The sequence below is a fragment of the Heterocephalus glaber genome, unplaced genomic scaffold (assembly GCF_053883595.1).
Source record: "Heterocephalus glaber isolate CG9 unplaced genomic scaffold, H.glaber_assembly_v1.0 deba00001623, whole genome shotgun sequence".
In the NCBI taxonomy this organism is placed as follows: domain Eukaryota; kingdom Metazoa; phylum Chordata; class Mammalia; order Rodentia; family Bathyergidae; genus Heterocephalus; species Heterocephalus glaber.
This window is the reverse complement of record NW_028258390.1, coordinates 1-108,269: the sequence shown is the minus strand read 5'-3', so window position 1 is coordinate 108,269 and position 108,269 is coordinate 1. Positions and strand designations below refer to the sequence as shown.

At 37.8% G+C, this 108,269-nt stretch overlaps 1 protein-coding gene across 12 annotated transcripts; it reads right to left on the bottom strand.

Annotated features, from left to right (window-relative positions):
• Window positions 1–17,100: 17,100 nt before the first annotated feature.
• Window positions 17,101–104,805, bottom strand: LOC147822412 (protein CBFA2T1-like). 12 transcript variants are annotated; one of them, XM_087196845.1, is made up of 6 exons: window positions 99,586–104,805; window positions 59,588–59,725; window positions 57,351–57,592; window positions 55,571–55,658; window positions 42,087–42,238; window positions 37,031–37,232 (listed from the first exon to the last, which is right to left on the bottom strand). In XM_087196845.1, the coding sequence occupies exons 1-4, from the start codon at window positions 99,590–99,592 to the stop codon at window positions 55,593–55,595; spliced, it is 453 nt and encodes a 150-aa protein (XP_087052971.1). In that variant the 5' UTR covers window positions 99,593–104,805; the 3' UTR covers window positions 37,031–37,232; window positions 42,087–42,238; window positions 55,571–55,592. The 12 variants fall into 12 exon arrangements, with proteins under 12 accessions (XP_087052979.1, XP_087052971.1, XP_087052972.1 ...); XM_087196846.1 differs by having other exon boundaries at window positions 37,031–37,129; XM_087196847.1 differs by having other exon boundaries at window positions 37,031–37,121.
• Window positions 104,806–108,269: the final 3,464 nt, after the last annotated feature.

Sequence of the window (108,269 nt, the reverse complement as noted above, 5' to 3'; positions counted from 1 at the left end):
AAAATCTTTGTAAATAGGGAAGAATGGAGGGGTTGAAGGGAGGGCTGGGCAAGGGTGGAAAAATAAGAACCAAGAAAGAGTAGTAAAGGTGCAAATTTCCAATGATGAATGTCATTATACTGTATACCTAAAATGTACCAAGGATTAGAATGAATAATCAATAATGTAAAATAGGAAGAAAAGTTCCAAAGGTGTAGGGGTAGTGGGAGGGGCAGGGGAAAAGGAAGAAGGGAAAGGATAAATGCTGAGAAATGGAAAAAATGGAAATAAAGTCTTTGTGAATAGGGAAGGGTGGGGGGGGGTGCAGGGGGGCCTAGGAATGGTGAAAAAATAAGAACCAAGATGCAAAGGTACAATTCCCAATGAGAAATGTAATTGTGTTGTATACCTACAATGTACCAATAAAAGAATTTAATTTTAAAAAAGCTTTTAATTTTTAAAAAAAAGAAGAAGAAATTGGCCACAACACTGGGTGAAAGCCTATGGTAAAACAAAGAGAAGGGATTTCTGAGAAGAGAAGGCTGTTATAGACAGAATCCATTGTCAACCTTACAGTGGGTAAGACAAAGGTTATAGTAGAAGGTGGCTCAGAAGTCAGAGAGCAGGGCAGAGAAATTAGTGAAGGATGAATCATTAAAGATTTATTTTCCATGTCAAGAATCATGGACTCTACCTGGGAAGCTTGTGTGTGCAATGAGGCTTTAAGTAGAAAGCAAAAATCTCAAGGTTGTACTTTAAATCACCATGTAGGATATTTTTGAAATATAGTATAGATTGAAACAAGCAAGATTGGGAATTGTTTGACTATTCTTGGAGCAATTTAGTTTATTATTTCTGCAGATTCATTATTCTGTTTTAGTATTCTCTCATATCCCTGTGACTTTAAAAATCAGACACATACCTTACTCTTTGGGAAAAAAGGTTGCACACTTTCTTACACACAATCTTTACTGACAGTCCAGTTGTTTTTAAAAAGTTTTTTTGTGTGTATTTATTAAGTTGCTAAGAAAGTATTGTTTTGAAACTGTAAAACCAGAGTCTTTGATTAGGTACTACTAGAATCTAAATGATGTTAAAAATTACTTTTCTTTTTGTTATTTACAAAATCCCTTCGGATGTCTTTGATGGAGACTAAGGATTATAGTATTTGCTTTATATATTTGATGTTTCGAACACTAAAAATTAAAGTTTCTTTAAAGTGACAAATTGACCTAGAGAATGATATAATTGAAGGAGTTATTTTCAAGTTTAGAGTGATTTATGCAAGGGCACCATTATTTCAGATATAACAAAAGATCCAAAATAACAACAATAACAAAAAAATGTAGTAAACCCACAACTTGTGATGAAAATAAATGCTACACAGCAATTTGTTTTGTAGTTTCACTCATAGAATTGATGAAGTCCTGGCAGTTCATTAATTTTTCCCCTTCCAAAGACTATAAACTGGAAGCTTGACTTTAAAGTTGTATTGATTTGGTTTCACATTGCTTCAGATTGTGTGTGTGGACCTCCTTGTTAACAAGATCAGCTGCCATCATTTTGGAGCCTACTCTATTCTTCCAATGCCAGTCCCTGACTTCTCACTCACTGGATCTGAGGGGTCAAGGGGATAGGAAGTCCTCTAAGAGAAAATTCTTAGGCCTGGTTGTTTATGATAAATAACTGAGAGCTTTAAGAAAGTCCAGATACCTGGGGGTCAGTCTTGGAAATTTTGATATATTTTGTCTAGGCTAGGACTTGGTCATTGCAATTTTAAAAATGTCTCTAGATGAATCTAATGCACAGCAGAGTTAAGAGCTCCCATGCTGGAAGGTATTTATCCTTGCTTCTCAGGGGGAAGTATTTGTGTCCACAGTGGTATCAGCAGGTTTGAGATATGGGTCACAATTTTGTACAATCTTCAGTTTTGATAATAGTAGCAAATATACTTCAGAGTTATGCAATCCTTTTTCAACTTAACCTTTTAGTTTTTTCAATTTCAAAATACAAAATAGGAAAAGATAGGCTGCCTAGAAAAACTTCTGTTCTTACTTAAAAAAGGATATTATTAGTTTAAATTTAATAAACTTAATGTTAAATTTATTAAATTTAATATTGTGTAAAAATATTTAATTTGTTTAATATTAAAATGCTAGAGTATATGTGTGTTCTTGTATGTTTGTATATATGATAAATATATATATTTATATAAAGTATATATATAAAGTATATATTTATATATAAATATATATAAAGTATATATATAAATATACTTTATATATATATTTACCCCTTACATTTTGATGCATATTTTCCTGGTACTGTTTTTGCAAGAGGAATTTGGTAAGTGAATTGGATACTAAGGGATAGGCATTAATTCAGTTTGTTCTTGTTATTGTTGTTTTAGGAATAAAATATCCAGGTTTTAAAAAATTTCATTCAAGATAATACAATTGCAAAAGAAGTCAATAAAAAAATTCAGTTGAGTTTGGCTTGTATCCTTTTGAAAGAAATGATTGGGAAACAGCTATTTTCTTTTTTTGGTTTTTCCTCATCTGAGCAGGAAGAGTTTTGATCATCTCAAAACTTTCTCATACAAGGAATGGATGAAATTTACTTCTGGAGTGGCAAGGACAGCTTCTCTAGGCATATCAGCCAATAACTCATCTGGAAGTCAGGTAAGAAAACATTTTCTTTGTCTTTTTCAGTGTTAACCAAAGCATCAGAATGTCCCAACTTCTCATTTTGGGGGCTGAGTTCCACATGTTTCAAGAACCCTTCGGGGCTCCAGTGTAAGGAAACATTTTGCACAGTAAAAACATCTGTAATGCAGACATCTACCTGTTAACCTAAGAGTAATAATTTGTTGGGCTAGATGTATGTTTGCTTTGCAGATGTGTACATGGGGCAGACATTTGTGCATGAAAATCAGTTCACTGTGATGTTTCCTAGAAAAAAAAAACCCACATTTTCTCTGACAATGAGGAGATAGATGCTAGCTTTTATGTGCACACTGCTTTAGGCTTCAGAGCAGTCTGGGGGTTCACAGTATCTGTGAAATCCTTTTGTCTTCACTCCTTATTCATGGGGAATAACTTATTGAGGCCTCACCTGATAGCCTCTCTTTCAGAGGGGGTATTAAAACCAATGGTGTTTAATGATGGGACTCATTGCCTTGAGCTAGAGTATTTTAATCATGTAGGCAGACCAATATTTATCATTCATTTCCTTCTAGTTCACTTTCAAGAAAAGTTAAGGAAAGTAAAGTCAGAGATTTTCCCATGCATACCTCAATCTAAAATTTCTGGATTTTTTAAGAAAGACACATATAAAGACTTATAAAGACCCATGTAAACTTGTCCCAGATAAGTTATGATTCAATCTCAATTTGGTGAGACATTAGATAAACAATAGGATTTCTATGACTAGGGTGGCCATGTTCTTTTTCTTTCTTTTCATCTTCAGTATGAACATGGCTCCCCATAAGAGCATGTTTCAAGAAAAGTTTTGTTGATTTAATCTCCTGATTAAATTATATCAAATATTTTTAGATTTCATGAAATGTACCCATAGCATGATTCAGGTTGGGTTTGAAAGAAAAGTCATGTAAATAAAAATCAATATAAGCTCTTGAGCTATTATACATGTCAGAATTTCCCCTGGGTGAGGGAAATGGGTTTGAATGAGTTAGCACCCACTCAAATCCCCGGTATATGAAGCATGACTCTTTAAGATCCATGTTTGTTTACAAATGAAAAAACGAAATACTCTTTCAGAGGAAAAATCACAACCATCAGAAAGCTTTTAGACATCAAATAGATCTCAAAAATCAACAATTTGATGAGTTAACTCAAAATGAATCAGAAACATATGGATTAAATTTCTCTTACCAAACACATGGGTTTTAAAGAAAGAGAGAATTTAGAAAATGTGTTTTGAGTTTCCTCAAACCCAAAATGTTTGGAAAATAATTTGAAGCAGTCAGTGGAATCAGAATATGTTTGACTTCTCCCAGTCCAGTAGATCTACTTACTGTGTGGACAGTAAAAACATTTCATTTCTTAAATGAACAAATAAAAAGAGATGGGACTACATTTGTCCACACATATGAACAATGTGGTTGGAAAGCCAAGTATTTTTCTATAATGACCAGGCATTGTTTGAAAGGTCCATAGGATGTGACTCACAATTGTTCTTGTGAATACATTTTATTTTCTAATAGTAATTAGCATAAAAGAAGGAGTAAGACTTTACTAATGGTGCATAGGCTTCTTACTGTTCTGTGGGATGGTAATCAACTAGCTTTTAAACAGGTCTTGTGCTCAGATTGTTTGCATAAGTACTCAAAGTGATAAACATACTTTTGCATGCTAGGAAATGCTATGAATTGCATTAAACATGAAATTCTTGGATTATAACAACAGGGTTTTTTTTGTCATATTGAGAATTATTTGGTTTTTGAACAAGTACTAACCTCACAAGGTTATTTAAATTATATTTGGTGTGTGCTTATAGCTGATATTTGGACACTGTGACAGTACTGAACCAAATAGAGACGGACTTTTTTGTCTTCTTACAACACTACTGAAATCTTTGACACACTGACTATTTCACATTGTTTACCTTTATAATGATTATGGCTGCTATTCCTAGGTTTATAAGAGTCAAAGTGAAATCTTGTATTCAGATTATATGTCTTTACCCCAAAGGCAAATACCATCATATTTCTTTTTAAAACTTCCCATTAACTGTGACAGAATCTATATACCCACATGGACTGTGATGACACAAAGCTGCACAGGTGGCCTGCAGGATAACAGAGGAAGCTCATCGAATATAAATGTTGGTTCTATCACTTACTAGTTGTGTGACTTGCATCGACATCTTTAACCTTTCAAGTTTTGTTTATTTTTGCATCTGTTAAATGGGGAAAATGATTAGATTTATTGCATGGTGGTTTTATCCAATGAGGTAGCACATAAAAAGTGCTTAAAATAGTGCTTAGTAGTAGCTATGAAGCGAAGAGATTAACTTTTAATACCATCAATAATGAACAGAGCCAGGGTTGTAAAAATTAAATGAGTTAATACATTTAAAAAGCAGATTTAAATTTAAATTACTATACAAAAAATAAGAATAAATATTTCCCTACAATTATCTAGAAGCATAGTCTGATGCTTGAGGAACAAGGGAGAATGAATATAAGAAAAAATAACAGAGATTTCTGGTGTTATTGAACCTGTTCACACATCTCTTCTAGACCACTTAATACAAAACACTTATCTGTAGAAAGGGTAATAGAATTCTGGTGTAAATTTTAATAATTGCAGCAGTGATTACCTTTAGATCCTGTAAGTTCATTATTGACTGAACAATTCCAGAGGCTCTCATTAAATGGCCCATGGAATGAATCAGGCATGGAATTAACCTATCTTTAGTTCCCCAAAGCTTATGTCCCATGAAGGAGTACCATATTACTTTGTGCCTATACCTTGATCTTTTAAAAAATTATTTAAAGGAGTTAAACCCAGAATTCTAGGTGAACTGACCCTTAAGTAATTAAAAGTGAAAAGGGAAAAATTCCAGGGGCAGAAATTATTTTAAATCACTACCATCTTCCCCTTGCAGCTACTTTAACTGCAAGTTATTATTGGCTATGCCCTGTGGTTTGGATGCCAATTGAAAGGCAGCTGCCCTGTCCCAGTCTGGGAATTCTCTGCAGGGGATTCTTCAGGAAAAGAGGCATTTTGTGCAATGGAAGGATAAGTACTAGGTTAATAACCACTAAATATATCTTTTTCCAAAGCTCTAGTGAAATTCAAATAGTGTTTTAATTGCTTAAAGTGTTGCTCTCTAAATGGGGACACTGAATTGGACTTGCTGAATTTGTGAGAATATTCTTTTGCCCTATAAATTTTTTCACCATGGAAAAAGTGAGCATTACTACTTTAGAAGTGTTGTCTTGGAAACCTCTTTGTATAATTTCTCTTTTAGAAACTTTTCATTTGTGAGTTCTGGAATATCCTTTTTCTTAATCCTTCTTTAGGGTCTTTAAGAAATTGTAGATTCATTGAATTTGAAGGATTGCAAGTTATCCCATCCATGCTTATTCCATATGTGGATTTTTCTTCAAACCAAATCATTTTACAATCTATACTTCCAATGGTAGAGGATTCACTATATCCTGAGGCAGCCTATTAATTGCCAGGTATTGTTACTTGTTATTAAACTTTTCTACAGATTTTGGTGTAATCAACTTCTTTATAATATGTACCCAGCAAGTAGCCTCATGGTATTAACTGGTACCACACAGTTCAGATCTAATCCCCTTTCCAACTCCAGTACCCAGTATTCCTAATCCAGTTTTAATTCACTTACTGAGCATTTACTATGTGCTGCCTGCCATTGATCATCTGAGATCATTTCAGCTCTCTTACCATCTGGCTTCCTCTTGAGAGGCTTCAATTTAGCTCCATCATTTCCAAAGGACAGTAGACTGTATAGATAAACAAGAATATCAAGGAATAGTGTGACTAATGCGTTTTATAGGCCAGATTCTCATCTACCATGGGCTAACTTCTATGTGGACCAATGAAAAATAAGATTACATTAGCTTTTATTGGCAGTCTTTGTGGAGTTGGTTCATAATAAGCTTGAAGCCAATTAAAATCTGTTTATTTTACTCATGATAGAACTAAGTCCAGTTTCATCTTTTGTGTATTATTGGAATTGTTTATTCAACAGTCTATTGACTCTCAATTCTGTGGTGTAACTGTGGTTTCAAAATACAGAAATACTTAGTAGCTAGAGTTAAAAAAGGATTTGTGTCATCTATGTCTGCCCTGGATAGACTGACATAGTTATAGAAGTTTGTACAAGCCAAGGGGATTAATTTCTTTCATTACTTGCTAGATTACAGAGCCCTTCTGCTTGTTTTAATTTTATCCCATCAAAGCACAGACCTGCTGCCACCTCCCTGCATCTTACATGCACATTTTAGCATTAACCTTTCTCACAGACTAAAGAACATGCAAAGGCTGCAGTGAACTAATTGATCTCCAAACTTCTTTGAGAAATGTATTCTGCCCTTTACTTTTTGTATTTTTCTAATGCTATTTTCCTATATAATTTTCCCCCAAAGAATAAAATGTAGGATTTTGCATTTATTGCCATTTTCATCTTATTAGATTTAGGCCATTGTTCTATGTATCAAATCTTTTGGGATTTTTATACTGCTAGCTAATATATGCATTATATTTCCCTGGGTTTTCACCAGTTTGATCCACGTTTTATCAATTAGCAACCATAGATGTATGTGTCTAACACTGAGCAGTACTAAAGGATTCATTTCTACTTAAGATACTGGGTCTGCCACCTGTTTGATAATTTCAGAAAGAATAATAAATTTCTTAAGAAAATTAGTCCAGTTCTTCCAATTCACAATCTTGAAACTACTGATTTTTTGTTTCTTTCTTTCTCTTTCTTTCTTTTTCTTTTTCTTTTTCTTTTTTTTTTTTTTTTTTTTTTGGTACTGGGTATCGAACTTGGGACCTTGTGCTTGCAGAAACTACCATTTTTAAGAGATGTCAAAACTTGGCTTTATCGATATTCCTTATAAGTCATGCAAGAACTTTCAAATCAAGTTAAGTTGATGTAAAATAAACGCACTCATAATTCATGGATAATTTACCACCAGCAAACTAAAAACATCTCTGCTTCACATGGAAGATTTGGCAAAGACATCTTTTATCTTATTTGTCATGGCTTTTTCTTATATCCCTCAAGTAGATCAAAATGGGACAACAAATTAGCTCAAAGTTTGAAGGACCTCATGTATAATCTCATATTAGATTGATTTTATGGAGGATAAGTAAATACCATGCTATCAACATATCTTCTTTGAGAACCAGGAACAAATAAGTAGCAATGGAATTAGAAATTTAAAAGCTTCAGAGAATTGACTAAAATTCCCCCATATATGGTGGAAGAGCTATTCAACTCAAAAAGACTCATATATCCCCCACCACTAATCTTCTCCAGGCATTGATTTATTGGATTCTTACTACCAGCTGTTTAGAGGTTACAGAAAACACATCAGGCTTTGCCAGTGACCCCAAGTGCTTTAATTCCTATGCATGCATATTTTAACATTATTACAGAAAGGTTTCATTTGCAATTTACAGGCTGAGTAGCAATGAGTCCGTTTCAAAGAGGTCAGTGCTTTCACCATGCCTCCTAGTGATGGAATTATAGTTTAAACAGCTGGAGCTCGGTCCCAGGAGGGACACTGGGGTATGGCTCCTTAACGGCAGAATAAATCCATCAGACATATTTCATGTGTCTGATAACATTAATAGATACCAGGGCTGTTTAAATATTTAATGAACTCACTCAGAGGCTGTTTACAAAGGGGGGAGAAAGAGCTAAGAAAGGATGAGCACATCCTTTTGATCTCTAATGACAACAACAAAACTCAAATCTCAGCCAATGATTTTTCTTTCTTGCTGCAAACTCCATCAGGGGAACCCGTTTGCCACATGACATGTTTCATTTCCACAGTGTGCAAGAGAGTGTTTTCAGTTTTGCAGTTCAAAAGTTAATCATTTCCATGCGGCTCACTACTTAATAGAGATGCCAGAAGTCATAGAAGAGCTTTCAGTTGGGATCAAGAAAACAGGAGAGGAAAGACAATCAGAGACACATAGAGCAAACAAATGGTGTGCAGGGCACACAGCCACAGAGGCCCTGGGTGTGTTAATGAGTGGGCCACCGACTAGAAAAACAGGAGCCAGAAGCTGTGGCTCCTGGCTACCTTTGCTAAGGGTCTTTAGGGGCACTGCTTGCTAGAATTCTTTCTTCCTGAGGATGGATGATGATCATTAAAAGATAATAAAAGAAATCAAAATCCAATATTTGGAATAAGTTTATGTTAATAGGAGAATAATTTTGTTTTGATTTACAAAATTTCACTAAAAGCAGTTTGGCTAGGCAGAAGAAAATGGTTTTATTCTGCAGTTTCAGATGCCTGTTTGGTCATGCAAAAATGAAACAATAGCTAAATTTCAAATGGTGGGAAATTGCTGGCACAAACTCTTTACTGTTTGTTGGCGCCAACAATCATTCTTGTTGGAAAATGTTCTACTGCACATTTTCCAGAGCATTTTTTTCTCAATTATATTGACTATAATCCTAATCTAGTTCCCTTTAGGGGATTAAGGTACACCCAGGCCTGGCGTGCACCATCTTGGTCTGTCCTAACACCTGATAGAGTCAGTCTCGATTAAAAGGAATTAAGGTGGCTCCTAGACCAGGTTGAAAATGTCTGGCCGTTTGGTAATTTAACCTAAAAGTGGAGTGTAGCTAACAATAAAATAGTGCAATTTTCTTTGGGGACTAAGAGACTATCTTAGCTTAATTAAAAATGGATACATTTTGAACATCTCAAATGAATACCATTAGCATTATTTATACTCTGTTTTCCCTTAATTCTGTTTTGCTATAGGTTTGTAATTTGTTATAAGAGCAGAAGAAAGCAGATGGTGAATTTCCTGCATGCATAGTGTTGCTCTACTTTGTGAAGGGCTGTCATTCTCAGAAATGAAAGACTTACACTAGACCATACCTTTCCAAACAAATCATTTTCAAGTATATAAATAGCATAATTAATCACAATGGAAATATAAAATGTTTAATCAGTAACAGATGGACTGAAACAAAGAAATCTTAGTATAAGGCTATTGGAAATGTTCAATGTTGTATACTTTTGATATGTTTATAAAAATGGATTTTGGAGCCATGGTTTTATTAGACTTAATTGCTAATATTTTGTCCTGTATCTTTTTGACCAAATAAATAAATAAATAAATAAAAATAAAAACAAAAGAAAAACACAAAACGATTAAGCAGCCCATCTAGCTGGTGTTCTAGAAAGTAACTGAGTCATTACCTGGCATAAGAGAAAAATTGACTAAAATATACATCTAGAAGAGAACAGAAAACTTCTCCAAATTCCTCTTTTGGTAGTAACTGATGGTAGAATTTCTTCATGTCCATAAAGAAAAGCAACCAGGGGGAAATACTATATGGGAAAATGTACTTGGTGTAAAACAGATCTTTGATTCTCATTATCATTTAAATCTTTTAAATAAGTGCACTTTAGAAAAGAGAAACTTCTGACCGTAAAGGAGCAGGGACCTCCTTTTGGAAATTTGGCTTGCTTTGGACTAAATTCTGCAGCAATAAAAGCTGAAACTAATTTCCAGATGGAATAAATTGGTTCCAGGGTTTCTGAAATTTTGGCCAGCACGTTGCACAGCTGAAGTTGATCCTTTCTCAGAACTGTTACCAAGACGGGTGGGGAGGAGCGGAAAATGCTCAATGGGGACGTGTTTCACTAGAGATCACAGGGTGGGGTGTCCGGTGTGGTTCCGCGGGCTTGGCTTTCCATCTCTCTGAGTTTCAAAGGTCAGCAGTTCAGATCTCGTCTCTGAATGTTTGTGGCTTCTACCTCTGTCTCGGCAGTGGAGCATAAGTTGGTAAGAGAATTCTCCTAGTGGGTGAAACCTTATGTTTTAGATATACACTACCGCCCTGCATTTTGTCATATTCTGAATCCGGTATGGTGTATGGAGGCCTGAGAACGGACAGATTTTTTCTTTCTTTAAGAACAAAACAAACCAAAAAGGCAGAAGGTTATATTGCTGGACACATTAGGATGTAATTTTTAGAAACCCTCAAGGAGGCATAAACTGTACTTCCTAGTCTTTGCCTTTCCTCACAATGTCACTGTGATCTCTGTCACAACTGGGCCACTAGGGAGAGGGGACATGAACTTCTGATAGTGCCACAACCACAGGGAAAGACTTCAGGAAAGAGTCTTTTACATTCTGCCCAAATAAGGCCCCCCCAAATAAAATTCATGAAGTGTAAGTATGTTTCTATTTAGAAAATTCTTAGCAACTAGATTACCTGAGGATGTTTCTGAACATTTTAAATGTTCTTTCATGGTTTTCCTGGGTTTAATCCTCTACTTTTCCTGCCAACCTGAAAGGTTTTGGGTGGTCGAAATCTAGTGCATTTCTGCTTTTCATGTCCTTTCTATCCATTGTGAAAACTTCCAAAATCTGGACTTCTTTTTCACAATTCTATGTAATATCTTAACCTAGAATTTTGTACCATTTACTCCAGACACATTGCCAAACATGGCAGAGCATGTTACTCAGCTGACTTTCACATTCTTGGGTTGGAATCTCGCTCCTCTATCTCATCATGCCTCTTTCTGCAAAGTCCTTGATATCCCTTTGGCCTAACCCACCAAACCAGAGCTAGGTACCTCTCCAGTGTTTTTCAGATTTTCTTTTTTCTTATCTGTCTCTCCCTGAAAAGATACCATATTTTGTGGAGTTGGTGGGTATCTTGTTTTTGTTTGTTTTTTATGAGTTGCTTCCATAGTTCCTAGCTAATTGCTGCATAAATAGTAGCTGCCCAAGTAAATATTTATCGAATAAATGAATTCCAAGTTCTTTGGCATCTATCTTTATCCGGCCATATTCTCTTGGCATGACTTCTATTGTTAGTCTCCTTTCTATTCCTCAACTGCATGTTGTTCATTCTTGTCTCTCTGCCTTGTACTTTCCCTAAATGAGGAATACGTATCTCTTCTCCCCCACCAACCATCAGCACACAGCTATAGTACTGGCCAGAAGTCAGGAAGTGCTCAAATTCTCCATTGTGTAGCCATCTCTAATTGAGACTCTTGTGGTGAATTTCTCACAGTGTTTCTTGTTACCCAGTGCCACTTTTTCAAATTATGTCTCTCAGTGTGTTTTAACTTTGTTGGTGGGGGGGAGGATGAGGAAGGATCTCAGGTACAGAAGGTTGAATTAATTATAATGTTATAACTTTACATGAATTTACTATTTATCTCTCAACAACATTGCTAGTTTCTTGAAGGTTAGAATCCCATGTATATTTCTAACATTCACATCCCCTAGCACAACATTAGGCATATAAGAAACAAATATTTTTATATGAATGAAGTAATTTTGGTTATAAATCTATCAAAAATATAGTCTATAGTAGGAAAGGCATGACAAAATATCCTCATAAAATAAACAAAAGTAATTAAACTCTTGCCAGTTCATAGCAAGATGCTCAATCTAGGTTTAAATTAATGGCCGCGTTGTGGTTGAGATCAAATAACCTATGAGTCTGGGTCTCCCAGTGAAAAACCTTCTTCCCACTTAAAGAGGACATTAAAGCCTTTCACACCACTGAGGCACCAGGGCCAAGAATGTGCTACCCAATGTTATAACACCCTGAGTTGTACACAAGTAACCTTAAATAATTCATATTCTTCAATGTGGTTTGTTTAAAACAAACATGTAAATTATTCCCCTGAAAGATGCCTAATGATCTACTTCCCTCTTCTCCCTCTTTTCTCTATCTTTCAAGCATTTATAAATTACTGCATTGGGAAAAGAGGTATGCATGTCCATATAGTTGTCCAGTGGTTTCTTCCTGACAAAGTTTCATTTCTATGCCACGAATAAAAAGAATAAGAGTAATTTGAAGAAATAAATTACCTAACATTAATGATGTTTTCCAGTTGATCAATGAATTTTTCCATTTGCAGTTGTATTAAAATAGAAACACATTCTAAATTCAGTAAGTATGATTCTATAGGAAATACAATAGCTCAGTGAGGGTCTATCATTTTTACTCTCCATCTTCCAATTGTGTTCAAAGAAGGTGATGATTTCCCTCTAAATTAAATGTTATAAATACATAGCATCTGAATTCTATATAGTCACTTACAAATACATTTTTCATTTTTAACAAATCTGACCTATTGTATCTAGGTCACTTTTATTATGCAACCCTGATTCTCCCTGCTCAGAAACTGCTTCTTAGTATACACATTTCAAGTGGTCTCTATGTAAGTAGTCAAAGGAGCAAGAACACTAGCTTTAACTCATTGACTTGAACTACAGTTTTAGACAAAGCTATATCATATGTTTGAAACTGTCATATTAGGGTTCTAAATAATAACAATAAACTTGTTATGCCACTTGGTGTAATAAAGTAATGCTATTATTATATATAAGGTTGAGTTAGTAAAATTATAGCTGTTAATTCTATTTATATGTTTTTATTTTTGATGCTGAAAGTGGGAGCAACGGTGTGAAGAAAATGTGTTTATTTTATTTATTATTCTTTTTGAAGCCAAGTTTTATTTTCTTATCTCTAACGCTGAATCTATATGATTTACGAGGTCATCTGATTTAAATCCCCCCCAAAAACTAACAAAAGTAAAATTTTTTAGGAATGAATGTTTTGGAGAGATAAAACTCATGATTTTAGTTTTCTCCACAATTCTTTTTTCTTCTCAATTATGTCCTCATCCCGTAATCCAATCTCTTATCATGTTTCCAATTTGTGAAATCAATATACAGTGATAATAGATTGTATCATACCGCTAAATCATTTCTGATGCGGAACTTATTTAGAATTTGAGGACAGGGCTTACCCTAAGAAGACATCACATGGGGTTTCTTTAACTTTCAGTTTAACTGGGAGAGGAACAGGAGAGCTGTGGGGGCATATTTTAATAATCTTGGTGACAAAATCATTTAGGCAGGAGAATAAAACACCCAGTCAAGAGACACTGTCCTTTGAGAGCTGGTAAAGCCTCGAGGTTAAGGGCACAGGCTTTGTAATTACTTTGCCTAGCTTTGAATCTATCACCTAGTGACTGCTGACCCTGAATAAGCGACTTGATTTTCATTTGTATCACACTGTATTTATAAAATGGTTGTAATGTAATACTTAACTCACAGATTTGTTGTGATGTTTGAATGAATTTATACTTTATCTTATAGATTATGCCTCATTAAATCTTATGAACAAAATAAAGGATGCCAAGTAAAGGATTACTTTCTATAGATTTTCAGACACATTCCAATTTCAGAGATATGGACAATGTCTTTGACCAATTTCCTGTACACATTAAATGTTAGCAGTTATTATTTATAAAGTTCAGGTAATAAATATATATTCAGCAAACATCATATACATATGTTAAATGTTAGCAGTTATTATTTGTAATGTTCAGGCAATAAATATAGTAAGAATTATCAGTAAGATGTGCTTATATATCCCCATTTTTCATCTTCTGCAGAAGGAATATGTGTTCTTCCCCAAAACAGAATAATTGGAAAGAGAGATGTTTTATCTGGTGCTGAGGGTGGGCATCTCACTGATTGATAAGTAGGGTGCCTGTAGGGAAGTGCCAGTTTGGAAGGGCCCTGCTCTTTTGGTGTCCTCATTTACCCCTCCCAAAGCACTCAGGCTGAGGACAGAAGTGTTCCTGGTGGGGGAAGTACTGGTCCTCAGTTAAAGCAAGATGAGGCTCTGTCCTTGGTAGATGATGCAATTGAAATCAGAAGAGTAACAGATTAGAACTTGAAAGTTACAAAAAAAAAAAAAAGGTTGGCTTGCTGATGCAAGCAATTTAATCTTATTAATGAAATCTGGACTCTGTGTGTGTGTGTCTGTGTGTGTGTATACTCTCATATCATGTATGTATCTTCATTCATATATACTCAGAATAAAATTTAGGTGACACTGATACTTTAATAAACAATAAATAAACACGTGAATACAGTAGGTTCTTAAATCCTTCTTTTAATCCGGAAAGAATATGTATTGTTTACTGGATGAATTAATTAATTAATTAACAAATTATGTGTATGAATTAAATGAGACTGTAATCTCCAATGGAACAGAAGATTTAACAAGTCAACCAAAGTGCTAACCTTGTCATCTCATCCAGAATCACGGTCACAGCTCTTATGGACAGGAAAGCATATTGCCTAACAGATTAACCCAGAAAAAAAGTTACTAAGACATAAAGCAAAGGGAAAACAGTAAAATGGAGAGATTTGTTTCTGTGGCTCATGGCAGCAAGGTCAGGTGTTTCCTTTGCTAATAGCCAGCAAACCAGAGTGGCAGACCATTAATGGATGTCTTAAGTTATGGGAAAGAATAAGGTTTCCCAAATGAATGTTCTTTCAATGTACTCAAAGAAAATGATCAGCAACCTAGAACTAGAAGGACTCTTACATTAAAGGGCTTCCTTTACATCTGAAATGTGCACCCTAGTTTAGTTAAAAGGAAAAGAAATATCGCTAAAGTCCCAAAGGACAAGGAAGTTGCATGTCCTTGGTGACAAGTTGGGACAAATCCTTCATCCCAACTGACGGCCAAGTTTCCAGCTGTGGAAACAAATAGAATTCCAAACTCTAAAAAAATTAAAATAAAAATGTTATTGCTGTAAAGAATCATAAGTGTGAATTGCTGGAATTCACTTGTGTAAACTCAGTTATATCAGGTCTTGTATCTATAGTGAAATTTACTAATATGTGTCTAAAGGGAAAGGTAAGAATTTGGTTTTCTGGGCTTCTGCATGTGTGGTATTATCATAATACGGCTAAACAACAAGGGTAAAGCTATAGAAGCTCCCAGGGGTTAGAAAGGAATTTCTGACCTTCATATAGGATTTCTTGGTTCACTGGATATGTGATATTATTGTGGGATTTTCTCTTAACCCTTAAGTACCTATCTGTATTGTGAGCACAATAAAACTTACATGAGCTGTAACTGGGTGCACAAAGCCAAATTTGTCATACCATTTAATCCCAACAGGCTTCCCATTGTGGAGCATCAAGTCCCAATCCCTTTGTCAATTCCCTCAGCTGATAGAAAATGAAAAATATCTTTAAGGAAGTTATTTATTACATTATAGGTTAATGCTATTTGGCTGTCTTTGATAATGAAACAACTTAACTTTCTGGGGTCATTGTTTCATCTTCCTCTGTGTCCTGTACTGCTTATTCAAGCACAGGAACACTTAATAACTTCAAAGGGGATTTAGTAGCACATGGATAAAGATAGGAAACATTGCAGGAATATTTCAGCGAGGACTTTACAAGGTCAGAATTCCTTTTCACAATTCTCTCATGTACATCTCGAACAATTTTGTTTTTCTCTTGTCAGGAACCAGTGGATGTTTGGCCCCCTTTCTATCCTAACCCCATTAAAGTCATTAAAATGTTTCATTTGAATTCTAAAGACAATACTGTTAATAGATGGGCTCATCAATTTCTGTGTGCAATTCATATTGTCTTGCTTGGAAGCTCTCTCACCAGTGCGCCATGGATGGAATTAGAATTTTGGTATCAATTTATAGTATCTTCCTCAAACGTAAGTACATTTGTGAAGATCATGAAAGATAGAAATTAAAATGTTGCTTTTCTTGATATAGCATCAAATTCAGAGGCACCCATGAGGCTTCCTGTAGTCATCCCGTCTCTTCCTGTAGTCATCCCCTCTCTGAATTCCCTAATGCGATCATGTTGGTAATGCTAGCGAGTGAATGGATTTCTTTATTTTCCTTTGAGCCTTAGAATAAAGTGCTTCTAAAAACATATTCCTTTTATAAAAAATGAATATGCATGCACATGCAATGTCTACCTATGCCAGAGCATTTTCTTTATTATAATGAGAAGTATCTTTCTGGATTTTCTGCACAATCAGACTGTAATTAAGCATAGCAAGATGCAGGTAAGTGCATGAGATGCATGTTTAATTAAAAGAGAAAATGCTGGTTAAGTATCAATTTGTATGACATTCAATTTACAAGGAGAATTCAGAAAGCTACCCTCTCCCTCTCCTATATTTCCTTTTATCTGTGTGTATTTGCACACATGTATGTTTTCACACTGAAATCATATTCTCATTTCATATGCTAGAGTTGCTGCCACATGTCCTGCCCCCGTCCAAGAAAATGTTGATATATGTTGAAAATCTCCATGAAAAATAAAATGCTTGCATAAATTCATGTAAGGCAAATAAAAAAAGCAGCCAGGACCCAGCAGGCTGAGTCAATGTATAGCTTACATATGGAAACAATGACATGATTGTTTACTCACTGCTTTAATGATATTCACTTTCTCCTAATGGCAACGTGGAAAATGTGAGTACCAGATGCTGTGCCCAGAGCAGAGAAGAGAGAACAGGGAAAGTCTAGAGGAAGGAATTTATCCTGACACCAGAATGTAGTGTAAACTCTTCAGTTTATTAACGCCGTGCTTTTTAGAAAAAATACTTTGATGTCTGCAGCTTAAATTTCCATATTTTTATAACAGTTCAGCAACAAATTTACATATTTCCTGGAATCTGCAGATATAAAAGCGGTAAAACACTCCAGGCATTATTAGACAGTAGATTATAACCCATTACTATTGTTTCAATTAGCAATGTAAAAGTGACCTGCAGTGTTCAGATGACCCACTAATGGATTTAAATGCTTTCAAATATTAATGCAGGTTTTCTAAAGATGAATCCCAAACCCATTATTCCTGGAACAACTATGAGCCGAAAAGCTGGCAATGATTGTGCATTATGTGGAAAGGCTCATGGTTAATTAAATGAATACCTAGCATTACACTATTCACTTTAGTGCTACAAAATTATTTCTCATTGATTTTTACATTCTGAGTCCATGATTCAGTTTACTTCTGCAATTTGTGTTGCCATGTCAATAAAATAGAATTGCTTAGAGATGGAAGCATTAGAGACTGATAAATACATTAAAATCAAGTGAAAACTGCAGTTTTCCTATTGTTTTCCTCTATTGAAATATCATTTGTAGCAGCACTTTGTTATGTATTATTAATACAATTTTTGTTTGCTTCCATCTGCTCTCTTCTCCCCTTTTCTATTCAGGAACTGGAATGTTAGCAATTGCTTCAGGGTGAGTAGCTAATTTTTCAGTAACAAGTTCTCTCACTATCAAGAACAAAAGCACCATCAACACAAATCTGTTATTTCATGTTAAATGAACTAGAAGGCCATATTCTTCATCAAAGGCAATGTGGGGAGTTGCTGCATGTGTGTGTGTTTTAATTTCAAGGAGCAAATGACACTCTTGTTTGCTGAGCCATGAAAGCTAAAAAATAACAAACAGGTCTAACCTTATTGTCCAATTTATGGAATACAGATATAACCTGATACATTACAGAAGTGCACATTTCATTAAAATTCATATTACATAGCTCACAATTGAGTTTTCATGTGCCTTTTTTCTTTACAAACTCCTTTGGCTCTTTTCTGTTAAAGTATAAGGCTGTAAGTTGTGATTTGCTTAACACCTCTCCTTTCTTCAAAATGTTGCAAACTTCAGCTATCTAGCTTTTGGTATATAAGAAATCTTAGATGTGTTATTTTCATGTGATTTAGGCTAATAATCTAGGAAGTGTTATGGTATATACTGTAAATTTAACCTTTCCTTAGAAAACTAGGCTTACTACTCAAATGTAACCATCAGTATTTTTTATCAGGGATTACCTCATTGGCACTGATCATGCCCAGATTGTCCTCATGAACATTATCAACCTGTGGCATCTCATCATGTATTTGCATTTTCACTCTACTTTAGACATAATGAATGATAGACTCTCACCAAGGTGTGGGCCTATCCTTGAAGGGGTCAGCTTTCCATGTGTACACTCTTTATATAAAATCTTTCTTCAAGTGGTCACTTTTCAGATTGAGCTGAGTTTCTTATGAGTATGAATATAATATATAATGTATATGTATGTGAATACTATGAATATATATAATGAATATATATAATGAATATATATAATGAATATATATGAACTATGAATATAATATATAATGTATAAAAACATAAAATGGTTCATATTGAAAATCATTTCACAATAGTCTTAAGAAAAGATCATTCTTTAGACCAAAGATAATTACCAAAAGAATACAAGTGACCACTATGTACATGTTTATATGTAACTTCCTTGTTAATATATTACTTCCTACTTCTTTATTAACTGATGAATGCTGATTGAAAGGAATCAACTATTTATACCTATTAAATTGTCAAAAATGACAGGAAAGTCTAATGGTGAAAGAAAATGAAGTATGTTTAAGTTTAAAATTTCATGTTTGTATGTTTAAATTTTAAAAATTTATTACGTAAAGTCACATTGCTATTAATTCCCTCTCAGGATTCCCCCTCTTGCTTCAAATACACTTATCCCATCATTCTTGGCATTTTCTGAAGAAGATCTGGAAGCCGTCTTTTAAAATGTCTTTTCATGGCTACACTGATGTTATAAATCTATTCAAAACATTTACAATAATTTCTGTCAAATAAAGACATTCTGATGCATCATCATCCACCTTATTCACTGAATCTGGAACTGTGTGAACACTAGCTCTTCTCTAAAGTCAAAATGACCACTAAAGGTCATTGATTGGCCTTTGAATTAATTGATTAAAAACATGGAAGCAGCCATGACATCTGAAATAGACATTCATGAAAGAGAGAACTTCCAGAACTGCTTCACAAAGTGGCAAGAACCATGAGGTAAGTGTTTTCTAAGCAAGGAGGAGTGTCTTGAAGAAGATAAATGGCAATGTATCTTTTACTGTAATAATTTTTAAAATTTAAGCATTAACTGCTTTTTTGATCACACCTTGATGCAACCTGTCTAAATGTGGTTTGAATATATATGTTTTAAATTTTGAAAGTTTTATGTACCTTCGCACAAGACTGAAATTCTACTTTTGGAGAGCTTAAGAAATAATTATGAATATGTGCAAAGATTTAGCTATATAAACTGTTCATCTATATGGTATTATTCAGGACAATAAAAAATTGGAAGTATTTTAAATGTCTAAAATGAGGATTTGGGTAATAGTTTTGATGTATTCATATAATTAAATATTACTTAATCATTTAAAATAATATACAACAACATTTAATGATATGGAGAGACATTTATAATATATCTTAGATGGATAAAATTCATCACAGACACCCCCCTGTCCCCCACAAGGGACTAAACTATGACTGTGTGAATCTGACTTATTTAGTGTTTAATGACAGAATAATTTTGAAGCTATCTCAAGGGATTAAAATTATAGTTTAGACAGAGGAGGTGAACCTTCCGGGCCACTGTACCTCCATCCCGAGTGCAGAGGAGCAGAGCTACCCCCAGCACAGAGTAGATGAACCTTCTAGGCTGCCATACCACTGCCCCAAGTGCTGAGGAGGTGAGCCATGCTGGTGCAAGCAGCACACATCCTCCAGACAGCCGTATCACCTAAAACAACCCCAAAGGGAAATGAGAAGGAAGAATATGATACTCAAACACCTTGACTCCTTGAACTGGCAACAAAAGAGGACCTGGGAAAAATGAAATCAGAAATAATTTCTCAGATATAATCAGAGATTGGGTCCATAGTGCAACAAATGATTAATAAATCTAGAGAGGACACAGAAAAAAATAGAGAAGCTGAAGAACATGATGGAATCCCAACATAGGAAACAAATGGAATCCATAATACAGATGTAAACAGATATCCAGGAGATTAAAAACTCCATTGAAAGTTTATGCAACAGAATGAGCCAATGTGAGGACAGAATTTCAGATACAGAAGACAAGATTGCAATTAGTGACCAGGAAAAGAAAAATTGCTTTAAAATAGTAAGGGACCATGAGAAATCAATCCAGCAGCTGCTAGATGATGCAAAGAAGAATAAGACTGATCAGAGGCAATGAAGAAACAGCAGAGAGTGCAGATGACATAAAAAACTGTTTACAGAAGTGATGGCAGAAAACTTCCCAAGCAGGGGAAAAGAATTTCAATACAGATAAGTGAGGCATATAGGACTCCAACCAGCCTCAATCAAAAAATATCTACACATAGGCATATAATTGTTAAGATTCCAGAAACCCAACAGAAGAACAAAATTCTACAAGTAGTTAGAGAAAAGAAACAAATCACATACAAAGGAAAGCCCATCAGAATAAAAGCAGACTTCTCAGTGCAAATCCTCAAGGCAAGAAGAGCTTGAAGTTATGTGTTTCAAGCCCTAAAGGAAAACAACCTCCAACCCAGATTGATGTCCCCTGCAAAACTATCTTTCAAAATGGATAGAGAAATAAGATACTTTCATGGCAAAGAGCACCTTAGGAACTTCATGAATACCAACCAGGACTCCAAAAACTTTTAGACAATATCCTAGGAAAAGACAATGAGGATCACAACCCCAGGAAGAAAAGCAGAATGAATCCACTGGGCACGACAAGAAATTAAAAGAAAAGGGGGAGGATCAAACAAAAAGAAAAAGTCATGACAATGATAACTCAATACATATCAGTTATAACCATCAATGTTAATAGTCTCAACTCAACAATCAAAAGAAATAGACTGGCAGAGTGGGTCAAGAAGCAAGATCCAAAAAGATGCTGCATACAAGAAACACACAATTCAAACAGAAACTCATAGACTGAAAGTTAAAGGGTGGAAAACAATACTCCATGAAAGAGGAACCCCCCAAAAAAGCAGGAGTAGCTATCTTCTTTGCAGACCAAGTGGATTTAAAACCCACACTGATTAAGAGAGACAAAGAAGGACACTACATCCTTGTAAAGGGAACAATCCAACAGGAAGAGATGACAATCATAAATATCTATGCACCAAACACTAGTGCACCCAACTATATAAAACAAATACTAATGGACATGAAAAACCATATAAGCACTAATGCAATAGTAGTGGGGGACCTCAGGACCCCATTGTTACAAATAGATCAACTAGACAAAAAACAAGCAATGAAATACTGGAACTCAATCAAACTCTTGAACATATGAACTTAGCAGATGTTTACAGAGTGTTCCACCTCACAAAATCAGAATACACATTCTTTTCAGCTGCAGATAGGTCATTCTCCAAAATAGACCACATACTTGCTCATAGAACATATTTATGTAAGTGCAAAGGAATTGAAGTTATCCCCTGTATATTATCAGACTATAGTGCGATGAAATTGGAGATCCATAGCAAAAGAAACTGCAAAAACTTCATAAACACATGGAAATTGAACAACACACTTCTGAATACCCAATGGGTCACAGAGGAAATTAAAGAAGAAATGAGGCAGTTCCTTGAAATAAATGACAATGCAATATATTGGAATCTATGGGACACAACGAAAGCAGTTTTATGAGGGGAATTCATAGCAGTAAATAATCAAATTAGGAAAACAGAATGACCTGAAATAAACAACCTGATACTGATCTTCAACCTTCTAGAAAGAGAAGAGCAGGACAAACCCAAAGCTCATACAAGGGAGGAAATTATAAAGATCAGAGGAGAAATCAATGCAATGGAGGTGAAGAAAACAATATAAAAAATCAATGAGGCCAAGAGTTGGTTCTTCAAATGAATAAACAAAATTGACAAACCCATAGCCAACCTTATCAGAAAAAGGAAAGAAAAGGCCCAAATCCATGCAATTAAAAATGAAAAGGGTGAAATTACTACAGACTCAGCAGAAATCCAGAGAATCATCAATACCTACTTCCAGAACCTATATGCCAATAAGATGGAAAACACAGAAGAAATGGACAGATTCCTAGACATGTATGAATTACCAAAGTTGAATGAAGAAGACCTAAAAATTTTAAACAACCCAATATCAAGCAATGAGATTGAAAACATAATTAAAAACTTACCAACCAAGAAAAGCCCCAGTCCTGATGGCTTCACTGCTGAATACTATAAGACATTTAGAGAGGAACTACTGCCACTACTGTTAAAACTCTTCCAAAAATTGAAAGGGAAGCAATACTCCCAAATTCATTCCTGGAAGCAAACATCACTTTGATCCCCAAAGCAGAGAAAGACCCAACCGAAAAAGAGAACTATAGGCCAATATCATTAATGAATATAGATGCAAAAATCCTTAATAAGATACTGGCAAATAGAATGGAGAAGATCATACACCCTGACCAAGTGAGATTCATCCCAGGGATGCAAGGATGGTTCAACATATGCAAATCAATCAACGTAATACACTATATCAACAGAGCCAAGGACAAAAATTATATGATTTTCTCAATAGATGCAGAAAAAGCATTTGGCAAAAATCCAACACGCATTTATGATAAAACCCTACAAAATATTGCAACAGACAGTCTCTACCTCAATTTGATAAAAGCCATCTATGAAAAACCAGCAGCCAATATCATACTAAATGGTCAAAAACTGAGATCCTTTACACTAAATTCAGGAACAAGACAAGGATGTCCACTATCACCACTCTTGTTCAATATAATAGTGGAAGCATTAGCCACAACAATTAGACAAGAGAAAGAAATAAAAGGAAAAAAGATAAGAAATGAAGAAGTCAAATTGTCATTATCTGCAGATGGCATGATTCTCTACATAGAAGACTCCAAGAATGCCACCAAAAGTCTTCTAGACTTAATAACCAAATTCAGTAGAGCAGCTGATACAAGGTCAACATACAAAAATCAATAGCTTTTCTGTACATGAACAAGAGGCTCACTGAGACAGAAATAGGGCAAACAATTCCTTTAACAATAGCATCCAAAAAACCTGAAATATCTAGGAATCCACCTAACCAAAGAAATCAAAGACCTCTTCTCTGAAAACTATAGCACTTTGAAAAGAAAGATCAAAGAAGATATCCGAAAATTGAAAGACATCACGTGCTCCTGGGTAGGAAGGATCAACATAGTGAAAATGTCCCTATTTCCAAACTGCTTTATAGATTCAATGCAATCCCAATTGAAATCCCAGCAGCATACTTCATGGAACTTGAGAAAACAATCCAAAAAGTCATTTGGAACAAAAAGAGACCCAGAATAGCAAAAGCAATTCTAGGCAACAGAGACATGGCCGGGAGTATCACAACACCCAACCTGAAACTATATTACAAAGCTACTGTGATAAAACAGCATGGTACTGGCAATGAAGCAGACCTGAGGGCCAGTGGAATACATTAGAAGATGCAGAAACACCTCCAGACACACGTTGCCATCTCATCTTCAACAAAGGAACCAAACACCCTCACTGGAGGAAAGATATACTCTTTAATAAATGGTGCTGGAAATACCTTGAAGACATTGGCATAGGAAAAGATTTTATAAACAAAACCTCAGTTGCCCATGAACTAGCACAAACAATCAACAAGTGGGATCTCTTCTTATTAAAAAGCTTCTGCACAGCAAGAGAAACCACCAGCAGTGTGAAGAGACAACTCACAATGTGGGAAAATATCTTCACCAGTGGTCCCTCAGACAAAAGTCTACTATCTCAAATCTACAAAGAACTGAAAAAGATCAGACCTCCCAAATTTGAAGACCCAATCCTAAAATGGGCATCTGAAATGAACAGACATTTCTCAGACAAAGAAGTAGAAATAGCAAATAAATACATGAAAAATTGTTCAACATCACTGATCATTCAAAAGATGCAAATGAAAACAATGCTGAGATTTCACCTCACTCAAGAAAGAATGGCTACTATCATGAAATCAACCAATAACAAATGTTGGAGGGGCTGTGGGGAAAGAGGAACCCTGCTCCACTGCTGGTGGGAGTGTAGACTGGTGCAAGTACTGTGGAAATCAGTATGGAGATACCTCAAAGAACTAGGAGTGGAAGTCCCATTTGACCCAGCTATTCGCCTGCTGGGTATCTTCCCCAAAGAATTAAAATAATCATACCACAGTGATATATGTGCACTCATATTCATAGCAGCACAATTTGTAATAGCTAAAACTTGAAAGCGGCCCAAATGCCTTTCAACTGGAGACTGGATAAAGAAAATGTACTTTTTAAATAAAATATAGTACTACTTAGGCCTAAAATATGAGAAAATAGAGACATTTATACCTAAATGGATGCACATTGAGGCTACACTCATAAGTGAAATAAATAGGACACACATGTGTAAATACTGAATAGTTTCTCTAGCGTGAGAAACTAAAAGTGTAAATAAGGACGAAATGGTATAATACATAATGTGAAATAGGAAGAAAAGGGACAAAGGGAAGGGGAAGTGTGAAGGGTAGGGGAAAGGGAAGAAGAGAATGGAATAAATATGAGAAAATGAAAAAATGGAAAGACTTTGCAAATAGGGAGATATGGAGGGCTTGAAGGGAGGATGGGAAGGGGGAAAAGCAAGAACCAAAAGAGATTATATAAAGGTGCAAATTTCCAATGATGAATGTCATTATATTGTATACATAAATTGTACCAGTAAAATAAAATTTAAAAAAAAAAAAAAAAAAAGAAGAGATCCCACTTGATTGTTTATGCTAGTTCATGGGCAACTGTGGTTTTGTTCATAAAATCTTTTCTTACACCAATGTCTTCAAGAGTTCTCCCTAACCTCTGTTCTAGCCGGTTCAGTATTTGTTTTAATCTTTAGATCTTTAATCCATTTCAATTTTAGTTTAGTGCATGGTGAGAGATATAGCTCTAGTTTTAATCTGTGGGAAGCTGAAACCCAAGTTTTCCAGCACCATTTATTAAAGAATTTATCTTTCCTCCAGTGAGAGGGTTTGGTTCCTTTTTCAAAGATGAGATGGCTGAGTGTGTCTGGTGTTGTTTCTGCATCTTCTAATCTGTTCCACTGGTCCTCAGGTCTGTTTCTTTGCCAGTACCATGCTGTTTTTATCACAGTAGCTTTGTAGTAGAGTTGCAGGTTGGGGGTTGTGATACCCTTTGCCATGTCTCTGTTGCCTAGAATTGCTTTTGCTATTCTGGGTCTCTTCTTGTTCCAAATGAATTTTTGGATTGTTTTCTCAAGGTCCATGAAGGATGCTGCTGGGATCTCAATTGGAATTGCATTCAATCTATATAGTAGTTTTGGAAGTATGGCCATTTTCACTATATTGATTCTTCCTACCCAGGAGCAGAAGATGTCTGTCCATTTTCTGATATCATCTTCAATCTCTCTTTTCAGAGTGCCATAGTTTTCAGAGAAGAGCTCTTTGATTTCTTTTTTTAGGTTGATTCCTAGGTATTTCAGTTTTTTGGATGCTATTGTGAAAGGAATTATTTGCCATATTTCTCTCTCATTGAGTCTGTCATTTGTGTAGAGGAAAGCTATTGATGTTTGTGTGGTGACCTTGTATCCAGCTACTTTACTGAATTTGGTTATTAAGTCTAGAAGACTTTTGGTGGAGTTCTTGAGGTCTTCTGTATACAGTATCATGTCATCTGCAAATAATGACAACTTGACTTCTTCATTTCCTATCTTAATTGCTTTTATTTTTCTCTTGTCTCATTGTAATCGCTGTTTCCAAAACTATATTGAACAGGAGTCATGATAGTGGACATCCTTGTCTTGTTCCTGATTTTAATGTGAAGGATTTCAGTTTTTGACTATTTGGTATGATACTGGCTATTGTTTTTTCATAGATAGATTTTATCAGATTGAGATAAAGATTGTTCCATTTTTTTTGTAGGATTTTTATCATAAATGTGTGTTGGATTTTGTCAAATGGTTTTTCTGCATCTATTGTGATGATCATATGGTTTTTGTCCTTGACTCTATTGATATATGTATTACATTGATTGATTTGTGTATGTTGAACCATCCCTGCATCCCCAGGATGAATCCCACTTGATCAGGGTGATCTTCTTGATGATCTTCTGCCTTCTATTTGTCAGTATCTTATTAATGGTTTTTTGCATCTATGCTCATTAGTGAGATTGGCCTATAGTTCTCTTTTTCAGTTGGGTCTTTCTCTGCTTTCGGGATCAAGGTGATGCTTGCTTCCAGGAATGAATTTGGGAGTATTGCTTCCCTTTCAATTTCATTGAAGAATTTAAACAGCAGTGGCAGTAATTCCTCTCTAAATGTCTTGTAGAATTCAGCAGTGAAGCCATCAGGGCCTTGGCTTTTCTAAGTGGCTAAGTTTTTAAATATGTTTTCAATTTCATTGGTTGATATTGGGTTGTTTAAAATTTTTAGGTCTTCTTAATTCAACTTTGGTAATTCATATGTATCTAGGAATCTGTCCATTTCTTCTGTGTTTTCCGTCTTATTGGCATATAGGTTCTGGAAGTAGGTATTGATGATCCTCTGGATTTCTGCTGGGTCTGTTGTAATTTCACCCTTTTCATTCCTAATTGCATGGATTTGGGCCTTTTCTTTCCTTTTTCTGATAAGGTTGGCTAAGGGTTTGTCAATTTTGTTGATTCTTTCAAAGAACCAACTCTTGGCTTCATTGATTTTTTTGCATCATCCTCCTAATCTCCATTGCATTGATTTCTCCTCTGATCTTTATAATTTCCTCCCTTGTATGAGCTTTGGGGTTGTCCTGCTCTTCTTTTTCTAGAAGCTTGAAGTTCAGCATCAGGTTGTTTAATTGGGCTCATTCTGTTTTCCTAATATGCGTATTCACCGCTATGAATTTCCCCCATAAGACTGCTTTCATTGTGTCCCATAGATCCCAATATGTTGTATTGTCATTGTCATTTAATTGAAGGAACTGTCTGATTTCTTCTTTAATTTCTTCCATGACCCACTGCTTATTCAGAAGTGTGTTGTCCAATTTCCATGTGTTTATGAAATTTTTCCAGTTTCTTTTGCTATGGATCTCCAATTTCATTGCACTATAGTCTGATAATATACAGGGGATAACTTCAATTCCTTTGCACTTACCTAAACATGTTCTATGTGTGAGTATGTGTTCTATTTTTGAGAAAAAACCATGTGCAGCTGAGAAGAATGTGTATTCTGATTTTGTGGGGTGGAAGACTCTGTGAACATCTGTTAAGTTCATTTGTTCAAGAGTTTGACTGAGTTCTAGTATTTCATGACTTATTTTTTGTTTAGTTGATCTATCTATTTGTGACAGTGGGGTATTGAGGTCCCCCAGTACAATTGCATTAGTGCATATATGACTTTTCATGTCTGTTAGTATTTGTTTTATATAGTTGGGTGCACTAGTGTTTGGTGCATAGATATTTATGATTGTCATCTCTTCCTGTTGGATTGTTCCCTTTACAAGGATGTAGTGTCCTTTGTTGTCTCTCTTAATCAGTGTTGGTGTGAAATCTACCTGATCTGCAATTGAATAGCTACTCCTGCTTTTTTTCGGGTTCCTCTTTCATGGAGTATTTTTTCCACCCTTTAACTTTCACTCTATGAGTTTCATTTTGAATTAAGTGTGTTTCTTGTATTCAGCTTATTGTTTGATTTTGCTTTTTGACCCATTTTGCCAGTCTATTTCTTTTGATTGGTGAATTGAGACCATTAATGTTGATGGTTATAACTGAAACATACTGACTTATCATTGCCATGACTTTTTCTTTTTGTTGGGTTCTCCCCCTTTACATTTAATTTCTTGTCATGCCAGATGGGTTCATTCTGCTTTGCTTCCTGGGGTTGTGATCCTCAATGTCTCTTCCTAGGATATTGTCTAAAAGTTTTTTGAGTGCTGGTTTGGTATTCACAAAGTTCCTAAGGTGCTCTTTGTCATGAAAGTATCTTATTTCTCCATCCATTTTGAAAGATAGTTTTTCAGGGTACATCAATCTGGGTTGGAGGCTGTTTCCTTTTAGGGCTTGGAATATGTCATTCCAAGCTCTTCTTGCCTTGATGGTTTGTGTTGAGAAGTCTGCTGTGATTCTGATGGGTTTTCCTTTGCATGTGATTTGTTTCTTTTCTCTGACTGCTTGGAGAACTTTGTTCTTCTGTTGTGTTTCTGGAATCTTAACAATTATATGCCTATGTGTAGATTTCTTTTTTGATCAAGGCTATTTGGAGTCCTATATGCCTCACTTATCTGTATGTCAAGCTCTTTTCCCCTGCTTGGGAAGTTTTCTGCCATTATTTCTCTGAAGAGATTTTTTATGTCATCTGCACTCTCTCCTGTTTCTTCATTGAGCCCAATCAGTCTTATGTTATTCTTCTTTGCATCATCTAGCAGCTGCTGGATTGATTTCTCATGTTCCCTTATAATTTTGAAGCAATTTTTCTTTTCCTGGTCATTAATTGGAATCTTATCTTCTATATCTGAAATTCTGTCCTCACATTAGCTCATTCTGCTGTGTAGACTTTCAATGGAGTTTTTCATGTCCTGGAAATCTATTTGCATCTGTTTTATGGATTCCATTTGTTTCCCATGTTGGGATTCCATCATGTTCCTGAGCTCCTCTCTAGATTTATTAATCATGTCTTGCACTAGGGGGACAATTTCTCCTGTTATCTGAGAAATTATTTCTGATTTCATTTTTTCCAGATCCCCTTTTGTTGCCAGTTCAGTGGGTCCAGGTGGTTGAGTATCAGAGTGTTCCATCTCATTTCCCTTTGGGGTTGCTGTAGGTGATCTGGAAGCCTGGTTTTGATACTTATTTACATGTCTTCTCATTTCAACGGGGGGATGCTGTTGGTGCCTGCACAGCTCACCTCCTCTGGGCTGGGAATCATGGAATGTTGGCCTGGAAGCCCCTTCCTCTGTGCTGGGAGCAGTGAAATGGCAGTCCAGAAGCCCCTTCTTCTATCACAGGTGTTGATTCTTTGAGAGATGTCCTTCGAACTGGGGCAGACTGTCAGGCTGGCTTGTGGCATCTGACTCCATGCTGCAGATGGATATCAAGGGGTGGCAGCGACTAATCCAGAAGGCAGTGGGCTCCACTGGGGCTGAGCGTGTTCATGGCTGAGTGTGGGGAGCCCGAGCACAGAAGAAGAGCCAAGGTGGAACCAGAACCCAGAACACGTCCCTGATAGCTGAGGCCAGACCCAGACTGTCAGGCTCTCTTCTTATTAAAAAAACTTCTGCACTGCAAGAGAAACCACCAACAGTGTGAAGAGACAACCCACAATGTGGGAAAAAATCTTCACCTGCTGTTCCTCAAAGATCTACTATCTCGAATCTATAAAGAACTTTAAAAAATCAGAGCTCCCAAATTTAAAGACGCAATCCAAAAATGGCCATCTGTAATGAACAGACATTTCTCAGACAAAGAATTAGAAATAGCAAATAAACATATGAAAAAATGTTCAACATCACTGGTCATTCAAGAGATGCAAATGAAAACAACACTGAGATTCCACCTCACCCCAGAAAGAATGGCTGGTACCATGAAATCAACCAATAACAAATGCTGGTGGGGCTGTGGGGAAAGAGGAACCCTACTCCATTGCTGGTGGAAGTGTAGACTGGTGTAACCAATGTGAAAATCACTATGGAGATACTTCAAAGAACTAGGACTGGAAGTTCCATTTGACCCAGCTATTTCCATGCTGGGTATCTTCCCCAAAGAATTAAAAGAATCATATCACAGTGTTTTATGTGTACCCATGTTCATAGCAGTACAATTTGTAATAGCTAAAACTTGGAAACAGCCCAGTTGCTCATCAACCGGAGACTGGATCAAGAAAATGTGGTTTAATAAATGGAGCACTACTCAGCCATAAAAAATGAGAAATTAGAGACATTTAGAGCTAAATAGATGCATATTGAGGCGGTACTCTTAAGTGAAATAAATAAGACACACGTGTAAATACTGAATAGTTTCTCTAATGTGAGAAACTGAAAGTGTAAATAGGGACTAAAAGATCTTATAGATAATGTGAAAAAGGAATGAAAGGGTCAAAGGGGAAGGGGAATTGGGAAGGGTAGGGGAAAGGACGGAAGGGAATGGAATTAATATGAGAAAATGAAAAAATGGAAACAAAGTCTTTGTAAATAGAGAAGGATAGAGGGTTTTAAGGGAGGCCAGGGGAATGGGAAAACAATAAGAAACAAGGAGATTATTTAGAGGTGCAGATTTCCAATGATGAATGTCATTATATTGTATACCTAAAATATATCAATAAAACTAATTTAAAATATTATAATTTAGAGTAATTTTTTATATTAAATAGTAGCTCATGTTCAGTGTAGAGCACTTTAAATCGTTTTTAAACAAGCAAACAAAAACTGCATATCTATAAATCCACATGTAGATATATAGAAAGAGGACTACTGGAAGATTATATACCAAACTGTAAGCAGAGATTATTTTCAATGATGTTTCCAGTTATTCTTTTCTTTTTTTAAAACTTGTATTTTTAAGTAGTTCTACAAATAACATGGATAAAATATTTCCAATGGTTAAAAATGTAACTGAACATTGTTTTAAAGGTATCTTGCACAGAAACTGAGTAGAAAAAGTCCCTGTCACTTTGAGGCCTGGAAAGATGGAACAATTAGAAGCAACTATGACACAAGAAAATACACTCTCGTTTTCATGTAAAAGCACTTAGGTTCAAATTCTAGTTTTTTATCAACTGAGGGACCCTGGGTGACTCACTTATTCCTCTAAGTTTTAACTTCTTCAGCAGAAGTTCCCAAATGAGAAAAGAAAATGCCCAAGCAAGTTCCATCTGAATAACGAGATTTCACAATTTCCAGTTCGCTGTTATATTCAGTAGCTCAACCCATACACCCTTAAAGTGAAGATGACTTGTACCTTACATCCTTTGCTTTAAAGAATTATTTTCTTGTTAAAATGGAACATACCCTTTTAGAAGAGAAGAAAGCAGTAAGTAATAGAGCTATGTTTGTTACCCCAGACCCCTAATAATTAGTAAAACATCACCCTAGGAGTTGTGGCCCTTGGTTGAGTGGGGCCCACATCCTATTCTACTCATGCCATATCTCCTGTCTTGAGACCTAGTAGGTTCATAGTGTCAAGTCAATTTATAGGGCACACCCGCATAAGTGTTTCAAATTATATGTACTTTAAAAAAATGAATGTTTACCTCCATTGCAGCAAAATTTAAATACTTAACTAATACATGATTATACTTTGCTAACCATTTAGCTGCTAAATAAAAACTGTGTAACATTAGAGATGAAAATTGCTGCTCTTAGGTACTGGGGCGTCATATTGGGTGGCAAGCCAGGAACTGCCTCTTTCCTCTGTCAAAGGTCCTCTCACCACCACCACCTCACCAGTGGTTTAGAGATGCACACCTCCGACTTATGACCAGGGAATGAAGAGGTCCAGAGTAGAACTTTGAAATACTCACAATGTGCTCTCCTAGGTCAGTGGGGAAGGCGAGTTTCTTTACAGTAGAAGGCATCAGCTTGTCCATGGTGCTTGAGTAATCCCAGTTGCTGAAGTGAGACTCCAAGGCTGAACTTGCGTCTGAAACATGGCTTGAGTTCACGCTGGTTCTCAAGTCGGCACATTTACAGGAGAACAAACTTTAGGCCTTGAGCGTCTCAGTATACTCATCTTCAAAATGGGACTACTTGCAATATGTGTCATGAAGATCAGATGAGTTAATATACAGAAAACATTTTAATGAGGTAAAGCCATGCTAGATTTCATAAATATTAGTTGCTGCTGCTCTTACAACTGCTCCATGTCTCCAGGAAAAACCTGGCTGATTTTTCAAAAGGCCTCATCTGAGATGAGACAGATTAAATTGGAATCTTTGCAAACTAAGTGGCAAAATAAAAACAATTGTTCAGATTACTAAAGCCATGAAATTATTTGACTAAAAGTCTTTTACACATTCCTTCATTCTTTACTTGGTGGGCACAAACACAGCTCTAAGTATTCAGAAAGGATAGTTTTGTAGTTCAAAGAAATCTTATAGATATCTGGTATCTTCACCTTAGTTTATTTTTCCATCAGAGGGGTGGACTACAATGACAGTGTTACCCAGCTGGATACCAAGGTTAAACCTAGTTTGCTTGCCCCATGATCCTGTACTATCTCTATTGTGGCCTAGAATACACCATCTTTAAACTCAAGGAAACAGCTGTACTACTCTTTAGTTTTGAAACATTAAAAGAGACATTTCTAACAATTCTACATTTTATAACTTACCCTATATAGAAGACCACATATTCACACATACACGTGCACACATACACAGACACACACACACACACTCTTAATTTTCAACCATTAGGCTGCTAGATCCAGAGCTTGCACATACATCTTTATAGGAAAATTCAAGCTCCCTCGTGTAGCTGATTTTTCAGTAGTGTTTTGTGGAGGAATGAGCAGAATGATAATGTGGCCTACTACGCTGGTATAAGCACATGGCTGGCTGGCTGCACGGCAGTGATGTTGTTCCTTGGTTCTAGGAAGCACTGATGGAGAATCTCTTTGTTTTCTGTAACATGAAAAGGACACTTGGTCAAAGCATTTTACTCCTTCATTCATTTCAAAACTAACATACAGAGTTAAATGGACACAGTGCTGAAGTAGGTGGTTGTCATGCTGTGGAAGGGAGTATTGCCAGTTGCTGGACCTTTGTTGTTCTAGACTGACAGTTCAAGACAGTGTCATGAATTTTACTTTTTCAAAGTTAACTTTATAAGAAATTAGAAACTCTTCCTATTTGGCCAAAATTCACATGATATCAGTTTATTTTCTATTCTTGCCTTCATTGTCTTTATTTGCACCATTATCTTGATTGAAGCACAAGTAGATAATAAGATACAAACATTGAAATAACTGCAACATAAATAACTAGAAAAAATAAATAAGTAGAAATAGGGTGGAATAAAAAAAAGCATTTCTTAATAAAATAGGCAAGGAACACATTTCGAACATGCATTTTCTTGTAAGTATTTTCACAAGTTTGATAATTATATTAATTTTATTTAAAGTTATCTAAGATTAACTTATATCAGAAAAAAATACATGCTTGGTACTATACTATAAAACTATAAAATCTAATTGGATAGTGAAATTCACTAGAAATTATAGCCATAAAAATTAGAACACAATAATTATAGATTTTAGAAATTTACTGTCTAAGAAAGATTGTGCATACATTAGGAAGCTCTGTGCAAGTAATGTAATGAAATATTTATTCAGAAGTGAACTAAGTGAGATTGGTGAAGATTATTCAGGTCATCATAGAGACATTAAACCAAGAAGAAGGAGGAGAAAGATTCTGAAAATAGAATCAATGGAATGCTTAGGGTGAGAAATCCACCAAGAACAAAATATGTGTTTGTCAAGACCCAGTGCATAAAAAATGGTTTTTGAATGGTTGTACAAATAGTTTTATTTTTCAAAAGTAATGGGAAATACATTTTACATAATATAATCAGAAAAGGAAGACTGCATTTTTGTATTAAATTCTTTTATTGGTACATTGTAGGTATCCAACACAATTACATTTCTCATTGGGAATTGTACCTTTACATAATGCATCTTGGTTCTTATTTTTTCCCCATTCCTAGCCCTCCCTTCACGCCCTCCACCCTAGGAAGACTGCATTTTGTACAGAGCTTATTGTAAATTCATTTTCTTTGTTATGGCTTAACTAGCTGCAGCTTCTCACCTCTAATCATAACAGACTCCGGTTTAATTATGTTTCAAGTTCTAAAGATGAGTTAACCTCTTACACAGGGAATTTGTCTTGCATTTATCAGGAAAAAAAGTAGGAGAAGGAAAGTGGTCTCTATTCTGATTAACCATTTAACTGACCACTATCTTCACTTCTCTAGATGATTCTTTCAGACATTAGAAGGAAGCACCATACTATGGACAGGATGCAAGAGGATCACAGAAAAACACAATTTCCAATAGTTTTACAAATTGTCCTTTAACAGCTGGGCATGGTAGCACAAGCCTGTCATCCTAGCACGTGGGTGGCTGAGGCAGGAGGATTGCTGTGTGTTGGAGGCCAGCCTGGGGTACATGGCAAGACCTTGTCTCAAAAACCAAAACAACAAAATTGTTCTTCAACACACAGCAGAGAGACTGAGAACTATAACAGAGATTTCACTCCAGTGCAAGGAAGTTGTACCTTTTGAGACTGGTAAAGAAGCTTTCTAGAAAAAGCAGAATACTATAACTGAAAACATAGCCATACATCATTATCTTTCCATCCAGCTAAAAAAATCAATTCTTTAGCTTACCCTTGCAACTTTAATTGCAAGGCTGATTACATCACAGAACAGCAAACATGAGATTAGGTCTGAAAATATGTAATATACTTTGGTAATCAAATAACAACAAAACTATAGAAAATATAGCATCCTTTCATGTAATGAGCTTGTGCTTTAACATATCCTGAAACACACACACACATGCACACACACAAACACATACCATATATTGAAACAGTATATTTGAAAAACTTAACCTTTATTTGTTCTACATATCAAGGTTTAGACAGGGACTACTGAATCTCATACTGTTCTTTGTGACCAACCAACCTCCCTCTCCCTCCTTCCCTCCCCTCCCCCTCCTCCTTCCTTCCTTCCTTCCTTCCTTCCTTCCTCCCTTCCTTCCTGATACTAGGGATTGAACACAGGGGTTTGAGCATGCTATGCAACTGTTCTACCTCTGAGCTACATCCCCAACCCTTATGTTTTGTGACATTTTTTTCCTATTTCAAGAATGTAGGAAAACAGAGGTAGTACTCAACATCATTACCTTTCTTAGGTTCTAGATACCAAAGTAAGAGCAGTGAGTGATGCACCAGTAAGAAAGGGCTTGCTGTTTATTGGATTATCATTTTCAGAAATGTAAATTTTAGTGTTAGCTTTAATTAGTTTTTTGGAATTAACTGGTGCTTATTCTCAATGACTGTTTTACACTGTAAGATTTCCTGGATATAGTTTCAAATGCTGAATGCTGAAGTTGCCAGTGTCCAGCAAGAAAACATGATTTTTCTATGATCAATAATACGGCACAACCAAAATAACTTGCCTGTCTTTAAAATGAAAAAGACAGGAGATAGAGGGTTTAAAAACAGGAAAAGAAAGCCAAAAGAACCCCAAATGATAGCATCCCCTTCCTTAAAAGATTATCTTCATGTTTAAAAACTGAAAGTGTGCTGAAATTCACCATTGATAAGAAAACTGAACATGTTAGACTCTACTGGACCCTGGCTTCATTGCAGCCTGGTGTATCTGATTCAACGATAAGTTCACATTTTTCTATGTTAAATTCTTTCATACAATAGAACCCTAAAAAAAGAGAATATAGACTAAAGAGTAAGTTGCACAATGAGATTTAATCTATGTAAAATATGTCCCAGAAGAAATGTCTTTTACTTTGATCATATCCCTTGAAACAAGATCCCCTGCTGGAAACCACAATAAAATGAGAGCTTGGGAAAAAACTCATCTGGCAGGCAAGCTTGCTTTTTAAAGTAAAAGTTCACCAAGCCCACCAAGACCATGATCCTGGGGTGGGCTTAATTAATGTCAATGAAATCTTAAAGGTTCCCTGAGGCTTTAAGGGGAAAATAAATCTCCCTCGGTTCTCTGTTTCTTTCTGTCTGAGGTACTCAGGATTGGAGACACTCCACCACCACACGGGCACACACATGTGCACACATCACACATGTGCACACATCACACATGTGTACACACGTGATATATGTCTGTTCTATTGTGATGTGTTTTTTTTAAAAATCTTATTCAGAAACAAATGTACACTAGCATTGTTCTCAACATGGCTTCATACTCTCAGCAGTTATCTTGCTTCTTGTCATCAGAAGGATTTAACTCATTCCTTGTTTCTCTAAGTAAATGGGCACAGTGACATTTCTGCCTTGCTTTTGGGTTTTGTCCTTGACATTGTTCTTTTTTTTGTTTGAGATAAGCCTGCTCAGTTTGCCCAGGCTGGCCTTGAACTCATGATCCCCTTGCCTTAGCCTCCTGTGTGCTGGGATTGGAGGCATGCACTATCACACCCAGCTTTCAGATTTATATTTAATGCACAGTGCTGCTGCTTTGTCAAGCTCAATCGTTATTTTTCATTAAAATTTAATTCCATGTTAAATAGTTCCTCAATGAATTGAAAGAGCTTGACTTTTTCCAAGTATGCACTCCATTTCACTTCATTCAGAGTCAGTGAGATTCTGGACTTGATTTCATATCCTTCTACTAGATACAAATGAATGCAAATGTCAATACAGTGATTAATTTTATTCTATATTGGTTATGTGTAAGAAGACTTACCAAGCATAGGTTCACAAATCATAGCAAAACATGTAGTCTCAGTTATATGGTTAATGCTGATTCACTGGCCTGACAATGACAATTCTAACCTATACACAATCTTGTGATTTTCCATGTGAAACACACACACAAATATCTAAATTATAATGGGTAAGCAGTTGAACCATACCCAGGAAAACAATCATATTCATTCCTCACCTATACTCAGAAAAATGATCATTTTTTTTACTTCTTTTCCAGTTGATTTCCTCCTGCCTTCCAATCACGCCAGCTACAACACGTCGAGCCTCTGAGTAACTTGGAAGAAAAGGGGCAAAGGGGAAAGGGAAGTGGGAAGGGTAGGGGAAAGGAAAGAAGGGAATGGAATTAATATGAGAAAATGAAAAAATGGAAACAAAGTCTTTGTAAATAGGGAGGGGTGGAGGGGTTGAAGGGAGGGCAGGGGAATGGGGAAAAAATAAGAACCAAGATGGATTATGTAAAGGTGCAAATTCCCAAGGATGAATGTCATTATATTGTATACCTTAAAATGTACCAATAAAATTAATAAAAAACTTTTATAATGCAGACTTCAGTTTTCTAAAAATCTCAGAAATACACAAGTGGTCTTAACAATCATGGTGTGACTGCCGTGTGGTTTCATATTGCCTTTGTAGTTTCTAAGACACTCTAACATTATTTAATTAGCTAAAATTTCTCCTCTCTTGAGAAATGGAAACTCAATGAAATGTCAACAATGCTGTCAGTCTGCTTCAGGCTAAACTCATTACACAAGAACTGAAGGTAAAAATAGTCCAAGGCAGAATTCTTTGTCATAATTTTGAGGCCCACACCTTATGTCAATGAAATCCATAAGATTCTAGGCAAATGCTAAATTGGGAAGAGTAGCTAATAAATTATCTCAACAGAGGCAATAATTGATCAGTCCTTGCATAGAAATTAATCTAATTAGGCAAATAACATATTAGGTTCTGTTGGGGATTATCTGAGTACTACATTTATTGCTTGATGAACCTTTGGTTCTGCTCTGACCTGAAAATGGTCTGTGCTGCTCTGTATTTCCAAAATGAATCTTTTACTCTAAGAAAGAAAAAAAAAATCAGTGTCTTTTTAAGCCAAGTACAGCCAGGAATGGAACAAAAGTGCCTTACTTTATCTGAATTTATCACAGAGGTTTGGAATCCATAGACTCATTACTAAAGATAATAAAATTTGCCATTTTCTATTGTCTGAGGATTTATAAAGGCTAAATTTCTTAATTTATTTAAATTGATGATTGGAAAGAGCAAACTACAAAAACAAGTGCTATATACTGAAGGCATGTGAATTACCTCCTTTTCAAGGATAATGCAAATTAGAAATACGTAAAGCTTTGTCTGCACCTGGGGTCTTTAATGAGGATAAAGAAAAATCAGACAGAGATTCTCCTGGGGAAAGAGAGGATCGTTATTTGAATAACCTGCAGTGAATTCTAATCAATGCGACGTGACTTTGAAAATGAATGTGGTCTTTCAACCCGCTGTACTTGAGCTGTAATATTAATCATAACTTCATGGTAGAGTAAAGCTTATGACAAATGCTTTTCCAGTGGACTCAGAGTGGCCTGGGTAATGCCAAAGAAATATGGAGCCATGGAAATACAAGGGCTCTTCCCTTTGGCTCCTTGCTAGCCAATTTATTGGCTAGTGCATTCTGTTATCTTTCTTTGATTATCTCAAAAGAGGTTGATGTAAATTGCATGTCATAACAGTAATTGTTCTCTTTTTTTTCAAAGGTGACATTTTCCATGTAGTGTATTTCCTGACACGGTCTTAGGAGTGTTATTTAACATTAAATTATACCAGGAAGCTGGTGTGCCAATCTGCTAAGGATGCATTAAGCAGCCCAGAAAACCTCTGCAGCACAGAAGGAATTGGAGCTCTGCCCCAGTAGAGCCCTGAATTCTCATAAGTGCATCCTGGACCTGAAGAAGGTTGAATATAAACATAGCAGATTTCCTGGTATGCTAGATAGAAAAGTGATGCTGACTTAAATAATAATTTTCAAAAAAATCAGTTATCAACTATTTTCCATCTTAAAAGAAAATGTAATTAGTTTTTGACAAGTTGACATTAAAAGGCTTACAGCAGAACACAATGTGTTAAAGCTGAATTCTCAAGAACCATAGGAGGAAGGAAGATGATGATAAAATAAACATCTTAAAATAATTTAAATAATTTTTGTCTGGAAGTTATTCCCAGGAAAGAAGAGGAGTGCATATTTGTGTTAGCCTGATGGAAACTACGTAGGCGTCAGAGCTGTCATCCTGGCCTGGCCATTGCTGTCACTGTGATGTTCTAAAGTGAAGCACAAACGGTGCCCCTTGTGAGGTCATCAGTGTGTGACATCGGCTGGGGATGCAGCCATGTTTGTCAGCAAAACAGAAGCTGATTCCTCAAATATACATTCTCACCAGAGTCCTTGCTAATCTGAGGACAGATACAAAGCTTACTCTTGTTTTCTAGAATTTGGGGACCAGAGCCTTCCCAAATCATGTATGTTTTATCTCTTGCATCAATGTTGCAGTCGAATCATCATGGAAACACAAATGCAATATATAGAATGTAAAAGAAATGTGTGTGGCATGTATACACATATATGCAGATGTAGATATGTATAAAATATGAAAGGCACATGACAGGTATATGTATATAGAGATGGAATGTAAACACTATTCTATATGTATATAGATACAATAGAGGAAAATAGGTGGGTCACTGAGTTGAAGTTTCAATCCATAACATCATGGCCCTCATTTACATTCATTTATGTTTCTTAGCATGTGTTCTTTAGTGTCACTTTAATATTCTTTGGCTGATAGTTTTATTTCTACTGAAAATTATTCACAACAAATTTATAACTTGTTTTACATATGATTTTAATTTCTAATCCCAATGCTGATGATGTCCAATATTCTTTTATTTTTTCCTTTTGCAATGTGCTAAGAAAGTAGACACTACACAAAATACATACTGGTTTGACCTCCATATTAAAGATGAGAATTCAGAGTTGTGATGTTTAATTAATATGTCAACTTGATTAGGCCATAGAATACCCACTGACTAGGTTAAATGTTATTTCTAGGTGTGTCTTTGAGAGTATTTCTGGATGACATAAGCATTTGAATCATGAGGCTGAGTTAAGCAGATTGTTCTCCTTAATATGAGTATGTGTTTATATAGTCTGTTTCCTGTTGCTATTACTGAATATTATAGACCTGGAAATTTAAAAAGAACAAAGGTTCATTTAGGTCATGGTTTCAGAGCTTGAGGAGCTCACAGTTAAGGGCTGCTTCTGGTGAAGATCCTGCTTCTGATAACTTTCTAGTTCAGGGCGTCACAGGGCCAGATAGTCAAACTGGCTTTTAAAATAGAACCACTCTCAAGACAATCTATTAATCAATTAACTCATAAATGGATTATTCCAGTTATGGTGAACTTAGAACTTTCAATGATACAAACAACCACCAGTGGCATGAGTGCCATAGGGTCACAACCACTGGATTATTCCATTCATGATACACAAAGCTCTCATCATCCAATCACCTCTTAAAGGTCCCACCTGACCCCAGTTTTGAATATTTCATAAAAGGGATGAAATTTCAAAATGAACTTTGGTGGCAACATGCAAATGGTGGCAATGGGCGTCATTCAATCTGCTGGAGGCATGAATAAAATAAAAATATGAGGAAGGGAGAATTTGTGCTTTCTCTTTGTGTGATATCTTGAGCTGGGTATTGAGTGGTCTTCTGTCCTTGAACTGAGACTGACACATAATCTTTCTTGGTTCTCAGTCTGCAACTATCCCGCTGGTCTCCCCACCCCCTCTCTGTCTGTCTCTTGTGTGTGCGTGTTATTGGTTCTGTTTTTCTGGAGAACCCTGATACAAGGGTCTTAGAGATGCTATGTTATTTTCTCAATTTATTCCAAGTTGTAAGTGGCAGAGCCAGAAATAAAATCTATACTCCTGATATTAGCATTTCATGATTTTTGGTTGTACAACCATTACTATAATCTAATTTTAGAACATTTTTATCTGCCCAGTAAAATACTTCATGCCTGCTTACAGTTAATCTCTGTTACTACCCTTAGCCCTAGGCAACCACTAATCTATTTCTGTCTCCATAGGTTTGCCTTTTCTAGACATTTCATGCAAATGGAATCATATGATATGAGGCCCTTTGTGTCTGGTTTCTTCCACTTAACATAATGTTTTTGAGTTTCATCTATGTTGTTACCTCATGCTTTTTATAATCCATTTGTCTACTCTTCACTCTGCTCATTGCTTCCACTCTATTTTGAGCCATTTCTATTTTGATCTCAACTTTGGATGGGAGGCAAAGATATGCACTATAGCATAGGGGAGAGAACCCTGGGATCGAGGAAGAAGATCTGGGTTTCAATCAAATGAGCAAGACATTTCTCTCTTTCAACTAACTCTCCAGTAAAATCTTGTTTTCTGAGAATATAAAAAGGGATCAGGCCCATAGTAGTGTTCATAGAGTCACCTAAAATTATACTTTTTTATTATTATATTTCATGATGTGAGCAAAAATCCTTGAATATTTCAATTTTAACAAAACTTATTACAGTAAAAGATACATTGCCAAGAATGATGAGTTATGTGTGTATGAAGCAAGGGGGAATATTTAAAAACATTTTTTATTTTTAATTTTTTCTTTGGTACATGTGTGTAGTATGCAATGTTTACATTCCTTGTGTAGAATTGGTGCATGTACATAACACATCTTAATTAATTTTTTCCACACGTTTTTCCTTACCTCCCTTCTCCTTTCTCCATCTCTTGATTCTCTTTACATTTGAGAAATATCTGTCTCCCTTCTTCCTATTATCTATCTTTTATTATTCTCTTATTTGTAATTTAGGTTTCTCATATGAGAGAAACCATATGACATTTAAGCTTGTGTGTCTGATTTATTTCACTTAACATTATGGTCTCAAGGTGAATACATTTTTCTACAAATAACTCGTTTATCTTCCTATACAGCAGAGTAGAACTCCACTGTGTGTAAATAACACATTTTCTTTATGCATTCATCTGCTGGTGGTCATGGGGGACTAATGGTAATGTGGCTTTTACAGCAAAGCATTTTTAAACATTTTAAATATTCACCACATTTTAAATTACCCCTCACTGATCAATTGTTCATGGCAATTTCTGTCAAATAAAAACATTATGATGTGTCATCACCCACCTTTTTTGCTGGATCTGGCACTGCGCAGCTTCTGAGTCTTCCCCCAAATCAAAATGATCACGAAAGGTAAATATTTTGAATCCATTCAAGACATCAAACAGCAACTAAAGACAGTCATGAAAGAGGGCTTCCAGAACTGCTTCAGAAAGTGGCTAGAATAAGATAAGTGTGATTAAAGGAAGAGGGAATATTTTGAGGGGAATATATAGCAGTGTGTCTTCTATTATAATAAAATTTTAAAATGTAACAATTCACCATATTGCTTTATTTTACTTCATTGTATCATAGCATCATGAGGTAAATGAACCAAGTTTTTAAAATGAAATAATCTCTATATTCAAAGAATTTTGAATTTATGTGAGAAAGATTGATTAATATCATCTCAATATTTGGGCTAGGGATTTAGGTCAGTGGTTCCGCCACCTGGCTCACAAGCCCAAGGTCCCAAGTTCAACCCCCAGTAACTACCCCCAAATTATAAATATTTATATGTAGTCTCAATAGAAGTAAGAAAATCTAAAATTCTTCTGTTCAAGTCACTATTCCCTAAACTAATCCCAAATTGAAATTTGTGGACACAAATCATAGGCTTTAATTACACAAATCTCATGAACCATTCCCAAATTTTATTTAAGTAGAACATAGTGATGACCATTAGTCCCAAATTGTGGAAACTGCAAAAGAATCACCTATGCTTTAAAAATGCCAAATCTTAAACCTACTAGGATTATAGCTTAAAAATTATTGAACACTAACATGGTTGGATGATGGCTCTGATAGCTTGCTGCTTGTTTCACTATTGTTCACACTTTAACCCTGAGCTTGGCACTCTCAGACTCTTGTATTAACTTTTTATGTTTCACTCTTCTTTGTGTCTGTGTAGTGTGCTTTAAAAGGAGGTTGTATCCTTCATGGTGCTTAAGAAATGGGCTGCTATGGGGAAGATACCCAGCAGGGGAATAACCGGGTCAAATGGGACTTCCAGTCCTAGTTCTTTGAGGTATCTCCATACTGATTTCCACACTGCTTGCACCAGTCTACACTCCCACCAGCAGTGGAGCAGGGCTCCTCTCTCCCCACAGCCCCACCAGCATTTGTTATTGGTTGATTTCATGATAGCAACCATTCTTTCTTGAGTGAGGTGGAATCTCAGTGTTGTTTTCACTTGCATCTCTTGAATGACCAGTGGTGTTGAACATTTTTTTCATAAGTTTATTTGCTATTCTACTTCTTTGTCTGAGAAATTTCTGTTCATTTCAGATGCCCATTTTGGGATTGGGTCTTTAAATTTGGGAGGTCTGATTTTTTAAAGTTCTTTATAGATTCGAGATAGTAGACCTTTGTCTGAGGAACAGCAGGTGAAGAATTTTTCCCACATTGTGGGTTGTCTCTTCACACTGCTGGTAGTTTCTCTTGCTGTGCAGAAGCTTTTTAATAAGAAGAGATCCCACTCGTTGATTGTGCTAGTTCATGGGCAACTGAGGTTTTGTTCATATAATCTTTTCCTACACCAATATCTTCAAGAGTTCTACCTAACCTCTGTTCCAGACTATTCAGTGTTTCTATTTTAATATTTAGATCTTTAATCCATTTTGATTTTAATTTAGTGCATGGTGAGAAATATAGGTCTAGTTTTAAATTTTTTTTACACTGATTACAAGGAATTATTTTAATTTTGAAAAATACCGTGGAAACTAGTATTGTGTATTTCAGAACTACACTGACATATTCTTTGGGAATAAGGAAATTTGGGGAATAAATTTTCCCTCTGAGAATTAAGCCAAGAAATCAACACATAAGAGGGTAAAGCAGATACATATATGACCACTTGAAACAGACAGAATATCTATCCCCTTGGTCTATAAGATTTGACTATAACCTGATTATTTATGAATACCTATGGGCTCAACCATGTGGTCAGCCATAAAAGAACAGAAAAGAGAGAGGCATTGACAGCACTCATCTAAATACTACCTAGGGAGGCGAGATTATTAGCCAGGAACTTTTCTATAATTGGTAAAACAAGATGTTTAGAAGTGGATGAAACTAATCCTGTTGAGAAGAAAACATAAATATTTAAGATACAGGAAAGAGAAAGGAAAATCTATAACATAGATTTCCTGAAAAGACAAACGCTGGGATCCAAAGCACAGATAGAGAAATTGACCTTGGATAGGGAGAGACATCCCTTCTATCCTGACACAGGGTCAACAGGGCTGGATGAGAAGAGACATACATGGGTTTGGAAAGAGTCAGAGAAACATTTGCTGTTTCCTCAAATATCGAGGTGCCATATTTTGAGGTAGCAGTCCTGAATGCACTCATTCTTTTTTTTGCCCCATTAAGTATATTGGTACATTTAAGGTATAAAATACATTTACATACATCATTGGGATCTTGTACCATTACACGAGTATCTTGGTTCTTATTTTTTTCCCCTTCCCCTGCCCTCCTTTCACCCCCTCCACCCTTCTCTATTTGCAAAGACTTTGTTTCCATTTTTTTTCCTTTTCTCATATTTTTTCTTTTCCCTTTTTTCCTTTCCCCTACCCCTCCCACTTCCTCTGCTCCTTTAGACCTTTTCTTCCTATTACATAATATCAATTATACCTTTTTAAAATTACAATATCAAGATTTAGAGGACATTACCACAGATTTTACAGAATTTAAAAGGATATAGAAAGAATATTACAAAAATCATTTTTGAAATAAATTTGACAACTTCTACGAAGTACCTTGGAAGATGAAATAATAAAATTGACACTGGAAGAAATATAAAATTTGAATAGCACCTATTAAAGAAATTATATTCCTAGCTTGAAAACCTACCTATATGACAACAACAGGCTCATATACATTTTAACTGATGAGTTATATCAAACATTTAAAGCAGAAAAAAGAAGGAACACTTCTCCCCTCATTTTAGGAAATCAACATTGTTCTAATACTAAAACTGGATAAAGAAAGATAATAGAAGAAAAAGTATGAACATAGATAAAAACTTGTTTAACAAAACAAACTATTAGAAGTCAAATCTGTCAGTATGTAGAAAGTGGTTTTATTATAGGGATGGCAATGTTGGTTCAGCACTGGAAGATCCACACCCAAAAGTCATCATTTTAACAGAGGAAAGGAAAAAGCTATGTGATCCTATCAGTAGTTGCAGAAAAAATATTGGACTAAATTTTCTACACCTGTTCATGGTAAAAGCTATCAGGAGACTAGAAGTAGAACAGAACCTTCTCAACACATAAAAGACATGTACTCCATACTTCCAGCAAAAATGCCTTATAAGAATGGAGAAGATACAATGCTTTCACTCTAAGGTGGGAAACAAGAGCAGATACACCTACTATTCATCTGTCTATTAAACCTTGAAACATAGGCCCAAACCAAAGTAGTCTGGCAATAAAATGACACAATTAGGATAGGATTGGAAAGTAGAAGCAAAATCTTTATATGTAGATGAAATGATCATCTACTAAGAAAATACTAAAAATCTCTAGGAACCCCTAAAACGTGTATTTGAATTTAGCAGGATTAGAAAACACAAGGTATATATATAAATTCAGGTCTATGTATACTTGCTATGAATGAACAATTGGATATTGAAATTTAAAAGTTATGTAGGAGTACAAAGGACCTAGAAAAGTAAAAAGAAAAAGAAAAAAAAAAACAGTGTTGGAAGACGTTTAGTACCCAATTGTAAAACTTCCTCTAAAACTACAGTAATCAAGGCAGTGTTAGTATGAGGAAAGACATATAGATCATTGGAATAAAACAGAGAATCTAGAAATAGAACCACTCATATATGGTGCACTGAGTTTTGAAAGATTATTTAATACTAGCATTTTATAGAATATAAACCCAATTCAAGAGCTGAGGAAAAGATAGTGTTTTCAGCAAGTGGCACTGGAACACCTGGTATCCGTATATAAAAAATTAACCTCAACTCTTTATTTCCATACATAAAAATAACTTGAAAGGATCTATGAACCTAAATAGGAAAGCCTAAAAGTATAAAACTTTAAGAAGAAATTATAAGGGAAAATGTTTATGAATTTAGGGTAGGCAAGAACTTCCTAGGATACAAAAAGCATGATATATAAGAGAAAAAAATTGATAAATGAGATTCCATCAAAATTTAGAACTCTTACAGCTCATTAATAGACAACCTAATTAAACAGTAGACATAAGAAGATGATAAATAGCCAGTACAGCACAAGGAAAGGTGTGCAACACTAGAATCAGAAAAATAATAATCAATACAATAAAAAGATTGAATTAGGGAGATGAACTTTAAAGTTTTAAAAGACTTGTCATGACTTTTTCTTTTTGTTGGAGTCTCCCCCTTTGCGTTTAATTTGTCATGCCCAATGGATTCATTCTGCTGGGCTTTCTGGGGTTGTGATCCTCATTGTCTTTTCCTAGGGTATTGTCTAAAATTTTTTGGAGTGCGGGTTTGGTATTCATGAAGTTCCTGAGGTGCTCTTTATCATGCAAGTATCTTATTTCTCCATCAATTTTGAAAGATAGTTTTGCAGGATACATCAATCTGGGTTGGAGGCTGTTTTCCTTTAGGGCTTGAAATACATCACTCCAAGCTCTTCTTGCCTTGAGGGTTTGCATTGAGAAGTCTGCTGTGATTCTGATGGGCTTTCCTTTGTATGTGATTTGTTTCTTTTCTCTCACTGCTTGTCGAACTTTGTTCTTCTGTTGGATTTCTGGAATCCTAATTATTTTATATGCCTATGTGTAGATTTTTTTTGATTTAGGCTAGCTGGAGTCCTATATGCCTCACTTATCTGTATGTCAAGTTCTTTTCCCCTCCTTGGGAAGTTTTCTGCCATCACTTCTGTGAACAGTTTTTTTATGTCATCTACACTCTCTCCTCTTTCTTCATTGACTCCAGTCAGTCTTATGTTATTCTTCTTTGCATCATCTAGCAGCTGCTGGATTGATTTCTCATGATCCCTTACAATTTTAAAGCAATTTTTCTTTTCCTGGTCACTAATTGCAATCTTATCTTCTATATCTGAAATTCTATCCTCACATTGGTTCATTCTGCTTCATAGACTTTTGATGGAGTTTTTAATCTCCTGGGAATCTGTTTGCATCTGTTTTATGAATTCCATTTGTTTCCTATGTTGGGTTCCCATCATGTTCCTCAGATCCTCTAATTTTTTTATCTGTATCCACTCTTGATTTATTAATGATGTCTTTCACTATGACCACAATCTTTGCTGTTATCTGAGTAATTATTTCTGATTTCATTTTTTCCATATCCTCTTTTGTTGCCAGTTCAGGGAGTCCAGGTGGTTGAGTATCAGATTTTTCCATCTCATTTCCCTTTGGGGTTGCTGTAGGTAATCTGGAAGTCTGTTTTTGAGGCTTATTTACATGTCTTCTCATTTCCATGGGGCGGGGGTGTGCTTCTGGAGCCTGTGAGGCTTACCTTCTCTGCCCTAAGCACATGGAATGGTGGCGGGGGGAGCCTCCTCCTGGGTGCTGGGATTGACTCACCTTCTCTGCCCTAGGAAAGTGGAATGGTGGTGGGGGAGCCTCCTCCTGGGTGCTGAGATTGGCTCACCTTCTCTCCCCTAGGAGTGTGGAATGGTGGCAGGGGAGCCTCCTCCTGGGTACTGGGATTGACTCCCCTTCTCTGCCCTAGGAGTGTGGAATGGCGGCAGGGTAGCCTCCTCCTGGGTGCTGGGATTGGCTCACCTTCTCTGCCCTAGTTTTCATTTTTGACAAGTTGAAACCCAATTTTTCCAGCACCATTTATTAAAGAGGCTATATTTCCTCCAGTGAGGGTGTTTGGCTCCTTTGTCAAAGATGAGATGACTGAGTGTGTCTGGAGTTGTTTCTGCATCTTCTAATCTGTTCCACTGGTTCCCCTGCTGGGTATCTTCCCCAAAGAATTAAAAGAATCATACCACAGTGATATATGTGCACCCATGTTCATAGTAGCACAATTTGTAATAGCTAAAACTTGGAAGCATCCCAATTTCCCATCAACTGGAGACTGGATAAAGAAAATGTGGATTTTTAAAATAAAATGGAGTACTATACAGCCATAAAAAATGAGAAATTAGAGACATTTATAGCTAAATGGATGCACAGTGAGGTGATACTCAAGTGAAATAAATAGGACAAACATGTAAATATCAAATAGTTTCTCTAGTGTGAGAAGCTGAAAGTGTAAATAAGTACTAAAAGGTATAATAGATAATGTGAAAAAGGAATAAAAGTGGCAAAGGGGAAGGGGAAGTGGATGTGGTAGGGGAAAGGAAAGAAGGGAATGGAATTAATATGAGAAAATGAAAAAATGGAAACAAAGTCTTTGTAAATAGGGAGGGATGGAGTGGTTAAAGAGAAGGCAGGGGAAGGGGGAAAAATAAGAACAAAGAGAGATATGTAAAGGTGCAAATTTCCAATGATGAATGTCATTAAATTGTATACCTACCATGTACCAATAAAATAATATTTAAAAAAGAAGAAATGGGCTGCTAGAGCACTACCTGTTCAGAACCCCATGATGGTAATGTTTCTTTTTTTCCTGTGTGTTTTCCACTAATACTAATTACAGACTCATGGATGCATCACTCATCATAAACAATGTTGCCAGTTTCTATCAAGTTTACAGCATTTAATAAATGTAAAAGTCATTATTTTCATCAATTCCAAAGGTAAAGAATGTATTTATAGTAAAATTTGAAAACCAAACTTTAATGAAAACCAAACTTGAGTGAAAACAGCTCTTAGATACTTTACCCAGACCAGGGTAAAAATTCTAGAATCATATCTTAAATTCTCTATTATCCTGAAAGGCTATGGGTAGCCTCCAATATCCATTATCCTCTTCTTTCTTTAGTCTATCATTGTAGAATATTAGCTGAGCCTATGGTTATGCAGTATCCCTTGCTGCTGTGTGTGAATATGTGATTAATTGCTGGTCAATGAAATAGTATAAACAGAATTCCTCTATAATATATCAAAGACATGTTCTTAAAAGGACAAGATTTATCTTCCACTTCTCCTTCCTCCTTCAGGGCTAGTCTCTAGACAGGATAGTTGTGAGTCATCCATGATCTTACAGGTAAGTGTGATACTAGTGAATTGAAAAGCCTTGGTAAATTGAAAAGCAAAAGGAGTTTGAGTCCTCTAGTCTATTTATATGATGAGATTCTTAAGTGAAAGATATAGATTTTTTAAAAATATGTTAATCTTTTCTGTTAAATGATGAAACAGATACTTTAACTAAAATAGTAAATATGTTATTTACTGTTCAGAAAACTCAGGAATTTTGAATAGTTTCTAGACATACTCACTTCATCTAGATTAAGACCAGGGTCTATACTATACTGTTCAATAAGGTATTTAGTTTGAGGAGCCTGAAGATTTGGTCAGAGGAACAATGTAGTATTAAAGCTTACAGAACAGTGGTGAAGAGAATCTAGAATTTGCATGTAGAGTTTACTTTGGGGCATTTTTAAAAGCTTGATAAGTTTGAGGTCACTATTAGGAATGAAGTAAGGATAAATGCCTGGTCTTACTCCTCTTTGGTTTCTCCGGAGAACTTGGCACACATTAAGCACTCAAAACTATCTGTAGATTTATCTAAAACTAGATTTATCCTAAGCAAAAGACTCCTGAGCAGCAAGAGTGCTAACATAATGAAATTTGTAGGCTTTTCCATGAGTAATGCACACTGACTCTGAGGCTATTCTCTTTACAAAAAAAAGAGGGAGATGGGAGTATGCAATACCAAGCAGATGGACTAGGTAATTGAGTTCCTCCTGGCTCTAAAAGAAAGAGCTAGGGGAAAGGTAAGAAGGGAAAGGAAAAATTATGAGAAAATGAAAAAATAGAAACAAAGTTTTTGTAAATAGGGAAGGATGGGGGGGGAAGGAGAACAGGTAATGGGAAAAAATTAAGAACCAAGATGCATCATGTACAGGTAGAAGCACCCAGTGATAAATGTAAACATGTTGTATACCTAAAATGTACCAATAAAAGAATTTATGCCAAAGAAAGAAAGAAAGAAAGAAAGAAAGAAAGAAAGAAAGAAAGAAAAGAAAAGAAAAAGCAAGCTCATGGCTCTCTCTCCCTTTTCCCAAACCCACTGTTGATTCTCTGGTGCCTTAAGGGAGGTATGCAAGAGTTCAGCATCTTCCATAACTGCACTAACTCACTCTCTATCCAGCTTTATTTCTCCCCAAACTTACTCTGAATTCTTCTTTTATTTTCCTGACCTTACATTCTGCTCCACCTGTTTCCTCTGCTTGGGGATATACCTACCTATCAAATTCCCATCCTCTCTGCACGAGTGAATGCCTTTCAGTGTTATGTGGATGCCCAGATCCCCCAGTGGCAGGGGAGGTAAACAACCCTGACAGTTCTTGGATGTCACTCTAATAGATTTGGAATGATGATCTCTCACTGAAGAGACTCCATACGGCACAACTCCAAGTGAGAAACCAGAGCAGTGAAGATGCCTGCTGATTGAGAAAGAGCTATTCCCAAATTCTGGCTTCCTGATGTTTGGTTAGGAGGCTCAGTGTGAACTTAGGCCAAACTGATTCCTGCTATGGCCTTTTCATTGATAGCTGCTTCTCTGTAAGAAGTCTTGTAGGCACAATCACAAAATATACCTAAATTCTTCTCATCATCTTCTATCATCTGAATATCACCTACTTCTTATGAAGCACAGCTGCCCCAGCCTGAACAGCCATGGTCTCCTAACTGAATTTATCTGAACTACTGCTTCAGTCTTCCCACTAGTCTCTTCTTCCATTCTAATCTCAGTGTGGAAGTTGTTTCTACACCAGCTGTCCAACTCATAATCCACAGGCTGCATGTGGCCCTTGAAATCTAGTAATGCAGCCCCACAAGATCATAAACTTTTAACACTGTAAGTGATTTCTAGTGATCTTTCCCTCTAGTTCTGGAGATTGAACCCGGGGCAATATCCTCTGCCTCTTTGATTTACTTTTCTATTTTGAGACAAGTTGTTAAATTGCCCAGGCTGGACTTGAACTTCCAATTCTTCTGTCTCAGCTTCAGCAAGTACTGGAATTACAGGGGTGTGTGGTATTTTTCACCACTCAATTGGGCAATATTGGAGTGCAGACTGTGTGGGTGACCATAGAATGCTGCCAGGAAGGTACAGTACATGGCTAACCCTGTCTCCTGTGCTCACTAGACTCAGTAGAACACCTACGAGTACCCGATATTATGTGCACTTGTGCAAACTGGCACGTAAAACACAGAGATTACCAATAATAGTATTTCAACCTACCTACATGTGTGTACTACTAAGGACTGGTGTTTATTGCTATTAAGGAGACATGTAAGTTTTCTGATTCAAATATTAGACTTGGGCTTGTATTAGTTCAAAAAATAATTTAATAAGTTAAAACATAGGTTGTTAGCAGCTGTGGTATAGGAAGTAAAAATACATTAAATAGAGTTTCACTCATGATATTGTTATAACTACATGTACAATATTGTTAATACTAGAAAAAACAATTGCTTATATTAATTTTTGGAATGTTTAGAGTTGTGTGCAGACATTTAACTCAAAGAAAAATTTGATCATGTCTCTTCATTAGACTTTTACAAGACCTGTCTTCCCAGAGAAAAATATCTCTTACTTCGCAACCAAATCTTATTCATGTCATTGCTTTTTGGAAATAGGTACATTTGTGAGCAATTATTTCCAAGGATAAAGCACCTGAAGAGTAAATTAGATGAAAAAATAATTCTGATGGGCACTTTGCAAATTCACTAAGAATTGCAGCCTCTTCTATCAAACCAGATATGGGTGCATTAGTTTCACAAAACAAGGACAAATATCTCACTACTTGTATGTTGCACCCTTTTAAAAGTGTTATTATTAGAATATGAAAAAGGGAAGTTTTGTGCCTTATGTATTAACCATATCAGAGTCCCCATTAACCATATCAGGGTCCCAGGTCACTGATTGGTATTGGTCTCTGGCTTTTCAGAAACTGGGCCACATAGAAGGAGGTGATCTTTGGGCAAGCAAGCAAAGAGCTTCATGTGAGTTCACAGCTGCTCCCCAGCCCTCACATTATACCTCAAGTGCCGCCTCCTAAAAAATCGCAGTGGCATTCGATTCTCATAGGAGTATGAACCCTACTGTGGACGGTGTATGTGAGTGGTCTAGGTTGTGCTCTCTTTTGAGACTCTAATGCCTGATAGTCTGAAGTGCAGCTGAGGTGGTGATGCTAGCTAGTTCTGGGAGATGTAATGATTATGTATAACAAATACATGCAATACTAATTTTTTGAAAAGACACTAATGAAAAGTATCCCCCATCCAGCTGTGAAAAACCTGCTGTTATGGTTTAGATATAGAATGACTCCCAAAGGATTCATGGGTCCAGAGATGGGGCTTTTGGAAAGTGATTGAGTCATGGGGATGCTATGCTGACTTGCTGTTAAGTGGTGGGACCTGATAGGAAGAGGTCTATCTCCCTCCCCAGCTCCTCCCTTCTTTCTCTGCTTCCTGTCCGCCATGAAGTGAGCTGCTGTCCCTTCCTCACATGGACTGAAAACATGAGCCAAAGTAGACCTCCCCTCCTTTAAGTTGTGAATGTCAGGAATTTTATCTCATTCATGAAGAAAATGACTAAAACAATTGTCTTCCATGAAACCTGTGTCTGGTACCAAAAAGGTTGGGGACTGCTGAATTACATATTTGTCCAACTCCTCTTTACTTACTGCAGCCTAAGGAAACCAGTTAGACACCCATGGTCTATACAGAAGAATCAGAATGATTTTAACCCTCTTCCCCATGGCTTCTCATGACACTGGCCATAGAACCTAATAAGAATTCTAATGGGCCATCTCCCAACCGCTCCTTGGAGGTCACCTTATGTGGTTCTACTTCTGCCTGCTATGCTCTACACTGGCTGATTCCTTAAACACACTGAGCACTCCCTTTTTTCCACAGGTTTTGAGTTTGAAATAACTAATGCTTCTTTCTCACAGCCTAACAGAATCTTTTCTAAGAGCAATTGATATTATTGGAAATTAATTAATTTTAATTGCACACAACATTAGATACCAATAAATCACTGTTAAATGAATGAGTTTAGAATAGCGGATAAAAACTTAAGCTCTGGAGCTAGCCTTCTGAGGCAGATTGTGCCTCTAATATTTGACATTTATGTGTCTGTTGCTTTTTTTGTGACTTAGTTTCATTATCTGCAAAATAGGGATACTAATAGCACCTATTCATAGGGGTGTTGTCAAAAGTTAGTAAATCAATACATGTAATGGAAAGGAACAATATTTGTGTGAAACATTGTATGGAGTCAGAATTTAAAGGATTATATTTAAATTTCTAATCACGACTAAAGCCCAATAGCATGTCAGTAACTACCTAGATTTATCAAATGCTTCAGGTTTCAGGTGGAGTCAGGAAAGCGAATAATCACTTTATGCCAAACTTTTAGGCTCTTGAACTGTCAAAGGCAAGCTGCTGACAAAGCTCTGATTTTTGTCTTCATTACTTCACTTATCAAGAACATTTCAACGGAATTGTATGTAATAGCCTGTGCTAGGTTCTACAATGGATGAAATTGCCCAACACTTGAGAACAAATGAAAATGAGCTTGTGAGGTCTGGTGGACATCAAAAGGTTGGCACTGGGAGAAGGAAACACCTCCGCTGCTCTCTTTGTGGGCTGGCCTGGAGACCTGGAAGATTCCTAGTCCTTACAGGGCCCATTCTAGCCCTGGGCTGCTGGGTTCTGTGAGAGCACCTGTGGACTCGGGAGGGCAGGTGGGAACACCACCAAGAACCATGCAGTCACTATGAGTGCATGATCGGAAAGAATGCAGAGTCACTTGCTCTACCCCACAGCATGTGGATAAATATGCTGCACATATGTATTTACACAAATGCAGAATTGCAGGCTAGCTCCGGAAGGGGAAGGAGAAGAGTGTTGAAGCTGATGGCACATCAAGCATTTCCTGAGGGAGGTTGTCTGTCAGTCTGTTTGTGCTGGCTGATTGAAAATCACATGTGGCTCTCAGATGTAGAAAAGGAAAAGTATTTGCACATAAAAATAGAAAATTTTTTAGCGTAATTCTTATTGTAAGCCACTTGGACAATTACTTGTAGTAATACTATGGTCTATTTGTAACTCCACTTCTAAAATTTGCATCTGAAAGTAAAACACATTAAATATGGTACTCTGCCATTAGCAGAGTTTGCTAAAGAAGTCCCTGCAATATGAAGAGTATTCTAAATGTTATCTTTATGGACAATATATACGCTTGGGTGTATCTAAATGTAAACAGATCACTTGAAAGGCCCATGTCTGTAGACTTTGTTGGTATGACTGCTGGTGAAGATGCTATACTCCTCTTTCTCTATTTCCATTTTGCATTCTCTCTTTGTCTGCACAAGCATCTTTGCTCAGGGGGAACAGCTCAGTTGGGTAGTGTGCTATGCTAATGAAGCCAAAGAAAGGGCCTGAGTGCTTTCTGAGTCACTGAGTGTTGCAGATGGAAAAAATAAAAAACATTCCTAGTTCTCAAAGACATTTCATTTACCCTAGAGGTAATGTGTATTGCTCAGTCCAAAAGAGCCTGAGCAAAATGACCTAAGTTCACTCCTAATCTATCCCATATATATAAACAAGCTCCAAATACTCTTGATTTGTATCCTACCATGGGCAAAGTGTGTTGATAAAAAGCATCTACTTAAGTACTTCAGTAACAGGTACTGAGTGACCACACTTTTGATTCATTTTTTTCTTAGTCCCTAGGCAGAAGGACAACTGTAACTTCAGTGTCTATGACTGCAGTCCCTTTAGATATTCTGATAACTGACAAAATTTGGGTTTTCATGACTGAACACCATTAAAATATCAGTCGCTTGTGCATGTTCCTTTCCTATGACAAAGAATGAGAAATTTTCAGCTTTTCATACCCTCCCCCAACTCAAAACATTTTCTCAGAAACTATGAATAAATGCCAATCTCCTATCATTAACAATACCAGTCAGGGAGCCAATTTATTTTATCCATCTTTTTGTTTTGATGACTCATTTTCTAAAGGATAGTATGTCTAACATTTCTCTTAATGCCACCTAAATAATACCATAATGTCCTTCAACAGGACTCTGCAACTAAATCCCAATCACAGGTGTGTTATTACCAGTTGAATGGCCTCATTTTACTTAACATCTGTGTTCCTCAGTTTCCGCATGTGTAAAATCATGTCTTCAAAAGGTGATCCCAAGATTTAAAATGGTCTGTAGCCAAATGCTTAAAACAAAAGCCTGTTCTCTATTCGCTTACTTGATTGACAAATGTTTACTGTCTGTTCTATGCAAGGCACCATTAATGACTTCCATTAACTTTTAGAAAGTCTCATGTAAACAGACATTTTTAAAAAGTATTTCAATCAGGTGGAACACAGTGCCAAGTGCCTGTAATCAAAGTACCGGGGCGGTTGGGGCAGGAGGATCAAAAGCCAGAGGCCAGCCTAGCTACACAAACCGGTTCAAGGCCAGCCTGGACTGTACAGCAGACCTGTTTCAAAAACAAAAACAAAAACAAACTTCGCTTAAAAGTCTACCAGTTAATATGTAGTAAACTCTACTGAAATTTTCCCTACATTTTAACTTACGGAACCATTTTTAACAAAACATTACGTTTACAAGGTTTTTTTTAAACAACATGTTCATCATTTGATACAATTATTGATTTAGATTTACTTTGTGGTTTTCTGGTCTAACGTATTTACATGTTGAAAATCTGTCACATAACACTCAAAAAAAAGAATGAAAAGGGAAGATAGGTGACGGCCAACATGCTGAAGCTATACCGACACACCTATCAGATTGGCTTTGTGCTCTGGATTTGCACCAGGGACAGTGGGAAATGGGAAAGTCGTTTTTCTGGGAGCAAGAAGGAGAAGCAGTTAATTGTTAAAATTTAAATTGCAAAATTTCTGTCAAGTATAGTTTATAGTGATTTTAAGCATGCCTCTTAGTCCTGCTTTGCCCATGATATGGCCACGTAATAAAAATAAATGATGCACTTCATGAAAAGGGAAACTGCTGCCCATCATCCCAATTTCTACTCCAGCCTAATCATGGATGAAAGACTGAACTGCTCTATGACTCAGTTTCCAAGGGAAAATGGCCTTACTAAAAGCTAGAGAGTCCTCCATTTGTGTAGAGAATGACAACAAATCTAAGAGATTTAGGAAGCAAAGAAATGATACATGTTCTCATTTGCAGTGTAATGTGCCAAAATTAACAATTCCATTCTCAACTAACAGTTTAAGTAACTCTATCTATACCAGAGATTTAGTCTGGGGGGAAAATAACAATTAATAGTTACCAAGGTTAAAGAGAAATGAGGATTTATTGTTTTATGAGTTCATCTAAATAAAAACTCCTCCCCAAAGCAACTAAGTTAAAATGAGTGCCCAATTAGATTACGTGAATCATTAACATAACAAAATCATTCTATGTGTTGAAGTCATTAACTATGCCAAGAGGGTACTTATTGAAATATACATAGACACATGTGTTATATAAACATTTATCTGTACAAATACACATACATGGATATATTCACACATGTGCAAACATATTTATGGCTATGACAACAATAAATCTGTATATATAAAAGTAATTTTTTTGTACCAGTGATAGAATTGAGTCCTTCACACTGAACTATATCCTCTCCTTTTTATTTTGAGACAGGGTCACATGAAGTCACCCACCCAGTTGCCCAGGTGAACTTGAACTTGCAATCCTCCTGCCTCCCCCTCTCAGAGTGCCGAGATTACAGACATGCACCATCCCTAGCTGTATAGCTTTTTTTTTTGTAAAAGTAACCATGGTGGGGGTCAATACATAATACAGAATTGGAAAACTTGTTATTGTAGCAGACTTGCACATAATCTCCAGGTGTAGAAACTATTACAGCAAAACTGCTGTGAGAAGCTGGGCATGGTGGCCCATGCCTACAATAAGAGCTCTGAGGAGGCTGAAGCAGGGGATGTGCTCCAAGTTCGAGGCCAACCTGAGCTGCATAGTGAATTCAAGGCCAGCCTGGACTACATCAGGAGACCATATCTCAGAAAGCAAAAAAATAAAAAACAAAAGCAAAATACCCACAAAATTGCTATGAGGATGGGGTCTCTATTTCTGAATCTCCTACACATGCTGTCCCTTACCCCATAACTCTGGGCTGGTCCCTGTTACTTACCACCAGTCCTAGTACAAGGGTGCGGATTCTCTCTCCAATCTCTGGTGAAATGTCATTGCCAAACTGCTGCAGGGTAGTAAGGAACCGTTTGAGCTTGCTGAGTTGCCTGGCACCACAGGCTGGGGGCAACTGTTGATTAGCCAGAGAAGAGGAGGAAGAAGAGGAAGGCCCATTGCTAAAGCCATTGGGCGGCGAGGGGGCGCCATTCAAGGCTGTAGGTGAATGGCTGGTGCCATTAGTTACTGTCAGGGGCACAAAATCAGAAGGAAAACATAAATTTCAGGGAACAAGTACAAGGAAATTGCCACCACATTTCCTTCCTTCCCTTGAAATCTGGTAGAACTGTAATTTCAAAGGTGTTGGAACATGTTGTAAAATCATGGACTTCACAGGCTCACCAGTCTCTTCTACCACTAACCGGGTCCACTCCTCACATGGAGGCCTGGCATTTGCACAGAAGCTGATAACAAACAGAGCCTGCAGTAACACCGGGCCAGCCCTGCCTCCCATGAGCACATATGCCAACCACCTGAAATGTTCCAAACAGAGCAAACAGCTTTGGATGTCAGCCTTTTGTCACAGGCTTACATCAATATAACAGGGCTACTCCTTCCTAAACTGCTCCTCTAGAGAAAGTGTACATTTGGTGGAGACTAAATTTATCACTGAACATTTTTAATCATGTTTTATACACACAACTGACAGCTGTGTTTATAGAAATAGGGCTTTCAAGTTTTCACCTTATACCACCCAATTAGAAGGTTATTTTCTCCCTCATATTTCTTAACCACTTATTTAGGGAAAAAGCAAATTTTACATATAAAGCCACAACGGACTTTATCAAGGAGTAATTTCAAGAAAATGAAAGAGGACACCTCAATCCAACCAAGAGCATACATTGGTAGTAATTCAGTAAATACATTTCCAATAAAATGTAGTTGAACATCAGATGATAATCCATAAGAATGAGACTAGAAAACTTGCTCATTTGTCACTAAAGAAAATGATGATTTCATCATGTTGAGTCAATTAATTTGACAAAATGATCTTTATCAAGCCCATCTTTCTAATATAACTTCGATTATCTCCAATAATAGTTTGAAGAAGTTTTAAGGATAGTGTTATTCCTTAAGTTTTTTTTCATAATAATAAAATGATTCTCTTATCCCAAATCAGTACCAATGTAACCTGTCAAAAAATGACAGCTCACCAGACCATCTCATAGGAGACATATGCCTATCACTGGGACTTGGGGTAACATAAGGTGCCAGGGTTACAGCTTGGCATGTCACAGTCTTCTGCTCCTTGCACATTTGGAAAGATCTTTTCAATGGAAGGACAACATTGGACAAATAGCCTAGGATGTGTATTTTGCTGACCCCTTATAATCCTCTGGATCTTATTTTAGCCTCTTACTGTCCATTCATATAGATTTCACGGCACATGGTCCGTAAATCGTATTATCTGCAACAGATGACATTTATTAGCTTGATAAATCCTTGATGACAATTTTAACCAGAACATTCAGATTGATTAAAATAAATCTACCCACTATGCCTGCTGAATTAGAGTGAAAAGCAAGAGAAATTGCTCTTCTCTTGGAATGTTCTGTCCGTTCCTTGGATGGTACAGAAAGCAGTATGAGCACTGACTCAGAACGAAGGACTTGAGCCAAGAGAAAATGCAGTAAAGGTTTAATGGAAGCCTGACCAGGTCGAAACAAATAATGCTACCAATTTCAGAAAGGTTTCCATAGGAAAGTGTTGCATACAGCAATGCCCTTTTTAATTTAAGAAAGTCTAATTTTTAATGTTATTTATAACAGTATGAAATAGACAAAGTGGTTTTAGAAGACCAGAAGTAACCCAGAAATAATTACAGTATATTTCCACATTCCAAGTCAAACTGACCAAACTAAGGAGAGCTTCACATAAATGATACAGGGATAACAACTATAGTTTCAGACTAAATCCAATGTTCTTCATTTGCTAAAAACATAGCAGACTATAACTCTGAAGTAATAAAAGGCAGATAAATATTGGTAGTCATATCACTTATGCCCAAGATATACTTTTGTTTGCGTTCATTACCTCCTCACTGGTAAACTAATGTTATTTTTTTTTTTTGCTTTATTTACATGGACACTAAATTTTACTTTTCCTTGACATTTTACATGCAGAGCAAAACTAATCTAAACTTTAAAACTGAAACATGAAACTCCAACGTGACCAACTTACATGTTGTCAGTGTAAATGAGCTGGTTCTTGGGGCTCCTTGGGTGGTGGGGGGCGGTGGCATGGTCGGAGGAGTCAGCCTAGACTGCGTCTTCACATCCACAGGTGAGTCTGGCATTGTGGAGTGCTTCTCAGTACGATCTGGAGGATGCCACCAGGAACAGGTTATTTTACTCCTTAAGCACCTTAGTTTTCAAGTGGGGTTTATCTTTTTAAAAAGCAAGTGAACAGAAGAAATTCAACATCCTCTATCAATAAAATATGCTTATCTACAGAAGTTTAAATCAGGATTTTATCATCCAGACCCCACTTAAGAAAGTGTAGCAGATGGCAGGACCTCATTTGTAACTAGGTTATATTATATCCTATTGTTATTTCTGGCTTGGGCAGATGCTACCTTAGTAGCGTTATATGCACCAACACAACTTCAGTCGGAGCTGAAGCCAACATTAGCAAGAGTACAGAACAGATGAGGAAGAAAGATGATAATGAACTCCTCCTGACAGCTCAGAAAGAACAAACAAAAAAAACCCAACTGAAGTCTGTTATGCAGGTGAGACACTGGCAGGAGGCAGCTCTTGGCGGAGAATTTCTCTAACACCTGCCATCCGCTTTCCCTGCTTAGTGTTCTGGTCTATTAGATGAAACAGCTCACGTCTCCCAGACATAGCTCTCCCTTCAATTTTATCTGCTCTGTTTTAAAATCACCACTACATAAATGCTTTATGTTTCACAATGAAGTTAAGCTATTATTTACTTAGAATGCATGAATTTATGACCTGTCATTTTAAAAAATGAGGTCAATACACTGATTAATAATCTCAGACACAGAATGTTTAAGTTTCAGACTGATAACTAACAAAAACTAAAGACAATCCTATTATCTTTTAAAGTGCAAGACAGATACGGAGAAATTTGACTACTTAATAATGAACACGTATAATTCAGAACTGTTTTCTCCTAATACTTTTCTCTTAAAATTGCAAACTATTTTTCTTAATTTAATCTACATATCAAAGCAAGAGATCTTTAGCAAAATGAGTTTTTGTCTAGATACTTCTACAAACATGTGAAAACACACCCCCAAAATGTTGAGGTGCTTCTACAGCTTAAGACACAAGTATTTTACACTTGAACATTTAGAAAAGCAAAACAAACTATGAAGAATTAGCCTTTTAAAATACTGTGATAACCATAATGAGAAATTCTCAAAGTTACTTAAAAGTCAATTATTAAAAGAAAATGAAAAGCCCAAACTACTATCACCATTCCAAATCTAGCTCAACTTTGTTCAAAGCAGTCTCATTAAGACTCGGGTTGCAATAAAATACAGCATTTAAAAAGTTCAACTAATGTTGAAACCATATTAGGGGAAATGTAGTAAAAGAATAAAAATGATCATTATCCCAATAAGTGCATTTCACAGGATGATCTAGTTAACAGTATCTACTGGTTGAATCACAATGAATGAGTCTAAAGTCGTTAAAAGAGTTCTGAATGAAATGATGGGAGAGAGCTTTGCCTCCTTTACTGTTAAAAACTTTTCTTCATATTGCTATGCCAGAGCACATTATAATCAGCATCAGTAAGTCTCTTATTCCAGAAAAACACAGAAGTTAGGTAGGCTTAAAATTGCTTCTTCAGTAAATTCACTGCGCATTCTACTCACCTCAACCAACCTCAGCAACAAGGGAATAAATAGCTTTCCGCTTATGTTGCAGCTGAGGGAAGAGGTACAGCAGCAAATACAAGTCTCCCTAAATAAAGGCAAATATTTCTGTCATGCCAAGAAAGGAGGGAGAGAGGGAGGCCTGCCAGAGTCGGCTGGGAGATAACAGTGGGGACGGCTGGTCCATCTGGCTTTCATTCTGCTAACACTCACATGGAACTGTGAGCGAAGGCAGTCCAGATACACAGACTTGCAGCACGTGGTTGCTCAGACAGAGAAAGGAAGAGCAGAGAGGGCAGGGGAAGCAGGAGTAATGAACAAATAAAGCAAGCAACAGAAAGGAGGAGAAAACTGGCAGAGAGAGGAGCCCTAAAGGGAGACAACTCTCACCAGCCAACGCTGAACCTGAAGCATAGAGGTCCCCCCTTACCACCCTCGTACCTCAACTTTCAAACAGATCTCACACCCACTCCTCCTCCTCCTACATAGCCCACACTAAGAAAAACGCAAATTCTGAAAAGCTGACAACAGGTTTCTTTAAACTTAAGAATCAAGTTTATATTTAATATAACCTTTGTATTCCACCTCTGTCCCAACTTTAGAAAACATTCTTGATGCAAATGTACTTTTTATTTGAAAATGTATTGAATATCAGTCTTGGTCCACATTTATCACCCAGAGCATCATCAGAGTAGCACCATCAACAGAGGTGATTAATTTTTTCTTTTAATTGTTAAAATGTCATCAGTATTTTATGAACGACCACCACCAAACCAATGCATAGCAAGACACCACGACTCCAGGCAGGAATATGGACATTCTAACCAGAATATATGTACGCGGATATATTCAGGACTTTGACATTAGCCAAAGTTCTGCGATGGTTGACTTACTACTGATCAAATGGAGTTCCAACCAGAGGTCCTATAAACTGAGACAAAGTGGGACCATATGTAACTCATTCTGTGCTGTTCAGTGCAATCAATCCAGAACGTAGATAGATGGTGAAATCACCGGCCAGGCTCGATCCTTACACACACAAAAACCCTCTGGAGCAGAGAGATTTAAGATAAATTCGGAAAATATGTCTCAAGTATGCTGAGCTCTGTTGCATTTGTTTTGGATTACTTAAAAATTTTTTTTTGAAATATATATTCTTGAAACTTTTATAGCAAACAGCACAAGACCTATGATTTAACCACAGAAGCATTTCACTCCATTTCAAATTAGAGGATATGGTAAAACCAATATTAAGTTATTCTGTATCTTACATAATTTTTTTAAGTTCATGAAAATTATACTTCTCTGGTACATAATTTCTAGTTTTTCATTGCTGGAAGAGAATTGTGACGTTAGTGAAAGACAGACATAAAGTGATTTTTCTTTTTAAGTAGAGGAGAGAGATGAGGAGGAGGCAGGAGGGGAAGAAGAGAAGGACAAAAAAATTATTTGATCAGGAAGGGAAGGGAAGTATAAGTCTTTACTTCTACCGTGATTCACACCACTTCTAAACAAGATGATCTTCTCTACGTGGTAACATTTCTCTCACTTGGCAAATATCCAACACATATGCAGCAAATATGGCTGGAGCATGGAAGAAAATGTGGCATATATAAATATATGCATTACCAATACCATTCCAATATCCAATTCATTGTCAGGGCCTTCCAGAAGTGGTATGTTTTCCATTTCCATTTCCTTTTTTTTTCTTTTTCTTTTTTTTTTTTTAAAGTAAAAAGAAAAGGTATGACATAATCTGCCTTGGCACTTACTTTAAGTTAGTTCAAACAGTTCCAGATGTGTTTTCAAGGTACGAAAAATAGGTATTCTACATTTTACTTGTTTGCATACCATTTTAGACACTACTGGTATAACAAAAATGTTCAATTTTGGTAGGCAGTACATCTCTTTCTATTAGGACATCATGTCAATTACAATAGAAGTCTCAGATATAGATTATAAGGAACTTCTTGGACAACTAGTAATTAGTCCAGTGTCAGTCTACCTGAAGAAGTGTTAATGAAAGAACTTAAAAGATACTAGAAAGTATTAAGCCAATGTGGAAGCCACGTACTACTAAAAGAGAATTGGGAAAGGAGAAGGAAGACAGGGAAGGAAATGGGATTAGAATCTTAATTTGTACTATATTTCACTGGAAAACATGGCAAATAGAGTTCTGACAATGAAGTCAGTTAGAGACGGCAAAGTCTCGGTACGAGCTGTTGCAGATGACTGTCCACACACCAGGACAATGGTGACTGATGCTTTCCGGCCATCCAGCCTCCACATGTCCCTGATGAGCACTTCTGCTAACTTCCATTCCTGCTCAGGCCCTTTCAAGAATGCCTGAGAAGGGATGTCAAATACTATTGTTTTAAGCATGCTGAAACAATGTAGTAGAAGGATCTTTGGCAAAGTGGTGAAACTTCCAAGTTAAGACAGACTTGGCGTCAAGAGTTGGCTCCTTTAACCACTGGTAGGAAGCCCTCCCAGAAGTTAATTATCCTGAGCCTCAGTTCCTCATAAGAAAAATGGGAAGCCAGGGATGGGGACATGCACCTGAAATACCAGCTACTTGGGAGGCTAGGGCAGTAAGACTGCAAGAGGCCAGCCTGGGCAATTTAGTGACCACTACTACCCATATCCAAATAAAATTTACACTGCAGGGAGGGGAGAAAGAAAGAGAAAAAGAGAAAGGAAAAAAGGATGGAGAGGTGGGAGGAAGGGAGGGATACAATCCTCTGTCCTTAATGGAGACAAAAATTAAATAAGATACTGCTTAAAACCCTATCATAGCCAGGTGTGGTGATCACACCTATAATCCCAGCACCAGGGAGGGCAAAGCAAGAGGCCAGCCTGAACTACATAGCAAACCCTGTCTCAAAAACAACAAATGAAAAAGAAACCCATCAGGGTGCTGACTCTTATCAGGCACTGCTAAGTGTAAACTTCACTTTCCGATGCTTCAAGTCTAGCTTCTATCAATACAGGACACCCTGGTATTCCCTGGCCTTTTTTACTTTTCCTTTCTCTCAATATTTTTCAATTTTTTCTTAGGAGGGTGCTTAACATATATGTATGATCATGGTTCTCACATGTAGGTTGGTTACATTCCTAACTTTTCCAAATCCCTCCCCTATATTTTAGCCAGTTCAAAAATAACCAATTGCTATGAGTAATGTGGCTCACACCTGCAATACCATACTCTAGGAGCCTGAGGCAGGAGGATCTCAAATTCTAACCCAGCCTGGGAAATTTAGCAACTTAGTAAGAACTTGCCTCAAGATAAAAATAAAAATGGCTGGGGATGTAGCTCAGTATGAAGAACTTGGTTTCAATCCCTAATGCTGCAAAAAAAAAATTTTTGTGACAAACTGTGAACACATGGCATCAACAGTTCATAAATATATAAAGGATCAGACACTCCTTGATTTCTGAGGGGGTTACAGCTTGATAAATCCATTGTAAGTTGAAAAACATCATAAATTGTAAATGAATTCAACACATCCAATCTATCAAACATCATAGCAACACAGTTGTCTACTCTCAAATGTTAGTATGTATTTCCAAGTCCAGGAACACAAGAGTAGTGTGCAAAAGTAACAGAAACTCAGAAGCTCCCAAGCACTAGTGGAAGTTTTTCAATCCAGTTTCCAGCTGGTTACTCTTGAGGGTGTGGCTGAGGGCTGCAGTTCACTACTGCTGCTCAGTACCCTGCAATGTGTCGCTAGCCAGGAAAAGACCAAAACTCAAATGTCAAAAGGAAAATTTCTAATGAATATATCTCTTTCACACCATTGTAAAGTCAAAAACTTCTAAGTCAAACCATTGTAAGTCACGGACCATCTGTTATGTGGAAGGTGCAGGAGTCCTGAAACTTACCTCTGCAATCAAGTTAATGCAGTTTTAGGCAAAAGTAAGAGTGACCACTCACCTCTCTTCTTAGCCTTGCATAGGTGCTCTGGCTGAAAGTCGGCCAAAATTCGAAGAGCACCAATAAGACATCATTAAGAGGCAGAGCCTTTTAAATGGCTCTGCCCTCGGGGATGGGATCAGTTCATTACAAAGGGGTGGGAGACCCTGGTGTGGTGGCACACACCTGTAATCCCAGCACTAGGAGACCTTGTCTCAAGCCATGGGGTGGGGGCTTATAAGAATTATGTAGGCTCCTTTTGCTTTTCATCTCTTTTACCTGGTGAAGACCCAGAATTCCAAAGCAACATGAAGACTGGGCACAAACCTACTGATGCTTTGATCTTACACTCCACAGCCTCCAGAACTGTGAAAGATTCCTGTTACTTAAAATAGCCATTCTAGGGTATTTTGCTATAACAGTATGAACAGACTAGCAATAGGTGTTGTATGAAGACTGTTACTTCCAAAATACAAATCTGATCTTTTCACTGATCTAAAATCTTTGAGAGGATCCTACTGTCCACAGCCTAAAATACAAAATCTCTGTAGCCTGGCTCATGTAACAGTTCCTCAGCAGTGTGTGGCCCTTTCTTCCAAGCTGGAAGTCCTTAATTTTATCTAGGTACTTACCCTTTCCTCCCAATTCTTGAAGGCAGATCCTCCTTGTTTTGCATAAATCAAGTTAATGATTGCTCTTATCAGTAGTAGGTTTCAAAGATGGGTGTTGTGATCCAATTCTAGATAAAGAGCTGCAAAGGGAAGGCTATGGGAAAGGTTTTGGGAAAAACTTCCTCACTTTCTAAACAAAGGCCCAAGGAGAAAACAGTTCCTGTTCTTCTGATAGGCACTGCTGTGTTTGTAAGTGATCACTTCGCTTCCTTGGCTTCTGCTTTCCTTATCTATAAAATTAAACATGTTGGACTTCACGACTTCAAGGATTTTCTGCAAATGCTAAAGTTCTCTGGTTTGTTCCTGCAGATATGGCTTATGATCATCACAAACACAGAGAAGACGACCTGGAGAATATATATCTGGCAATAAAGTAACCACATATAAAATTATTTTGAAAATGGTGATTATAATCAGCCTTCTGTTCACATAAATTTCTATGCTCACAAGAATGGCAATTTCTCTTCTGTAAACATTAAAATTAGCACCTATGTTCTCTTTTCAAATACATTTTCAATCCTTATTACTAAATCTCCATTAATAATTTGATTATAAAATAACGCTATCAATGTCCAATTCTCTTTTTAATTACACCAAAACACTGAAATTGTTTTCACAGTCTAGGTTCTTTTTTTTTTTTTTTTTTTTTTGGTATAGAGGATTGAACTCAGGTCCTTGCGCTTGCGAAGCAGGTGGCAAAACCACTGAGCTAAATCCCCTGCCCAACACAGTCCAGGTTCTTCAAAGAGTAACCTTAGGGCCTGGGATGTAGCTCAGCTGCACAGCGCCTGCCTAGCAAGCATGAGGCCCCGAATTTGATTCCAGGTACCAAAAAAAAGAGAAAGAGTAACCTACACTTTCTCTGCTTCCACATTTCCCAGTCTATCTTCCATGCACTAGTGGTGGAGACTCCCAGGCTGCCTGCCTGAAGTTTCCCCCTGCCCCACACTGGGAAACCATCAACTCTTTTAATCTCATAACCACCTTGAGAGCCACCATGTTCTTTCATGACTTTATACCCAAGAAACCAATGAGACGCCCAAGCCCAGTGCCTAGTCCAAGATGGGTAAGCTCAGTCCTTCCCCACAACTTCTACGTTCAGAACTGAGGAAGGAGGGTTGGGGATTTAGCTCAATGGTTCTGCTGCCTGCCTCGAAAGCGCAAGGACCTGAGTTCGATCCCTGGTACCAAAAAAAAGAAAGAACTGAGGAAGGAAAGCTGTCCCAGTACAGAGGTACAAAGCTGTAATCTCTCCTGCCCTCTGTGTTCAGAAAGGTGGCCTGTGGTGGAAAAGGTGGCAAGTACCAGCCAGAAGGATGCAAAGAAACACAAGAGTGTCCTGGCAGCAGGAAATACAGTTCCTCGTTCTACTACATCCTGTAGGATACTTATATCTCTAAAATTCTGATAATGTGGGTCATCCAAGCCTTGGAGCAATCCCTCCTTAGCCAAATCCCTGGAATACTGATAAAAACAAACAAACAAAGAAACAAACAAACATGAAGCACAGCATCAAGACATCCTGCTAGCCTCCACTAACACTTCTCAATTGCCTTCCTGTTCCTAATCCAAGAAAAATGTTTTTATCTGGTTTCTATCCATGACCATCTCTGAAAGCCATACAGCAGCACTGGAGTACCCCACTGCCTGACACTCAGGATTTCACACACACCTCATTCTTTTCCTCAAAAACCCTTCACCCTACCATGCCTGGCCCTGCCCATCATTCCTTCTGACACAGTGCCCCTGACTCCCCAGGTCTACTCTCTCATTTTTCTCTTGCCTTCCTGGCTGCACCCCACAGCCTAAGGGCTCTCCTTTCTGCATCTCTGTGATAACTACCGGTAACTTCCCTCCACAGTCCTCCTTAGGTCCTCTTCAAATTTCTACCCATCTCTTCTTTAGTGACTTCATTTGCACTATCACGGTAATAAAGGGTGTGGAGCTAAAGGACAGTATGATCTGAACATCAGCTCTGTGGTTGCCTATGTAAAACCAGCCACCTTTTCCAACCCACACTGTGGGAACAAACTCAGATCGTGTATATAAATAACATGGTTGGCCAAAGGCCTGCTGCCACATGGTAAGCACTCTAGAAACAGTGGCTCTGTTCACACCTTGGCCATGACAGAGAGGACTTCTATCTATAACCCTAACAGACATCCCTCCAGAGCTCTAGATCTGAATGTCCTGGGAATCATGGATGTCTACAGCCTGAATTCCAGCCTCCTCATCCAACGGCTCTCACCTGACCTGTTCAACAACCCATCAAATGGACTCCTTGTCTTGTCCTTTTTATTCATTTCTAATCTACTCTTCACGCCACAGCCAGTCATGCTCCTATACAGGTCAAAGAAGTGACCTGAGATCTTGCTCCTCTTCTCTCAGGAATCTTCCAAGATCTTTTATAACCTTAAATAGAAAGTCTGTGGCATTTAAGAGACCACAGAAAGGCTTGTGCTACCTGTCTGCAGTGTTTCAGACTCAGGTTCCTTCCTCCCACCCACTCCACTGCCATAGTCGAACTCCACGTGGCACCACTGCAGTTCCCCAAACGCCTTGTCACTTGGGATTTCACATACACAGCATCTTTTGTCCTAGAAAACCCTCCTCCCGTTCACTGCCTCCCACTGCCCAATGTTCCTTTCAAACTCGAGCCAGGTGTCACTTCAGCCAGAAACTGCAATAACTCTTCTGTCCCCAAGCTGGTTCCAGACTTACTGTATTTTCATGTTACCCTGTCCAGATCCCTCTTTCAGCACAAATCACACAGTATGTGACCACTATTAAAGATTATGATAGCATCTTGTTTTTCTATTTCTAGCACTTAGCACAGTGCTTGACATACAGAAGGTACTCAAAAAATGGATCTATCACTATAAAGTCATAAGGCATGCCTATAGTCACAACTTTGAGACTTTAGGACTATCAACAAATACAACGGTAGGCCAAGAACAGTGGTGCACGCCTGTAATCTCAGCACTCAGGAGGCTGAGGCAGGAGGATTGCCAAGAGTTCGGGGGCCAGCCTGAGCTACAGAGACCCTATCTCAAAACAAACACCCCCCCCAAAACAAACATAAGAGTTTTAACTCAAGATAAAATTATCCATGGCTCTTTTTCCTATCATCCAAAAATAATTCTAAAATAAATGTTTACATGCTGGAAAACTTAAGCCAAAGATAAATCTGGAACAATGCTAGAAAAAATTATTCAACTTACAGTTTTTAGACACCTCTTAGTAATTATAAAACTTTCCCTATGATCTTTTACTATATAATGTTAGGGGAGAAGTGTGTATAAGGCAATTTATACATATATGATTTATGCACTCCAAAAGCTCTCTTTAAAATAATATCAGTGTAGTCACAAATATACAAAACAAAAGGAAAAATATTTTATGAACCAAAAATATACACTACATTCCACATTCCGCAAGTTTTTCTGCTGCTTACATATGGATGGTAGGATAACAAGTTATTTTTACTTTCTTATTTTTCTCTATTCTTTAATGAACATATTTTATTCTTACCCCTAAAAAAAAGAAAGAAAAAAGCCCTATTAGGATACATCAGCTAAAATCAGAGTTAAGCCTGAATGATACATGCTGAAAGCTATGCATGTTTTATCTCATTTTAAACCTCCTAAGGAAGAAGTACCATAAACCTTCCCTTTGTATAAAACAGGACCTGGGACTCAGAGAGGCTGAATAATTTGCCCAAGGTTATAAACCGGAGTTTATCTTGGTCCTTCTCAAAGTTCATTATCATCTAGGTTCCTGTTACCTTATCTATGATCTGCAAAACCAGAATACAGACTTTCCTCAGTAAATGTTAAATCCAGGGCGGTTGATACACTAGAACTACACTTTCTAACAGAGAAGCGGAGACACCAGCTACATGTGACTTACCTTTTCATTAAAATCCAATAAACCTTAAAATTTAGTTTCTTAGCCACACTCAAGAGCTCAACAGCTAAGGCCACGGGTGCCAGACAGCCACCATCTTAGAATACTCGGTTACAGAGCATCCTCACAAAGGACAATGCCATCATACAAAAATGGCTATGAAATGCTACTGTACAAATAATGGCTTTGTGGCAAGATTCCGTGCAGGTAACAAGCAGCCCAACAAGGGAAGGGGGAGGGGGAGGGAGCAGGAATGGCTGCTTCCTGAATATCTTCCTTTGCCATTCAGGCCTTTTTTCACCTGATTTATGTTTTGGGTTTCTGTATATTATTTCATTTGCTTGTGATCATTTGAGAGAGGAAGAAAATAACAGTTCCAGCACTCTGGGAGTCTGAGGCAGAAGGATCACAAGATCAAGCCCAGCCAGAGCAACTTAGCAACTCAGTGAGACCCTGTCTCAAAATTTAAAAAAAAAAAATTAAAGGCTAAGGATATAACTCAGTGTGGAAGCCCTGAATTCAATCCCCAGTACCACAAAAACAAACACACAAACAAATTCAAAGACAACAGGGGGTGGTGGTGCATGCCTGTAATCTCAGCCACTCAGAATGCTGAGGCAAAAGGGTCAAGAGTTCAAGGCCAGACTGGGCAACTTTATGAGACCTTGTCCAAAAAAACTTTTTTAAAGGGCTGAGGATGCAACTCAGTGGTAGCACACCTGGGTTCTATCCCCAGCCCAGCCAAGACAGACAGACAGACAAAGATTGCAAACGATCTGTTAAAACCGAAGACTAAGGTAAGTCAGTGATAAACCCTAAGGAAGTGTGAGCATACATACTGTAAGTTTAGATTATGAGTAAACATCTCATGCTAATGACAACAAGGTCAAATCCTGAAGTGCTGCAGCCAGTATCTAGTCCAGAATCGGGCATGACAGCCTGAAGCACGGCTCTCTTCCTTTAAGGGGTATGAACTCTGGTTAAGAAGAAAGCCAGCCACAGATCCAGGGAAATCTGTACCATCAGAAAAATAACTTCAAAAAATTATTGGGTCATGGGCCAGGGATTTAGCTCTGGTTTCGCCGCCTGCTGTGCAAGCCCAAGGAGCCGAGTTAGATCCCGGTACCAAAAAAATAGATAAATAAATAAAAATTATTGGGTCATATCAATTAGGGACAAGAATAGCAGTTCCTCTCCTATAGCATTTATCCAGTCACATGTGACACCTTTGTATTATTTTTGAATATTTTCACAACTTGAATATCAGCTTCAGGAACATAAGAGTTTTGTCTTATTTGTTAACTTCAACTTCCTCAGCTTTTAGGAAAGAAAGCGTGACATAGGACGGAGGATCTCAAGTTCAAGTCCAGCTTGGGCAACTTGGTGACTTAGTGAGATCCTGTCTTGGGTTGAAGACAGCGCAGTAAAAATGCCCTGGTTTCAATCCCCAGTAAAACTAAAGAGAAAAAGAGAAGAGAGGGAGAGAAAGCATTATAGAAACACTTACAAGTACCCAAACAGTGTTTCTTGCTAGAAGAATCAATTTCACAAAGAAAAGAACTGCTAGCACAGGAAAGCCAGTGGACTCCAGGCATTATGTGCACATGCCAGTCCCTCAAAGATGCCACCCCTCCCACAGCTGCTGCCACCTTCACTCTGGTGACTCCTGCTTCTTATTCTAACCACCACTTCTTGGCAGTGGCTCCTAGAAGCTCCCAAGGAAGTGCCAAGCGGTCTGAGACCATCCCACATTAGCGTAGTTCCACATTCATCTGCTTTATACCCTTCTGTCCTGTTTAAGATCAGGAAAAAATGAGAGGTGGGGTCGCCTCTTTATGAAAGAAAAATTTAAACCCTCTGGCACAGGCAACCAGCAAATGTCCACTGAGCAATGATGATAAAAATAGAAAAAATCTAAGTTGCCCAAACAACAGCAAAATAATTCCTGCATGTGACAAACAGAGGAAGACACAGGCAGTTCAAGGGCCCAGAAACTGAGCACGAGCATCTGTGAGACACTCAGCTGCCAAACTGCACGTCAGTCCAGGTGAACACCACCATTCAAAGCCATCTAACACTGTCATGGTCTTCAAGTACACAGGACTTTCCCTCCAGTAACTACTGGCTGTGTGTTGTCACAATAAGGAAGGATATAAGGCACGGATGTCCAGTCTAGTCAGTGACAATCAGCCAGAGTTGTTGGTAAGTCAAAGCAGAAAATTATGAAGGTGCACGAGATATGCGCCTGTGGCTGAATCATAAGCAAAGAGCAGGATCTTAAAGGAGTATGTCTTGAAATTAATTAAATGTATTCTAAGGGCAGGCGTGGTGGTGCACACATGTAATTCCAGCACTCGGAGGCTGAGGTAAGAAAGAAGATCACCACAAGTTTGAGGCCAGCCTGGACTACATAGCTAAACAACGTCTCAAAAAAAAAAAATTATTATAGGAGGAAAAAAAAAATAGTACTTTTGATTTAAACTTCCTATTGTAAGTAAGTGGAAAGCAACCAAGTTTTTAAGCAGCCAAATGACATGCTCATTTCTGTACTATGGGTATAGTATATCCCGAGGAGAGAATAAATAGGATAAGAAAGGCAAGAGTGAGCTGGGCTTGATGGCACATGCCTGTAACCCTAGCCCTCCTGACAGGGTGGAGATGGAGAGCTCAAGGCCAGGCTGGGCTACACAGTGACTTCAAAGACACCCTGGACTACACTGTATAAAGAGACCTATCTCAAAAACAAAACAAAACAAAAGAGGCATTTATTGATCCACCCATCTACAAAGTCTAGATACTATTTCAGACAACAAAAACAAGCCAAGGAACAAAAATAGAGAAAAATTACTACCCTCAAGATCTTTCATTCTAATGGTGGGATCAAGTTACCCCTGGGTTTAAATGTTTCTCATCCCTCTTAGGATAAAATCCAAAACTGAAATGACCTGTACCCTGTACAGATTTAATCTCCCCTTCCCTATCTTATCTCACACCTCAAAGGTTTAATCAGTTGCAAACTTCATCTGACCTCAGGGCTTTTCCCTCTGCCCAGAAAACCACATCTCAGCTCCTTCGGGAAAGTGTCCTTGATTTCTCATGTGTTATAACCTCTATTGTACCATCTGTCTTTCTAGGGATTACCACAACTGTTACAAAAATTATACAATTACTTATTTTTCTAATGCCTGTAAGACAGTAAAGCGCTGCACAAGGGGAGGGAGCATATCATTTCATATCATACATGTATGATCTCATGTGTTAACTCAGTCCTAGCATTTACCACATTGCTCAGTACCTAGCATGAACAGACGGGGAAAAAAATGGGGAGTTTTCTATTTTAATATTACAGATTTGAAAGTAGAGCAAAGGAATCAACTCCTTATCTCCTTAAAGTGTGTCAGAGTTTGATTTAATGACAGAAATAACAAAATAATAACTGCTGACAGCGAAAACCATTCTCTCATCTTTATACTTCATTCAACTACAATGGGTTTCCATCAACACCATTCTACCTAAACTACCCCAACAAAAATAGGAACTGTTCTGTGGTTACTCCCCCAGCTATCTATCAGTCTTTATCTTGCTTGACCTCTGGAACTCTGACCTGTCTCTGGCACCTCCTGTTACTTCTCCCCAGGGCATGTTCATCGAGTTATCTCCAGGAGGCTCAGGGAATTCCTTTTACACTGCCTCCTCTTCCTAAACAGTTTCACCCCTTCTGGTCCCTAACAAAGGCCTTCACGTTTTATGAAACAAATTCTGCCTGGGAAGCACTCTCTCCTGAGGGAGATCTTATTACTGGCTTAACAACTCTGTCTGGCTATCCCACTGACAGCTATATTTAGAACCAATGAAATCCTTTTCTTCGGGAATCTATGCCTCCTCCCATATGTCAATCTCTGGACAGAGCATCCTTTCAACCAGCTGACCAGGCCCCAAACACCACAACCATTCCAAGACTTCTTCTGTCCCACTACCTCCTTCCCAGTGTAGCTCATCCCAATATCCCACCAACTGGAATTCCACTTTTAAGATCCACCCTTGGTTTACTTCCGATGTGACTTTCAAAACCTACTAAGCCTCTGAAAAATCTTCTCTGCCTCCAGTCCCTACCAGCCCAAATCCTTTCTCATAAGTTTCCAGAGCAGGATTTCCAAAATGTAAACCTGACAGTATCTACCCCTAACCCCCATCTAACTATAAAAGCTGGTCTGGATAAAGGATGATGGTCCTCACATTTTCAACTGCGTATCTCCAGGGTCTAAACATAAGGATTTGCACACAGTAGGCCCTCTGTGTAATACTAAATCATCTAAAAAAAATCAACATAGTCAAGATGTCCATTGCACCTTTATTCTGTGTAGATATACTCTAATTCTTAGAGTTAATTAAATCCTAAACATAATACCAACAGAATTTTTCTAGAATGAAAATTTACAGAAATGTTTAAAGTTAATTTGAAATATAAATGAAAATACTCAAGGAAACTTTGAAAATTAAGTGTAACAAGTTTAACCAAATATTTATTAAAATGCATGATAAAACTATAATTTGAACAATGTGTTGTTCGTATAGAATCACGGGATATAAATTTCAAACAAAAACTAAGTGTTCAGAAATAGATTTAGCATACAAATTTAGCATATGATAAAGACGAATCCTCATATTAATAAACAGCAATTAATTAAACTTTCCTAGGAACTACTACAGAACAGTTTAAAAATAGAAAGCAAACCTCTGTCTTACACACAGCCGGGTGTGGTGGCACAAGCCTGGAATCCCTGCACTTGGGAGGCTGGGCAGGCAGGTAACTATTTCCAGGCCAGCCTGGACTACACAGTGAGTTCAAGACCAGCATGGACTAGTGTGACCCTGCCTCAAAACAAACAAACAAACAAACAACAGACAGACAGAAATAGGAAATGAGCAAGACACATAAATGATCTATAACCCTATAGAGAAAAAAGTTTAATCTCAGTAACAAGGTCATCTTTTTCATGTAACAAAATGACATTTTGTCACTTCAACAAACTTTTATAAAATGGTAATTCTCCTGCAGGACAATCAGGCTATGGTTATATTATTTCTAAATTATACATATCCTTTAATGTACCAGGTTCCACTCTTTGGAAATTATTCTAAATATATAATATACAATATACGAAGAGTATATTTATAATGAGATAAATTGGAAACAACCTCACTATTTGACAGTGGCCATTTGGCAATTCAGATTCTAACATAACCATACAGTGGAACAGGACATGTATATTTATCTACATGGAAAGATCTTTAAAAACACACTAAGGGAGGGCAGAGGAATGGGGAAAAAAATAAGAACCAAGATATATCATATTAAGGTGCAAGATCCCAATGATGAATTGCATCATACTGTATGCCTAAAATGTACCAATAAACTTAATGAATTAAAAAAAACACACACACTAAGGGAGAGGAAAAGTTATAAAACTACATGGTTTAGAAGAGTCTGTTTTTTACAAATGTATAAGACAGTTATAGATAGATGGAGGCACATGTCAAAAAAAAAAAAAAGTCTGAAAGGAACTGCATAAGAAGACACAGAATACCATAAATGGCTATCTTTAAGGGAGTGGTTCACAGTGGAACCAAGCACTCCTATGTAGTGGCAAATAGTCACATTGTGATAAACCTTTTCCTGTTAATTGTTTTGCTCCATTTTAACACTAAAACTACTATATTTTATCCTTAGAACATCTCTGAATCTTGAATGAATACCATGGAATCCAAGCAGGATATCATGCAAGCTGGTAGTAATTTTTTCTTGATGAGGGATGTATACGGTAAGTATGTGCCTCAAAATCAACTGAGATCACATCTAGTGTGTTCAGATTTTCTATGAACACAACCAGCTATGAAAAAATGTTGACGGAAGATTGGACTGTCTTTGGAACTCTACCAAGGCTGTCCAGCTTCAGAATGAAGTAAAAAAGTAACATTTAAGACAACCAAAAGGGAAGGAGAGGGGTCCAAAAGGTACAGCTATCTATAGAGGTTTTATGTATCTATCACATGAAAACCCTTGAACACAAGCAGCACAAGAAAGTACTTACCTCAAATTCCAATTACCCAATAGAGCCTAGCACCAATGTTCATTGACTAAAATAATGAATGCTACTTTAATAAGGAGGTAGCAGACAGAAAGGAAAAGATGTAGAGATCATCGGGGGAAAATCTACATGGTATACTGGAACGTCATGAGACTAAAACCCTCAAGCAATCAATTAAATTCTTTATAAACCATCCAAGGAATACCACACACCAAAACGGAATCCTCTCCAGAAAGCAGCTTCACTGAAGCATTTCTTCTGGAGGGGTTTCCCCGAGACAAGTTTGGACAGCGAATAAATTATACTATCAAATTCCTTACATATCCATAGTCACACACTAATGGGAAACACATACACCCATGCACTTGTTTCAGTTTCACACTCACTCTCTACTCCATTGTGAAGATCTAACACAAGGTTTTGTACACACTACGGCAAGTGCTCTACCACTGAGATACCCTCCCCAGCCCACATCCAACATTTCCTACCAGAATCTCTGCCTGTTAATATTTTGCATAATAGAATTTTTCATGGAGTCCATGATCTTATTTTAATAAAGTAATTCAGGGAAAATATTCTAATTAATAAATTGCTAATAAATACCCCCTAAGGACAACTCAAATTCTGTTTACCAAAGAAACATCTGGCCAGGTGTGGTGACACGCACCTGTAATCCCAACACCTGTGAGGCTGGGGGAGGAGGACTGGGCTGAGTTCAAGTTCAGCCTGAACTACATAATGAGTTCAAGAGCAGCCTGGACTACACAGTGAAACCCTGGCTAAAAATGGAAAAACACTTGCATATGTATGCTCAAATCCCCCTAAATATGTCTATTTTCACCTCCCTTATTTCAAGATATTTTAAAACCAAGCACATCTCTTAATATCAAGAAGACCACTGGGGAGCCTAAACTATAAAAGTCTGGCTAGCTACAGTTTGAGTGACACATTTTTTACAATTCACAAACCACCTTAAGTTCCAGGGATGTCTCAAGTGAACACACAAATAAATTTCATGTTAAGAAGCCTTTAATGTAGTCTCATCTGTATTTCTCCTTTAAATGTCGGTAAATATGTTATTAAATTAAGATGACAGTCTAAATTCCCATCCATTTACTAGGAATCATCTATATTTCATATAGCACTAGAGATGTCTTCTCTGAGCTTGCAAAGAATCGTAATGGGGGGAAATCAAACCAAACGTTGATGGACAACTCCAAAGAGCACTCCAAGTACAAATGAACAGTGCTGGTTGCAGAGATCTATAAGGTCATTTGCAAGAGAACAACCTTCTTGATATTATTTGTCAGATAAATTAATCAGAAAAGTCGTGTCTAAACACAAAGCAAGCTGATCTCATTCACAGGTTCACTGTAATTAACTTATTCCTAATAATTCAAAATAGGAGATATCCAAAATCATCCCTATGATAATCTTACTACTTCCTCAACAGGCAAAGGGGTAGAATTTTTACATAAGACTAACATGACCACGGAAGTCCACTGTGACCATGACATCGACATCCCTGGCATGGGAGCAAGGAAAAACTGAGGGGATCTCTGTTTTAAGAGAACAGAACAACACCTCTGCCTTTCCTTTCTCAAAGAACAGTGGCCCGAATGTCATGGGAAAATTCCTAAAGCCTATTAACTATTTCTTTTTTGTTTTGTTAAATTCTTTTATTGGTACATTGTAGATATACAACACAATTACATTTCTCATTGGGAATTGTACCTTTACATAATGCATCTTGGTTCTTATTTTTTCCACATTCCTAGCCCTCCCTTCACTCCCTCCACCCTTCCCTATTTACAGACTTTATTTCCAATTTTTCCATTTCTCAGCATTTTTCCTTTCCCTTCTTTCCTTTCCCTTGCCCCTCCCACTGCCCCTACCCCTTTGGACCTTTTCTTCCTATTTTGCATTATCGATTATCCATTCTAATCATTGGTACATTTTAGGTATACAATATAATGACATTCATCATTGGAAATTTGCACCTTTACATAATCTCTCTTGGTTCTGATTTTTCACCCTTGTCCAGACCTCCCTTCAACTCCTCCATTCCTTCCTATTTACAAAGATTTTGTTCCTATTTTTCCATTTTCTCATATTAATCCCATTCCCTTCTATCCTTTTCCCTACCTTCCCCTTTGCCCCTTTTCTTCCTATTTCACATTACCTAGTATATATTTTAGTCCTTCTTTACACTTTCAGTTTCTCACACCAGAGAAACTATTCAGTAGTTACACATGTCCTATTTATTTCACTTATGAATATCACCTCAATGTGCATCCACTTAGCTATAAATGTCTCTAATTTCTCATTTTTTATAGCTGAGTAGTATTCCATTTCATTAAAAAACCACATTTTCTTGATCCAGTCTCCAGCTGATGGGCATTTGGGCTGTTTCCAAGTTTTAGCTATCACAAACTGTGCTGCTATGAACATGGGCACACATATATCACTGTGGTATGATTCTTTTAATTCTTTAGGGAAGATCCCCAGCAGTGGAATAGCGGGGTCAAATGGAACTTCCAGTCCTACTTCTTTGAAGTATCTCCATACTGATTTCCACAGTGGTTGCACCAGTCTACACTCCTACCAGCAGTGGAGCAGGGTTCCTCTTTCCCCACAGCCCCACCAGCATTTGTTATTGGTTGATTTCATGATAGCAGCCACTCTTTCTGGGGTGAGGTGGAATCTCAGTGTTGTTTTCATTTGCATCTCTCAAATGACCAGTGATGTTGAACATTTTTTCATCTGTTTATTTGCTATTTCTACTTCTTTGAGAAATGTCTGTTCATTTCAGATGCCCATTTTCAGATTGGGTCTTTAAATTTGGGAGGTCTGATCTTTTTAAGTTCTTTACAGATTCGAGATAGTAGACCTTTGTCTGAGGAAAAGCAGGTGAAGATTTTTTCCCACACTGTGGGTTGTCTCTTCACACTGCTGGTGGTTTCTGTTGCTGTGCAGAAGCTTTTTAATAAGAAGAGATCCCACTTGTTGATTGTTTGTGCTAGTTCACGGGCAACTGAGGTTTTGTTCATAAAATCTTTTCCTACACCGATGTCTTCAAGGGTTCTACCTAACCTCTGTTCCAACTGGTTCAGAGTTTCTATTTTAATATTTAGATCTTTAATCCATTTCGATTTTAGTTTAGTGCATGGCAAGATATATAGGTCTAGTTTCCTATTAACTATTTCTTAGGTTTAACTAACTCCATCTTCTTTCTCTCAATGACAACAACTGACTTCAACAATCGCAAGCTAACAACAACAACAAAAAACCCACTGGATGTTGCTCTGAGAAGCCAATGACATCGATGGCGTAGAGAAAATACCATCCCACTGAACGATAGGAACACTGCTCCTCTCTTCTGCTCCACTGGGAATATATATAAGTTCAGTAATAATAACTGCATTGCCAATTAACAACCTTTTAAAAAAATACACACAAAATCTGTCTTAACTTAAAAGGATGGTTTGCTACACGTCTTATATAGAGCTCTCAGGAACCATGGAAGAAAGATGGAAGGTGGGAAAGGCACAACTGGATCACAAACAGTTCCAAGCAGTTTCCTACTCGTTCATATAATCCAATGCTTATGGAATGTTTTTATGAACACAATAAATACTACAAAAAATATGACTTCCCCTTTCTCTTCTATAAATGGTCAGCTCATTTTCACCTTTTAGGTTTCAGCTTGGTGTCACCCCTTGGGGACTCCACTATCCCCTGGCCATCACAACCATCCCCCTTTGTTTCTTTCACAATACTTAGAAAACTCAAAATTCTTTTATATCCCTTTATCTGGACTTCAATTTCCCTCCCACCCCAGAGCACTGCTTCACTCTAGTCCTATCGCAGAGTCTGGGACAGAGGTTCTCATAACTATCCGTGGAAACACAAGAGGAAGGGGGATTCCAACTTCCAACAGAGCACTGATAGGAGATGAGTTGGTTGTAAACAGTAAGGGGAGGAAAAAAACCACAAAACAAGGGGGTGTCATAAAGCAGAAACACAATGGGAGGGTTAATGGCCACCAAGTTCACTCTGAGGTCTATGTTAGATTAAGGTAGTGATAACACAAAGAGGGAAAGCTAAACAACCCAGAGAGAAGGAAGAAGGGAGGCTCTGGGATTCAGTGAGCCCTAGCACCCTCAGCTTGCTACAGACCCAGACAGGGTGAGGCAATAAAGCCAGTGAGGATCACAAGAGGTTACGTTAATCTGAAAACACTTTTCTCTAGCTTAGTTCTGACACTCTTCTCTGCAGATGACCTCACACTCTACTTGAGTGACCCGAATATGGTCATCACGTATAAACCCCCGAAACCTCACCTCCTGCCTCCAAGGTCAGAAGAAGCACCTCTCAACCTCCAGAAAGCTTCCCACTAGAGTCGTTCTAGCTTCTCCCTTAGCTTCACCTGGTCCAGCTCTCTTTCCAGGAACAGGGCATACTAGGGCCTCTCTCACAAAGAGAACACAAAAACCCTCTCAGTGGAGATGTGGCATCCTCTGTCCCTCTACTGCCAGCCATAAGAGTTCCCCTCAGTAGCTCTGTCCACTTTGCTACCCACCACAAACAAGTTCCAACAATGGCACAGAGGTTACCTCCACAGATGGCCAAACACAAAATGCAATCTTGCCCTTCTAAATTATTGGCCCTGCTGCAGCATTTCGGTCCACCACCTCAGGCCCATGCAACCCTTTGTCCCCTTGTTTTAGTGACACCTGACTCTCTCGAATCCCCTATCACTGTTCTTTCTCTTTTCATCCCTTCTGATGCCCTGCTACTTCCCAGTATTCTTTTCAGAAATTTCCTTCTCTTTATGCCATATATTTTCCTCCTGTTAAGCCACTCCAAAGGTTTTAGCTATCATTGGTGACATCAAATCAAATTTCCAGCCGACTAATCTCTATTCAACAAACCTGCAATCCACTTCCCTATTGAGTATCTCAGCAGATAAACCTGAAACCTAATATTTCCAAGTAAGTTTACCATCTTCTCTTGATGTATTAGTCTCCATCCTGGTTAATGGCAACCTAAACCACAATCGAGTGTTTATCCACATGCACAAGACCCTGGGTTCAATAAACAGTATGGGAGCAGGTAAAGGAAAGGAGGACAGAGAAAGAAAGAACCAGATGAGAAAACTGAAACACAAAGACCAAGTACGGGAAATCACACTACTTATATTTTACTGCCAACAAAGCCCAAGTTCTTCACCAATGTATTCCCCTTTCCTCAAGATCGTGTTACTGTTCAAGCAAAGATATGAAGGAGCCAACTAATTCCTCTATGGAAGCTACACACGCAAATAATATACAATGAGTACTTGAAGAATGGAGTGAATATTTAAATTTTTTAAAAAGAACTTACTGAAGTTTATTAAAAGACACATTGGCAAGAAAGATGGCATAAATATGTGCAAAGGAAGGGAGTATTTTGAGTACTCTGGGTTGGATCATGTATCTTAATATAATAAATTTCTTAATTTAAACATTCACCATGTTTTTGATCACCCTTTGTTGATCAACCTTTTGCAGCAATATCTGTCAAATAAAAATGTTACAGTGTGTTCCCGTTCACATTATTCCCAGATCTGGTACCATGTGACTACTGGCTCTTCCTCAAAGTCAAAATGACCATGAAAGGGAAATGTTTTGAATCAATTCAGGACATCTGAAGCAGTCTTGACTAAAGAAACTCATGAAAGAGGACTTCCAGAATTGCTTCAGAAAGTGGCAACAACAAAGGGTTAAAACCCAGGAAAGTATTTTGAATGGGACTAATGGCATTGTGTCTTCTACTGTAATATTTTTAAAATTTATGTCTGGGCATGGTGGCACACACCTGTAATCCCAGCACTTAGAAGACTGAGGCAGAAGGACTGCCTTGATTTCGAGGCCAGCTTGAGCTACATAGTGAGAGTTCAAGGTCAACCTGAACTTCATAGTGAGACCTTGTCTCGAAAAAAATTAAGCATTCAGTGTACGAAGAAGTCATAAAATGTAGGGCCTAGAATGGGCATTCAGCAAGGAAAGAAGGTATTCATAACAATGACAGATATGAGCATAGCTGTGATAACTAAAATATAAATCCCACTAAAATAAATATAAATGCTATCTCAAAAATACAGAAAATAAAAAAGACAAAGGGAAAAATATAAAAATTAATCCCAAAGTAGGAATTTATGTGCCATCAAAACCAGTATGTTATTACAATGACATTTCAAAGCTTTGATGGCTAGATGCTATCACTGTTGTATTTCCCATTTTCTCAAAATTGTCTCCCAATCATATATTTGCACATTTTAGCTTTTCTACTTTAATTTCTATCTCAGGGCTCAATCTCTCACCCAAGCTACCATACTTGTGTGCAACCATCCACAGGATGGCTCCTATTGTTCTAAGAGGTTCAAACTCACCTATGGGTGAGTCATTTTTTCAACAAAATCCATTCCTGCCACTGATGTTATTTCCACTGAGGCACAACCTTCCTGCCAGCTACTCAGGCTCCAATTGGGAGCAGCATCCTTGCATCTGCTTCAACCCTTTTCCCTAAATAAGTCTTTCGATAAATTCCTAACCCACACTCTCCAATTCCTTGATACCTTAAAAATTGTCCCCTGCAAATCACGGCTCTCGCTGTCTCTCGATATTGCTTCCTAATTAATCTCTACTCTCCTGCCTCTCCATATCCAGGACAATAATTATCTCAGCTTTCCCTACCCTACTGGAGTTTAAGTTCCTCAGTCCTGGGACCACATCTTCCTCTCTCTGAAAGGTTTGCAGTATTTAAGCACAAAGTCTTTTCTAGAATCAGCACTCAAATGCTTTTATGTTAAATTGAATCCTATCTACTATTCAGCCACTAAAACACACTTGTACACTGAGGTGATGCCAATGTAGCTGCTAGAACTCAGTCACAGTATTCTGAGATGAAGCAACAACCTCATGGTGGTCAGAAAATTTAAGTGGGTTCAAGGAAATCATTCAAGTAATTAAACTGAGTGTGCCTGTGCTACATAGGAAGTCTACACCATTGCCTGTGTATTCCCAGAGGAGACATATTTCATCCATACCTGCACATATGGCCACTCATACATCATTTCAGATTGTCTCTGCCTTGAGAGAAAAAATATGACTTGTATCACACATTTGGTTTCTAATAGGCTGGTGAAAACTAGAGCAACCTGCACCAGCTTAACCCCCTATAGGGGCATTATAGAGGTTGACCTGACAGTCCTCAGTATGTGCAGTGCTTGGTAAGAGAAATGTGGAAGCAGGTTCTACATCAGAGCTTATAATGAGCTGCAAATAATGGCCCTTACTACAAATACATGATATACACAGATGCTTAACACTACTGCAGCTTGACTAATATTTTACTTACAGCAAATACCTGTTTCTTAATACCTCCTACCTAGAATGCATCTAAAAATGCTATAGTATAGTGGCCAGAACCTCAAAAAGACACACTAGCCTTGACGAGAAAAGAAGCAGAAAACACAAACTGGACAGAATGACAGGAAAATAAATATTTGTAAGCCTTATGGCATAATACAAGGTAGGAATAATGAGGAGGCACAGTTATGTGATGCCGTTTAGACATCTGACTCTGCGGCATCACAGTGGGAAGAATAAGAATGCGGGCGGCGAAGGTGATGCAGATGGTCCCTGGGATGGGGCATCGCTGGACAGCAAAGTGCTTTCGGCGGCCTAAGGAGATTCCCTGACCTCCCCTCACTAACCCTGCTGCCTCTGAATGTATCTTCAGTGCTCTTCCATCCTCACACCTGTCTAACCATGCTCAACCCACACTGGCCTCCTTCCTGCTTCTCAAAAGATTCAGGCCACATCCCAGCCTAACCTACATCCCACCAGCTCTTCCCCACATAGCTGCATGGCTCTTCCCTTCCAGCCCTCAAATCTCTGCCCAAACATCTCTCAAAAAGGCTCACTTCAACCACCCAAATTAAAAAAAGCAACACGACTCCTGCCGCAACAGCCCTAAGGACTCTGGTTCCCCTGTCTGGCTTTTCACGGTAATAATCTTCTCACATGCCACAGACTTTACCAACATGCTGTTTACCATTTACTGTCTGTTCCAGTCTTGGCCCACCCCAAATACACCAAGACTGTAACTTCTATGAGGGCAAAGGAATTTTATACGTTTTATTCACTAGCTCATCCCCAGGAATTAGATGAACCACATGCTTCATTAAGAGCTTAATAAATACTAATGAAAGTGTGAACTATAGCACTGCTGTAATTGAGTTACAGGCATTTTTCTGTAACATTCATCATCCATGTGTCCCATATCAAAACGAAAAGCACTAGCTATCCTAGACCCTTAAAAAAGGGAGAAAAAAACGAGAGTCCTTGACCTCACTCAATTTGCTCCAATACTTCTCCTAAGTGACTCCAGTCCCACCCGATGTGCTCACCCATTTCCCCAACATCTGCTGGACACCTGCCTGAGCCACATGAGTTTGGCACGCAAAGGAAACACAAGTCAAGGAGCGGGGAGCTGAGCATCTAAATGGTCTTTTAAAAATTACCACACAGGGCTGGGGATTTAGCTCAGTGGCACCGCATCTGCCTTGCAAGCGCAAGGTCCTGAGTTCGATCCCCAGTACCTAAATAAAAAGAAATAAATGTTACCACACAATTCTTTTAAGTTAAGACCCTAGGCTGTGGGAGTAACCGAGTCAATATACATGTGCTTGTTCCCAATGAGAAATGTAATTGTGTTGTATACCTAAAATGTACCAATAAAACAATTTAAGAAAATAAAATTAAAAAATATATATATACATGTGCTTAGTATTCGAGGGGACCCCACTGCATAGATTGCCAAGAGGCAGAAAAAGTAGTGCACTCTGCATGTTCAACATGTGCTGGTAGAAAAATGACGCCCAACGTTTAGCTCACCAAATGAACCAATTCAAATGTTCTATTTTCAATAAACAATTAACTTTAAACATAAACATTTACAATGAATATTGATTGCTTAGATGAGCATGCAATACAGTTTCTCAGGTGCTCAAGGACTCCTTTCCTCAAAATTTATGTGGCATCAGTGGTGTCAAGGCCTTTACCTCCTTTCAATCTGAAATTGGAGGAAATTCTGATATCATTAAGACACTGTTTGCAATATGACTTTTTTTGAGGGAGCGGGGGTTGAGCCAGGGTCTTGCTGTGTAGTCCAGGCTAGCCTTGACTCAGTGACCCTCCTGGCTCAGCCTCCCAAGTATGGGGGTTCCAGACGTGCACAAGGCCCAGCCTGCAATATGATTTTAGGATGACTAAAGCTTGCTATGCAATTCAATCCCTGACTACAGGACAACCTCTGCTGTGAAGTCTGCTGTGGAAGGAGGAGAAAAAGGACAGGGAGGGCTGAAGGGAGAGAAGACTGAGAAACAGGCAGAGTCATATACGTGACGCCAAGCCTGGTCTTCTGAATGTAACACATGCAGTTTACAGAAAAAGACTGTGTCTAGTATGTCTTTAAATACATCTTGAGAAAACAAGTTTTAAGAGGGTGACAGAAAGCTAACTGTTTTCACCGCTGGAGCTTGAAAACTAGGTGAGAGAAACTGGTCAAATAAAAGCCACAGTTGCCAAGTAACTGAAGCTGAAAATAATTACACACTGGATATTATACAAGCTATGATGATGCCCTTAACAGACAAGAGGAGAACTCTACCAGTGTGGTTTGTAATGTTGTATCATCTGAGGCAACAAATTAAAATGAGGAGCTGGGGACCTGAAGAAGATGTGGAAAGCAGTTTTTTACCCATAAGGCCTCTGTCCAGAGAGACTCAACACAGGTCAATGTGCCTGTCTCACCTGGGAATCTTGTTTTTCTTTTTCCTCTCTTTCTAGAGGAAAACAAATACTATGTACAAATCTGTCTTTGTGACATGCTGCAGGAGAGACTCTAAATAGACGCAGGTGCTAGACAGACAATATCTAGGGTGACCTACAGATCTCACTAAGGCTGACAGGTAACTGTCCCTGCTGACTTATCCCGAATCCCTGCAAACCTATCACTTCTCAAAGACGCTGTTAAGAATCCAACTGGCACTTAACTAAGGAAAATGGAAAAAGTATTTGGCATCAACCGGCAGCTACTTTATTTTAAACTATGGTTCCCACCTCCCAACCTTCTTACATTCCAGCAAGAATACAGTAGCAACGAATGTGCCTTGTCTCATACAACATGCGGATGTTAACAGTTCTGTACAGTTCTACTGGACATCAAAAAACATTCCAAGAATTTCATAAGTGCTGACTAAACTTTCCTGAATTACCCACACCACCTCCTCCACATTCCTTAAGCATTATTTGTTTTCCTGAATATGTGGCGGGGGGGGGCACAAAAAGCTACAAAGGACAGGAGAAACTGCAGCCCAAAACAAATTATAGTAACACAACCAATCCATATTCAATAAAGTTGTGCCTAAGACAGTGGTGGCGAACCTATGGCACGCGTGCCTCGGTGGGCTGTTTATAACATTAAAAGCTCTAAAAAGTTCACCATCCCTGGCATAAGTTCAGAGAAACCTGAACTCCTTTTAGACATTCAACCCCAACAACATCGGCCCCTACCCATCCCATAATCCTTCTACAGGAAGTTTGACAAGCTGAACATTACCTTGCAGACCATGAAAATAGTTGAAGGATTAGTCCCTGCAATTAAGTGCATAATTCATGCAAAAAACTAAGGAATTTCTTAATTTCTCCATTTGAGTGCACTAAAAATTCCTTTTGAAGTGCTTTAAACTAATAACTATGCAACTAATTGTCAAAGTTACTATCTTATGAATTAAAATTCTGTATAGTATCCTTCATATAACCATAATTTTCACTCTAAATATTCAGCAGTTTAGCCTCTTCAATCTTAAAAATGTCTTCAGGAAATAAACATATATGCAACTATATATATGTAGTAAATGATAGAATGCTACTTGTAAGGCAAAAAATCCCATTTCCATCCAATGAGATACATTTTAAATAAGAATACATTTTCTTTCCAAATCCTAAATTGTTTCACTGGGCATATACATACTGTTTTTTAACTTTTTTTGAAACAACAGCTCATGTAGTTCAGGCTGACCTCCAAATCTCAACCTCTTGCCTCAGGACGGCAGGTGTACACGGGCAACTATAGAATTGCTCGAGTCTTCTTCATTAGATAACTCTAAAATTAAGAGCAGTAGAGTCCAAATGCTGAACAGTACTACCACAACAATATTTTAACATTTTTTTTAATCAAGAAGATAACTAACAGTATGAAGAAGGAATTTTCAACAAGACACTGCCAACTATTCCTTGAAACCATTTGTTTTATGATCAGTGTGTTGGTAACAGTTCAGGTACCTATTAGGAGCTGGCATTGGGCTGTCTTTTTATGAATTATTTCATTTCATTCTCTCAATAATACCACAGTTTTAGGTATAAACTTCTGCTTTCAACAGATGAAAAGACATAAGCTCAAAGAGGTTAAATAATTGCTCAAAGTCAAACATCTAGCAAGTGGCAAGGACAGAATCCAAGAGACATTTTTCTGGCTCTAAAATCCATGCTAATACCAATTCAACAGGGTGCTTCAATGGATTTAAGGCTCATCACATTTCTCAACACAGTGCCTACTAAGTGTAAGATACATAACAGCTCAAGTTATCCTTTCAAAAGGTGATTTAGATCGTGTCACTTCCTAGCTTAAACCTCTGATGGTTTCCAGGCACACTGAGAATAAATCCCTAACTCCTACCAATGTGCTGGTTCCTGAACTTGGCTCAAGCTACCCTGACTTTTGAAAATGCCAATCATGTTCTCAGCCCCAGTGTTCTGTGCTTGCTATTTCTCTTACACTAAATCTTCTAATCACCTAGGTATCAGCAAAAATCTCACCTTAAAATGCCTTCTTTGCCCACCCAATCTCAATGAGCTCCCTACCCATCCACCTAAGTCTCTCTCCAGCCTGTTTTATTAAGGGTACTTATATGTGTCTGAAATTATCTTGCTCATTTATCTGCTTTTCATATAGTACTTGTCTCCTCCCAGCTCAAATACAAATACCCAGACAGGAGGGACTCTCAGTCTTCCTCACCATTTGTCCCTCAGCATCTTTAACAGTGGAGACCCCCATAGAGTGAGCTCGGTAAATACATACTTATTGAATGGATGACTGAGCTCTAGGTGCCAGGCAGACACACACACAATTAGATACAGATCTGACCCTCAAAAAGTGAAAAATCTCTAAGAAGATGGTTCTCTCCCACGGATCTCTTCTATACAAATGATTCCTCAAGGCTGGTAAGTATTTTGGGGTTTTTTTTGGTACTGGGGATCGAACTCGAGTCCTTCTGCTTTCGAGGCAGGTGGCGGAACCACTGAGCTAAATCCCCAGCCCTCCTCAAGGCAAAATGTTTTAAGTGCCATATGTGAAATACTGACATGTTGTGTGGTTTCAAAAAGAGGAAAAAAATGTTAAGTCATATACCAACATAATATCAAAAAACACATAATTTCATGAAGAAAAGGAGGGAAGAACAGAAGAGAAAGCACACGCGCACGCGTGCACACACACACACACATACACACACACACGCACGCACTCACTCATGTTATTCCTCAGAGCGGAAATGCTCCTTTCAGACATGGCTTGGAAGATATAAACATCATTGAAATTCAAAAGCAGTTCTGAAAGAGAAGATGCCTCACTTGGTATGCAAGGGATGTTTCCTCCCCCTGAATACATTATGAACTTGCAGCATGCTAATATGCCATGCTATCATAAGCACCAGATGGGGCAGTAGGCAGTACATGTCCCATCAAACCTCAAGAAGATGTATTAATGTTCATGCTCTTTAAAAAAAAAAAATCCTCTGCCTGCGTCCCTAGACGTCCACATTTCTTAGCATTCAGTCACTTTCTCTCAAAGCACAGTCCTCCAGGGCTGCTCCTCTTCAGCAGATGGTGCCAGGAATCATTCCAATCTATTTTATCACAGGAGGCAAAGGCCACAAAGCGTGTCAGACTCTGCTTACTGAAGGCCTACCCAGCACAAAAGAACAACAGAAGATTCAGGAGATGCAGGAAATAAATCTTCTTGAGGCGCTACTGAGGAAACGTTTTTTAATTATGCTGAACACTTATTTATGTTGAGCAGAGATAAATAAGAGGAAAACTTTCGTATGTCTAAACTTTCAAGATGACTTGCTTTCATTGTGAAACTAGGGTCTACACCTCAGTACTCTCTGACGAAGAGTGGCAAAATTCACAAGGTTACGACTAAGCAAAAGATGGCCTCAATTTCAGACAAGTGTAGAGTAAATAGAACCTGAGTGCACTTTGACTCACTTGCTTAGAAGCAACTATCAGAATACGGGAATATCCTGGCATTCCAGTCTTTACTGTCCTAGTTGACTTAGCCATGTCACCATCTGAATATGCCAAAGGCCACCGGAGCTCTGAACAAACACACGACTTACAACTTTTCAAGTGTTATTTTTAATATACTGCTAAAATTATTGATTTCTATTAATTTAGAATCTAAACAGATTTATTTATAAACAAAGAAGGGATATCTCTCAGGAGTACAAAGGAGATAAAAAAAATTAGAACAGTGGTCCTTCAACCTGAATATGCTAAAAAATCCACTGAGAGCTGGCTCAGACACCTCAGAGTTTCTGATTTAGTAGATTTGGGGTGGGGCAGAGAAACTGTGTTTCCAACAAGTTCTCAATTGTGCCCAATGCTGTTGTGGTCCACAGAATCCACTTTAAGAACTTATCTACACCAAATTCTACCATGTTTCAAAGTGCAGATGTCTTTGACCTGTGCAGAGTGCCAATAGGATCTTTCTATTAAGATACTCAATTAAGATACTAAACTGACCTTCCAAGAATTTCTAAGAGGCATGAATTCAGAAAAATACTTAAAAATCTCTGCCAAATTATCAAGATTATTCTCTCAACATCTACTATGTAATGCTATCCAGTTAAACTCAACAGTCTTACCCTATGCCTTTCAAAGGATCCAATGTAAATGTTGAAACAAATATAAAAGGGCAAAAAGATTTAAAGAAAGTATTAAAATAAGAAACCATGTTTTTAAAGGAAAAAATAGATATGTATTGTGCCCTGAATGAATTATCCTAGCAGTCTCTCTAGAGACTGGAAGATATATTTTACCAGCATATCAAATTGCTACTCATCTATGCTTACTGATAGAAGAAACTGTTGTCTGAATTTCCTGTGTAACTAAAAAGATAAAAACATTTTGTTCATATTCATTTTTTGCAAAAATCTTACTCAATATATTTCATGGAGGACAGGAGAGTTACACCCATACTCCAGCTGGGTAGCAAGGATGAAAGAAAGACAGCAGAAGAACATTATAGTGCCCAGGTGGAAAAAGAGCTCATGTACAACTGCTACTTCTCAAATACTCTTCATTTCTTTATGATGAAAACATTCGTGATGCTTTGTTCTCAAGTTTTAAATTGTACGGCGATTATGGTTAGCTGCAGTTTCCCCACTGTGCTCTAACACATCACACAACTTCTTGCTCCTATCTAACTGCACCTTACAATCCTCTGATTAACCTTCCCCTTCACTCGCTCATGCCAACTGTTATACATTGTATGCTACTTTTATTTTTATTTATTTATTTTTTTGGTACCAGGGATTGAACTCCATCCTTGCGCTAGCAAGGCAGGCAGTGGAACCACTGAGCTAAATCCCCAGCTGCTATGTGCTACTTTTAGTAAACACGATGGTGGTCAATTATCAGATTTCATGTTTTTGGTGGTACTGCGGATTGAGCCCAAGGCCTTTGCACTGAGCTGCATCTTCAGCCCTTTTTTAATTTAGAGATAGGGTCTCCCTAAGTCACTAAGTTACCCAGGTTGGGTTCATACTAGTGATCCTCCTGCCTCAGCTTCCCAGAGTACTAGGGTTACAGGTATGTGCCACTAAACCTGGCTATTATGAGACTTATTATGTATGCAACATTAACTATTACACAAGTAGCCATTAATAAAAATATATAGCCAAACAAAAAGTGTTCTTTATCCTTAACTCAAAGAAAATGCTTGATTCATTTACCATTTACCAAAAATTTTTATGAGTCATTTCTTTTTTTTTCCTTCATTAATTACCATACTTTGGGCATTATCTTTTTCTTTTGAAATCTCCATGAATCCCAGTCTACCTCATCCTCTCACTCATTCATTCATGAAGCAAACATTTGCTGAGGACAGGCTCACAGGTAGCCTGGAATGGAAATATTAGAAGTCGCAAATCAAGACCTTAATGTAAACAGCAGCTTTCTGGAGGAGAGCTGACGATGCTTAAAATATCTGTTTTAAAGAGTGAAGAAGCACCCATACCTTGGGATACAACAGAACTGAAATAAAAGGTTATACTGAATCCAGCTCTCCAACATCATTTTACCCAGAAAGGAAATGGAATAAGGGAGAAAAAAGCCCTATGTGACCCATGCTGGTGCCACAAATAAAAACTGCCATCTATTAATACCTGAAAAAAGTGACTAGATGGGATTTCTGTGTTTTGCCCAAGCTTGAAGGGAATTTCTGTCTCTGTCAGCTGCCCACCCCGCTCTATTTTTGTGCCTACCCTTTTCCCGTTCCAGTAATCTGCTAACTTGGAAACCAGATAATCCAACTTAGAATGATGAGACAGAAAATAAAGAGCCTAAAAAAGAGAGAGCCTACACCATGCCATGGAATCAGCAAGGCAGCTAATCATTCCTACACTAAAGACAGAGAAGGAAAACGGGCAGAGGATGTAGCTCAGTGGCGCTATACCTGCCTGCCTCACAAGCGCAAGGTCCTGAATTTGATCCCCGGTACCAGAAAAAAAAAAAAGACAGAGATGGAAGGTCAGACAGACACTAAGATGCCTCCTTCATGGTGATACCACTAAGGAACTGACTTTCTTGGGGCTTGGTGTTTTTGATCGATGGTCTCATAAAATACAGGATATTAATTGTTTATGATGTAAAGCCAAGTCTCAAAGCTAAAAATAAACATGTTCCCTACAAATTGATCACAAAGAAAGCAAAGCAGGAAAATCACGACCATTCAGATTAATAAAAACAAAAGTCTTAAACAAGTAAACAGAAACAAATGGGCCCGGGGCTTAGAAGAAATTATCTGCCCTCTGGAAAACGGTATACAAAAGTTCAATTCCCCAACAGGTTTGGGTAAAAGGTTTATTAACAGTGACATGACAATGAAATGTCCTACACCCAGAACACATGACCCAAATATAGATGAAGATAAAAATAAAAGAGAAAGACATTCCTCCATGGAGCAAATAATCAGTATCAACAAGAGGGATTTCTTTCAATGACATTCTTTAGAATGATGGAACAGCTGAGGTGGCAGTGTAGCCTGTAATCTCAGCACTCAGGAGGCTGAGACAGGAAGACCAGGACAGCCTCAGCTACACTATGAGTTCAAGGCCTGAACTGCATACCAAGATCCTGCCTCAAACAAACAAACAAATTAGAATGATGGAATGCAGAAAAGGTTTTGAGAGACTAATCTCACCTACCTGTTTCAATTTGAGACCTTATGTTTGACAAGCTGGGTTTCGCTGCTGATTTCTATCACTCTCTGTGTTTCATAAACCAACTATTATGAATATTCTGGAAAATTTAATAGAAAATGAACACTTAATACAAAGTTTAGTGTTTTCTAAGGATAAACATTTGCATTTCTGTTCCTCTAATGTATTTTGTCCCTGGACTATGCAAATGTAACTAATGTGGGAGGGGGAAAGAGAAAGTAAATGTCAAGAGGGCTCCAAGTGGAGTGTTACAGTTAACTACCGAGTGCCCCACTTCGGATACAACTACAGTAAGCATGCCCACCCACCTCAAAGGAGAGCAGCGTCAGAGACAAGGCCTTGCTGCTTCCAGTCTTACCCTCGTGGGGACAAATGCTAAGCAAACCTCAATGTTTACTACGCTTTCCTCCCAATCACCTGAGACAGAATCATCACAGCAAACAAGTCCCAAGGAGCGCAGTGTGGTGAAAGCATGCAAAGTCACAATCTGCTCAGAGCAAAGCAACTGTCTTTCTCACAGTTCCAGAAACTTAGGACCCAAATCAAAACCATCCCAGTTATTAAGAATGCTGTTTATTTCACAGAACTCTTTTAAGACTCCCGTTAAAGTCAAAACACATGATAAAGAAAACCTCTCATACTCCTTCCTCAAGAGGATTTTGCCTATCTAATTACAAAGCACTTAAAGCCAAACTCTTCACCACAATATCATGCTGCCCTAGGTGTTTTCGAAGGTATTTTCTTCCATGTGCATCAAGTATTATGTGGGCAGCTAATAAGCCATTCAAAATTAAGAGAATCCTTTTGATAAAGCAAGGCAGGCTACACTTAATACTTAGCCCTTAAAAGGGAAATGTGGGGCCAGGGATTTAGCTCAGTGGTTCCTCTGCCTGCCTTACAAGTACAAGGTCCCGAGTTCGATCCCCGGTACCAAAAAAAAAAAGGGGGGGGGAAATGTGGAGACAGAATAAAACCTTCCCAAGAAAGATTCTCAAATTTTAACAATCAACTGCCTTTTCCCCCTCCTTCCCCCTTTCCCTTCCCCTCCCCCTCCTCCTCCTCCTGGTGGAGAAAGTGGAAAAGACACCTGCTTCAGACAGTGCACTCACCCTGAGTGGAGACAGCAAGTCTAAGCGTTCCCAGGGCAGAACCGTGGATACTTAGCACACTCACTACCAAGAAACCGGACTTCTTATTTTTAACAGTTTGGTCAGTGTGTTGAATATACCATTTCCTTTCCAATTTTCTACTAACTGAAACACACAAAAGCATCCATGAGCTCCTGACCAACAAAAGATACCCAGAACTACCACATTCCAAAAGCCAAGAAAGGTGATGTTTTAATGAACCTGTACAGCTTTGTCAGGGAGTAAATTTATAACTTCTACTATGCTTTTCAAAATAAGGATATTAGCCTCTTGATGCCCATTACTTTCATACTACCCTTTCAAGAGGAGTTAGAAGTCACAGAATTGGAACATCCTAACCTGCTTTATCCGAGATGATTCTTGATGATTAAAGCCAATACTTTTTCCACCTTTATCAGCAAAGACCACAAGTCTACCTTCTATGCTACTATACTTCAAGTTCAAACATCCCCTTTTAAATGTTCCATCTAGTCTGCATTTCAAAAGATACTCCCATAAGGCCATAACTTATTCAACTCTCTCTCAAAAAAGAAAACAAAACAAAAAAGGAATGAATCCAAAGCCAGCAGACAGATCAGGGAATCCCATTTCTGCCATTTAATTTTATCTATGAGTCCTCAGGCAAAATGCTTCATTTATCTGATCTTCAGTTTCAAATAGATCTCAAGGTGACAAAAATAATTTACAGAGAGCTGTAGTGAAAATTAGAAGGTGTTTGTTTTGTTTTTTGGGTACCGGGGATTGATGATTGAACTCAAGACCTTGCATTTGCAAGGCAGGCGGTGGAACCACTGAGCTAAATCCCAGGCCCTGAAAATTGGAAGGTGTATACAGCACCTAGCCCATGGCCTGGTATATACAGGCTTTCAATAAGAGGCTGCTCTCAGTATACTATTCGAGATTTATTCTGTTCAGAGATGGCAGTTATATATTCCCTTTGAGATTAAGAGGATTTCATGATTCCTTTGATTGGAACTCTATGGGTTGAAAAACATAATTAAGCCAGGCATTCTCAGAAAGTACATTTACATTAATATTAATTAATGCAAACAGCTGCTTGAGAAAGCCAGCCTGATAAACCTGCATCTTGGTCAGGTGTGAAATCCTATTGTTCTCAAGTTATGAGTCATTTAAGTTAATGACTTATTCTCCTAGATATGATTAGCTACCAAAGAACTCCAATCATACACAAAGAAATGGCATTCAAGAAATATTATCTCCAACCATCACACACAGAAATTAAACATTTAATAAAACAAAGAGTAAAGGTCCTTAGTATAAGAGCAACAATCTAAAAAATGCTAAGTTACACATACTAAGATGCAATTTGGAGCAGGTAGGAGACAGGAAGGGTCTCTTAATAATCTTTAGGTTAGCCACTACCCACTCCTTCCCTAGGACCCTGACACCTAACCAAGTAGGCACCTCACCTCTGGGTTTCTTTACCAGTTTCGTGTCCAGGGCCTGCTTATTTCTCTACCTGGAATATGGAACTGAAAACTGAGGGTACAGAAGGACTGACTCCCACATTCTGGGCAACCAGCATGTCTATGACCTGAATTTCCTTATTACAGTAACTTCTTGGTTGTCTTAGCATACATTTTTTTTCTGTTGAATATTCTGGTAATTAGCTAAGTTTAGTTACCTAATTTCCAAACCATTATAAAACAATTCTGATGGTCAGCTTTTCCAGTAGGTCTTGTGATCACTGTTACAGAATTTTCTCTCATATAGCTCTACAATACTGAGCCAGGAAAGAAAAAAATATATTAGTACAATTCAGGACTGAAAAGACAATAAAGACTGACACTAATATAGTAATATGATTTAATGTAAATCTGAGATTTAGAACCAGCATAGTAAAGAGAATAGACTGGGTTGGGAGGCTGAGACAGGAGGATTGCTGCAAGTTTGAGGCCTGCCTGGGCTACATAGTGAGTTCAAGGCCAGCCTGAACTACATAGTGAGACCCTGTCTGAAAAAGCCAATTCAAAAAAATAAATAAAGCAAACAGACTAGGAAGATCTTCTCACTTCAATGAACTACCTGAACAAGTTTCTTAAGCTCTGTAAGCCTCCGTTTCTATGTCTCTAAACTAAACATGCTTGCAAAATAAACCTTCCAGCTCTAAAATGTATTTATTTTTCTGAAGATTCAGAAGGCTGTCTGGAATATTACAATTACAGAGTCTTCTCTGCAAATATCAATTATCAGTACAGTGATGAGATAGTTAATAAACAGTTCTAAGCCCAACAAGCAAATGCTTACTCTAGGGAAACAAATTAACAATTACTTGCCTTATGAAACCTTCAGAAATTATAAAAAATACTTCTCTCTCAAAAAAAAAACCTACAATAAACACAAATTTTTCAATAGACCATTACCTGCACAAGAAGATGCCCTGCAAAAGTTTCTAACTCAAGCCAGGTATGGTGGCACATGCCTATAATAATCCCAGCACTCAGGAGACTGAGGCAGGAGGATTACTGTGAGTTTAAGGCCAGCCTGGGCTACATGACTTGAAAGCCATCCTGAACTACATAGTGATAACCTGTGTCTCAAAGAAAAAAAAAAACAAAAAACACAAAAAAATCAAACAAACAAAGTTTCCAACTATTATTTAAATATATAGAACTAAGAGGCCAGGTACTTGGATATATTAACAGAAAATAATTTAAAAAGGAACAAGTACCAGAGTTTAAAGGGAAGTTGGCACTTCTGAATTTCTGCTCAAAGAAGAAATGAATGCATAATCTACATTCGTAATGACTATTTACACCTTATATAGTTTTTTTTAAAAAAAGGCTGGCATGAGATTTGTTTAAAACAGCAAAGAGTTAGCCTAACAGGATGGCAAACCAACTTGTAAGGTAAAACAGTGTTAGTGAATAGCATGCAATGTTTTTATTCTTGCATAACAGCATTTCGATGCATCTATTAAAATATACATATATAACCAGGTGCATTACCCAAATGTTCAGTTACGAGGGACACTAACAGTTGTCTGTCCATAGCAATTTCATTTCTATTTTTTACACAAATCATCGCTTGCAAGCATTGATGTTAAAAACAGAAAAACAGTCTAGTACACAGTGGCTATAAATGCCAAATCAATTTTCAGCAGATAATAAAGTTCATGTTTTACAATCAGCAATGCACTGTTTTACTACCCAAAAATGTAAGCTAATAATATATAGCTCTACTAAATGGAAAATGCAGATATGCTGTTAAAAAATGGGCTGACTGTGAGAGGGATGGATCATTTCTGCAGGGACCTTCTTAAAGCTATGTGTAAGTGTTTTGAAAATATCACATGATGTGGCCATGTGTTAAAAATTATAGCCAGTTAAGTTCTCTGCTAAGAAAAATATGTGGGCAATTTATGAAATGCACTCCAGGATGGAGATGTCTTAAGTAAAACCAGATTTTGAAAACAAACCCCCTCCTTTTTTTTCTTTTGGAAACTTGAACTTAAAAAAAAAAGTTCCAGGCACATCTGGAGAGCAGGACCATTGAAAAAGGGTGGTCTGACCTAATACTAGCCATCTTCTGAAAGAACAGCACTATTTCTGGGCTACAGGGACTGTGCTCACTTGTTGTCCTTTTAAGGAAACAGTCCTGAAACCATTTGTAGGTCAACATATGTTCTTTGATAATATTATACCAAGATTGATAGAAATAGAAATGTTTCAGAAAGCTGGGAGTCACCTCCTCCTGAAACAATATAATGCCTGAAGTCCCCCAGCCTACTACTCATAAGAAAACATTTCCTTCTCTTAAACACAAGGATATAGTTGTTACAGAAGTGACAGGCAGCGAAATGATATTTCCTTACAGTGAATTAAATAATTTTAAAATAGTTTAATCTATTTCTTCACAGCACGCATAACCTCCTTTGCTATCAACAGCTTTAAAAAGGGTATTTTACCAAGATAATTCTAGGAAACCTCAAACTAAGACTTTTTCTTCATTTATCCACCCAAAAGATTGGTATGTCTAAATGAGCATGGTTTCTGTACATCTGTTTCTAGGGGTTTCCAATTTTATAGGAAAGGCCCTAGATCTGAGAATTGTTCCATCAAGTCTAAGACAATCAAGAACAAATTCTGACACTTGAACTAAAATAAAGTGATATATAAAAAAGTAGTAAAATAAAAACAAAAGATATCAAATTATACAAGTTTATTCTTCTCCATCTAATGTCTTGAAGTATTAAAAACTTCCATTAATATCAGTATATATATATTAAAAATATATTAAGAGGTGGTACATCTGATCATAGAGTTTAAAAAGTACAGATGGGTGTCAAAAATAGCCAAGTGTCAGATCTGCTCAAGTATCCCCATCCTGGCACATGCTCATAGTCACAGCTGTTGATATAGTCTCTGTATCCAAGTACAAGGTTTCCTAACACAGTTGATGAGAGAGAGAAAAACAGTGCTCACACTTCAGCTACTGCTGTAGAACCAATCAGATATTAAGGACTGAACACTAAAACAAAGTTACAATGACTCTAAAGCCTTAAATACACTTGAAAGCATTTTAAATAAGATGCTTTGAAACTTACTTTAAAATCATGTAATTAGTAAGGAGTAGAAAGGGTCTTAACTAATCTGTTTCACCTATTATCATCCACAAGTAGCTTTGGTTTACTGTGTGTGGTTTACTAAAATAACACATTCTTCAAGATGCTGATAGATAATTTAACGCATTAAAAGCATAAAGACAATGAACATTTGAACTATGATATTAAAATCACATAAAACTGTGCTCCAATATTCCAGGGAAATAAAAAACATAAAACTTTGACACCAATTCTATATTATATACCCAGTACACATTACCTCATTACTTGCATGGTGCATATAAACCAAGATGAGAGCTTAAACAGTTAAAATGACCTCTCAAAGACCTCAGTCATTGTCTTTTTTGTAAACTGATTTCCTCCACAGCTCAGCTACATACAATCCTATCCTACTGAATAAAAAGTGCAATTCTATCACAAATGCATCTTTTCTGCACCTTTATCAATAAGGATGAACTACAAGACACATCCTAAGGGGAAAACATTCTTCCAACAACTGTCAATACCTACACACAACTGTGGTTGCAGAAAACTGGCAGATAATGTTTCAAAACACCATCTGTGAGGTGTACAAACTTTGTGGCCAAGCACAGCCTCTCCTGCCTGTCCTACCCAAATGATCTCCACAAACAGGCAGCTGGAAATCTCTATGTGCCCTTTTTTATCTGGAGATGGGCTGCTCTCATTCAGCGAAGTGCAGCCCGTTCTTGAGAACAGCAAAAACAAGCCTTTCCCCCTCCAGCTCCTCCATAAGCAGAGCCTTCGCTGGCAAGGATCACAGAAACACTCTAAGTTCCAAAAATAATATTTTTCAGAGGAAATTGTTATACACTAAATTTCCAGGACCACAACAGCTTTACAAATTCAGCAGACATTTTTTTTTAATTTCAAATTAACAGATTTAGATTCTTTCCCTGATGACATGGAAGGACTATGATTTAGGGCAAGAATGCAATTCCTCTAGTTCCGGTGCTTCCTTCACTTTTTGTGACAGAAACAGCTTTTTAAAGAGTCCTTATCCCAGGATTTCGCCATAATCTGAAAACTCTCCATACATGAAATGTCCAGGATACAAGGTAAAGATGACAATCCCGAAATCCAGAACAGAAACAATACTTCTCACTGGGACTAACATCCATCAAGTAAATTGCCTGGAAAACATTCGCGGCTGTACTCCCCCTAAAACACACCTCTGCAACTGTAAAAGCCAGAGCTCCACACCCAGCACCCCTGTATCCTAGATCTTGATGGTTCTCTTTATGTCACCTTTCAATCACACCTCTGTCACCCCCAGCCTCTCCTGCTTTCATCAAATACAGCAGCTGCCCAGCAGCCGGTATTATCTGTGCATAATAAAAAGCTTCCTTCAGCGCAAAAACACAGGGAAGCGGCTGGGCTCACTCACCAGGCATCCTAGGGTCCAGCGTACCCGCGAGAGCGGCTCTGTCCTAGCAGCCCGCGCGTCGCGGGCTCATATCTCCTGTTCTGGTATGCGCAGGGCGGCTGGAAACGAGAGCAGAGCAGGCAGAGTGGAGCAGAGCAGGCAGAGGGGAGCGGAGCGGAGCAGAGGAGAGGAGGCCGTCAGAGGGGCTGGGGCGGCATGGCCCGAGGCGGGATGCTGGGCGCGTGCGCCTGCCAGACAAAGACAGATGGAGAGCTGACACTCGGGATTGCACTTGGAGCAGAAATGTGGAGGATGACAGGCGCACATGTGGCCTTGAACCCAGCCCTGTCTATTCAGGCAGAACAATGACAGGGATGTGTGTGCGAAGTATCACAACCCCTGCTTCCCCTCACCCGGCCTCTCCCACTCTCTCAGCAAGTTCCAGGACACCAAAAAGCAGAAAGTGAAATGAGGAAAGATAAGCTAAATGCTGAATAATTCATTTACCACCACCCCTATCCCCAGAAAAGTTAACCCTTATCTTGCCAAAGGATGGAAATGCAGACCTGGCCCCCACCACTCCTCACAGCGAAAGGCTTCATCTTTCTATTTGAACAGACATAACTAAGAACAACGTTTTAAAAACAAACATAGCCACCAACCTCAAAGCTTGTTTATTGAACTAGATATCCCGAACAGTCTACAAGCATTTCAGGAGACGCTGCAGATTATGTCAGTTTATCATCCTGAACAAAGTATCAGAACCATTCCTTTTGTCTGCCTCTCAGTAGTATGTGTAAAATAGAACACTTTTTAGAAGCAGAATCCAACCACTTTTATTTTACTAGAGTGCTTTTAACCCCCTGGGATCCTCCCGTTGATATGCTCCAAACATTTTCAGCTTACTCTCCTCTACCTTGCATAGAGATCTATGGGAGATAAAAACAAAATCTTCATTGTAAAGCCTTTTCAATAGCTGAACAATCATGCCCTCCTGATTTCTGATTTTTTGCACACCCTTAAATGTTTATCCTGCCCATGAATAACACACACCCAGCCAGGTTCAATGGACTCTTCCCTATTAAGCTTTAATGGACACCATGATATATAAAACTACGAGCCTTTGTTATGGTGCTTTATCTAAAGCTGGCTATTTTCTTCTCAGCAGTCCCTCTTTAGTCCTTTGAAAAACATCCTTGCCTCATAGGAGAAACATACGCCTGCTTGCCTGTCTTGCTTGCCTTTTTCTAAACACACAAAAATGCCAGGCAGAAGGAAAATGCTGTTCTCTTCTAAAATTCTTCCTCAGTGTAACACTTGCAAATCTTTCCTGGGTCTGTGTTTGTTTGTTTTAACAACAGGGCACATGACCAGGTAGATCTCTCGGGCTTTACCTTCCTGGTACATATTCAATGAACTATGAACACAGAAGCAATTCTACTCAGGATTCTGACTAGGCTGCAAGCTCCACGAACATGACAGATGGGAGCATCACCTTTAACTCTTGCTGTCCTGCAGTCATCGACATGTCCTTTGCTTATTCTACACTTTCCATATGCTCTTAGCTCTCGCTGGATTGATTTTTCCCCTACTTGCTGCCTTTAAGAAATTCTCAAAACTCATCTGGAACAGAGGCAATGATTCTGACTTCTACCTACTCACTCATCCTACTCCTCTCCCCAGGAAAGTGCTTCACAGCACATGCACGTACATCCCACACGCTCTGCACAGACCAAAAATATTTCAGCTTTGATAAATAAGCGTCAATCAATAAGAACTTCTACAGTCCCTCAACACTGCACCCAAGGAGCACTGCTTCAGCTGGTGAACCCCTCAAAAATCCATCACTGTCAGAGCCAACTTGTAAAAAGACTACAATTCGTAATGATTACTCTGTTCTGTCACTAATAGTATACTGCACCCTATTTATGAGGCCAATCTTTTTGTTCATCTTAGTTAGATGTCACTTGTAATGAGGTTCTGTGTAATGGATTTCAGTTCAGTTAAGCACCAAGCTCAAACATTTTTATGACGGAAGCTTTATAGTGGGCATGAGTGTGATAATCAATTAAGTCCTGCTATAAGGGCCTTTATGGAACCCAACACCTTAAATCCATGGATTTTCATTTTTAAAGAGTCTATTTTTTAAAAAGCCACTCCATGCTACAGACCACTGATTTTTGTTTAATACTCTACCTATGTTAGAAAGGAAACATTTTCACAGTAGGAAACCCAAACTTTCATCAATATGCACGGTGAATCACTTCTGAAATAGAAAATCATATGACAAAAATGCAATACACTTTACGAAAACTGGATGATATCTGGTTTTAAAACTGGGTCTTAATATCGGTACACTGCAAATCCCCAAACCACAGCTCAGAAAATTGAACTTCCATATGCTGTGTGATTATGTATCTTTTCTATGTGTAAAAAGGCTTTTTAAGCTGTTATCTGACTACAGTAATTGCCACTTTAAATTGATCCACGTCAACAAAACCTGGATCCCTGGAGATTCTCACCTAGAAGTCTGATTGCAGAAAGCGCCTAACTGAATGTGTGTGCATCTGAGACTAGTTCAGCATTTCTTCAAGGGACTAGTTCCCTCCTCTCATTCTTTAATCCACAGAGGCAAGCAAAGTGGCAACTCTACTTGGCATTTCTCCCTGCACTGGGAAACCTGGATACACAATTCTGTAGTTACTTAAATAACTTTCCCTTTAATAAAAAAAAAAAAAAAGCACAAGAAGCCAAGGTCTCTAACATCCAAACTGTATAATAAAAATAGACAATCAATAACATGATGAATGCATTTTTGTAGGTGAATGGGGGAAAAAATACACTTTGCGAAAGTTTTCCCCAGTACAAAAACACTGTCCAGCTTCACCATCCAAACATTCTTTATAAAATTAAAATATAGCCAAAACAATAACAAAGAATACATTAATGTATCACCACTGAAACATTTTATAGAATGGATATATATTCAAGACAATAACAAATAATGACAATAACGAATAAATGACTAAGTACTTCCTAACATGAGCCATGTCAGCTAATGCACATCTTTTAATTAAGAGCACAGACCATTTTTAAGACCATTTTTTAAAAAAAGAGTTATCTAAATCATCATTCTCCAAATCAGGAAATGTAGCAGACAACAAAATGAGAGGCTCCTATAAAAACAAATCCATAAACAGGTTTCTGACAATGACTTCTGGTCATTCGTTAGAAAGGTATTACTGTACTGTATCACTCCAAGGTATTTCTCACTTCCAAAACAGAACAGCTCCGCAGCACCAAGTTTTCCTTTGTTCAAACCTGACTTAGCAAAAGGGACTAGCCATCCACTGACATTGTCTGAGTTAATGAAAGATCTCCATCCTCCTGAAGGGGGAATTTGAGTGAAAGCTTTTCCACAGGTCCTCTCTACTTCTCCCTCTGCTCCTAGCAGGCTGTTGTGATACATTGTGATTGCACACAGTGGGTATTAAGTGAGTTAATTCAAAGGAGCTGAAACCTCATTGATCCTAATTGAAAGCAATACTCCCAACCAAATACTTTCCTACCCCATCTGCTCTGGCCTGCCACCAGCTATTCAATACAAGAGAATTAATAGTTTCAGATATTCTAACAGACCCAATAAAGGCACTCATTTAAGCAGGGCTGCATTAACAAAGTGAAAAAGCAAGGGCAAAATGGGTTCAAATGGAGCATTTTACTCTAGTTGGCTTTAACAAAGCTGAATAAGGCTTATTCTGACTTTTTATGTGCAAGACTTGATAAACTGAATGAGAAGGCACTCAATGACCAGCCAACGAGTGTTGATGAATGGTCATTAAGACCCCCTGCTCTTAGGGAGACTCTTCCACAAAGTGGCACACCAGCTTGCAAGGGCAGACTCACTAATGTCCAGATTTCTCTGCTTGCTTGTTCCACTTTCACTTTCAGACCACTGGCCACCAAATGAGGCTGACATATTGGAAAATAATGTTTTATGGGCGAGTGGTAAAAAATAAAATGGAGGCATTAGCTCTGCTTTCAAATTCAAATCTGCTAGTTTTGTCAGACCCCAAAGGTTTTGATTTTCCACCCAGCTGGAAGCTATTAGTGTTTTCTAAAGGCATCCCACTGACAGGGCAAACCTACCTAATGTGTGAGCTGTTGGGCTAAGGGAGATGGACCTCTCTGGATGATTTCCTAACTTCTCATCACTTTGACAGTCAATTAAATGGATACAACACCTAATAAAAATGTACATTAATCTGTTTCTGCTACTAAAAGACATCTGAAACTACATTAAATAAAGGCTGTAATAGATTGTCTCCTGACAAAGATAAATCCAATTATACTTTGTCTGCAAGAAAAACAAATGGTTTATGTTTTAGGCTACAAGAAATAGCCAACCACAAAGAAATGAATAGGGTAGAGGAAAAAAGGAATGAAGTTAAAAAGTTCATTGAAGCATTCCATCAAGGTAAGAGGTTATCTGTTATTTTAACTGCTTTCTATAAATGTCTGTTGCAAACAACTAGATACATTCATGCTATTTCCCTCAAATATTTCCTTTGGGAAAAATGATTGGCAAGCATTTGCACCTCCTCAACTTTCAGCCAGGCCCACAGACAGCAAGTACAAGAACTCTGCTTAAGTGACAAAAGAACAGGAGACCTGATTGCCACCTTAAGAATCTGAAGGGTGTATAAACATCATGGGGTCAAAGGTTATTTAGGGCTTTCCAGGACGGCCTAAGTGCTAGCAATAAGATGAAATGGAATGAAAGGAAACAGGCTGGACAGAGGAAGCCCGCCTTAGTAGGGGATTATACAGACATTACAGGGGCAGAAAGGCCTCACTGCTTGGCTCACTTGCGACTGGAGTGACAGTGCCCCCTCCAACACAGTGGCCCATGGAGAAGCTGCCGGGGCAGTCACTTGCCCTGATCTACCAGGGCAAGTGGCAGGCAGAGAGGGAGAAGTCACACACCCTACCTACCCTTCACTTAGGACTCCGTGTTAAAACGTGGACTTGGGTCACTTCCATTTTTGAATCTCCACCAGTTAAAGTGAGTTAACGGGCTCTAAAACTGTAATTTGAAAATTCCAACCTTGAAATGTTTCAAAAAATAATGATTTCCTAAACTGGTAAACAAGTCTCTGACTTTTTTCATCCTCAATGTCTATAGATGGCTATGGAACAAAATGGTACTTGTATCATCCTGATGGGCTTTCAAGCAATATACGATTTTCAGCTCTAGTGGAAATTTAATTTTTCTCTACATATGAATAAAAAGACATGAATTCAAATATTAAGTATGTATATTGCATGTATATGTATTTGTGCAGAGTGAAATCTGTTTAAGATAAAATATCACTTGCTGGAAAAAATAAGTTCTACATTCCTAATTACTATGCATTGTTTCTGACAAAGCCTTTAAAATATTACAATATATTGTGGTTTTGGGGGGTCATCAGGCCCTTTGATGATTGAATGTCATTACCTAAATGCAAACTTGAAACCTACTAATACAGTTAAATGTAGATTCCTCCATAGGCACTAACAAGGGGTTAAAATTTTTTAAAAGTAAATGCTCCTTTATTAAACCGCAAGGCTGAACACTAGCTACATTAACTCTCATCTCTTCAAATGAAAGCATTTTCCCATAAAAACAATCAGTCTTAAAAGTACACACTTGTATGTAAATCTGTAAATGAGTTACCATTTATAGTTCCTTCATTTTTTGTATAACCAGAAAAGTCATTCAGATAACATAGAAGACACCTAACTACTCAACCCTTATTCATTTGACAGGGACTGTAACACTATATGGAAAACCTTTGTTTCAATGTCACCACCTCCCCATCTTGACTAATGGCGAGTTAGTTTTGTTAAAACGCAAGGGTGATGGTGTATGCTCCAATGAACTTTCCCTCCTCTCAGCACCAGAGACAAAAACCCGCAGCTCCGCTCTGCGCAGGCAGCCATCTGGACAGCTTTCCCTCAAAGCCCAGCCCACACCACAGTGCAGGCAAAATTGGAGGGCTCCAGAGCTCTGTGGGGCTATTCATGACATACCAATTTCACATTTTCTGCTTGTATGCTTGCAACAATAAATGCTAATGAGGACTATGAATGACAATTTTAAAGACAATAAAAAGGTCTCCAAATCCCTTGCATATGGAGACACTGTTTTCAAAACTTCACCTTCTGTTACAGAGCTGTTGGAGCCTAAAGGAGAAGAAAAGAATAACCTAAGGAAAACAATAAGATGATCAAAGCACAACTGAATCCTTAAGAGTTCCAGAAAAAGCAATCCATGTAAGCCCAGCAAACAACAGATCTTACCATCCCTAACAACAGCCCTATGAATGAGTAAGGTACCTTTAATCTCTACTATCTTTACCTTCTGTACACATGTAGCTTAATAAAAGCAATTCTTGCTAAACACTGATTATTTTTGAGCCTAGGAATTAGAAAGGAAGCCTTTGTCCAAAAATAAGTATAATCAACATCATCTTCCTCATCAATCATCATACATTGGCAAATTACGCTTTAAATAAACTCAAAAGCAAACTGGCTCTTTTCTGATAATGTCTATCCTTAATGCAATGGCTCTGGACAGTGAAATCATACATGATTGAGGATAGTCAGTAAAGGAAAGGTTATTCTCCTTTAAAAATGTTTCTGTGTTTTCTAAATCTTCTAAAATGAGCATGCACACTTTGAACCTATATGTTTATCTCTACACACATATATGATTTTAAATGCAATGGAAGAGTTGAACACAAATGTTATCGCCACAGTAATTTAAAACTATTTTACACAGCAACAAAAATAAAAGATTCATCTTATAGTTAAGAGAAATTCTCAAAAGTGTATTCTTTTCACTAACACGGATCAAAACACTTTCAACAAAATCCACCAGGTGGAGCAAATACACAGCAATTAAAAAAATCCCAGAATTGATCACTCTTTTCAACCAACTCTCTCTCTCCACGTTGCAAATCATTAAAATCCATGCACACATACTAATTTGCCAAGTTTATAAACAAATTCAAACTTACTAAAAAAAAATTTTTTGCTACAAGGCATGCTATTACAAATTTTATTCCAAAACTGCTTTGTTCAAATTCCCAGCAAAACATATTTGCTCTTATCAATATAGATTTATAAAAATTAATGTTTTATAATGGCCCTACAGGGCTTCATTGTGCATGTCCCTCCCCTACATGAGACCAAGCAAATATAATTTAATGCTCTGTATCCTGAATACATGGGAACGTGGTTAATAACAAACCTCAGCTCTTTCCCTTACTCTTTATTTCCATTTATTTCAATTCTCACTTAGACTTATCAAAACTATTCTTAATTATATATACCAAAATCTTATCAAAATTTTGGAGCTCTGTGCCTTTTTTCCCTGGTAGGTCAAAATGTGCTTTGTCCCATTCCTGCTGTTAAATGACACAAGTGCACAGGTCATGATTTTTTTTCCCCCTTCTCTCTTCTGAAGTGATTTTCTCCCTCTCTTCTTCTCCTGCAGATCTATTTTTTTTCTTGCCATTTTACTCCACACTTTCTGTGTGTACTCAGCACAAGGCATCAACCTCATTTTCTTGTCCACATTTTGTTCTTTAATTCCTGACACTACCTGCAAGCCACAACTCTCCTCATTCACTTTTCAAAACCCTCCGGGCTTTCTCTCCTATTATATGCTCTCTCCTGCCAAATGCTACAAATGGATCTAATGTTACCTGCCTTTTTGAACGCTCCAGCTGGACTGAACACCTACAGCTGGGAGCCTGTGGGGGAAGGGGTGCCCTGAGTGTGTCGGTGGAGAAGAGCACAAGGTAGGAATGTCGACTGCGGCTTAAAATAGATTCTTATGCTTTCTTTTTTCCTATGTGTCCTGATGCTGACGAAAGAAATACTCAGAAAGAAATGCAGCAGGCTGATACATAAATAAACATGCACACGCCTGAGGATACCATAACACTTATGCTAGAGCTATGGACACTTGTGCCTAACAGATCACGGGGATGGCAGCTCCATCACGAGGTACACCAGGCTAATCCAATTATTTAAATGATTACATACTTTTCACTGGAGTGGTATGCCAATATATAAAATATTGACTTTGCTTGTATAAACAGAATATAGGGCCGGGGATTTAGCTCAGTGTTTCTACCGCCTGCCCCGAAAACGCAAGGACCCAAGTTTGATCCCTGGTACCAAAAAATAAAAAAAAATTTTTAAATTAAAAAAAAAAAATAGCATATAAAAAAGAAGTTTTTAGAATAATTCCCACCAAACCCTTCCCTGCAAAGTCCAGTCTCCTTTATTCTTTGCAAAACCAAAACAAAAAGGGCATCAGTTCCCGGGAGCTGTGCTTCTGCACTAGGCAAAAGTATGCACTGCTCTCTTCACATGCCCCTAACTTCTACTAACATTGATGGGAGGCGCATATGTGCATCTAAAGGGTAAATGCCCTTCAGACTGCATGGCAGAACCCTAATGAAGTAGCTGGAAAAACCAAATCACTGCACATGTAGTCACACTTTCCCTGCCTTCACAGGAAGCTCCACCAGCAGCACCTTCGCGCTCGCCAACAGCAAGGCCATTTCATCAGCCCACAGTGCAGGTAACCTGCTGGGTTTCCTCTTGGTAAGATAACATTTTATATAGGGGATCTCCCAAATGGCTCC

What these genes read in the sequence shown, in the direction of transcription:
- LOC147822412 (XM_087196845.1), bottom strand. An exon ending in CTCATTTACACTGACAACAT is followed by an intron (nt 57,593 to 59,587) that starts GTAAGTTGGTCA and finishes TGCCCCTGACAG; the next exon opens with TAACTAATGGCACCAGCCAT. An exon ending in CCCTTGTACTAGGACTGGTG is followed by an intron (nt 55,659 to 57,350) that starts GTAAGTAACAGG and finishes TTTTTGAAACAG; the next exon opens with GTCTGCTGTACAGTCCAGGC.